The sequence below is a fragment of the Salvelinus alpinus genome, chromosome 30 (assembly GCF_045679555.1).
Source record: "Salvelinus alpinus chromosome 30, SLU_Salpinus.1, whole genome shotgun sequence".
In the NCBI taxonomy this organism is placed as follows: domain Eukaryota; kingdom Metazoa; phylum Chordata; class Actinopteri; order Salmoniformes; family Salmonidae; genus Salvelinus; species Salvelinus alpinus.
In genome coordinates, this window is record NC_092115.1 from 10,789,160 (window position 1) to 10,924,987 (window position 135,828).

General features: G+C 42.9%; 8 protein-coding genes across 16 annotated transcripts in view; 3 read left to right on the forward strand and 5 right to left on the reverse strand.

Annotated features, from left to right (window-relative positions):
- The window catches only part of gk5 (glycerol kinase 5), a 20,731-nt gene extending 6,195 nt beyond the window's left edge, over nt 1-14,536 (forward strand). The window contains exons 8-16 of the mRNA XM_071377291.1: nt 65-138; nt 941-1,001; nt 5,721-5,847; nt 7,157-7,261; nt 7,508-7,602; nt 8,906-9,009; nt 10,241-10,300; nt 13,225-13,358; nt 14,185-14,536. Of these exons, the coding sequence (XP_071233392.1) occupies nt 65-138; nt 941-1,001; nt 5,721-5,847; nt 7,157-7,261; nt 7,508-7,602; nt 8,906-9,009; nt 10,241-10,300; nt 13,225-13,358; nt 14,185-14,357 (933 nt within the window). The 3' untranslated portion in view covers nt 14,358-14,536. The remainder of the gene's footprint in view (nt 1-64; nt 139-940; nt 1,002-5,720; nt 5,848-7,156; nt 7,262-7,507; nt 7,603-8,905; nt 9,010-10,240; nt 10,301-13,224; nt 13,359-14,184) is intronic.
- An 8,923-nt stretch (nt 14,537-23,459) lies between these two features.
- Nucleotides 23,460-41,629, forward strand: LOC139559610 (sodium/potassium-transporting ATPase subunit beta-3-like). Its single transcript, XM_071375756.1, has 7 exons — nt 23,460-23,725; nt 35,602-35,730; nt 36,647-36,745; nt 37,206-37,399; nt 38,236-38,286; nt 39,716-39,802; nt 40,622-41,629. Exons 1-7 carry the CDS (start codon nt 23,608-23,610, stop codon nt 40,787-40,789), a joined length of 846 nt encoding a protein of 281 aa, XP_071231857.1. The 5' UTR covers nt 23,460-23,607; the 3' UTR covers nt 40,790-41,629.
- A 12,523-nt stretch (nt 41,630-54,152) lies between these two features.
- LOC139560167 (rhodopsin kinase grk7a-like) lies at nt 54,153-65,447 on the reverse strand. The gene is made up of 4 exons (XM_071376716.1): nt 63,002-65,447; nt 62,034-62,477; nt 57,275-57,555; nt 54,153-56,714 (listed from the first exon to the last, which is right to left on the reverse strand). Exons 1-4 carry the CDS (start codon nt 63,596-63,598, stop codon nt 56,375-56,377), a joined length of 1,662 nt encoding a protein of 553 aa, XP_071232817.1. The 5' UTR covers nt 63,599-65,447; the 3' UTR covers nt 54,153-56,374.
- A 20,457-nt stretch (nt 65,448-85,904) lies between these two features.
- Nucleotides 85,905-90,183, reverse strand: LOC139560427 (F-box only protein 36-like). Its single transcript, XM_071377189.1, has 4 exons — nt 88,890-90,183; nt 88,402-88,510; nt 87,188-87,360; nt 85,905-86,695 (listed from the first exon to the last, which is right to left on the reverse strand). The coding sequence occupies exons 1-4, from the start codon at nt 88,983-88,985 to the stop codon at nt 86,309-86,311; spliced, it is 765 nt and encodes a 254-aa protein (XP_071233290.1). The 5' UTR covers nt 88,986-90,183; the 3' UTR covers nt 85,905-86,308.
- Nucleotides 90,184-90,326: 143 nt separating this feature from the next.
- Nucleotides 90,327-98,706, reverse strand: LOC139560425 (arf-GAP domain and FG repeat-containing protein 1-like). 5 transcript variants are annotated; one of them, XM_071377179.1, is made up of 12 exons: nt 98,388-98,706; nt 97,534-97,627; nt 97,081-97,196; nt 96,771-96,912; nt 94,725-94,881; nt 93,813-93,920; nt 93,361-93,505; nt 93,127-93,221; nt 92,970-93,038; nt 92,594-92,755; nt 92,266-92,364; nt 90,327-91,979 (listed from the first exon to the last, which is right to left on the reverse strand). In XM_071377179.1, exons 1-12 carry the CDS (start codon nt 98,552-98,554, stop codon nt 91,921-91,923), a joined length of 1,413 nt encoding a protein of 470 aa, XP_071233280.1. In that variant the 5' UTR covers nt 98,555-98,706; the 3' UTR covers nt 90,327-91,920. The 5 variants fall into 5 exon arrangements, with proteins under 5 accessions (XP_071233280.1, XP_071233279.1, XP_071233283.1 ...); XM_071377178.1 differs by having other exon boundaries at nt 92,952-93,038; XM_071377182.1 differs by having other exon boundaries at nt 90,327-91,980; nt 92,253-92,364; nt 92,952-93,038.
- Nucleotides 98,707-98,762: 56 nt separating this feature from the next.
- Nucleotides 98,763-104,556, reverse strand: LOC139560428 (probable flap endonuclease 1 homolog). Of its 2 annotated transcripts, XM_071377190.1 has the most exons (5): nt 104,175-104,556; nt 102,308-104,002; nt 101,664-101,795; nt 101,285-101,365; nt 98,763-101,013 (listed from the first exon to the last, which is right to left on the reverse strand). In XM_071377190.1, exons 2-4 carry the CDS (start codon nt 102,413-102,415, stop codon nt 101,297-101,299), a joined length of 309 nt encoding a protein of 102 aa, XP_071233291.1. In that variant the 5' UTR covers nt 102,416-104,002; nt 104,175-104,556; the 3' UTR covers nt 98,763-101,013; nt 101,285-101,296. The 2 variants fall into 2 exon arrangements, with proteins under 2 accessions (XP_071233291.1, XP_071233292.1); XM_071377191.1 differs by lacking the exon at nt 98,763-101,013 and having other exon boundaries at nt 101,135-101,359; nt 104,175-104,555.
- Nucleotides 104,557-104,603: 47 nt separating this feature from the next.
- On the reverse strand, nt 104,604-121,203 carry LOC139560426 (mitochondrial fission factor homolog A-like). 4 transcript variants are annotated; one of them, XM_071377186.1, is made up of 9 exons: nt 120,836-121,203; nt 119,477-119,558; nt 118,610-118,791; nt 117,309-117,512; nt 109,427-109,605; nt 108,567-108,652; nt 107,412-107,585; nt 106,359-106,437; nt 104,604-105,836 (listed from the first exon to the last, which is right to left on the reverse strand). In XM_071377186.1, exons 4-9 carry the CDS (start codon nt 117,505-117,507, stop codon nt 105,705-105,707), a joined length of 849 nt encoding a protein of 282 aa, XP_071233287.1. In that variant the 5' UTR covers nt 117,508-117,512; nt 118,610-118,791; nt 119,477-119,558; nt 120,836-121,203; the 3' UTR covers nt 104,604-105,704. The 4 variants fall into 4 exon arrangements, with proteins under 4 accessions (XP_071233287.1, XP_071233286.1, XP_071233285.1 ...); XM_071377185.1 differs by lacking the exon at nt 118,610-118,791 and having other exon boundaries at nt 120,836-121,200; XM_071377184.1 differs by lacking the exons at nt 118,610-118,791; nt 119,477-119,558 and having other exon boundaries at nt 120,836-121,202.
- Nucleotides 121,204-132,762: 11,559 nt separating this feature from the next.
- LOC139560173 (uncharacterized) overlaps nt 132,763-135,828 on the forward strand; it is a 3,742-nt gene continuing 676 nt past the window's right edge. Inside the window, exons 1-10 of the mRNA XM_071376721.1 lie at nt 132,763-133,520; nt 133,608-133,784; nt 133,875-133,936; nt 134,019-134,105; nt 134,193-134,234; nt 134,303-134,476; nt 134,556-134,591; nt 134,690-135,244; nt 135,526-135,637; nt 135,732-135,828. The exon at nt 135,732-135,828 is cut by the window's right edge and continues 676 nt beyond it. Coding sequence (XP_071232822.1) covers nt 133,457-133,520; nt 133,608-133,784; nt 133,875-133,936; nt 134,019-134,105; nt 134,193-134,234; nt 134,303-134,476; nt 134,556-134,591 — 642 coding nt within the window. The 5' untranslated portion in view covers nt 132,763-133,456 and the 3' untranslated portion in view covers nt 134,690-135,244; nt 135,526-135,637; nt 135,732-135,828. The remainder of the gene's footprint in view (nt 133,521-133,607; nt 133,785-133,874; nt 133,937-134,018; nt 134,106-134,192; nt 134,235-134,302; nt 134,477-134,555; nt 134,592-134,689; nt 135,245-135,525; nt 135,638-135,731) is intronic.

Genomic DNA, 135,828 nt, shown 5'->3' on the forward strand with positions numbered 1-135,828 from the left:
CAATTCCAATTTTCTTTTTCATAGAGAAGCATTGTGTCTTTGTGTGTGCCTGCATTTCCTACAGTTGTGCTGGAGTGAATTCCTCTGCTCTCTCGTCTCGCTGCCTCTCTCCATCCTCCCCAAAGTACTGAACACTGGGTGAGTCACATGATTCTGGTCACATGACTCACATGTCTCCCCTTTTTAAATGAATAAGGTTGGTTCTCTGTCAAGATTGCAGTCAGAAATGAGAGATCTGAGAACAGGCCACTTAAATGGTTGTTAGAATCCAAAAAGAAGGCCCGTATAATGTAGAGATTAGAAGATAATTTACTAAACTGTAATGTGTTTTTAATCACTTGTATAATCCCCTCCTATACAATATATTCTGTATATTTTCTGATTTAGCTTAAATGGTCTTTAGTTTTTATAATGCAAAGCAAATTTATGTGAAAAACAGACACTAAAATGCTGATCAGCATAGCTACGTTACAGCAGGATACAGAGGCTGCTGAGTTCCGTCATGTTGTATCTTAGCCATCTTCTCTGCAAGCCATATCAGACGTTTCTATCACACCAGTGGTGGCTGCTGAAGGGGAGGATGGCTCATAATAATGGCTGCGTTAATAGTCAGTGGAATGGTATCAAACACATCAAATATGCGGTTGATACCATTCCGTTGACTCCTTTCCAGACATTATTATGAGCCAGCCTCCACTGGTGTGATATATATACGTCTGATATGGCTTGCGGAGCAGATGGTTAAGTTACAACATGACGGAACTCAGCATTTGTTCTCTTCTTCTTGATATCTTTTACATTTATTTAACTAGGCCAGTCAGTTTAACTAGGCGATATCTAGTTACAGCGATGAAGCCATATTAGATGTTGGTTTATTATTGTCATATTTAATACCTATTCATTCATACATGATCTCCTCTTTCCCCTTCTGCTTCACCAGTCACCGCTTTGGCTTGACAGATCCCTCCATCTTTGGGGTGTCGATCCCTATTATGTCTGTTGTGAGTATCTCTCATCTTTGCATCACTATCTCCACATCTTGGAATGAGTCTGTTATCTTTATGGGATTACGGTATCTTTGTTTTGTCTGCATCACCAGCCATGCTAGGTCACTGTGTCTTTGGGTTATTCTGCTCTCTTTGTGGGAGTATGACCTTTTCAAATTATCCACTTGCCTCATTAATTCTTAGCATCACCCGTTTATTACATGTTTCTAGAAACACACACACACAGGTAATACAGTGCCTTCAGAAAGTATTCAGACCCCTTCACTTTTTCCACATTTTGTTACGTTACAGCCTTGTTCTAAAATGTATTCAATTACATTTTTTCCTCATCAATCTCCACACAATACCTCATAATGACAAAGCAAAAACACGTTTTTAGAATTTTTTTGCAAATATATTTAAAGCTAAAAACAGAAATACCTTATTTACAGAAATATCATGTTTACATAAGTATTCTGAATCTTTGCTATGAGACTTGAAATTGAGCTCAGGTGCATCCTTTTTCCTTTGATCATTCTTGAGATGTTTCTACAACTTGATTGGAGTCCACCTGTGGTAAATTCAATTGATTGGACATGATTTAGAAAGGCACACACTTTTCTATGTAAGGTCTCACAGTTGGCTGTGCATGTCAGAGCAAAAACCAAGCCACGAAGTCGAAGGAATTGTCTGTAGAGCTCAGAGACAGGATTGTGTCGAGGCACAGATCTGGTGAAGGGTACCAAAAATGTCTGCAGCATTGAAGGTCCCCAAGAACACAGTGGCCTCGATCATTCTTTAATGGAAGAAGTTTAGAACCACCTAGACTCTTCCTAGAGCTGGCCGCCCGGCCAAACTGAGCAATCGGGGGAGAAGGGCCTTGACATGGAGGTGATCAAGAACCTGATGGTCACTCTGACATAGCTCAAGAGTTCCTCTGTGGAGATGGGAGAACCTTCCAGAAGGACAACCATCTCTGCAGCACTCCACCAATCAGGCCTTTATGGTAGAGTGGCCAGACAGAAGCCACTTCTCTGTAAAAGATACATGACAGCCCGCTTGGAGGACTCTCCGACCATGAGAAACAAGATTCTCTGGTCTGATGAAACCAAGATTGAACTCTTTGGCCTGAATGCAAAGCAATACGTCTGGAGGAAACCTGGCACCATCCCTATGGTGAAGCATGGGGGTGGCAGCATCATGCTGTGAGATGTTTTTCAGCAGCAGGGACTAGGAGAATAGTCAGGATTGAGGGAAAGATGACCGGAGCAAAGTACAGAGAGATCCTTGATGAAAACCTGCTCCAGAGTGCTCAGAACTTCAGACTGGGGCCACGGTTCACCTACCAACAGGACAATGCCCCTAGGCACACATCCAAGACAATGCAGGAGTGGCTTCTGGACAAGTCTCTGAATGTCCTTGAGTGACCCAGCCAGAGCCCGGATTTGAACCCGATCGAACATCTCTGGAGAGACTTAAAAGTAGCTGTGTAGCGACGCTCCACATCCAACCTGACAGAGCTTGAAAGGATCTGCAGCGAAGAATGAGAGAAACTCTCCAAATACAGGTGTGCCAAGTTTGTAGCGTCATACCCAAGAAGACTCGAGGCTGTAATCGCTTGCAAAGGTGCTTCAACAAAGTATTGAGTAAAGGGTCTGAATACTTATGTAAATGTGATATTTCAGTCTTATTTTTTTAAAATAAATTAGCAAATATTTCACACACAGGTTAAATATATATTAGGGCTCCAGGGTGGCGCAGCGGTCTAAGGCACTGCATCTCAGTGCTAGAGGCATCACTACAGACACCCTGGTTCGAATCCAGGCTGTATCACAACCGGCCGTGATTGGAAATCCCATAGGGCGGCGCACAATTGGCCCAGTGTTGTCCGGGTTTGGCCGGTGTATGCCGTCATTGTAAATAAGAATTTGTTCTTAACTGACTTGCCTAGTTAAATAAAAAATACATGCGATAACGACTGCTACTGAGAATGAATGTAGATCGATGGGGATATTTTGAAAGCAGCATACTAGCACTTGTCTGTTTGTTTCAATGTGACTGGCCATTTGGACCTTGGTTTATGGACTCAAGGTAAACGTTTCACTGTTAAATACACACTGCAAATATCTTCTCTGTTTTAGTTGACCAAAGTAGGTTTTTCAATGAACACTTACATTTTCTGTAGAGATCACTGTTCGACAGATCACTGTTCGACAGATCACCCAAAAATCTTAGTAGTTTATTGGATGATGTAAATCCCGAGTTATAACATGTCTAGATAAAGACCAACAGTACCAGTCAAAAGTTTGGACACACCTACTCATTCCAGGGTTTTTCTTTATTTTACTATTTTCTATATTGCAGAATAATAGTGAAGACATAAACTATGGAATCATGTAGTAACCCAAAAAAGTGTTAAACAAATCAAAATATATTTAATATTTGAGATTCTTCAAATTAGCCATGCTTTGCCTTGACAGCTTTGCAACCTCTTGGCATTCTCTCAACCAGCTTCATGAGGTAGTCACCTGGAATGCATTTAAATGAACAGGTGTGCCTTGTTAAAAGTTAATATGTGGAATTTATTTCCTTAATGCGTTTGAGGAAATTTGTTTTTCTGTGACAAGGTAGCGGTGGTATACAGAAGATAGCCCTATTTGGTAAAAGACCAAGTCCATATTATGGCAAGAACAGCTCAAATAAACTAAGAGAAATGACAGTCCATCATTACTTTAAGACATGAAGGACAGTCAATTTTGAACATTTCAAGAACTTTTGAAAGTTTGTTCAAGTGCAGTCGCAAAAACCATTAAGCGCTATGATGAAACTGGCTCTCATGAGGACCGCCACAGGAAAGGAAGACCCAGAGTTACCTCTGCTGCAGAGGATACTGCTGGATTTAGTTAAAATGTAACATGTTTCAAGTTACACTAGTTTGTTTGTATCCTGTCTAGTGAATGATTACTGTGAGTATTAATGGAGTTTAGGCCATGAAACTGTGGATGCTAATTTAGAAAGGTTGACCTAATCAGATAAGAGGAAATTGCCTAGGATCAGAGAGCAGGGTCAGGCCCAGAAGATAGATAGCTAAACAAAGAGAGGACCATGGACATTCCACAGGGGAAAGGAGGGAAACTCATTGGGGTCATAAAATGTATAGCTGGAGAGGTGCCACCTACAAGACGGTGGCGACTAAAAGGAGGGAAGAGTATAAGATGTGTTGTGTAACTTTCTAAAATGGATGCACTTAGCTGACTGTATCCTTGGTAATAAACTCTTGAAACTTCTCTTGAGCTTTTGGTCTCAATTCCTTATTGCAAAGAGGTTGCAATAGAATTTTTTCTATTTAAGTGAGGATACGTTCATAAGAGTTATCAGCCTCAGAAATTGCTGTCCAAATAGATGCTTCTGAGAGTTCAAGTAACAGCTACATCTCAAAGTCAACTGTTCAGAGGAGACTGCTTAAATCAGGCCTTCATGGTCGAATTTCTGCAAAGAAACCACTACTAAAGGACACCAATAAGCAGAAGAGACTTGCTTGGGCCAAGAAACACGAGCAATGGACATTAGACCGGTGGAAATCTGTCCTTTGGTCCAAATCTGTCCTTGAGTCCAAATTTGAGATTTTTGGTTCCAACCGCCATGTCTTTGTAAGACGCAGAGTAGGTGAACGGATGATCTCCGCATGTGTGGTTCCCACCGTGGAGGAGGTGGTGTGATGGTGCTTTGCTGGTGACACTGTCTGATTTATTTATAATTCAATGCACACTTAACCAGCATGGCTACCACAGCATTCTGCAGCGATACTCCATCTCATCTGGTTTGCACTTAGTGGGACTATAATTTGTTTTTTAACAGGACAATGACCCAAAACACTTCCAGGCTGTGTAAGGGCTATTTGACCAAGTAGGAGAGTGATGGAGTGCTGCATCACAGGACCTGGCCACATTTTTTAAATGTTTTTATTTAATCTTTACTTAACACAATCACCCAACCTCAACCCAATTGAGATGGTTTGGGATGAGTTGGACCGCGGAGTGAAGGAAATGCAGCTAAGAAGTGCTTAGCATATGTGGGAACTCCTTCAAGACTGTTGGAAAAGCATTCCACATGAAGCTGGTTGAGAGAATCCCAAGAGTGTGCAAAGCTGTCATATATATATATTTTTTACCTTTATTTAACTAGGCAAGTCAGTTAAGAACAAATTCTTATTTTACAATGACTGCCTACCCCGGCCAAACCCTCCCCTAACCCGGACGGCGCTGGGCCAATTTTGCACCGCCCTATGGGACTCCCGATCACGGCTGGTTGTGATACAGCCCGGGATCAAAACAGGGTCTGTAGTGACGCCTCTAGCACTGAGATGCAGTGCCTTAGACCGCTGCACCACTCAGGAGCGAATCAAGGCAAAGGGTGGTTACTTTGAAGAATCTGAAATATAAAATATATTTTGAATTGTTTAACAATGTTTGGGTTACTACATGATTACATATGTGTTATTTCATAGTTTTGATGTCTTCACTATTATTCTACATAGTAGAAAATAGTAAAAATAAAGAAAAACCCTTGAATGAGTAGGTGGGTCCAAACTTTTGACTGGTACTGTACATATTGATTTGAGTTATAACATGTCTAGATAAAGACCTACATATTTATTGGTTGGAGTAGGATGTCTCCCCCTAATGGTTAAGGTTAGGATTTGGGGTCATAAATCTGTTACCTCTCACCCTGTAGATGGCAGACCAGCAGGCGGCCATGTTTGGTGAGTGCTGCTTCGACATCGGTGATGTGAAGATCACCATGGGAACGGGCACCTTCATGAACATCAACACTGGGAGCAAGCCACACACGTCTGTGGCCGGTACGTAGCTAACTATAGGCTTCATCACAGATCACAGAACTATGAGACAGATATTTCACCATATGTAGAAATGTGGCTGACATTCTGCACATTTTTTAATCAATGAAACATTTGATCTCAATACAGTTTTCTGTTTCCAAAACTAGAATCTGTTACAGAGTGGACTAAGTTTTGTAGACTTTACCCTTTGCCAAAGTTTCCAAAAATGGTCTTGTTTAGGAGTTCAAGGGCGGATTGAGTTATTGTACACGTGCGCTTCACAGAGTAGGTGTTCCCTAATGGAATTATGGAAATACATGCTGGAACGCGCCAATAGGTTCTCGCTAGCTCATGCTTGGCTCTGCCCACCCCCTTGCTTGTTCTGCCTACTAGGATTAATTTGCTGCCATTGGAAACGGCAGGCTGTGGTCTATCTTGGGTTAGTTATTCAAATCTTTGTCTTCATCATGACTCAGATATGGACATAGTCCCACATAGCTAGCTAGAGGCTACATCCTGCCTCAGAGATGAACATGGTCTCACGTATCATCACCCTCAGTATGAGAAGTATGCTCAACGGGGAAATCTCCACTGAAATAGCTTTTTAGCCGAGGGCTAAGCTTAATCTGTGACTAGGAAAGTGGCCCTCAAAGTCAACATGCAATCAGGCCTACACACTCACTCATTCATGGACACAAGGTCTAAGTCGGGGCTAGTAGAAATCCTCCTTAAGAGCTACTGGCTGGGCAGGCATTTGTTCCATCCCTGCTCTAACACACCAGATTCTAAACTGTAAGCAGGTTTATTCCACAGACATAAACTCAGTCCAGAGCCCTATGAAAGGGTTAAAGTTCTCCATCACATTGGATTCTGGAGAGATCAGTGTAGATCTGCAATGAAAAATAATCTGAGGGGGGGGGGGGGCATCCAACCTGACAGAGCTTGAGAGGATCTGCAGGGAAGAATGGGAGAAACTCCCCAAATAAAGGTGTGCCAAGCTTGTAGCGTCGTACCCACGAAGCCTGCTAGAGTTGGCGACAGGCGGACGAGCATTATCCACCATCGTAGTACAGATGAAGCCTGAGAAGGAATCTGAAGCTAGTTAGCTTTAGAAACCCAGAGAAGATCTAACTTGCTTTTGTAGTACATACCACTCAGATTCCCAGTCTTTTCATTTTGTTTTTCTTTTCACACAAAAAAATTTTTGTTGGGGGGGTATTCCCTCTAGCTCAGTAAACAGCAATATCAATGAATAAGACACTTTTATACAGAAAAAGTATGCAGTTCAGACATTGTCCCAGATTGTCATGGAAATCTGTTGTTTGTACAGGTCTCTACCCTGTTGTGGGGTGGAAGATCGGCCCAGAGGTGGTGTATCTAGCAGAGGGCAATGCAGCAGACACTGGCACAGCCATTAAGTGGGCACAGGAGCTGGGTGAGTCTGACCACTGGCATGATGCCTATTTGGAAACAATCCAGGAGCTCTGTAATTAGGATATTCTCACAAGTAAGGGGAAAGACACCAACCATGCGTCATTCATATATTGATATTGATTCATATTGATTCATATATTGATATTTGATAGAAAAAGGAGCATGAAAACACAACGTGCATATAAGTTGATATTTATGCCATAGTTTGGTGATGTCAGAGGAAGTGACATCAGTTGTGTCGTTCCAGAGCTGTTCTCCGATGTACGGGAGACAGATGCCATGGCCAGCAGTGTGGACAACTCGGACGGCGTGTGCTTCGTTCCCTCCTTTAGTGGCCTGCAGGTGAGTGTGTGTGTATGCGCACAGGAATGATTGAACTGTGTGTGTGTTCGCTTGCACAGACGCACACACAGACACACACACACACACACATTTACTGTGTATTGGTTTCACAGTGAGAGTGTTAATGACAGTTGGGTGTGCCGTCAGACTATGAGTTTGTGGTTTTGTGGGCGTGTCTGGGTGACCTTGGTAGTAGTGTCATCATTAATGTGTCACAACAGTGTTGTCATAACGTTGTCTTTTCCTTCTCTGCCTACCTTTGTGCAACCAGCTTTTGTAAGTTTGTCTCTCGTTTCATTTCATGTGAGTCTACGCTCCCAAAACTTGCTGGAATAATGTTGTGTTTGTGTATATGCCTTTGTTTATTTGTGTGAAATGGTGTTTATATATGTTCTTTGGTTTTGTTATTTATTTATTTATATATATGTGTGTATGTATATATGTGTATATGTAGGGCCTTATAAAATCAGTACAATGTTTTGCCTGATTCCGTTTAGTGTTTTCCCAAATTCCGTTTTCTCAGTTTTGTATTTACAGGTTTCCGTTTCTTCCTATTTTCTGGTTTTGCCTTACAAAATCACACTTTTTTTAATAGAAAAACAACCAAATTGGATGTTCTGTGTCCACAACAATGCTTAAACCATATCAGGAGACCACTTTTTGAGGTCTATGCAAAAATACAATACATTTAGATTTTTCGGTGTGGTTGCCCTTTAATGGAAGTGTGTAGCAGCCAGAAACCGTTGTTTGGCTAGCTGTGTTTCTGTAGCGCTCATGTGATTGCAGAGTTTGCAAAACAAATGGCCACTGAGTTGATGCAAATAATCCTTATCTCATTCTGCCAGGTAGGCATATAGGCTACGTTGTAGTTCACGTTTAACTGAGGAGGTTTTTAGGAAAGTCTTTCTATCTCTGCTAGCAGAAGGTTATCATTAGCATCATCGCTATCGGCTACACAACGTTTAGACATACGCGTGTACCCCCCTCCCACGCGTGCGTGTACCCCCCTCCCACGCGTGTACCCCCCTCCCACGCGTGTACCCCCCTCACACACACACATTGCTGTGCCGTTGCAGGACAATACAAATCACTGTTGCATTTTGTTGATGTCTCATGATTAACTTGGGCAAGTTAATTAATTTTGTAATAAATTCGATATATTTAGTTGAATATTGTTGAAATCCATTTGAATGTCTAGATTCTGTCCGCGTTCTCCACATCGTAGATTTTATAGGGCCCTAGATATGGTGTGTTAGTGTTGTGTCCTCACTATGTATGTTTAACGTGTTTGTGTGTTCACCAGGCTCCTTTAAACGATCCCAAAGCATGCGCCTCTTTCATGGGCCTAAAACCATCCACAACCAAGAGTCACCTGGTCCGAGCCATTCTGGAGTCTGTTGCATTTAGGTCAGTGTGTTTGCTTGAGAGTTTGTGCGTGCGTAGATGTGTGTTGGCGATATTGGTCAAGTTATTAATATAAATTCTGAATTTATCGATAAAGATGAATTAATTGTGAAATGAATACGGGCACAAGGGACAAAATGGTGTTTTGAAGACCAAAATAGTAATAAGTAATCTATCTGAAGGTTCAATGCCTTCGGAAAGTATTCAGACCCCTTCACTTTTTCCACATTTTGTTAAGTTAGCCTTGTTCTAAAAATGTATTAAGTCCAATATTTTCCTCAGCAATCTACACAATACCTCAAAACAGACAAAGCAAAAAAACGCTTTGGGGAAATTTTGGCAAATGTATTACAAATAAAAAACATAAATACCTCATTTAAATAATTATTCAGACCCTGGTAAATTCAATTGATTGGACATGATTTGGAAAGGCACACACCTGTCTATATAAAGTCCCACAGTTGACAGTGCATGTCAGAGCAAAAAACCAAGCCATGAGGTCAAAGGAATTGTCCGTAGAGCTCCAGATCTGGGTCGAGGCACAGATCTGGGGAAGGGTACCAAAAAATGTCTGCAGCATTGAAGATCCCCAAGAACACAGTGGCCTCCATCATTCTTAAATGAAAGAGGTTTGGAACCACCAAGACTCTTCCTAGAGCTGGCCGCCCGGCCAAACTGAGCAATTGGGGGAGAAGGGCCTTGGTCAGGGAGGTGGCCAAGAACCTAATGGTCACTCTGACAGAGCTCTAGAGTTCCTCTGTGGAGATGGGAGAAACTTCCAGAAGGACAACCATCTCTGCAACACTCCACCAATTAGACCTTTATGGTAGAGTGGCCAGGTGGAAGCCACTCCTCAATAAAAGACACATGACAGCCCACTTGGAGTTTGCCAAAAGGCGACAGTTCACCTTCCAACAAGACAATGACCCAACCACACAGCCAAGACCAACGTAGGAGTGGCTTCGGGACAAGTCTCAATGTCTGGCAACGACGATCATACCACTCTCAAAGTAGGTCACTGGTTTTACCCATTCTAGCGTTCAATCAAACAGTAACTGAATGACTCGATGCCTGTCTGCCTGCTTTATATAGCAACCCACGGCCACGTGACTCACGTTTTGTAGGATTGATCCATTTTCGTGAACTGGGTGATGTACCTAATAATAAACTGTCCATCGTGTATATTTGAAGATAGGATATACTCTGATGTGTGTGTGTTTGTGCCATTTCGTAGGAACAAGCAGCTCTATGAGACGATGCTTAGAGAAACATGCATTCCCATCAGGAAGATCAGGTAGGCCTACAGTGGAGTACTCCCTATACGTTTCAGATCAAACCATCCTTTAGATGGTGTGGATGTATTGTGGTGTGGATGTATTGTGGTGTTGATGTATTGATGTATTGTGGTGTGGATGTATTGTGGTGTGGATGTATTGTGGTGTGGATGTATTGTGGTATTGATGTATTGTGGTGTGGATGTATTGTGGTGTGGATGTATTGTGGCGTGGATGTATTGTGGCGTGCGTGGATGTATTGTGGCGTGCGTGGATGTATTGTGGCGTGCGTGGATGTATTGTGGCGTGCGTGGATGTATTGTGGCGTGCGTGGATGTATTGTGGCGTGCGTGGATGTATTGTGGCGTGCGTGGATGTATTGTGGCGTGCGTGGATGTATTGTGGCGTGCGTGGATGTATTGTGGCGTGCGTGGATGTATTGTGGCGTGGATGTATTGCGGCGTGGATGTATTGCGGTGTGGATGTATTGCGGTGTGGATGTATTGCGGTGTGGATGTATTGATGTGTGGTGGTGTGGATGTATTGTGGCGTGGATGTATTGTGGTGTGGATGTATTGATGTATTGTGGTGTGGATGTATTGATGTATTGTGGTGTGGATGTATTGATGTGGTGTGGATGTATTGGTGTGGATGTATTGTGGCGTGGATGTATTGTGGTATTGATGTATTGTGGTGTGGATGTATTGATGTATTGTGGTGTGGATGTATTGTGGATGTATTGTGGTGTTGATGTATTGATGTATTGTGGATGTATTGATGTATTGTGGATGTATTGTGGTGTGGATGTATTGTGGTGTGGATGTATTGATGTATTGTGGTGTGGATGTATTGATGTATTGTGGTGTGGATGTATTGATGTGGTGTGGATGTATTGGTGTGGATGTATTGTGGCGTGGATGTATTGTGGTATTGATGTATTGTGGTGTGGATGTATTGATGTATTGTGGTGTGGATGTATTGTGGATGTATTGTGGTGTGGATGTATTGATGTATTGCGGTGTGGATGTATTGTGGTGTGGATGTATTGATGTATTGTGGTGTGGATGTATTGCGGTGTGGATGTATTGATGTATTGTGGTGTGGATGTATTGCGGTGTGGATGTATTGTGGTGTGGATGTATTGTGGTGTTGATGTGGTGTGGATGTATTGTGGTGTGGATGTATTGATGTATTGTGGTGTGGATGTATTGATGTATTGCGGTGTGGATGTATTGCGGTGTGGATGTATTGATGTATTGTGGTGTGGATGTATTGTGGTGTGGATGTATTGTGGTGTGGATGTATTGTGGTGTTGATGTGGTGTGGATGTATTGTGGTGTGGATGTATTGATGTATTGTGGTGTGGATGTATTGATGTATTGTGGTGTGGATGTATTGATGTGGTGTGGATGTATTGGTGTGGATGTATTGTGGCGTGGATGTATTGTGGTATTGATGTATTGTGGTATTGATGTATTGTGGTGTGGATGTATTGTGGTGTGGATGTATTGATGTATTGCGGTGTGGATGTATTGCGGTGTGGATGTATTGATGTATTGTGGTGTGGATGTATTGCGGTGTGGATGTATTGATGTATTGTGGTGTGGATGTATTGTGGTGTGGATGTATTGTGGTGTGGATGTATTGTGGTGTTGATGTATTGTGGTGTTGAGGTATTGTGGAATTGATTTATTGATTGTTACTGATTTTACTGATCTCTCTACGGTGCCGTGAAAAAGTATTTGCCCCCTTTCACTCAATAACTGGTTGTGCCACCTTTTATCTGTAATGACTCCAACCAAATGCTTCCTGTAGTTGTTGATCAGTCTCTCACGTTGCTGTGGAGGAATTTAGGCCCACTCTTCCATGCAGAACTGCTTTAGCCCAGAAACATTTGTAGGTTTTCAAGCATGAACTGCTCGTTTCAAGTCCTGCCACAACATCTCAATTGAGATTAGGTCTGGACTTTGACTAGGCCGTTCCAAAACTTCAAATGTGTTGCTTTTTAGACATTTTCATGTAGACTTTATTGTGTGCTTTGGATCATGTGTCTTGCTGCATGACCCAGCAAGACATGGTGCTTCCAGGTGCTTTTTTAGCAAACTAGAGTCCACGTTTTGAACGAGATGGGTCCCCTTATGTCTGGCTAAAACCAAACACAAACCTCAGGAAAGGGCCTTCCCAAAACTGTTGCCACAAAGTTGGAAGCACAGAAACGTTTAGAATGTCATTGAATGCTGTAGTGTTAAGATTTCCCTTCACTGGAACTAAGGGGCCCGAACCATGAAAAACAGTCCAAGACCAATATTCCTCCTCTACCAAACTTTACAGTTGGCACTATGCATTGGGGCAGATAGCATTGGTATTGCGCATGGTGATCTTAGGCTTGTGTTTGGCTGCTCGGCCATGGATACCCATTTCATGAAGCTCCCGACGAACAGTTATTGTGCTGACGTTGTTTCCAGAGGCAGTTTGGAACTCGATAGTGAGTGTTGCAACCGCGCTCTGCGGTCCCGTTCTGTGAGCTTGTGTGGCCTACCACTTCGCGGCTGAACCGTTGTTGCTCCTAGACGTATTCACTTCACAATAACAGTTGACCGGGGGGAGCTCTAGCAGGGCAGAAATTTGATGAAGTGACTTGTTGGAAAGGTGGCATCCTATGACGGTGCCATGTTGAACGTCACTGAGCTTTTCAGTAAGGCCATTCTACTGCCAACGTTTGTCTATGGAGATTGCATGGCTATGTGCTCGACTTTATACACCTGTCAGCAACGGGTGTGGCTGAAATACTAATTTGAAGGGGTGTCCACATACCTTTTTGTATATATAGTGTCTATCAATCATGAATCCTCAATGTTTTGTGTGTGTGAGACAGGAGTGTGCAAAGGTATTTATATATTCTGAGGTGTGTGTGTGTCTGATTATTATTTGTGTGTGTATGCAGGGCGGACGGTGGCATTTGTACCAATGACTTTGTCATGCAGCTGACGGCGGACCTGTTTGGCAGGAAGGTCGCTCGGCCGATCCAACACGAAATGTCCTGCCTGGGGGCAGCCTTCGTTGCTGGACTGGGAGTTGGTACGACCCACAGCCACATGCATACACACGCTCACACACACACATTTGACATGAACACACACTCACATACACATTCGACATGAACACACACACACAAGGATACACGGACATTGGACATGATACACACATACACGCCACATATACAAACGACCATACACATCCTTATCTTAACCATTAGAGGTATGAAGGAATATCTGATACCTGTATCAGAGAATAGTGATATCTTCTATGTACTCTATTCTATAGAACCTGCAGTGCAGGTAGATCTTCCAGAATGGTATTAAGTCCTGCTGCTTATACAGGTAGGACTAGGTAGACTGAGGCTTGCAGAATAAGGGATATGTTTGCTTGGGCAGTCGTTTTTACAGACAGACAGTGTAAATGTTGCTCGCTCTCGAGTAGATCAAATACATTGAACGGCTGGAGTCTAGAGGAGAGGTTTGGAATCACTGCAATAGAAACTTAGTTTCCCCCTGTTGACTCTGTGTCTCTCTCTCGCTGCTTCTCTCGCTGCCTCTCTCTCTCGCTGCCTCTCTCTCTCTCTCGCTGCCTCTCTCTCTCTCTGCCTCTCTCTCTCTCTGCCTCTCTCTCTCTCTCTGTCTCTCTCTCTCTCTCTCTCTCTCTCGCTGCCTCTCTCTCTCTCTCTCTTGCTGCCTCTCTCTCTCTCTCTCTCTTGCTGCCTCTCGCTCTCTCTCTCTCTCTCGCTGCCTCTCTCTCTCTCTCTCTCTCGCTGCCTCTCGCTCTCTCTCTCTCTCGCTGCCTCTCGCTCTCTCTCTCTCTCGCTGCCTCTCGCTCTCTCGCTGCCTCTCTCTCGCTGCCTCTCTAGGCTTCTGGAAGAGTCAGGAGGAGCTGAAGAAACTACAGCGCACTGACCGAGTCTTCCTACCCCGGAATTTGTACGGAATGAGTGATGGGCGCACGGAGAGCGAGTACACACCCATTCTGCAGAGCTGGGAACAGGCGCTGAAACGCTCCATGAACTGGTACGGCAATCGCTAAGGCTCGTAGGACAGCGAGACGGACGTAGGCTTACAGTTGGGTGGGCGCACAGACGGGACCTCTGGTGCTGCTAACAAAAGCCTTATGACTGCCTCTATGATGTCAATAGTATCTCATTCATTCATTCTCTGTCATGGGGTTGGACAGATGGGCAAATAAAGTTTTTTTTCTAAATCGTATTATTCGAAAGTAAACACTTATCTGACATGACTAGATCTGTAAGATGTAGTATAATCCAATTGTGTTATATTAGTGACTATGTCAAGGAAGGAAGGTTGGAACGAAGGAGGATGCATTTGAAAAATATTGGAACTGGGTTTTAGGACCGAGTGGACCTCTAATGCTGCTGAAACTTATGACCTTTTGACTTGAGCCCCTGACCATGAGCTCAAGATAATTTTGACCCCATACAACCTTACCTCACTCATTACAGCACACAAGGAAAACGTTTTTTTGAACGTTTCACGACTCTGAACTAAACTGTCTTTCTCATAGTTGTCTCTCCCTGGTCCAGTGTTAACATTGTGTCTGATGAACACCACCCAGGTGTCTAGTCTCTCCCTGGTCCAGGGTTTTCATTGTGTCTGATGAACACCACCCAGGTGTCTAGTCTCTCCCTGGTCCAGTGTTAACATTGTGTCTGATGAACACCACCCAGGTGTCTAGTCTCTCCCTGGTCCAGGGTTTTCATTGTGTCTGATGAACACCACCCAGGTGTCTAGTCTCTCCCTGGTCCAGTGTTAACATTGTGTCTGATGAACACCACCCAGGTGTCTAGTCTCTCCCTGGTCCAGTGTTAACATTGTGTCTGATGAACACCACCCAGGTGTCTAGTCTCTCCCTGGTCCAGGGTTTTCATTGTGTCTGATGAACACCACCCAGGTGTCTAGTACTGGAATAGATCAAATATGTAGAATGGCTGGAGATGAGCTGCTAGAGGAAACTGAACCAAACCATGTGACCTCTGGTGGTTACTATCCAGCCATGCTAGAACCAATGGATTCCCATTGAGACCAATACTCTGTGTATTTCCAGTGAGACCATAAATACACGGTTTATGAGATAAAAGATTGGCTTACCTTGTGTAGGCCTTGGAATCACAAACTATAAGCAAATTATATTCATTCTTATGATCATAAATGGAATGAATGGTCCCTTCTCAGAAATGAGCAGTAGCTGCTCTCTACAGTGTACTATCTCCATTACCTGGTTGGTTACCCAGACTCCTTGCTCTGGCCAAACGCTTACGCCTCGCCGGCTGACGTTAGATTCTTCTCCGAGTCTGGATCCGAGTACCTCCCCGACAATTTCTAGAACGTAAACGCATTTGAACTGTTCTGACCCTGAATAAAAACTACGTGGACCTTAAAGTGGCAGGTAACCTAGTGGTTAGAGAGTTTGGCCAATAACCCAAAGGTTGCTAGATCAAATCTATGAGCTGACAAGGTAAAAATCTGTGGTTCTGCCCCTGAACAAGGCAGTTAACCCACTGTTCCTCGACCGTCTTTGTAAATAAGAATTTGTTCTTAACTGACTTTCCTAGTAAAATAAATAAAGCAATATGTGTTGCTTGTCTTTTCAGTTCGCTGCAGTTAGAGACTGGAACGAGCTGCAACAAACACTCAAACTGGACAGTTTTATCTCAATCTTTTCATTCAAAGACTCAATCATGGACACTCTTACTGACAGTTGTGGCTGATTTGTGTGATGTATTGTTGTCTCTACCTTCTTGCCCTTTGTGCTGTTGTCTGTGCCCAATAATGTTTGTACCGTGTTTTGTGTTGCTACCATGTTGTTGTCATGTTGTGTTGCTACCATGCTGTGTTGTCATGTGTTGCTGCCTTGCTATGTTGTTGTCTTAGGTCTCTCTTTCTGTAGTGTTGTCTCTCTTGTCGTGATATGTGTTTTGTCCTATATTTATTTTTTATTAAAAAATATATTTTTAATCCCAGCCCGTCCCCAGCCTTTTGCTTTTTGGTAGGCCGTCATTGTAAATAAGAATTTGTTCTTGACTGACTTGCCTAATTAAATAAATAAAATAAAGCAACATAGAGAGAAAGAACATATAGGAAGTCATCTTAAGGCATTATAAAGCCTCATACATACTTTTAACCAGATATAAAGCATTATACTGAAGGCATGAAGTAAATTATTACACAATCTTTTAATCAGTCAGTGTTGGTAGCCAGTGTCAGTTCCTCATTCCAGTGGCCCCCCTTGTCCAGTAAAGGGAGTTAGTCACTGCTTTTCAACAGGGTTCTGGAACACCATGGACAATTCTAGACATAGGGTGCATATACTGTACGCAGGGTTGGCTCTCAAAAGGCTTCCTCGTCTACTCTCCTCTGTCTCTGCACTAATATGAGGGTCGTGTATGGCGGTAGGGCACTGGGACACTTGTTTTCACTAATCCAGAAGTATTTCAGAGCAGCGTAATGAAGGACAGGTGACAAGGAGACTATAGGATTTGATAGAATTACATAAATGTTTAATGTTCTTACAGACACTGATTATTGTGATTGTGGTTTAAATGATTTGGAAGACTTTAACTGTTATTGGAAAGGAATACTGTACAGTGTTACTTTAGCCCCGTGTTCACTTATGAACTAAGAGAAAGTATCTGTTGTGCAACGTCCATGTTTCTGGCATTTCAATGGATTGAGTGCTTCGAACAGCCTACATGGAGATTGTGCTGCTTAATTCTGGCCCTTATGGGCAACCATACCCTAACATACTATTGAATATTTGTGACATTTTTACAAATGTATTTTGTATTTCTATCCATCTCTCTCCAATTCTGTTCCCTGACTCCCTTTTTCCCTCAGAGAACATTAAATGCAGGAGATTACATGTTAACAAATAGGATGCTGATGTTTTAACACTTGAACAAGACTATTTGAAACCCTATTCTTTATGTATAACTGTTGTTAAAATAGTTGCCAAGTACTTACTTGTAAGCACGATACATTTTGATTTGTCTATACATCGTTAACCATTTTGTCTGTGGATAAAATTGAGAGAGAGTGTTGTGTAATAATGGTTACACGGTTAACAATAACATTAAAAACTTACATGATCTAAATGATTGTACTTTGTGGTCAATTACTAGCCTGTGCTAAATCACTGTCTCTTTCTGCTTTAACTAACTTTTTTGTTGATGTCCTGCTAAACATTGGCATATTGGCATGGAACACATTGAAAATGCACTTCCCAGAGGAGACTGTCAGTCCCTAATTCCTATGCTTCCTGGCTGATGTTTTGGTCACTTTTGAATGCTGACGGTGCTCTCACTCTAGTGGTAGCATGAGACGGAGTCTACAACCCACACAAGTGGCTCAGGTAGTGCAGTTCATCCAGGATGGCACATCAATGCGAGCTGTGGCAAAAAGGTTTGCTGTGTCTGTCAGCGTAGTGTCCGGAGCATGGAGGCGCTACCAGGAGACAGGCCAGTACATCAGGAGACGTGGAGGAGGCCGTAGGAGGGCAACAACCCAGCAGCAGGACCGCTACCTCCGCCTTTGTGCAAGGAGGTGCACTGCCAGAGCCCTGCAAAATGACCTCCAGCAGGCCACAAATGTGCATGTGTCTGCTCAAACGGTCAGAAACAGACTCCATGAGGGTGGTATGAGGGCCCGACGTCCACAGGTGGGGGTTGTGCTTACAGCCCAGCACCGTGCAGGACGTTTGGCATTTGCCAGAGAACACCAAGATTGGCAAATTCGCCACTGGCGCCCTGTGCTCTTCACAGATGAAAGCAGGTTCACACTGAGCACATGAGCACATGTGACAGACGTGACAGAGTCTGGAGACGCCGTGGAGAACGTTCTGCTGCCTGCAACATCCTCCAGCATGACCGGTTTGACGGTGGGTCAGTCTGGTGTGGGGTGGCATTTCTTTGTGGGGCCGCACAGGCCTCCATGTGCTCGCCAGAGGTAGCCTGACTGCCATTAGGTACCGAGATGAGATCCTCAGACCCTTTGTGAGACCATATGCTGACACATGCACATTTGTGGCCTGCTGGAGGTCATTTTGCAGGGCTCTGGCAGTGCACCTCCTTGCACAAAGGCGGTTGTAGCGGTCCTGCTGCTGGGTTGTTGCCCTCCTACGGCCTCCTCCACGTCTCCTGATGTACTGGCCTGTCTCCTGGTAGCGCCTCCATGCTCTGGACACTACGCTGACAGACACAGCAAACCTTTTTCCCACAGCTCGCATTGATGTGCCATCCTGGATGAACTGCACTACCTGAGCCACTTGTGTGGGTTGTAGACTCCGTCTCATGCTACCACTAGAGTGAGAGTACCGTCAGCATTCAAAAGTGACCAAAACATCAGCCAGGAAGCATAGGAACTGAGAAGTTGTTTGTGGTCACCACCTGCAGAATCACTCCTTTTTTGGGGGTGTCTTGCTAATTGCCTATAATTTCCACCTTTTGTCTATTCCATTTGCACAACAGCATGTGAAATTTATTGTCAATCAGTGTTGCTTCCTAAGTGGACAGTTTGATTTCATAGAAGTGTGATTGACTTGGAGTTACATTGTGTTGTTTAAGTGTTCCCTTTATTTTTTTGAGCAGTGTATTTACTCTGTGTGCCAGAGAATCAATTTCAATTTAAGTGTGTGAGTGGTGCTTGAGTGAGGAGCGGCAGGTAACCTAGTGGTTAGAGTGTTGGGCCAGTAACCGAAAGGTTGCTGCATCGAATCCCCGAGCTGACAAGGTCAAAATCTGTCATTCTGCCGCTGAATAAGGCAGTTAACCCACTGTTCCCCTGGGCCGCCGTGGATGTCGATGAAGAGGGGATGGGTTAAATGCGGAAGACACAGTTCAAATGTGGAAGATTCAGTTGTACATTAGACTTATTATCTTTCCCTAATAATTTGGTGGTTGCTTATATTTGTGATGATTTCCAAATCAACCCTGTAGAAATTAGGATAAAGTGCCTTGCTCAAGGGCACATCAACACAGCCGCATGTGGGTTGGAGTGTAGTGAGGTTGGAGTGTGGCCTTGGTGGTAATTATTTTCGATAGCAGTACTTCACTCTCCCTTGGGTCCACAAATCCTACTGTGATAGGATTCTGTGCTATCTTTATCTCTTTCTCTCCCCCTCCCTCTCTCTCTTTCTCTCTCTTACTCAGCCTGCTGACATTGTATTTCAGTTATTCTGTATTTCCATGGCAACGGCAATTGTTAAAAGCACCAAATATTTAAGTAGGCCACAGATGCATAGTATGTAGGCTACAGTAGCATAGTATGTAGTCCACAGTAACATAGTATGTAGTCCACAGTAGCATGGGCCTACATCTGGCCCAAATGTCCTCGCCTTACATGGGCCACTGCAACTGTGTGTGCGTGTGCGTGCGTGCGTGCGAGAGAGAGAGGCAGCGAGAGAGAGAGAGACTGGCAACCATAAGGTGTTTGTTTGGTTCACTTGCCCCAGTATTGCAGTGAGAGACACACATTCCTTCTAGCATGATATGTTTTTTCAAATCAGTTTTTACGAGGCAAAAGTTTGTTTTTCTTTATTTTTACTATTTTCTACATTATAGAATAATAGGGAAGACATCAAAACAATAAAATAACATATATGGAATCATGTAGTAACCAAAAAGGTGTTAATCAAATCTAAATATATTTTATATTTGAGATTCTTCAAAGTAGCCACCCTTTGCCTTGACAACAGCTTTGCACACTCTTGGCATTCTCTCAACCAGCTTCATGAGGTAGTCACCTGGAATGCATTTAAATGAACAGGTGTGCCTTGTTAAAAGTTCGTTTGTGGAATTTCTTTCCTTCTTAATGCGTTTGAGCCAATCAGTTGTGTTATGACAAGGTAGGGGGAGTATACAGAAAATAGCCCTATTTGGTAAAAGACAAAGTCCATATTATGGCAAGAACAGCTCAAATAAGCAATGAGAAAAAACCATTAAGCGATATGATGAAACCTCTCATGAGGACAGTCACAGGAAAGGAAGTCCCAGAATTACCTCTGATGCAGAGAATACGTTTATTAGAGTTACCAGCCTCAGAAATTGCAGCCCAAATACAGTTGAAGTTTGACGTTTACATACACCTTAGCCAAATACATTTAAACTCAGTTTTTCACAATTCCTGACATTTAATCCTAGCAAAAAGTATCTGTCTTAGGTCAGTTAGGATCACCACTTTATTTTTAAGAATGTGAAATGACAGAATAATAGTAGAGAGAAAGATTTATTTCAGCTTTTATTTATTTCATCACGTTCCCAGTAGGTCAGAAGTTTACATACATTCAATTAGTATTTGGTAGCATTGCCTTTAAATTGTTTAACTTCGGTCAAACCCATCAGACCCATTTGCGACCAAGCTTTAACTTCCTGACTGAGGTCTTGAGATGTTGCTTCAATATATCCACATAATTTTCCTTCCTCATGATGTTATCTATTTTGTGAAGTGCACCAGTCCCTCCTGCAGCAAAGCACCCCACAACATGATGCTGCCACCCCCGTGCTTCACGGTTGGGATTGTGTTCTTCGGCTTGCAAGCATCCCCCTTTTTCCTCCAAACATAATGATGGTCATTATGGCAAACAGTTCTGTTTTTGTTTCATCAGACCAGAGGACATTTCTCCAAAAAGTACGATCTTTGTCCCCATGTGCAGCTGCAAACCGTAATCTGGCTTTTTTATGGCGATTTTAGAGCAGTGGCTTCTTCCTTGCTGAGTGGCCTTTCAGGTTATGTCGATATAGGACTCGTTTTACTGTGGATATAGATACTTTTGTACCTGTTTCCTCCAGCATCTTCACAAGCTCCTTTGCTGTTGTTCTGGGATTGATTTGCACTTTTCGCACCACAGTACGTGCATCTCTAGGAGACAAAACACGTCTCCTTCCTGAGCGGTATGACGACTGCGTGGTCCCATGGTGTTTATACTTGCATACTATTGTTTGTACAGATGAACGTGGCACCTTCAGGCGTTTGGAAATTGGTTTGGAGGTCTTGGCTGATATCTTTAGATTTTCCCATGATGTCAAGCAAAGAGGCACTGAGTTTGAAGGTAGTCCTTTAAATACATCCACAGGTACACCTCCAATTGACTCAAATTATGTCAATTAGCATTTCAGAAGCTTCTAAATCCATGACATAATTTTCTGGAATTTTTCAAGCTGTTTAAAGGCACAGTCAACTTAGTGAATGTAAACGTCGGACCCACTGGAATTGTGATACAGTGAATTATATGTCACGACTTCCGCCGAAGTCGGTCCCTCTCCTTGTTCGGGCGGCATTCGGCGGTCGACGTCACCGGCCTTCTAGCCATCGCCGATCCACTTTTCATTTTCCATTTGTTTTGTCTTTGTTTTACACACCTGGTTTCACTTCCCCAATTACTTGTTCATTATTTAACCCTCTGTTCCCCCATGTTTTTTTGTGAGTGATTGTTTGTAAGTTATGCGGTCCGTTATGTGGGCTTGCTTTATTGTATTGTATTTGCCTATTTTGAGTAAATTACGTTTATTTACTCATATCTGATGTCCTGCGCCTGACTCCTCTACACAAGCTGCACACAGACCTCTTAACATTATAAGTGAAAAATATCTGTCTGTAAACAATTGTTGGAAATGCACAAAGTAGATGTCCTATCCGACTTGCCAAAACTATAGTTTGTTAACAAGAAATTTGTGGAGTGGTTGAAAAATGAGTTTTAATGACTTCAACCAAAGTGTATGTAAACTTCCGACTTCAACTGTAAATGCTTCAGAGAGTTCAAGTAACAGACACATCTCAACATCAACTGTTCAGAGGAGACTGCATGAATCAGGCCTTTATGGTCGAATTCCTGCAAAGAAACCACTACTAAAGAACACCAATAATAAGAAGAGACTTGCTTGGGCCAAGAAACGCGAGCAATGGACAATAGACTGGTGGAAATCTGTCCTATGGTCTGATGAGTCCAAATGTGAGATTCTTGTCTTTGTGAGATGCAGAGTAGGTGAACGGATGATCTCCGCATGTGTGGTTCCCACCTTGAAGCATGGAGGAGGACGTGTGATGGTGTGGGGGTGATTTGTTGGTGACACTGTCAGTGATTTATTTAGACTTCAAGGCACACTTAACCAGCATGGCTACCACAGCATTCTGCAGCAATACGCCATCCCATCTGGTTTGCTCTTCGCTCATTCGCTCATTTGATTTTCAACAGGAAAATGACCCAACACACCTCCAGCCTGTGTAAGGGCTATTTGACCAAGAAGGAGAGTGATGGAGTGCTGCATCAGATGACCTGGCCTCCACAGTCACCCGAACCTCAACCCAATTGAGATGGTTTGGGATAAGTTGGACCGTGGAGTGAAGGAAAAGCAGCCAACAAGTGCTCAGCATATGTGGGAACTCCATCCCACATATGTTGGAAAAGCTGGTTAAGAAAATGCCAAGAGTGTGCAACGTTGTCATCAAGGCAAAGGGTGTCTACTTTGAAGAATCTAAAATATATTTTGATTTGTTTAACACTTTGTTGGTTACTACATGATTCCGAACGTGTTATTTCATAGTTTTGATGTCTTCACTATTATTCTACAATGTAGAAAATAGTAAAAATAAAGAAAAACCCTTGAATGTGTAGGTCTGTCCAAACTTTTGACTGGTACTGTGTGTCAACCATTGTGGTGTTAAGGGGTCCTCACATACACACATACACACACGATAGCAGATTGATCCCCTATGTGTTGCTCATCCTCAACACACCACACACATTTTGACCTGTAGCAAAATGAATACATGTTCAGGTGTGCTAAGCTATTTTAACCACAGGCAGAATCATATGAATAGCCTATTTAATGTATAGGAAGCATAGGTCTACTGTCTACATATCATTGGCATCATCATAATCTGTACAGTTTTCGTCTCATTTGTTAGGTACGCCATTCTCTCATTTTCTCAGGCAATTATAACTGGATAAATACCGCGTTATTCTAGCGTTTTTGTTAGTGTCTACAAATCTAGGCTACACTGTCCAAGCCGTTCTTCTATCGAGGCTCTTCTATTGTAACCGTACCCGTACCGCATTGAGTGGCGGAGCGAGGCTGACGCTAGTTGCAGAAAACGTCACAGATTTTTCGCTTTTTAATTTATTTTTTTAAACAGAGCAATCTTGCCTCACTCTGCCGCTGGACTCCATTCCAACCACTGATCCAATCACATCCCTGATTTCGCCTCATCCTATCGCCCGCTGTTCCTCATATTTTTAATAAGGAAAAATACATCCTCAAATTTCCACCATGGCAAGCAACGAAGTCAAATCGACGGCGAAAGAGGATGAGAATGCTGGAAACTGGAAAGATTCCATCTTTAACCCAAGGACCGGGGAGTTTTGCGGGCGCACAGCGAAGAGCTGGGGTAAGAAAACCTGAACCGGGTCTGAGTCATAGCCCACAGTCGAAAACCACATTTTTATGATGTATCATATTGCAGGCTATTCCGTTTTGATGTGCATGTTGTCACATATAGCCTAATAACGGATAGTAATATTATATAATATCCACCTATGCATTCATGGTCTCAATCATCACAATCTATTTATGTCTAGTTGGTTTTGTATGTATGTATGTATGTGTGTGTGTGTGTGTGTGTGTGTGTGTGTGTGACAGCTTGTCCATTTCAGCTCGGATTAGCTCAATACAAATAAATGAGACTAGCCCACCTGTATGAATAATAATTAGAGACCAATACTTAGTGTATTTCCAATAGAGACCACAAGTAGCCATATAGGCTACGACTGAAATATGAGATAGAAGATGGGTCTACGTAGTGTAGGCTTTGGTAAAAAAAAAAAGTAAATAATAATAATAATAATTAGTATGATAAACTATAAGCAAATGATATTCATTCTTAATGATCATAAATTAAATGATTGCTCCCTTCTCAGAACAATGTTATCAGAAATCAGAAATATCTGCTCTGTAGTGTACATCAATGTGTGTGTGTGTGTGTGTGTGTGTGTGTGTGTGTGTGTGTGTGTGTGTGTGTGTGTGTGTGTGTGTGTGTGTGTGTGTGTGTGTGTGTGTGTGTGTGTGTGTGTGTGTGTGTGCCTGTGAATTCCCTGGAACAGACCAGTTTATGACTATCTAACAGCCAGCTAGCATGATTATGCGAAGACCTTAACTTCGTGTTACAGATGAGATACACTACCGACACACAAAGAACATATGGAAATAAAATGTAGATTTCTCATTTCTGGAATTTATATATCCTCAATTTTAAAAGCAGTAGTCTATGGTGTCTTTGAAGATGGTGAGCCGAGCTTGCTCTATCTGTGGTAGCTAGCAGCTAGTATTGACCCTGTGCAGTGCTGTGGGATGCTCCTCTCTCACGCTGTCAGAACTCCTCCTCCCACTGCTACGGCAGCATGGCCGCCCACATTAGCATACTTGTCAAGGTCAAATGGCTTTCCCTGCTGGTGCATGATGGGAATGTATCGGAGGAGAGTGGAAGAGAGTAGGGAGAGGGTTTTTCAGTGGCTGGATGGGGGAGGGGGGGGGGGGGGACTGTGTAGACTGTAGACCTAGTGTGATGACCAACCTGACTGTGTAGAATGTAGACCTAGTGTGATGACCAACCTGACTGTAGAATGTAGACCTAGTGTGATGACCAACCTGACTGTGTAGACTGTAGACCTAGTGTGATGACCAACCTGACTGTGTAGACTGTAGACCTAGTTTGATGACCAACCTGACTGTGTAGAATGTAGACCTAGTGTGATGACCAACCTGACTGTGTAGACTGTAGACCTAGTGTGATGACCAACCTGACTGTGTAGAATGTAGACCTAGTGTGATGACCAACCTGACTGTGTAGAATGTAGACCTAGTGTGATGACCAACCTGACTGTGTAGACTGTAGACCTAGTGTGATGACCAACCTGACTGTGTAGACTGTAGACCTAGTGTGGTGAACAACCTGACTGTTTGCATGGTAGGTCTAGGTGAATGTTAAAGCCCACCTCGTTCAATGGAATGCTTACACCTGATATAATATTACATCGGCTCTGCAATAAACATTCATATACATGAATAGACATTACAAATATAACATTTCTGCAGGGTTTGAATGATCTATTCATTATTGTGGATGGGCTGGATCGATATGTATTTGTAATGCGGCATTCACCTCATGGGAGAGGGATCGGAAGAACGACTTGTCTACTTCGGAGGAACGACTTGGAGCGTTCGCGTGCTAGGAGCTCGGGAGGGAACGCAAGAACCATTCTGACCGTTGACAGCTGAAATCGCGGCCATGTTTGTTGCCATTTTTCAGTGGTGCCTGATGTCAAAGTTCATCATGTGGGATAGACCGGGGTCCAGAGATCATACCCCCGTTTCCTAGTCGTAACTACGAGTTGGAGGGGCGTTCATGTGTATTAGCCCCAGTAGGAAGGGCGTATTTCTGAGTTCCTGACATGACGTGAACACAGCATAAAGCTTATGCGGGTTCCCAGTTCCCAGCACCCTTGGGCAGCCCTGTCATTTGATAAGGGTTCAGACTTGGACCTGTCAATCAAATTGCTAGGCTGTTCTGTCATCTTTGATTATACTGACTATCATCGTAAGAAAACAAAATGCATACCTTTGCACAACATAATGTTCAGGCTTGAAATTGTTCCTCATCTCTCCTTGCTTACTTATCCAGTTCTTTACATGGAAAGCTGTGCTCATTGAAATTACTAATGTTTACTTGGATGAATGATGTAAAACACATTAATATGGATGGATGATGTAAAACACATTACTAAGGATGGATGATGTAAAACACATTAATAAGGATGGATGATGTAAAACACATTACTAAGGATGGATGATGTAAAACACATTACTAAGGATGGATGATGTAAAACACATTAATAAGGATGGATGATGTAAAACACATTAATAAGGATGGATGATGTAAAACACATTACTAAGGATGGATGATGTAAAACACATTACTAAGGATGGATGATGTAAAACACATTACTAAGGATGGATGATGTAAAACACATTAATAAGGATGGATGATGTAAAACACATTAATAAGGATGGATGATGTAAAACACATTACTAAGGATGGATGATGTAAAATACATTAATAAGGAAGGATGATGTAAAACACATTAATAAGGAAGGATGATGTAAAATACATTAATAAGGATGGATGATGTAAAACACATTAATAAGGATAAATGATGTAAAACACATTAATAAGGATGGATGTTGTAAAACACATTACTAAGGATGGATGATGTAAAATACATTAATAAGGAAGGATGATGTAAAACACATTAATAAGGATGGATGATGTAAAACACATTAATAAGGATAAATTATGTAAAACACATTACTAAGGATGGATGATGTAAAACACATTAATAAGGATGGATGATGTAAAACACATTAATAAGGATAAATGATGTAAAACACATTAATAAGGATAAATTATGTAAAACACATTAATAAGGATAAATGATGTAAAACACATTAATAAGGATAAATGATGTAAAACACATTAATAAGGATAAATGATGTAAAACACATTAATAAGGATAAATGATGTAAAACACATTAATAAGGATAAATGATGTAAAACACATTAATAAGGATAAATGATGTAAAACACATTAATAAGGATGGATGATGTAAAACACATTAATAAGGATAAATGATGTAAAACACATTAATAAGGATAAATGATGTAAAACACATTAATAAGGATGGATGATGTAAAACACATTACTAAGGATGGATGATGTAAAACACATTACTAAGGATGGATGATGTAAAACACATTAATAAGGATAAATTATGTAAAACACATTAATAAGGATGGATGATGTAAAACACATTAATAAGGATGGATGATGTAAAACACATTAATAAGGATAAATGATGTAAAACACATTAATAAGGATAAATGATGTAAAACACATTAATAAGGATAAATGATGTAAAACACATTAATAAGGATGGATGATGTAAAACACATTACGAAGGATGGATGATGTAAAACACATTACTAAGGATGGATGATGTAAAACACATTAATAAGGATAAATTATGTAAAACACATTAATAAGGATGGATGATGTAAAACACATTAATAAGGATGGATGATGTAAAACACATTACTAAGGATGGATGATGTAAAACACATTAATAAGGATGGATGATGTAAAACACATTAATAAGGATGGATGATGTAAAACACATTAATAAGGATGGATGATGTAAAACACATTAATAAGGATAAATTATGTAACACATTAATAAGGATGGATGATGTAAAACACATTAATAAGGATGGATGATGTAAAACACATTAATAAGGATGGATGATGTAAAACACATTAATAAGGATGGATGATGTAAAACACATTAATAATGATGGATGATGTAAAACACATTAATAAGGATAAATTATGTAAAACACATTAATAAGGATGGATGATGTAAAACACATTACTAAGGATGGATGATGTAAAACACATTAATAAGGATGGATGATGTAAAACACATTAATAAGGATAAATGATGTAAAACACATTAATAAGGATGGATGATGTAAAACACATTAATAAGGATAAATGATGTAAAACACATTAATAAGGATGGATGATGTAAAACACATTACTAAGGATGGATGATGTAAAACACATTAATAAGGATGGATGATGTAAAACACATTACTAAGGATGGATGATGTAAAACACATTAATAAGGATGGATGATGTAAAACACATTAATAAGGATGGATGATGTAAAACACATTACTAAGGATGGATGATGTAAAATACATTAATAAGGAAGGATGATGTAAAACACATTAATAAGGAAGGATGATGTAAAATACATTAATAAGGATGGATGATGTAAAACACATTAATAAGGATAAATGATGTAAAACACATTAATAAGGATGGATGTTGTAAAACACATTACTAAGGATGGATGATGTAAAATACATTAATAAGGAAGGATGATGTAAAACACATTAATAAGGATGGATGATGTAAAACACATTAATAAGGATAAATTATGTAAAACACATTACTAAGGATGGATGATGTAAAACACATTAATAAGGATGGATGATGTAAAACACATTAATAAGGATAAATGATGTAAAACACATTAATAAGGATGGATGATGTAAAACACATTAATAAGGATAAATGATGTAAAACACATTAATAAGGATAAATGATGTAAAACACATTAATAAGGATGGATGATGTAAAACACATTACTAAGGATGGATGATGTAAAACACATTACTAAGGATGGATGATGTAAAACACATTAATAAGGATAAATTATGTAAAACACATTAATAAGGATGGATGATGTAAAACACATTAATAAGGATGGATGATGTAAAACACATTAATAAGGATAAATGATGTAAAACACATTAATAAGGATAAATGATGTAAAACACATTAATAAGGATAAATGATGTAAAACACATTAATAAGGATGGATGATGTAAAACACATTACGAAGGATGGATGATGTAAAACACATTACTAAGGATGGATGATGTAAAACACATTAATAAGGATAAATTATGTAAAACACATTAATAAGGATGGATGATGTAAAACACATTAATAAGGATGGATGATGTAAAACACATTACTAAGGATGGATGATGTAAAACACATTAATAAGGATGGATGATGTAAAACACATTAATAAGGATGGATGATGTAAAACACATTAATAAGGATGGATGATGTAAAACACATTAATAAGGATAAATTATGTAAAACACATTAATAAGGATGGATGATGTAAAACACATTAATAAGGATGGATGATGTAAAACACATTAATAAGGATGGATGATGTAAAACACATTAATAAGGATGGATGATGTAAAACACATTAATAATGATGGATGATGTAAAACACATTAATAAGGATAAATTATGTAAAACATTAATAAGGATGGATGATGTAAAACACATTACTAAGGATGGATGATGTAAAACACATTAATAAGGATGGATGATGTAAAACACATTAATAAGGATAAATGATGTAAAACACATTAATAAGGATGGATGATGTAAAACACATTAATAAGGATAAATGATGTAAAACACATTAATAAGGATGGATGATGTAAAACACATTACTAAGGATGGATGATGTAAAACACATTAATAAGGATGGATGATGTAAAACACATTACTAAGGATGGATGATGTAAAACACATTAATAAGGATGGATGATGTAAAACACATTAATAAGGATGGATGATGTAAAACACATTACTAAGGATGGATGATGTAAAATACATTAATAAGGAAGGATGATGTAAAACACATTAATAAGGAAGGATGATGTAAAATACATTAATAAGGATGGATGATGTAAAACACATTAATAAGGATAAATGATGTAAAACACATTAATAAGGATGGATGTTGTAAAACACATTACTAAGGATGGATGATGTAAAATACATTAATAAGGAAGGATGATGTAAAACACATTAATAAGGATGGATGATGTAAAACACATTAATAAGGATAAATGATGTAAAACACATTACTAAGGATGGATGATGTAAAACACATTAATAAGGATGGATGATGTAAAACACATTAATAAGGATAAATGATGTAAAACACATTAATAAGGATGGATGATGTAAAACACATTAATAAGGATAAATGATGTAAAACACATTAATAAGGATAAATGATGTAAAACACATTAATAAGGATGGATGATGTAAAACACATTACTAAGGATGGATGATGTAAAACACATTACTAAGGATGGATGATGTAAAACACATTAATAAGGATAAATTATGTAAAACACATTAATAAGGATGGATGATGTAAAACACATTAATAAGGATGGATGATGTAAAACACATTAATAAGGATAAATGATGTAAAACACATTAATAAGGATAAATGATGTAAAACACATTAATAAGGATAAATGATGTAAAACACATTAATAAGGATGGATGATGTAAAACACATTACGAAGGATGGATGATGTAAAACACATTACTAAGGATGGATGATGTAAAACACATTAATAAGGATAAATTATGTAAAACACATTAATAAGGATGGATGATGTAAAACACATTAATAAGGATGGATGATGTAAAACACATTACTAAGGATGGATGATGTAAAACACATTAATAAGGATGGATGATGTAAAACACATTAATAAGGATGGATGATGTAAAACACATTAATAAGGATGGATGATGTAAAACACATTAATAAGGATAAATTATGTAAAACACATTAATAAGGATGGATGATGTAAAACACATTAATAAGGATGGATGATGTAAAACACATTAATAAGGATGGATGATGTAAAACACATTAATAAGGATGGATGATGTAAAACACATTAATAATGATGGATGATGTAAAACACATTAATAAGGATAAATTATGTAAAACACATTAATAAGGATGGATGATGTAAAACACATTACTAAGGATGGATGATGTAAAACACATTAATAAGGATGGATGATGTAAAACACATTAATAAGGATAAATGATGTAAAACACATTAATAAGGATGGATGATGTAAAACACATTAATAAGGATAAATGATGTAAAACACATTAATAAGGATGGATGATGTAAAACACATTACTAAGGATGGATGATGTAAAACACATTAATAAGGATGGATGATGTAAAACACATTACTAAGGATGGATGATGTAAAACACATTAATAAGGATGGATGATGTAAAACACATTAATAAGGATAAATGATGTAAAACACATTAATAAGGATGGATGATGTAAAACACATTAATAAGGATGGATGATGTAAAACACATTACTAAGGATGGATGATGTAAAACACATTAATAAGGATGGATGATGTAAAACACATTACTAAGGATGGATGATGTAAAACACATTAATAAGGATGGATGATGTAAAACACATTAATAAGGATGGATGATGTAAAACACATTACTAAGGATGGATGATGTAAAACACATTACTAAGGATGGATGATGTAAAACACATTACTAAGGATGGATGATGTAAAACACATTAATAAGGATGGATGATGTAAAACACATTAATAAGGATGGATGATGTAAAACACATTACTAAGGATGGATGATGTAAAATACATTAATAAGGAAGGATGATGTAAAACACATTAATAAGGAAGGATGATGTAAAATACATTAATAAGGATGGATGATGTAAAACACATTAATAAGGATAAATTATGTAAAACACATTAATAAGGATGGATGTTGTAAAACACATTACTAAGGATGGATGATGTAAAATACATTAATAAGGATGGATGATGTAAAACACATTAATAAGGATAAATTATGTAAAACACATTACTAAGGATGGATGATGTAAAACACATTAATAAGGATGGATGATGTAAAACACATTAATAAGGATAAATGATGTAAAACACATTAATAAGGATAAATGATGTAAAACACATTAATAAGGATAAATGATGTAAAACACATTAATAAGGATAAATGATGTAAAACACATTAATAAGGATAAATGATGTAAAACACATTAATAAGGATAAATGATGTAAAACACATTAATAAGGATAAATGATGTAAAACACATTAATAAGGATGGATGATGTAAAACACATTAATAAGGATAAATGATGTAAAACACATTAATAAGGATAAATGATGTAAAACACATTAATAAGGATGGATGATGTAAAACACATTACTAAGGATGGATGATGTAAAACACATTACTAAGGATGGATGATGTAAAACACATTAATAAGGATGGATGATGTAAAACACATTAATAAGGATAAATGATGTAAAACACATTAATAAGGATAAATGATGTAAAACACATTAATAAGGATAAATGATGTAAAACACATTAATAAGGATGGATGATGTAAAACACATTACGAAGGATGGATGATGTAAAACACATTACTAAGGATGGATGATGTAAAACACATTAATAAGGATAAATTATGTAAAACACATTAATAAGGATGGATGATGTAAAACACATTAATAAGGATGGATGATGTAAAACACATTACTAAGGATGGATGATGTAAAACACATTAATAAGGATGGATGATGTAAAACACATTAATAAGGATGGATGATGTAAAACACATTAATAAGGATGGATGATGTAAAACACATTAATAAGGATAAATTATGTAAAACACATTAATAAGGATGGATGATGTAAAACACATTAATAAGGATGGATGATGTAAAACACATTAATAAGGATGGATGATGTAAAACACATTAATAAGGATGGATGATGTAAAACACATTAATAATGATGGATGATGTAAAACACATTAATAAGGATAAATTATGTAAAACACATTAATAAGGATGGATGATGTAAAACACATTACTAAGGATGGATGATGTAAAACACATTAATAAGGATGGATGATGTAAAACACATTAATAAGGATAAATGATGTAAAACACATTAATAAGGATGGATGATGTAAAACACATTAATAAGGATAAATGATGTAAAACACATTAATAAGGATGGATGATGTAAAACACATTACTAAGGATGGATGATGTAAAACACATTAATAAGGATGGATGATGTAAAACACATTACTAAGGATGGATGATGTAAAACACATTAATAAGGATGGATGATGTAAAACACATTAATAAGGATAAATGATGTAAAACACATTAATAAGGATGGATGATGTAAAACACATTAATAAGGATGGATGATGTAAAACACATTACTAAGGATGGATGATGTAAAACACATTAATAAGGATGGATGATGTAAAACACATTAATAAGGATGGATGATGTAAAACACATTAATAAGGATGGATGATGTAAAACACATTAATAAGGATGGATGATGTAAAACACATTAATAAGGATGGATGATGTAAAACACATTAATAAGGATGGATGATGTAAAACACATTAATAAGGATGGATGATGTAAAACACATTACTAAGGATGGATGATGTAAAACACATTAATAAGGATGGATGATGTAAAACACATTAATAAGGATGGATGATGTAAAACACAATAATAAGGATGAATGATGTAAAACACATTAATAAGGATGGATGATGTAAAACACATTAATAAGGATGGATGATGTAAAACATATTACTAAGGATGGATGATGTAAAACGTATTACTAAGGATGGATGATGTAAAACACATTAATAAGGATGGATGATGTAAAACACATTAATAAGGATGGATGATGTAAAACACATTAATAAGGATGGATGATGTAAAACACATTAATAAGGATAAATTATGTAAAACACATTAATAAGGATGGATGATGTAAAACACATTACTAAGGATGGATGATGTAAAACACATTAATAAGGATGGATGATGTAAAACACATTAATAAGGATAAATGATGTAAAACACATTAATAAGGATGGATGATGTAAAACACATTAATAAGGATAAATGATGTAAAACATATTACTAAGGATGGATGATGTAAAACACATTACTAAGGATGGATGATGTAAAACACATTACTAAGGATGGATGATGTAAAACACATTAATAAGGATAAATTATGTAAAACACATTAATTAGGATGAATGATGTAAAACACATTAATTAGGATGGATGATGTAAAACACATTACTAAGGATGGATGATGTAAAACACATTACTAAGGATGGATGATGTAAAACACATTAATAAGGATGGATGATGTAAAACACATTACTAAGGATGGATGATGTAAAACACATTACTAAGGATGGATGATGTAAAACACATTACTAAGGATGGATGATGTAAAACACATTAATAAGGATGGATGATGTAAAACACATTACTAAGGATGGATGATGTAAAACACATTAATAAGGATGGATGATGTAAAACACATTAATAAGGATGGATGATGTAAAACACATTACTAAGGATGGATGATGTAAAACACATTACTAAGGATGGATGATGTAAAACACATTACTAAGGATGGATGATGTAAAACACATTAATAAGGATGGATGATGTAAAACACATTACTAAGGATGGATGATGTAAAACACATTAATAAGGATGGATGATGTAAAACACATTACTAAGGATGGATGATGTAAAACACATTAATAAGGATGGATGATGTAAAACACATTAATAAGGATGGATGATGTAAAACACATTAATAAGGATGGATGATGTAAAACACATTAATAAGGATGGATGATGTAAAACACATTAATAAGGATAAATTATGTAAAACACATTAATAAGGATGGATGATGTAAAACACATTACTAAGGATGGATGATGTAAAACACATTAATAAGGATGGATGATGTAAAACACATTAATAAGGATAAATGATGTAAAACACATTAATAAGGATGGATGATGTAAAACACATTAATAAGGATAAATGATGTAAAACATATTACTAAGGATGGATGATGTAAAACACATTACTAAGGATGGATGATGTAAAACACATTACTAAGGATGGATGATGTAAAACACATTAATAAGGATAAATTATGTAAAACACATTAATTAGGATGAATGATGTAAAACACATTAATTAGGATGGATGATGTAAAACACATTACTAAGGATGGATGATGTAAAACACATTACTAAGGATGGATGATGTAAAACACATTACTAAGGATGGATGATGTAAAACACATTACTAAGGATGGATGATGTAAAACACATTAATAAGGATGGATGATGTAAAACACATTACTAAGGATGGATGATGTAAAACACATTAATAAGGATGGATGATGTAAAACACATTACTAAGGATGGATGATGTAAAACACATTAATAAGGATGGATGATGTAAAACACATTAATAAGGATGGATGATGTAAAACACATAGGCCAATAGGCCAGAGGCCGTTCACCAAACGACCCTAGTATGATCAGATTTTTGTAGACCTAGATTTTAGCTCTGAGGGATAACACGGTCTGGAGTCGTGCTAATCTCTCTCTCTCTCTCTCTCTCTCTCTCTCTCTCTCTCTCTCTCTCTCTCTCTCTCTCTCTCTCTCTCTCTCTCTCTCTCTCTCTCTCTCTCTCTCCTTCTCTCTCTTTCCTTGTCTGTCTGTCTGTCTGTCTGTCTGTCTGTCTGTCTGTCTGTCTGTCTGTCTGTCTGTCTGTCTGTCTGTCTGTCTCTCTCTCTCTCTGTCTCTGTTTCTCTCTGCCTCTCTCTCCCCAGGCCTCATCCTCCTGTTCTACCTGGTGTTCTATGCATTCCTGGCTGGGATGTTCGTCCTCACCATTTGGGTCATGCTGCTGACGCTAGACGACTATGTGCCAAAGTACCGCGACCGGGTGCCACACCCAGGTAAGTAGCACCACAGGTAGATGATTTATTCAATCAACCAACCAATCAACCAACCAATAAATCAATCAACCAACCAACCAACCAATAAATCAACCAACCAACCAACGAACCAATAAATCTAATCACCAATCAATCAATCAGTCAGTCAGTCAATCAATAAATCATTAAATTGATCCGATTGGAAGATTATTGATTATTGGGAGATTATTAAAGCACAGGGTCATTCTGAGGGAAAACCAATATCCAAGAAGTGCTGTATTTAGTTGATTTTGAGCCCAAATTCTGTTGGTTCAGGACAGGTAGTCAACTTTGAGAAACCTGTGGACTACTATTGGTCAATATTACCCAGTAGGCACTATACTATACAGCTGCTGTTGAATAATGGGATTTCTGGTATGAACTGTCATGGTAATGGCCAAACTCTTTATACACTTTATTTAAAGGCTACCTATGCATATGTTATGAATGTGTTTGTATGGGTTATGAATGTGGTATGTATGGTTATGAATGTGGTATGTATGGTTATGAATGTGTTATGTATGGGTAATGAATGTGTTATATACGGGTTATGAATGCGTTATGTATGGGTTATGAATGTGGTATGTATGGTTTTGAATGTATTATGTATGGATTATGCTTGTGTTTGTATGGGTTATGAATGTGTTATGTATGGGTTATGAATGTGATATGTATGGATTATGAATGTGTAATGTATGGTTATGAATGCGGTATGTATGGATTATGAATGTGTTATGAAGCCCTTATGTAGGTATATTTCACATTAAGTGTTAATGGGTTCACCACACAACATTGGTGACCCTGATTTGTGTGTTAGTGGATTTAACTTTGTTTTCGCATGTCGTTTTGATGACCCTGAAGGAAGTGGTGATCTCATACTGTACCCTCTGTCCCTTAGGGTTGGTCATCCGGCCAAAGCAATTGGACATGCTGTTTAACAGATCACAACCTCTCCAGTTCAGCACGTATGTCCAGACTTTAGAGTCTTACCTGCAACGTGAGTCTTTTATCTTGTCTCCTTGCAAAATCTGTGCCCCTTCTCTCTCTCTCGCTCTCTCTCTAACTCACCTTCTTTCTCTCTCTCTTTCTCTCTATCTCTCTCTCTTTCTCTCTATCTCTCAATTGTAAATGTTCTTTTCAATAAGAGATACAGAGAAACAATGTTGCCATGTAGTTCAGTGACACACAATTCAATCAAAGCATAGGGGGATGGTTAAAACTAGCATGAAATGATACGTTAACAATTACACATACAAAATATCAGCCTGAGGCGAGTTTCTCTTGTAGCCAATGTCTTATTTATCTCAACAACCCAGCTGCAGTAGAGGAACAAACATCAACATGTTTGACTGTCAATCATCTGTGCATGAACGAACAAAATGTGTCAAATGAAGCACTTTGCCGCCTGGGTCGTCGACAGAAATGAAAACAAATCTGTCGTTATTGTCTTTTCTCAGAGTACAATGACACGGAGCAGGAGAGGAATGAGGCGTGCGCGGCAGGGGTCTACTTTGAGCAGGAGGGAGAGGTGGGCGAGCAGAGGAAGGCCTGTCAGTTCAAGAGGAGCTCTCTGAGCCGCTGCTCCGGCCTGTCCGACTCCACCTTCGGTTATGCTGAGGGGAGACCATGTGTCCTCCTCAAAATGAATAGGGTACCTCCTCCTTTTCCCTTCTTGTCTTTGGATACATGGTTGTGACCCTAATTATCTTGCCATTCCAAAGTGTGTACTAACACACTGTCATGGATTAAAGCAGTGGATTGGTGTAAATATTGGCTGGATGGAGTTTCTACCATTGTTCAATCCATGACGGGGAGTGTGCAAGTGCACATTTTGGGAAAATGGTAGAGAATTGGGACGAAGCCAAGACTCTTTCCTTGGTTGCATGTAATTGAAGTCAATACAGTTGGGTCCTAATGAGGTGCACATTGGATAAGTGCAGACCACAGGAGGTTGGTAGCACCTTAATTGGGGAGGACGGGCTCGTGGTAATGACTGGAGCGGAATCAGTGGAATGGTATCAAATACATCAAACACATGGTTTCCATGGTTTCCATGTGTTTGATGCCATTCCATTCGTTCTGTTTTCGGGCCATTATTATGGGCTGTCCTCCCCTCAGCAGCCTCCACTGGTGCAGACCCAATTAAATTCAGGGCAGTGCTGTGTAGTTCACCAGTCCCAATTCAAATACATTTTTCAGTGGACACATTCACAAGAGCCTCGAGCTAATCTACGTATCAGTAGAGGACATGTATCAGTAGTGACATTAGCCCATAGTGGATTTCTTTCCATCTCCTCAATCTAGTTATTTTTATTTGCTTCTCTTTGTTGTCATTCTCTATTAGTGTGTTTTACAGTCTTATCCTTGTCTGTGTTTCTATATCATTGGATTACTCAGAGTAGACCACATAATAATGGTTTTAATGTGCCAATCGTCTTATCGCAGCTCTCTGATTGGTTGATTCGTTGATTCGTTTTCAATTCACAGATCATTGGGCTGAAGCCGCGTGGAGATCCCTATGTCAACTGCACGGCAAAGGTAAACGTCATCAGGATTTCAGTATGTGTGTTTCTGAAGAACAATCTGGTTACATTTATAGCATTTGATGTTATTTATTGTTTATGTTGATATTTGTGTGTACTTTTTTTCCTGATTTGGTTGGATTTTTTGTTTTTCTGCATGCTTCCAGTTGAAGCTTTAGGGTAAGCTTAGCGATGTGTAAGTGTGTAAATCTGCTACGCTGTTACAACGTGGAAAGGACTTACAGGGTTGTTTTGTTATCCCAGTCTCTTTTCCATATTGTGGTCCTGTGTGATGCAGGATACCGGTTTTATTATAGGAACCTTATAGAACCTTTCAATGGCTACCCGGGCTATCTGCATTGTGTCCCGCCACCCGCCACCCTCCACCCGCCAACCCCTCTTTTTACGCTACCGCTACTCTCTGTTCATCATATATGCATAGTCACTTTAACCAAACCTACATGTACATACTACCTCAATCAGCCCAACTAACTGGTGCCTGTATATAGCCTCGCTACTGTCATAGCCTCGCTACTGTATATAGCCTCGCTGCTGTTATTTTTCACTGTCTTTTTTACTGTTGTTAATTTCTTTACTTACCTATTGTTCACCTAATACCTTTTTTGCACTGTTGGTTAGAGCCTTTAAGTAAGCAGTTGTTGTATTTGGCGCACGTGACAAATAAACTTTGATTTGTTATAATCGAACCGGATAGAATGTTCCAGTGTTAATATTAGAAGACCTGGCCATTGAGTGTGATCTCTCACAGACCACAGAAAGAGCAGCTGTTGCTTAATGTAACAGCTAATGGCGTTACAGTACAGTGTATGCAGCATAAGGAATATTTACAATTCTTAAATAATGTATTATTCTTACATACTCATATGGACTTGTGAAGATCTGAAAACATTGGATAGGTGTGAGCAATATGGCAAAAATTGCCATATAGTAGAGAGCAAAGTGTAGTTTGTAGCTATTACCATAATATCTACTATATATACCTATCAGAGGAGGCCGTCTTCCTAACTCCTCCCACCAGTGGAGCTATTACCATAATACCTACTATATATACCTATCAGAGGAGGCCGTCTTCCTAACTCCTCCCACCAGTGGAGCTATTACCATAATACCTACTATATATACCTATCAGAGGAGGCCGTCTTCCTAACTCCTCCCACCAGTGGAGCTATTACCATAATACCTACTATATACACCTATCAGAGGAGGCCGTCTTCCTAACTCCTCCCACCAGTGGAGCTATTACCATAATACCTACTATATATACCTATCAGAGGAGGCCGTCTTCCTAAAGCTCCTCCCACCAGCCTCCTCTGATAGCTCTCCAACCTTTTCAGATGGTCCTTAGCCTAACGGTCCGTTTGAATAGGATGGACATATTCTTGCTTTTGACTATTGTTCTTTCTCTTCCTCCTTTCCCCGTTCAGAGGGACAACCCCATACAGATGCAGTACTTCCCCAGTGAGGGACGCTTCGATAAAATGTATTTCCCTTACTACGGCAACAAACTTCATGTAAGTTTGGGTCAAAGGTCAATATTTTGTCCATTTCTGATGTCTTGTCATACTGGTTTGTTGGTGCTTGATGGGAAAGCATTATTGTACAATGATGCAAGAATTTGGAAGACTGTTGGATAGACGTGTGAGATATTCAACAGTCCATGTTGATGAGATATTCAACAGTCCATGTTGGTGAGATATTCAACAGTCCATGTTGATGAGATATTCAACAGTCCATGTTGGTAAGATATTCAACAGTCCATGTTGGTGAGATATTCAACAGTCCATGTTGGGGAGATATTCAACAGTCCATGTTGGTGAGATATTCAACAGTCCATGTTGGTGAGATATTCAACAGTCCATATTGGTGAGATATTCAACAGTCCATGTTGGGGAGATATTCAACAGTCCATGTTGGGGAGATATTCAACAGTCCATGTTGGTGAGATATTCAACAGTCCATGTTGGTAAGATATTCAACAGTCCATGTTGATGAGATATTCAACAGTCCATGTTGGTGAGATATTCAACAGTCCATGTTGGTGAGATATTCAACAGTCCATGTTGGTGAGATATTCAACAGTCCATGTTGATGAGATATTCAACAGTCCATGTTGGTGAGATATTCAACAGTCCATGTTGGTGAGATATTCAACAGTCCATGTTGGTCAGTGAACTTCTTTTTTTGCTTCCACTCATTTGTACTTATTTTCTTTCCTACCCTATTCCACTCCCCATTTTTCTCTCTCTCTCTCCCTTCTCCTTTCTCTCTGTCTCTTTCTACTCCCACCCCCCCCTCCCCCCTTCTTCTCACCCTTTACTCTCTGTCTACAGGAGAGGTATGTGCAGCCCGTGGTTGCTGTTAAGCTGTTGCTGAACAAGGAGGACTACAACACGGAGCTGACCATTGAATGCCGGATTGAGGGATCCGACCTGCGCAACAACGACGACCGAGACAAGTTCCTGGGCCGCGTCACCTTCCGAGTCACAGTCAAAGAGTAGTGAGGAGGAGGCTAGTGTGGAGAAATGTGGTTCTTACTCCTCCCGGAAGATTCCTGGTAGAATATGATGGGCCTAATTCCAAACCAATCCCTCCACCCTCAGTCCATATACTAGGCGAGGGACATTCAAATCTGGTATTTTTCACATCACCTTGGTAGTTCATTGATTGGCCAGATAATCTACTCACCTGTTGTTACAGGTCAGTCTCTAGTTAGGCGGGATGGGGAAGGATTAAAACCAGCAGTTCTCTGAACCCTGAATCCCGGATTTGAATACCCTTCTCTTAGGCTCTTGTTGACTCCATCTTGTATTTCTGATAGGGTTGGATATGTGTAAGCATAGCAAGAGTGGCTAGATGAAGCAATTATATCATAGCTGATGCATATCCATTCCTTTCAGATCTACAGTGCATCACACCCAAAAAGGGCCTAGGCTAGTGCCTACAAATGTAGGATCTTAATTTGATCAGTCTTTCGTTGCTGAGGATTTAGCAGGAAATGTAAACAAAGGCTTCTAAAGTTTGTCATTTCCACTTTGAAATTTCCGACTTGATTTGCCCTAACGAAAAATGTATCCAGCCGTACAAAAATGTCCATGAATTATAATCCACATAATAAATCACATTTCCTGTTGCTGCAGGATTATCTTCCTGCTATAGCAAACTGGCTCAAATTAAGATCCTACATCTGTGATGGTAGGGGGTGCGAGATCGGTGTGCGATTGGATCAAAGGATAGGGTAGTGATGTCATCAATTTTCAACTATCTCCTGGAAAAAAGTGTTAATCGTGCCAAATTTAATGGAACATCTAGTTCCCTTGTTTACTTCTATGTTTACTCTAGTACAGGCCTGGGCAACTCCAGTCCTCGGGGGCCTGATTGGTGGTCACACTTTTGCCCCTGACTCCAATAATCACCTAATCATGATGTTCAGTTAAAAATGAAATTAGTTTAAATCAGGTGTGTTTGCTAGGGATGGGGGGAAAAGTGTGACATCAATCAGGCCCGCGAGGACTGGAGTTGCCCAGGCCTGTACTAGAGTAAACAGTACGTATAACATAGTATGACATCATATTTGTCTTCTCTTTCATTATGTCATTCTAGCAGGAGTCTTTTCTTGACTCACCAACCTAACGGCCATCAGACCCTTCTATTAGTCCGCTTTTGTTGTCTGACCCGGTGCTCTAGTGTTGACCTAGGCTCAGATCTTATCTTCTATTCAGATGGTCTAGATTGGAGCTTAGATGTGGTAAACTGAACCTAGATCAGGGCTTAGTGCCAAGGGTTGGATCAACTGTCAGGAGTTAGCCTCAATCAGTATTTAACCATCAGTCATCTACTGTCAATACAACCATGTTTAAAGTTGACCTTCTCATCTAAAAACAGAACAAATAATTATTCCTCAACATCGAGTCAACCCCAGTGAAACACTGTCAAACCCAGATGCCCTCTACAATTACATGTAATTTAGAATCCTTTTCCTATTTGGACCACAATTTGAACCGCATCATATTGTAATAGGGAACTGTAGATAGGTGTGTGTGTGTGGTGTGGTCTTACCACAACCCAGTGGTGTGCCGTCTGTCCGGCTGCATGTCTGTTTACTCTACCCCTTACCTCACCACTGTAATAGCCAATGTGGATGAGGTGAGTTATCCTCCCTCCCATATATACACACACACACACACACACACACACACACACACACACACACACACACACACACACACACACACACACACACACACACACACACACACACACACACACACACACACACACACACACACACACACACACACACACACACACACACACACACACACACACACACACACACACACACACACACACACACACACACACACACACACACACACACTCTACATCACACATTCATTCATATGCACCTCACACACACAAAAGCGATTGGAGACCTGCGAGGAAGCGCTGTGTAAATGCAATACATTGTATCTATGTACTGTATATGCCTATCTTTGGGTGGAAAGCGTGTCTGTTTGTCTCTTACTCTCAAGTCTATCCCTCCCTCTGTCTTTCTCAATGTATATATTTAATGGAGTCACACAGTATTTTTTTTCTGTCACAGAACACAATGTCTAAGCACTGTAAAGAAGAAACTATATAAAACAAAGATTTACAGGACATGGATCATATTCAAAGCTATGTTACGGTCTAAAATGGAATCCTGAAGGAACAACTTGTTATCATCTGCATGATGCCGCAACAATTGTGGATTAAAAGGTGATTTTGGAGAAGAAAAAACAAATGGTGTCTTATCTCTTATGTGTCGTTATGTAATGATTGTCAAGGTTACACAGAACCCAAACCAGCTGCGCGCATGCGGTGTAGTCAGCCTGCCCGTCATAATGACCACAAGTAGCTTGTGGTATTCTACCTTTGCCACAAGAGGGCAGCAGCATTAAGGCAGACAGATCCGTTGAATGAAGGGTCATTCTTGCCTTGCTTTAATGACGTCTTCCAGCAATTAATTCACTTTTCCTGTTGAAAAGCGATATCCCAAGTATAAATACGGTAAAGTACATACGCACACTAAAAGGCAGCAGCTAATGGGGATCCATAATAAACACAAATACAAAAGGGTAAAAAACTTTACATTTTTAGCAAAAAGGTTGTTTTTTAGAAACTGCAAACTTCAAGGAATAGGACATTCAAGGAGTTGTCAGATGTGATGTCATCAGCCTCCTCATTGCTTGAGGAACAATAGAGAACAAAAGAGGAAAGGCCCCTCCTCCACCTGTGATGTCATGAGGATACCTGTGATACCTATTGAGATGTACCTTTTGTTAATAAGTACATCAGGTGTTCAATGAGGTAAAAAGGAGACTGGAGTATTTTATTTAAATATTTTTTTTATTTAACCTTTATTTATCTATTTATCAGTTAAGAACAAATTTGTATTTACAATGACGGCCTACCTTTGGGATGGTGCTATCCAGTAGTGATATATATATCATAGTAGTAGCCTAATGGTTTGCACTCAAGCAATAATTGTGTTTAAGCACCCATTTTCATGAGTAGTAGATAATATGCATCAGCTTAAATTAAAGGAGCTTGATTTGCAATTAACTAATTACTTTGATTACCGTAAATAAACGGTGATCTTTATTCTCTACCTTTTTGCCCCTTGTGCTGTCTGTGCCTAACAATGTTGTGCTGCTACTGTGTTGTTGTCATGTTGCTACCATGTTGTCTTAGGTCTCTCTTTATGTAGTGTTGTGGTGTCTCTCTTGTCGTGATGTGTGTTTTGTCCTACATTATTATAATATATTTTTTGCCCCTATCCTTATATAGTAGGCTTACAGTATGTTCAAAGGCTGATGCAAGGATGTGATCAGAACAACATAGAAATTTAGGAACAATATGGGGGACAGTGGAGGCTCCTCACAGGAGGAAGGGGAGGACCATCCTACTCAATGATTTTCAGAAATAAAAAAATAATAAAACATTAAAATACACTAAATATATTCACGTCACCAGTGGAGGCTGCTGAAGGGAGGACGGCTCATAATAATGGCCCCGAACGGAGCAAATGGAATGGCATTAAATACATGGAAACCATGTGTTTGATGTATTTTATGCCATTCCACTGATTCCGCTACAGCCAATACCAAGAGCCCGTCCTCCCCAATTAAGGTGCCACCAACCTCCTGTGATTAAAACACACTTTTTTTGCAATGAAGGACTACAGTTGTCTGTAGGGTAGCACCATGGTGTAGCCAGAGGACAACTATGTTCTGTCCTCCTTTGGCTACATTGACTTCAATAAAAAACCTAGGAGGCTTGTGATCCTCACTCCCTTCCATAGACCTACATGGTAATTATGACAACTTCTGGAGGATGTTCTCCAACCAATCAAAGCTTTTGTAATATGAACTAACATGTTGTCCATCCAATCAAAGTATCGGAGAATTAACCTAGTACTACACACGTGTGATTTAGAAGCTTGGTGAGTTGGTGACATTGTTGGAGAGATTGAGATGGTGAATAGTGATGATAGTTGAGCATTTTGTAGGATGTCATTCAATTCAAATGAGGTTATTCAAACTGTAGGAGATGAAGGAGGGAGATTATATATTGTTTTCTAGGTTTTAGAACTTTATTTTTGGCTGATGAACCATGATTGGCTGAGGGACAATGATTGGCTGAGGGACAATGATTGGCTGGGTAACAATGATTGGCTAGGGAACAATGATTGCCTGGGTAACAATGATTGGCTGGGGAACAATGCTTGTGCGCAATTGACAGGGGAATGACAGGGGAAACTTGTTTGAACCTGTCTGAAAGCTGTCATATTTTGGTTCACTTATGCCCTAAAATACATTTGTTAATATAGGCAAAATATTCTATAAAATAAATACATAACAATGTGCTGCATTCCTTGCCTTCTTTTTCGATAGAATAAATAAAACAAGGTTGGGTGAATAACTTGAAAAATTTAATACATAAGCATCATAATAAATACATAAATAAAAAAATGCGCACATATATAAAAAATAAAGTTTGGCTATTTCAACCTTGTAATAATTAATTTTCTTATTTTCTACATTGTAGCATAACAAGTGAAGACACAAAAACTATGAAATAACACATATGGAATCATGTAGTAACTAAAAAAGTGTTAAACAAATCAAAATCTATTTTATATTTGAGATTCTTCAAAGTAGCCACCATTGAATCAAGGTAATGAGTTCATGTTTTCATATTTTTCTGTGAGTTGGATTGGACACTGAGGTAGGCCACAGTACGCAAGCTAACGTTATATTCCTTTCTATTAATCACAACATTTAATGACAACAAATCAGATGCCTAGTGGGCTTATAAACAACATGATTTTGTGAATTTGAATGAAATAAATAGTTATAATGATGATGGTGAGAGCTCATTAACATAGCGCAGTTTTTCAGCATCCTCGCAAAATTGGAATTTGCTCCCCAGTCCCTAAATAAAATCATCGAATGTACCAGGCACTCAGCCACTACCGATCGCTGTCTATGGTTCTGAAATTGCGACGTCTTTGCGGCTACCAGAGATGACCAGTTTACAGAGAAGTTTAGAGTGCAGTGATGCGTCCTATAAGGAGCATTGTTGGCAAATCTGATGGCCAAATGGTAAAGAACATCTAGCCGCTCGAGAGCACCCTTACCTGACGAACTATAAATTACGTCTCCGTAATCCAAGTCTGGATTTAACTTTAGCCTGCAGCTTTGATATGTGCTGAGAGAAGGACAGTACTGAGAGAAGGACATAACCTGAGCGGAAACCAGATTGCATACCAGAGAGAATACTATACACATCAAGAAAGCCAGTCAGTTGATTATTGACAAGTTTTTCCAACACTTTTGATAAACAGGGCAAAATAGAAATAGGCCTATAACAGTTAGGATCAGATTGATCTCCCCCTTTAAATAAAGGACGAACCGTGGCTGCCTTCCAAGCAATGGAAACCTCCCCAGAAAGGAGAGACAAGTTAAAAAGGTTGGAGATAGGCTTGGCGATGATAGGGGCAGCAACCTAATAGAAGAAAGAGTCTAAACCATCTGACCCAAATGCTTTTTTGGGGTCAAGTTTTAGGAGCTCCTTTAGCACCTCGGACTCAGTGACCGCCTGCAGGAAGAAAGCGTTGGGGATAGTTGTGTTAGAAGGGGTGGGAGATGAGGAAATGTTGGATGGGCAGGGAGGCATGGCTGAGTCAAATAGGAATCCTGACTTAATGAAGTGGTGATTAAGAACATTTTGCCAAATGCAATTCTTGAGTTGGAGTAACTCTGCAAGATCACAGTCGAACCAGGGGCTGAACCTGTTTTTAATTCTCATTTTCTTTATGGGGTCGTGTTTGTTAACAATACCACTGATATATCAAAAAGAATGTCCAAGAATCTTCGACAGAGCTGATTCTATACCATTTTACAGAGGCCTGTTCATGTAGGAAGACTTGGTCATTAAAGTTTTTAGCAAGCGTCTATGACAAATCAGGACAGGTCGTTTCACTGAGCAGCCATTACGAACACAGGCTGTAAAACAGTGATCACTTAGGTCATTACAGCAAACACGAGACTGATACCTATCAGGATTAGTTGTGAGGATAACATCGAGGAGAGTAGCCTTTTCTGGGTGTTTGGAGTCATACTTTGTGGGATTGGTAATAATCTGAGAAAGATTTAGGGAGTCCCATTGCTTTAGGACTTGGTCAGGTGGTTTAAGCATGTCCCAGTTTAGGTCACCTAACAGGACAAATTCAGACTTAGTGTCAGGGGCCAGGATAGAGCTTAGGGCAGGTAGGGTACAGACTGGTGCTGATGGAGGACAGTAGCACCCAGCAACAGTCAACAAAGAGCTATTTCAAAGTTTAATGCTTAACACCAGCAAATCAAATTGTTTGGGGACAGACTTGGTGGAGACAACCGAGCACCGAAGGTGATCATTGGTAAAGATTGCCACTCCCCCACCTTTGGAAGATCTGTCTTGCCAAAAAAGGTTATAACCAGAGAGTTTAACATCAGTATTCAAAACATTCTTCCTTAACCACGTCTCAGTAATGACCAACACATCTGGATTGGAGCTGTGAACCCACACTTTCAATTGATCCATTTTAGGTAATAAGCTTCTAGTGTTAACATGCAGAAAACTCAGGCTTTTATGAGAGCAGAAAACAGTGAAGCAGATATCAGAGCACAAGTCAGAATTGGGGCTAGCAACAATAAATGGGCCAGGATGTACATGTACATTTCCAGATATCATCAACAGTAATACAATCAAGGCACGGCATAGGACAGGGAGAGCTCTGCAGTGCTGATTTATGACATCTGAATGTGCATCAGATAAGAGACAAGAGAGTCAGAGTCCCGAGTGTGGGAACAAACATAGTCTGTCCCACGGTTGGGTAAAGAAAGTTTGTAGTCAACAAAGCATACTGGAGTCATGAGGCAAATAGCAAAATGCACAAGATTAAAAAATATACATATAACAACTTGGGGCTAGCCACAGTGCGTATGTGCTGGAGGCGAGCGATACCTCGGGAGAGAGGGGGAGTGTGGTGGGGGTACCTGTACCAGACAGGGGGAGATAGTCCAGGGCAGACTCTGAACAGATCGCCAGGTGGAATCCAAGCAGCAGGCAACGGGAGTAGGTGTAACACCCACTTGGGAGAATACTTTCTTTCTGGAGTCAGATTTCTTGTAGAAAATGCCAGTTGATAGTCTTTGAACAGCAGGTGGGGGCTTCAAAGACTCCTGCCACTTGTTGGGCCCAAAGGCCTCGACACCTTTTACTTCACACCTCAGTGCTAATTGAAGTTGTATCTGGTCTGTCCTAGCAAGCCTGGCACCCTTAACTCAGCATTCAGTCCCCATAAAGTAAAATACATCATTGTAATGTACTTTATTTTTAATTTATTTTTAATTTTCTTCTTGGCTTTCAAAATAGCATCAGACCAAACACTAGTCACTCAGTTCCAGGTTGGATGGTGTCCTCAGGTCTCTGCTGTTTGTTTGCTAGAGCACCCTCCGTATAGCTTGGAAAAAGAACCTTGGTAGCAGTAATCTCTCCGGTTAATTTTGGCCAAAATTAGGTTGTAGGACGCTACCCTCCACAGCGAAGGCCATGCTGTGGAGGGTAGCATCCTGCATATATACCTGCCGAAAAATTCAAAGTTTATCTTACTCCAAATCTATCCTTTTGTAAAAAATATGTTGAAAAATTTGAGAGCTCACATGCAGCTGTCTCTCTCTCTCTTTCACCACTCTTATCAAAATAGATGCACAGTCTGTTTACTTTGTGAATTCTGAGTTTAACTTCATGGATAAACTTGTTGTCACTGCTGTAATGGAATGTATCTGTTATTTGTGTTTACATCTAAGTCCCCTCCTGTTCCCTGATTAATAGGTGTGACCACTCCCCTCCACTACCAGTGTCAACTCTCTCCTGACATGAACTAAAACCATGTCTCATGTGCTCTTTCATCCACTGGCGCATTGAATGTTTCCTCTCCAAGCACTGTGAGTAGCCGTGTCAATTTTCTCTCATTACTGTATGTAGAGTCAATCACATATACCAACACAATATAGAATTCCACAAAGAAGACAGAGGCTACTGGAGATCTTCTGAACACTGGAAGAGACCAATGCGCAGCGTTCTTTGAGTTCCACATACTTTAATAACGAAGTGAAACTTTGACAGGACAAAAACAATAAAGAATACAACGACCGAACAGCTTCAATGTGCAAACTACCTGCACACAAACAAAGAACAAGATCCCACACAGAAGGAGGGAAAAGGGCTGCCTAAGTATGATGCCCAATCAGAGACAACGATAGACAGCTGCCTCTGATTGGGAACCACACTCGGGCAGAAACAAAGAAATGCAAAACATAGAAATAAAGAACATAGAATGCCCACCCAAATCACACCCCGACCAAACCAAATAGAGACATAAAAAGGCTCTCTAAGGTCAGGGCGTGACAGCTGTAAATCGAAAGGAGTCGATGTGTTCTGAAAGATTAGACCTTGAGGATTATAATAAATACCCATTTGATGTCATACAAGCAAACCAGACACCCATGAGTCCAAATGTGCACTTCACATTTCCATGTCATAAAACTCATGTAATGTCATTTACAGTGTCAACGTTTATGATCGTTATGTTTGATCCACAGTTACAAGGATGAGATATGTTATACCCTGGGTTGTCCTGAACACAATGAGCCCATGTTTGTCATATTGTGAAGAAAATTTGCTGGGAAAATGTACTTGAAAGCACTCATGACTCCATTCTATGAGCATCACAATTACAATCTGTTTGTCTGAAGTATGTGTATGTGTGGGGTACAGAGATGAGTTAGTCATTCAAAAATCATGTTAAACACTATTATTGCACACAGAGTCCATGCCACATATTACGTGACTTGTTTTTACTCCTGAACTTATTTTGGCTTGCCATAACAAATGGCTTGAATACTTATTGACTTAAAACATTTCAGCTTTTTTTAATTTTTTTAAATTAATTTGTAAAAATTTCGACAAACATAATTCCACTTTGGCATTATAAGGTATTGTGTGTAGGTCAGTGACACAAAATCTCAATTAAAGCCATTTTAAATTCAGGCGGTAACACAAAATGTGGAAAAAGTCATAAGGGTGTGAATACTTTCTGAAACCACTGTGGGCTAATTTCCATGAGTGTAAGGGGTTAAAATAATTTGTCTTTGATGGTCTTTTAAACAAGGTTTGTCGTTTGCCTATCCCGTGGGTCTCCTATCCATCCTTCTCAATTTTTCAAGTCACCAGCTTTCACTGATGGAGGATAATGTCATGATCAGAAAAGCTTGAATTTCTGATCAATCAGGAAAATCCCTGCAACTGGCTATGCTATGTTTAACTGTAGGATCCAACAGGTTGTGGCAACGTTTTTAGGGTGTGCTGCCCTTCACCACCATTACCTGTCAATACCTGAGTCTCACTCTTTAACAGATAATCTCTCTGCTTTTAGCTCTAGTAACTTCGTCTAGCTTCGTCACTCCCTTAACAGCCCTTAAACCATGCCCTTGGAACATCGTCTCTGCATCAAGAGAGCCAAACGTCAGGGATGTCCCCTCCGCCCATTCTGTTTCACTCCAAAACTGATTTGTAAACTAAAAACACACTGTTTTCTCTTAATACATCTCTTGCTCTGCCTCCATCTCTCTTTCATCCTGTGTTTATTCCTCTCCAGTAGACTATTGAACTTTTCAGCTACACAAACATTCCTAATGATCTATCAAGTTTGAGCTCTATTTTCCCCACACATTTTTTTCAGTAGCTAAACACCATTTTGTAAGGAACAGTAGTGTAGATATCGTCCTGAGGCTTCCCTTTAGGTCCTTGGAGATTAGAGGTTGATTTCAGTACTTTGGCGGTAAGGCCGATTATCTTCTTATCAGCTAAGAGTAGCACACTGAAATCTGCCCTGGGCCGCACAGTCTGCTTGTGATCTCTACCTAATGGGATTACTGCGGTCAATTTTTGTAGGTTTCACTCAAGACTGCCGCAGTGCTTTCCACGGGAGTTAACATGTACCCTGGAGTACGGACTACAATGAGGTGAGCCGAACTCGTCATACTCGTATTCGTAATTGTATCCGTTTTATCACACTTGATTCTCATAATCGGATTTACTTGTTATCGGAAAAACTGGAAGTGCGCTTTAAAAGCCTTTAAGCCCATACCCAGGGCTCTTCGACCAATTCGCACTTGCAACAATTTTTTGGCGCTGTGCGACTTTACATTTTATTTTGGGAGCCCCGTGCAACAAAAACATGATTAAAAAAAACTAAATATTACTCTTCTCTTCACTGCTCAAACAACACAGGCTCAAACAAGACAGGCTGATAGATTGTTTACAATTCATAACCAATCGTAATGCTACAAATGTGTAAATGTAGCTAATTAAACCAATCACACACCAGGCACAGGCCAGGCACATAATCAATACCTTTTTCGCACAAACTTTCCCTCAGAACTGTGCTGCCGCTTTCTGTCAGCTAAGTATTGGCATTGGCTAGCAAGCTAGCTAGCAAGAACAACAACAGTAAAACGGGGCTGAATTTAAGCTTTCTTTAACAAACAAAAAAAAGAATGATGAAAATGATCAACCACAACCAGAAGAAGATGATGTTGAGGACACTGTCGGAGATGCTGCTTCTACCGATCCACATAAAGCCAAAAGCACATCAAGTGCATCGGGGCAGGTGCGGGAGGGACATCACTAGGTCTACCACCAGGCAGCCGTATTTGACAGGCAACAGGTGGCAGCCCAAGCCGGTCCACAGCATAGCTGTAGGGGTGCTGAGGGTGCTGCAGCACCCCCTGACAAATGGAAATAAAATAAAAAGTATATAATAAAGGCCTTTATTACTCCTGTATGAGCGGAGAAGAACACTCGTCAACAGAGCGGAGAAAAATACTCCTCAGCACCCCCCTCCGCCCCCTCAACAAAAATGATCTGCAGCACCTATCCTAAACCTTAGCCCTAAACGCAAGTAGAATTATTAGCAACAATTTACATCAAAGAAATGTATTAGTTATTGTGAAAGGAGACTAAACATTTATTTCATTATCCAAGTATCAGTTCACAGTCAGCATGTTGCCTGGTTACAACAACAATATTATTACATAGTTTAGTATTATTATTATTACTACTATTTCCTGTTAGCTCATTGCAGTAATGGATAACAGTTTATAGTTTGCAGTTGCACAACAAAGCTCATGTTTTAATTACCGTTTGCAGTCACACTTTTGAATACAATTATTAAACATTGTTTTTATTCAAATGTATTGTCCACTGATGTGTTCTACATCATCAAGGTAACAACTGGTGATTAAGGATGATAGGATAGTCATTTGCAGTAAAAAAAATAATAACAATTCTGGTGCTCCTACATTTTGTCTGGTGCTCCTACATTTTGTCTGGTGCTCCTTACTTTCTGAAATTAGGAGCACCAGTGCTACGAATAAAAACAGGTAATTTAGAACCCTGCCTATACCTCAGATGCGCAATCCAATCGTTGCAGTGGGCTTAAACCTGCCCGTTTCTTTTCAGACAGCTGAACTAGTTTAGTTATTTAGAACACGCTTCACACTGTCTGACATGAGAGTGATGCGTGCTGGCATCTGAAAAGGCCTTTTTTTCTGATCACGGTAATTATCATAATCATATTCGGATAATTCTCCATATCCGTTACGATACTCGTTTTGTCCAAATACACAGTACACCCCTAGTTCTGAGGTCGATAGGCACTGTGGGAACAAGGGGATCTTTTCATGTTCATGAGGCGTATTGCTTAACATGCTGACCACATCGCTCGTGTTACGTGGGCTCACGTCGCACATTTTTTTTCTTCACATACATGTTATTCCATCATTTCATCCAAACTGTTCGCGCGTCAACGAGCGTCTGCGTAGCCAGGCGCTAAAATAGAACTTGGTTCTATTTTTGACGCTTGACGCACACTGCAAGTCCCGCCTCTCCCATCTCCTGATTGGTTTTTAGGAGCATTTACCCACGTGGATGATTGAAAGATGAATGGCGGTCCACACCAGTCCAGTTGGTGGTGGTAATGCACCTTAAAGTTGGTTGCCAACCGCCATATAAGGTCTACAGAAGAAGAAGACTGAAGGAGGAGAGATTACTAGAAACTAACTAGTTTTCCCTTTTTATCTGTGAATTAATTGTCGGAGAAGAGAACACACGATTTTGTGTGACTCAAAATGGATCAGAATTCTACAAAGATCCAGAAAAAAAGGACCATATGCATTTCAGGTCCTTTCAGGTAAGTTCGTTTTGATATTTCAGCCTGGGTGTCCTGACTGCGTCTGGTGTGGATGGACAAAATAAACATGCGCGTGATGGTGGACGCACACGCGTACCTGGTCTAGACAGCATGTACATCTTAAGTTCAGCTGTTTGATTCCTAATGCAGCAACTTGAGCGAAATGAATGAAAAGTGCTTTTCACAAGAACAAACACACACACACAGGAACACACATGCACAAGTACAATAGTGAATTACCATTGGAGGTAGTAATAAAAAACAAAAGCTTTAAAAGACATATTTTTATTCAAATAATTCAAGATTGATGCAAGTCCCTGATAAATGACTGACATTCCTACAGTAGCATATGTAATGTTTTCCTCTCAAATTATATTTACAAGTATGTTTATGATATTTATATTCATAGTATAATATAATAAAGTTAGTCAATTTAAAGTTATATAATAATCATATATTATTATTATATGAAATAACTCTTAGCCCTGAGACAACAAACAAGGGAACTGTGATTTTCTTTGTTAAAAGTTTTGAAAGCTAGCTAGCTAACTAGATTCTGACTTTAGATTTGTACACGTATCTCGAACTTCAGACAAATCACATGAATGGAAGCATGGGGGGAGGGACAAATAGATATTCCTGGTACAGGAACACATTTTTGGCCTAGCCCGACTCCTCTCAATGTTCAATCTTCGAATATAGAATCCGACTGGATTTTCTCTACATTCCTCTCTCCTGAGAAACCAGGGCATAGAACCTTCACAGCCCAACGAGAGTTGAGCATTCATCCAGTCTTGACTAGCACCTAATCTGTGGATTTCTCCCCTGTCAATGCATAGGTATACATATTTATATTAAAAAAACAACACCGTTTTAAAATAAAACTAGATGCTAGATTGGAAAGTCCATCTGCTTGGAAATTTAGTGATCGACTAAAGGTAAGTCATTATAGGTACAGTGGGGAGAACAAGTATTTGATACACTGCCGATTTTGCAGGATTTCCTACTTACAAAGCATGTAGAGGTCTGTAATTTTTTATCATAGGTACACTTCAACTGTGAGAGACGGAATCTAAAACAAAAATCCAGAAAATCACATTGTATGATTTGTAAGTAATTAATTTGCATTTTATTACATGACATAAGTATTTGATCACCTACCAACCAGTAAGAATTCCGGCTCTCACAGACCTGTAGGCAAGCAGCTTGGTGAGAAGGCAACAACTGTTGGCGCATTTATTCGAAAATGGAAGAAGTTCAAGATGACGGTCAATCACTTCGGTCACGGGGCTCCATGCAAGATCTCACCTCGTGGGGCATCAATGATCATGAGGAAGGTGAGGGATCAGCCCAGAACTACACGGCAGGACCTGGTCAATGACCTGAAGAGAGCTGGGACCACAGTCTCAAAGAAAACCATTAGTAACACACTACGCCGTCATGGATTAAAATCCTGCAGCGCACGCAAGGTCCCCCTGCTCAAGCCAGCGCATGTCCAGGCCCGTCTGAAGTTTGCCAATGACCATCTGGATGATCCAGAGGAGGAATGGGAGAAGGTCATGTGGTCTGATGAGACAAAAATTTAGTTTTTTGGTCTAAACTCCACTCGCCGTGTTTGGAGGAAGAAGAAGGATGAGTACAACCCCAAGAACACCATCCCAACCATGAAGCATGGAGGTGGAAACATCATTATTTGGGGATGCTTTTCTGCAAAGGGGACAGGACGACTGCACCGTATTGAGGGGAGGATGGATGGGGCCATGTATCGCGAGATCTTGGCCAACAACCTCCTTCCCTCAGTAAGAGCATTGAAGATGGGTCGTGGCTGGGTCTTCCAGCATGACAACGACCCGAAACACACAGCCAGGGCAACTAAGGAGTGGCTCCGTAAGAAGCATCTCAAGGTCCTGGAATGGCCTAGCCAGTCTCCAGACCTGAACCCAATAGAAAATCTTTGGAGGGAGCTGAAAGTCCGTATTGCCCAGCGACAGCCCGAAACCTGAAGGATCTGGAGAAGGTCTGTATGGAGGAGTGGGCCAAAATCCCTGCTACAGTGTGTGCAAACCTAGTCAAGAACTACAGGAAACGTATGATCTCTGTAATTGCTAACAAAGGTTTCTGTACCAAATATTAAGTTCTGCTTTTCTGATGTATCAAATACTAATGTCAAGCAATAAAATGCAAATGAATTACTTAAAAATCATACAATGTGATTTTCTGGATTTTTGTTTTAGATTCCGTCTCTCACAGTTGAAGTGTACCTATGATAAAAATTACAGACCTCTACATGCTTTGTAAGTAGGAAAACCTGCAAAATCGGCAGTGTATCACATACTTGTTCTCCCCACTGTAAGTAAATCTCTGCCACATTTTGTTTTGAAATAACTTCTGATGGTAGAAATATTATTGATTAGCTTTTGATCGCTTCCAGGTGGAATTTCTATAAAGGTGATGTGTCCATACAGACATTGATCTCTTGAAATATTTGACCAAAAAAAGGTATCACCTCTGCCTTTCGAGAGACAAAATGAATCTTGGTGTGGGGGACGGGGACGGGACGGGGACGGGGAAGGGGACGGGGACGGTGACGGGACAGGGACGGGGACGGGACGGGGACGGGGACGAGACCGGGACGGGGACGGGGGGTGTTGAAAAAACGTGGCCTCTATCAAATTCAATTAATGGAACACAATCAAGAATGAGATCCCAACCATATTCCCAAACTAGTAAATTCAGCATACCGTGCTCCATTGTGGCCAATGCCTAGGTTTCAGGCCTAGGGCTAGCACTGCAGTCTACATACATACATCTTTCGGATGCGAGCTGTATGTAAACAGAGGCCTGTGTTTATCCATTAATCATAAAAAAATTTTTTTATCCACAATATGAATTTGTTATATTTTAATCTTACGACCCCGGTTGGCCAGAAGAGCACTAAACATCACGAGAAACATCTGGGAGTAGCTGCAATCTGAAGAGACTACCAATACCAATCTTGGTAAAGCCACCTTTACTCTCCTATGTGTTCGGAAGCTCAGGGAACTTTCAACACATATTACTAAAATCAATGTCAATCGACCCAGTCCAGTGAAGAATACCTCATCTCTGTCTCCTGCTGTTCTCCGGTGCATTGTGTTCAATTATTTCTGTGTGTAATGTTTTACAAGAATTTTACAGAACATGAGCGAATCAGTTGATGTATTGGTGCCATGTTTTGGTGTATATGTGTGCCAGGTTTGACTGCTCACAGCAATGTGCACGTGCCAGACTTCCCCTCCCCGTCATCCCCCCCAGCACACTCTTTCCTGTTGGGGTCGTTCAGCTCGTCAAACAGGTTCGTATCGATCATCTCCTGTTGCCACGGAATGGCCACGGCTCCCGTGCCAATCTCCTTGAAGAACTTCTCATCGTTGGCGTCGAACACAATGCCCTTGATCTCGGAGAACTCAGCAATGTCGCCAGTGTCCTTGGCATAGACCACGTTGGGCTTGGGCACCCAAGGGGGGTCGATCAAACCAGCCTCCAGACGAGGAAAGTTGATGGACTTGAACCACTCGTGCTTACGGGGGTCCTCACCTCCTCCCCTGTGGAGGAAAGTTTGTTGACACATCCGTATGAGCATCATACTGACAGGTGAAGGCTAACTAGCTAACTAGGCTAATGTCACAGATAACTCAGCAAGAAATACAGTTGAACAAACAAACTTAAATACTGTGTACCAAAAAATGAATTCAACCAGTTGTTTGCAGAGTACATCGGATACTTTTGATACTGCTCTTGATCAATTGTAATCTAGGTAGTTGACTGACAACTGAGTTGAACATCTATGTTGCATCAGCATGCTCACATGTTAGCCAACAACAGGTTTGGGGTCAATTTCATTATAATTCCTGTCTATTCAGAAAGTACGCTAACATTCACATTCCAATTCTCTGCCATGCTTTTCAATGAGGAAAATGTAGAATTGTAATTTGGTTTATTTTCTGAATTGACCGTAATTGAAAAATGAATGCTATTATGCCAGCTATGGTGAGCTACCTGACTTGATAGGGCTGTTTCTTCATAAATGACAACATCAGTAGAGAAGAGATAATTGTTATGATTGCGTATATTAAATGGTAGCCTGGACAGCTGATTTTCTTACTTGCAGCCCAGGCGTTCATCAGTCTTCTTCTTGAGGAACTCCTGGATGATGGCCTTGGTGGGCGCGTCAAAGTTCTTGTGTTCCCATGGGGGTTCCTCTTTGCAGATGCGCCGTTGCACCTCCTCCTTCTCCACCTTCTGCTTCCCGGATTCAGGACCTTTGAATGGGGTGTAGGCAGCCACCATCTCGTAAATACTGCATCCCAGCGCCCACCAGTCGACCGATGTCCTGTAGGGAACTTCGTTCAGGATCTCAGGGGCCATGTACGCTCCGGTTCCAGCCTGGGACGGTGTAGAGGAGAGATTCAGGAAGAATGGAAGCAAGATGGAGACAATTAGAGGACAACTCATCATCGTACAGTATGTTTGAAATATCAGCTCATTTGTTCCTGTCATGATATCAGATCCATCACATGGCATGGGTCACATGGTTTTAGAAGTGATTTTAACCCTCCTTACAGTTCCTTCTCTACTGTATCTGTTTCCTGTTTCTCAAAAGTCAACATTTCTCTTGACAGATAATGAGAGCATGCCGATGCCAGTTACATTTACATTACATTTAAGTCATTTAGCAGACGCTCTTATCCAGAGCGACTTACAAATTGGTGCATTCACCTTATGATATCCAGTGGAACAACCACTTTACAATAGTGCATCTAACTCTTTTAAGGGGGGGGGGGGGTTAGAAGGATTACTTTATCCTATCCTAGGTATTCCTTAAAGAGGTGGGGTTTCAGGTGTCTCCGGAAGGTGGTGATTGACTTGTCGATCGGAAAGCTGATCCACATGATGAGGATGGAACAGCCTGGGTGATATTCTACTTGCCAAGGGTCTGTACCATGAGATATGATTAGACAAAAATTATGTTTTAGTGTTAGTTTGGAACATTTTCTACTAGCCTGGTCTAAGAAGTACTAGCCTCGGGCTAGCGAAGATGACACCAATGAGACCTAGTGAGGATGAGACCAGGTGAGACCTAGTGAGGCTGAGACCAGGAACATAAGGTTAGGCTGGATCTTAGGAATGACTATAAAGGGACAGAGAGAGAGGGAAAGGGAGAAGAGGGCTTATATAAAACAGGACATGGCTTTGAACACAACCATGTGGGACAGGAAGAAGAGGGCTTATATAAAACAGGACATGGCTTTGAACACAGCCATGTGGGACAGGAAGAAGAGGGCTTATATAAAACAGGACATGGCTTTGAACACAGCCATGTGGGACAGGAAGAAGAGGGCTTATATAAAACAGGACATGGCTTTGAACACAGCCATGTGTGACAGGAAGAAGAGGGCTTATATAAAACAGGACATGGCTTTGAACACAGCCATGTGGGACAGGAAGAAGAGGGCTTATATAAAACAGGACATGGGTATGAACACAGCCATGTGTGACAGGAAGAAGAGGGCTTATATAAAACAGGACATGGTTATGAACACAGCCATGTGGGACAGGAAGAAGAGGGCTTATATAAAACAGGACATAGCTATGAACACAGCCATGTGATGTTTTATATAAGCCCTCTATTTCCTGTCCCTCTCTAGTCCCTCCTATGCTCCTTCCTGACTTCAGCCATAGCATGGGACAAGTAGCTTAATGCTAATGCTAATCTCTCTCAAGAGTCATGTGCACATCCAGGTCTCCTTCTGCTTCCATAAAGGATGCCCATCCATGGACTCTAGTGAGCGACCACATGCACCATATACTGCAACACACACACACACACACACACACACACACACACACACACACACACACACACACACACACACACACACACACACACACACACACACACACACACACACACACACACACACACACACACACACACACACACACGCACAGACACAGACACACGCACAGACACACACCACTTGTACATCTATATGTATAACCATGCACAAGTATAGCATTACAAATGTGCTTAGCAATACGTCCTGTAGAGCCCTGTGGCCCTGTATTCTAGAGGACGACACTACCACAGCACTGCACATTGGACCTATAGCATGAATTCAAGAGCTTTTCACCTTGGTTGACTGGTATCAGGCTTCTATTTAAGCAATAAGGCCCGAGGGGGTGTGGTATATGACCAATATACCACGGCTAAGGGCTATTGTTCTTACGCACGACTCAACACGGAGTCTCTGGTACCAGGTGTCTATTTAAGCAATAAGGCCCGAGGCGGTGTGGTATATGACCAATATACCACGGCTAAGGGCTGTTGTTCTTACGCACGACTCAACGCGGAGTCCCTGGTACCAGTTGTCTATTAGCTTTTATTCTGCATGAGCTAAAGCAGGACTGCTTGCCAGATTTCCATCTTTCGGTTGACTTTTGACCCGCGCTTAATTGCTAACCACATTGAAAACACCTTTCCAAAAGAGGACAGCGATGGACTACTTACTCCCTGTGACTGGTCAAATCAAAGCTCTCCAAACACCTGATTGGTCCAGCCATTGGCCAAACAGCTGAGGCAAACTTTGGCCTCTAATTCCTCAAACTTTTTTGTAGGTCTAAGGCCTCACTAAATACACTGCATAGTCAAGAAATTGTAAGTAGACCATCAAAATGGTCTAGTTCATTAATACACACAAACTGTGCCTAAGGTTAACCTGGTTTTGCTAGTCTGATCAGGGGACTGATTTGTGTAATGCTTGCTAAGTAAGAGGCTTACCAGGCCAAAGCCAGCCAAGCCTATGGGGGGTTAGTCAAGGCTCCCCGGTCTGCCGAGGAGGACCAGAGAAGAGCTCTGGATAATGAGCTTACTGGGCTTCTACAGAGCCTGCATCTTACTCTTCGTTGACCTGTAGAGATGCCCCAATCTGTAAAACTCTGTGACAAATCATTTGACTGAAAAGCTAATGGTTGACTGGTTCACAGGATTGATAAACATACACACAGCATCTTAAGAACTAGTACAGGCAGAAGTCTTCCGAAGATGCATTTTTCATCAAGTATCAGTCAAAACACCCAGGTAACAACACAATTTGCACAATTAACACAATTAGCCTTGTCATCCCTGATTGAAATGGTTGACTTAACCAAGGGAGATGCTTCTAAACTATCCGTTTCTCTGGTTCGTTGACTTGCAAACTCCTGTCCTGTGTCTTTGATTGGTCAGATTGGTTTTGATGACCTCATTTTTTTTGTATCCTGGTTGTGCAAACAGACACCCCACAAAGAGACCTTATAATAGACCATTCTATAGTCTCAAGAGGCTACATAAATCTTGCCTATCTTTATATTGCACAAAGGTGCTGTACCCATGAGTTTACGCAGTATCCAAGGAGTTTAGGGGCCGAACATAATAATACCCTTTTCACTGTAGAGGACACCCCTGACACACCAAACCCAACCCCCAACTCTACTTACAATGCCCCCAAAATGGTCGTCCTATAGTCGTCTGGGATACAATAACCACTCACTAAGGATAAAATCGGTTATATCAAGGATGGGCAACTGACAATTTCCAAATAAATATTTTTTTTAAATGGAGGGGGGGGGGGATTCAGTCGGTAGTTAGAATTGTAGAATACACTAAATGAAATTTTGACATGTGGTTTGTGCATCAGCAGGTTTTTTTATTGTTATGTCAGTCACTGATAGTCACTCAGTTAGAGTATGTCAGCAAAACATTTTTAGATTGGTAAATTAGTCTGGCCAGCTATCTTGTAGTAATCATGGTCGAATTACCATCTGAGGGGCACCTATTGATTTTGTTTGTCACTCTCTCTCAAAGTTATTAGTAGAATTGCAGGAAATTAGCTGTAAAACGGCAAATGTTTCTCTCTGGCCCATGGCAAAATGAGTAGATTTGCATGAAATGTGTTATAAAATGGGTAAAGCTTCTCTATGCCTCATGGCAAAATGTGTAGCATTACAGGATTTGTTTTATTCTCTCCTCTGTCAAGAGGTGGGGCTAAAATGTTTTGCTCACAAGGTGAGTAGGGCCCCCTAACAAAATGTAACTTAAGGCCCCCCAAAAGGCTAGGGCTGCATGTGTAGGTACTGATGTGAGTACGCAGACCCGCAAGCCCCTCATGATGAGTTCCGATTTTTCGTGGTCCCCACACCAATCAAAGTTGCCCATCCCTGGTGTAGATCAATGATTTATATGTACACTAGATGACTGAAGGGGCACTGTTTTGAAGCCACCGTGCCTCCATCTTGCGCATCCCTGGGTTATATAATGGAGGCAGAGACTCCTCTTGGACAGATCCTGAACGATCCAGTAATCCCTCCAGATTTACAGCAAAAGCTTCAGAGACAGAGAGAGGGTCCAGAGAATATATATATGAGACTCTGAGGTCAAAAGTCATCAACCCTAACCCTAGCCCCATCATCTAATAGGCAGGGAAAGGACAATACCATGTCATAAACTCACCCACTCCCTCCCATATTAAGTTACTCCTCATTTTTTTTGTGAGACATAGCACGTCGCTTCTGTGCCCATATAAAACCCTTCAGCCTGGCTTTTGACCTAAAGCTGTTGCTGACACATCATTGCCAATTCACCAGAAAATGCATTAGAAGCCACAGGCACTTTTAACCATCCAAATTGTCACACTATGATGAAAAGGTCAATTCTGGAAGCTTGCTATCAGATCGCAACCATAAAGGAACCTTATTGCCTTCATTGTCATGACATCATCATCATCTCTTCATACTCATTCTCCACCATCCCTACTGCTCCCGACTTTCGATAGTTTCCCAAAGCCACAGTCAACTACAAGTTTTTGAAAATCCAACTTCCTTACCTTCTGGGAGATGGTCTTTCCAGCAGGTAGCTCCACGGCCAGACCCAGATCAGAGAGTCGGCACTGGCCAAAGCTGTCCAGCAGCACGTTCTCGGGCTTCATGTCACGATATATGATATCCATTTCATGCAGATGAAGAATGCCTGTGCAGATCTGCGCTGTGTAGTAGATGATGCGTGCCATCTCAATACCCTTGGTCTTCTCACTGACGTAATAGATGTGGTACCTGAGGTCACCGCCGTTCATCAGGGTCATGACAAGGCACAGGTGGGTCTTGGTGTCATAGGCGTAGGCCAGGTTGACAAGAAACAGGCTGTTGACCTTTTCCAGGATCTGCTTCTCCAGCAGGGCCATCTTCTCACCATGTTTCTTCTTCAGGCGCTTCTTGCACAGCTTCTTGGAGGCATACATCTGGCCTGTGTTCTTCACCTGTACGGCACATACCTGGACAGAGGGAGACCGTGGGTTAGAAGGACTCTTGAATACGTCAGCAGAGTTCCCTAAGGGCTGGATAAAGGGCACCTTGTGACACTCAGATTTGATACTGACACATGACGCTTGAACAGGGAGACATTTGGGGTCTCTCATCTTGTAGAACAACTTGATAATGATACAAGCTTGAAAGTATGCATAGAGTAGTAGCGTGTGACGAAACTGATTCTGTACTTTAGGAATTAAGAACCGTGGGTTATCTCTTGTGGGGGATTAATGAGAGATTAGCTCTTTGCAAGTTAACTGAGGTGTACTTTGTACTGATAGTCGCTACATCAGTGAAACTATGGGAACGACTACATGGGATTAATCATTGATTCTGTGCATAATTCTTTATTTTGTGAATTGTCCTGTTGCCACACATTTGTTTTACATTCATTAAAGAGATAATATTGCAGAGACATATTACTGACATGTAGTCATTTTGCCAGTGTTGCAAAGACAAGATGCTGCTGTATTGGTTTCTGCATGCTTACCTCTCCGAAACCTCCCTTACCCAGAGTTCTGAACTCATAAAAGGTTTTATCACTGATGGGCTGCTTCTCGTACTCCTTCCACTGCAGGAATTTGTCAAAGAAGGGGCTAGTTTGGTAGTCCGTGAAGGGCTTGTCTTTCAGAAACTCCCGTGTGGCTTCCTTCACCTTGACATTCATCACTTCGTCAAAGTCATTGTCCGTCACTGCCTTACACTTGTCGGCTACCTCCCCGGTGAGGTAGGTCAGAAAGTTATTGGAGTCGGCCTTGCAAAACTTTTTCATCATGTTCGCCCTCTGCTTGTCCTTGTCAGCGCCTTCTGCCAGATCCCAGTCATTCAGCTCGTCCAGGTACTCAGTGGCATTGATGTACTCTGGGGTAGCAGCCAGGAACTGCCGGAAGAACTTCTTGCCGATTGGCTGTCTCTCACAGAGCGACTCAAAGTTCTTATCAATGGTAGTCCGGATGGTGGCACACTGCTCGGCTGGGGGCAGTGACAAACTCCGACGACGCTTTTTCATCTCCTTGTCGTCGCCACCCTGAGCTTTCAGGTAGGCCGTGTTGGCCACCAGGTTATCCAATCCCCCCATGTCACACATCTTGGTGGCTTTGTCTGGTCTGTCCCCCCTACGTGACTGGGTTCTTCAGCAGTTCCTTAGGATCCCTTACTCTGTGCAGTGTGTTTCTGAGTGTGCGTGTCTGTGTGAGTGTGCAACTCGCTCCAAAGACTGGACGCGAATGAGCGGCAACAACACACGTACCTGCAGACCTAAGACACACCCAGTAATTACTCCTTTAGAATTAAATACCTGGGAGGGATTTTGGCTTAAGGATCTTTGTGTTGTCTATTCGCAGATGCTGTTCACGGAAAGGGAACTGTAAGAAGGTTCTCTCCTAAGAGGCTTTATGGCTCGCTATATTTGGCCCGGTGTCGACCTGTGACTATTGGAGGCTCATTGGGTTCTGTTGACTAAACACTTAGGTTGAGATGATGAGAAGAGAGAAGAGGATCTGTCCGCACATACTCATACAACACATATACTCATACAACACATATACTCATACAACACATATACTCACTCAAACATACCCTCATACCTTTTGTTTTCATTATTACAAACCCCAAATTATTGAAAACAATTACATCTACAATTCCCATCTACTATGAAGTCCTAGAGATCTCTGAAGCACTCAGATTAGCCGGTATAGATTTTATTGGATTATGGGGCAGAGCCGTAAATTGGCAGATAACTTGTTGATATATATCAAATCAAATCAAATGTATTTATAAAGCCCTTCTTACATCAGCTGATATCTCAAAGTGCTGTACAGAAACCCAGCCTAAAACCCCAATGCAGGTGTAGAAGCACGGTGGCTAGGAAAAACTCCCATGAAAGGCCAGAACCTAGGAAGAAACCTAGAGAGGAACCAGGCTATGAGGGGTGGCCAGTCCTCTTCTGGCTGTGCCGGGTCAAGCTTTATCCCATGTCTGAATGGTTTCTGAACATTTGATGAACAAGTTGTTTTTTTGCATAATTCAGATATAACTGATTCATGCATTATGCTGCATGCGCCTGAATGTTTGTAAACGTAAGACAACGCTTAGAGGTTGGAGGTTATTGGAGGTTATTGGAGGTTATTGGAGGTTATTGGAGGCTGGACAAGTGGTAAATTTGCCTTACGTTGGCTCCCGAGTGGCGCAGCGGTCTAAGGCACTGCATCTCAGTGCAAGAGGTGTCACTGCAGTCCCTGGTTTGAATTCAGGCTGCGTCACACTACGACACTTATATACCAAGTCCTAGACTGTTTTCTAATGATAATCATGAACGTTGAGTTGATGAACGAGATCTTTCCCAGTGGGAGCGGCTCACAATCGGCCCAGCGTTGTCCGGGTTTGGCCGGGGTAGGCCGTCATTGTAAATAAAAATGTGTTCTTAACTGACTTGCCTTGTTTAAATAAAAGTTCAATAAAAAAAATGAAAGAGTTGTAAGCAGTCGAGTAAACAATGATCTTACAGTGAGCCAGGGCCCAGTTTCCCAAAAGCATATTAAGGCTAAGTTCATCGTTAGAACCATAACAACTCTCTCTCTCAATTAAATTTCAATTTAATGGGCTTTATTGGCATGGGAATCATATGTTTACATTGCCAAAGCAAGTTAAATAGATATTTAAAAAGTGGGAGAAAAAAAAAAAAATACAATTAACATTACACTCTCAAATGTTCAGGACTGATTGCTGAGTTAAGGCTGCCAGGCTTGATAGGACAGACCAGATACAACACACCTACTCCCGTTGCATGCTGCTTGGATTCCACTTGGTGATCTGTTCACTGTCTGCCCTATCTGGTGCTGTCTGCCCTGTCTGGTACAGGTACCCCCACTACACTCCCCCCTCTCTCCCAAGCTTTCACTTGGTGATCTGTTCACTGTCTGCCCTATCTGGTGCTGTCTGCCCTGTCTGGTACAGGTACCCCCACTACACTCCCCCCTCTCTCCCAAGCTTTCACTTGGTGATCTGTTCACTGTCTGCCCTGTCTGGTACAGGTACCCCCACTACACTCCCCCCCAAGCTTTCACTTGCCTCCAGCACACACACACACATATTTTTATTTTACCTTTATTTAACTTGGAAAGTCAGTTAAGAACAAATTCTTATTTACAATGACAGCCTAGGAACAGTAGGTTTAACTGCCTTGTTCAGGGGCAGAATGAAAGATTTTTACCTTGTCAGTTCAGGGATTCGATCTAGCAATCTTTTGGTTACTGGTCCAACGCTCTAACCACTAGTCTACCTGCCTCCCCACACTAGTCTACCTGCCGCCCCCCACCTGCTGCCCCGGCAAGTGACTCTGAACTTACAATGGCTAGCCCCAAGTAGTTATATATAAAAAAAATTATTGTGCATTTTGCTATTTGCCTCATGACTCCTGCTTGCTTTGTTGACTATGAACTTTCTTGTTTACCCAACCGTGGGACAGACTATGTTTGTTCCCAGAATCCGGACTCTGACTCTCTATTGGTTACAGACTTTTGGCCTCCCATCCTATTCTTACCACCTCATGCCGGCTTTGTAGTTCATGTGGTTTGGTAAGAAGAATGCCCCTCTCCCCACAAGTGGGATTACTGCCTCTGAGGTAGTCTGAGGTAGTCACCTCATACAAGTACTTGGGAGTATGGCTAGACGGTACACTATCCTTCTCTCAGCACATATCAAAGCTGCAGGCTAAAGTTAAATCTAGACTTGGTTTCTTCTATCGTAATCGCTCCTCTTTCACCCAAGCTGCCAAAATAACCCTGATTCTGATGACCATCCTACCCATGCTAAATTACGAAGACATAATTTATAGATCGGAAAGGTAAGGGTGCTCTCGAGTGGCTAGATGTTCTTTACCATTCGGCCATCAGATTTGTCAACAATGCTCCTTATAGGACACATCACTGCACTCTATACTCCTCTGTAAACTGGTCATCTCTGTATACCCATCGCAAGACCCACTGGATGATGCTTATTTATAAAACCCTCTTAGGCCTCACTCCCCCCTATCTGAGATATCTACTGCAGCCCTCATCCTCCACATACAACACCCGTTCTGCCAGTCACATTCTTTTAAAAGTCCCCAAAGCACACACATCCATGGGTTGCTCGTCTTTTCAGTTCGCTGCAGCTAGCGACTAGAACGAGCTGCAACAAACACTCAAACTGGACAGTTTTATCTCAATCTGTTCATTCCAAGACTCAATCATGGACACTCACCGACAGTTGTGGCTGCTTTGCGTGATGTATTGTTGTCTCTACGTTCTTGCCCTTTGTGCTGTTGTCTGTGCCAATCGCATTTGTACCACATTTGAGATGGCCGCCTCGCTTCGCGTTCCGCAAAACTATGCAGTATTTAATTTTTTTATGTGTTATTTCTTACATTGGTACCCCAGGTAATCTTAGGTTTCATTACATAGTCGGGAGGAACTACTGAATATAAGAGCAACGTCAACTCACCATCATCACAACCAGGAATATGACTCTCCCGAAGCGGATCCTGTGTTTTGCCTTCCACCCAGTACAATGGATCTGATCCCAGCCGGCGACCCTAAACAACGACGCCGTAAAAGGGGCAAACGAAGCGGCCTTCTGGTCAGGCTTCGGAGACGGGCACATCGCGCTCCACTCCCTAGCATACTACTCGCCAATGTCCAGTCTCTTGACAACAAGGTTGATGAAATCCGAGCAAGGGTAACATTCCAGAGAGACATCAGAGACTGTAACGTTCTTTGCTTCACGGAAACATGGCTCACTCGAGAGACGCTAACGGAGTCGGTGCAGCTAGCTGGTTTCTTCACGCATCGCGCCAACAGAAACAAACATCTTTCTGGTAAGAAGAGGGGCGGGGGTGTATGCCTTATGATTAACGAGACGTGGTGTGATCATAACAACATACAGGAACTCAAGTCATTCTGTTCACCTGATTTAGAATTCCTCACAATCAAATGTCGACCGCATTATCTACCAAGGGAATTCTCTTCGATTATAATCACAGCCGTATATATTCCCCCCCAAGCAGACACATCGATGGCCCTGAACGAACTTTATCTGACTTTATGTAAACTGGAAACCACACACCCTGAGGCTGCATTCATCGTAGCTGGGGATTTTAACAAGGCTAATCTGAAAACAAAACTCCCTAAATTCTATCAGCATATCGATTGTGCTACCAGGGCTGGTAAAACCTTGGATCATTGTTATACTAACTTCCACGACGCATATAAGGCCCTCCCCCGCCCTCCTTTCGGAAAAGCTGACCACGACTCAATTTTGTTGCTTCCAGCCTACAAACAGAAACTAAAACGGCAAGCTCCCGCGCTCAGGTCTGTTCAACGCTGGTCCGACCAATCTGATTCCACGCTTCAAGACTGCTTCGATCACGTGGATTGGGATATGTTCCGCATTGCGTCCAACAACAATATTGACGAATACGCTGATTCGGTGAGCGAGTTCATTAGAAAGTGCATTGACGATGTCGTACCCACAGCAACGATTAAAACATTCCCAAACCAGAAACCGTGGATTGATGGCAGCATTCGCGTGAAACTGAAAGCGCGAACCACTGCTTTTAACCAGGGCAAGGTGACCGGAAACATGACCGAATACAAACAGCGTAGCTATTCCCTCCGCAAGGCAATCAAACAAGCTAAGTGCCAGTATAGAGACAAAGTAGAGTCGCAATTCAGCGGCTCAGACACAAGAGGTATGTGGCAGGGTCTACAGTCAATCACGGATTACAAAAAGAAAACCAGCTCCATCGCGGACCAGGATGTCTTGCTCCCAGACAGACTAAATAACTGTTTTGCTCGCTTTGAGGACAATACAGTGCCACTGACACGGCCAGCTACCAAAACCTGCGGGCTCTCCTTCACTGCAGCCGAGGTGAGTAAAACATTTAAACGTGTTAACCCTCGCAAGGCTGCTGGCCCAGACGGCATTCCCAGCCGCGTCCTCAGAGCATGCGCAGACCAGCTGGCTGGTGTGTTTAAGGACATATTCAATCAATCCTTATCCCAGTCTGCTGTTCCCACATGCTTCAAGAGGGCCACCATTGTTCCTGTTCCCAAGAAAGCTAAGGTAACTGAGCTAAACGACTACCGCCCCGTAGCACTCACTTCCGTCAACATGAAGTGCTTTGAGAGACTAGTCAAGGACCATATCACCTCCATCCTACCTGACACCCTAGACCCACTCCAATTTGCTTACCGACCCAATAGGTCCACAGACGACGCAATCGCAACCACACTGCACACTGCCCTAACCCATCTGGACAAGAGGAATACCTATGTGAGAATGCTGTTCATCGACTACAGCTCAGCATTTAACACCATAGTACCCTCCAAACTCATCATCAAGCTCGAGACCCTGGGTCTCGACCCCGCCCTGTGCAACTGGGTCCTGGACTTCCTGACGGGCCGCCCCCATGTGGTGAGGGTAGGTAACAACATCTCCACCCCGCTGATCCTCAACACTGGGGCCCCACAAGGGTGCGTTCTGAGCCCTCTCCTGTACTCCCTGTTCACCCACGACTGCGTGGCCATGCACGCCTCCAACTCAATCATCAAGTTTGCAGACGACACTACAGTGGTAGGCTTGATTACCAACAACGACGAGATGGCCTACAGGGAGGAGGTGAGGGCTCTCGGAGTGTGGTGTCAGGAAAATAACCTCACACTCAACGTCAACAAAACAAAGGAGATGATTGTGGACTTCAGGAAACAGCAGAGGGAGCACCCCCCTATCCACATCGACGGGACAGTAGTGGAGATGGCGGAAAGTTTTAAGTTCCTCGGTGTACACATCACGGACAAACTGAATTGGTCCACCCACACAGACAGCGTTGTGAAGAAGGCGCAGCAGCGCCTCTTCAACCTTAGGAGACTGAAGAAATTCGGCTTGTCACCAAAAGCACTCACAAACTTCTACAGATGCACAATCGAGAGCATCCTGTCGGGCTGTATCACCGCCTGGTACGGCAACTGCTTTGCCCACAACCGTAAGGCTCTCCAGAGGGTAGTGAGGTCTGCACAACGCATCACCGGAGGCAAACTACCTGCCCTCCAGGACACCTACACCACCCGATGTCACAGGAAGGCCATAAAGATCATCAAGGACAACAACCACCCGAGCCACTGCCTGTTCACCCCGCTATCATCCAGAAGGCGAGGTCAGTACAGGTGCATCAAAGCAGGGACCGAGAGACTGAAAAACAGCTTCTATCTCAAGGCCATCAGACTGTTAAACAGCCACCACTAACATTTAGTGGCCGCTGCCAACATACTGACTCAACTCTAGCCACTTTAATAATGGGAATTGATGGAAATTATGTAAAAATGTATCACTAGCCACTTTAAACAATGCCACTTAATATAATGTTTACATACCCTACATTACTCATCTCATATGTATATGTATATACAGTACTCTATATCATCTACTGCATCGTGCCATCTTTATGTAATACATGTATCACTAGCCACTTTAAACTATGCCACTTTATGTTTATATACCCTACATTACTCATCTCATATGTATAGACTGTACTCTATACCATCTACTGCATCTTGCCTATGCCGTTCTGTACCATCACTCATTCATATATCTTTATGTACATATTCTTTATCCCTTTACACTTGTGTGTATAAGGTAGTAGTTGTGGAATTGTTAGGTTAGATTACTTGTTGGTTATTACTGCATTGTCGGAACTAGAAGCACAAGCATTTCGCTACACTCGCATTAACATCTGCTAACCATGTGTATGTGACAAATAAAATTTGATTTGATGATTTGATTTGATTTGTGCTACTACCATGTTGTGTTGCTAATATGTTGTTGTCATGTTGTGTTGCTACCATGCTGTGTTGTCATGTGTTGCTGCCATGCTATGTTGTTGTCTTAGGTCTCTCTTTATGTAGTGTTGTGTTGTCTCTCTTGTCGTGATGTGTGTTTTGTCCTATATATTTTTATTTTTAATCCCAGCCCCCGTCCCTGCAGGAGGCCTTTTGCCTTTTGGTAGGCCGTCATTGTAATTAAGAATTTGTTCTTAAAACTGACTTTCCTAGTTAAATATGGGTTCAATAAATAAAGAGTTTCCGCTCTCAAAATCCATACCATTACCAACTCCTTCATTTCATTGGTCATAAATCTTATCATTAACGCTGAATGAAATGGTCACTTCTGAGCTTGTTTTTAATTAAACTAAATGAAAAATGTTGCCACCCCTCCCACGTCAGCGCAAGCGAGCTGATGTTAGACAGGTAAATTTGCAGAATCTGGCGCATGGGGTTGAAAAATGCCAACTAACGTGCGTTTGACACTTGCGCCGCCTTAGTGCCTGCCGAAAATAGGGTCAGATAGAAATGGCCGCCACTGGCCTTTGCTGGTCTGTATATAAAAAGCCTTCTCTAACTCTCAGGGCATCCCTGACCTCAGACATGTGACGGGATTGAGGCTAAATGGGGGACATCAGATCACCAACAGATCAGAAAGATTTACATTGTTTGGGAATGATTGGATATTTTTACTGTGGAGCCAGAACAGATTGATCTCAGAATGATCCCAATTAAAACACCAGGGCCCAGGGCCGGTTCCAGGCATAAGCGTTTACTAGGGCCCCCGGCCGCTAAATGGGGGGCGGATGACTCGGTCTGGTCTCAAAATTTGGTTGCGCATCGGCAGTTTCTCTCTTGTTATGTCAGTCACTCAATTAGCCATGTCAGCTAACAATGTTTTGATTGGTAGTTAGTCTATCCAGCTATCTAAACTTAATCATGGCCGAATACCGACCGGGCATGCAGGGCACGTGCCCAGGAGCCCTGACCTCCAGGGGGCTCCCATTGATGATGTTAGTCATTCTCACTCAGATATCATATTAACGGGGAGTAATTCATGACAAAATGTGTAGAATTGAAGGAAATTAGCTGTAAAACTGCACATTTTTTCTCTCTGCCCAATGGCAAAATGAGTAGAAATGAATCAAATTTTTTATAACATTTTAGTTTTTATCTCCGCCCCATGACAAAATGTGTAGAATTGCAGAAAATAAACTTCAAAAGTCTCCACCGTGAAGAGGGTGTTTGTGTGAAAATTCACTAGCTTTCTTTGTCATTCTCAGCATCTCAGTTCTCTCACTCTATCTGTACTCTTACAGGTGCAGCTCCATCTGTAAGTGGCCACTCAAAAGCTGACATAGCAGCATCGTAGTTACAACGGGCCCATGTTGCAATGCTTTGATTCAATGTTCTGATTCAAACTCAATCCGTTAATTAGTCATTAAGACGTCGCAGCACATTATCCACCTACAGGGGGGATATCATTTTCTTACCCCTGTGACCAGACGCAGGTGACGGTGCAAATTACATCATCCCGGGTCATTACTGGTCTCGTTGGTTGGCAGAAACCTCAACCTAAAGCTATGTAGCTATATAGGCTAATTCAGTCCGATAAACCTAAGTTAATATGAGCTTATCCAAGCCTAAAGTATCCCCGGCTCCCAGAGCAATTCGTAAGAGCAGGGGGTAAACGACTTGTCCATGGCTCGTATGCTCTAGCTAAGAGCTACGGCCCCAGTTCTCTCCAGTGTCACTTTGTACTCAAGCCAATCACTCGCCCACACTGCACTTAAGTTGGGGTAGCAGGAGGGTGTAAGGTTACACTGTTGTATCGGACATTAAAGCTGCAGTGGATGCATTCCAATTTGACGTTTGCGTAGACTTGAGCAGAAGTCCTTCTATGCTGATTTAGCATTCAACGTTTAATACGTGGACGCAAATCCCTGCAGAAAATTGGATATTCTCTTAGTGGAGTTCCACATCTTTATTTTTAGTGAAACTTAAAACAAACCAAGAAACAAACAACGACCGTGCAGTACTGAGGTGCAACATGCACTCACTCAAAAACAATATCCCACAAAGCAGGTGAGAACAGGGAACCCTTAAGTATGATCCCCAATTAGAGACAATGATAATCAGCTGCCTCTAATCGGGAACCATACTCAATCCCAAAACATAGAAACAAAATGACTAGAACACCTCCCTAGTCACGCTCTGACCTAAACATCATGGAGAACCAAAGGCTCTCCATGGTCAGGGCGTGACAGTACCCCCCCCCCCCCCCAAAGGTGCAAAGGAGGGCTCCGGCCATGGAGCTGGGTTGGCCGCCGTGCCTGGACTGGGCACCGGGAGGCTCCGGCCTTGGAGTGGGACTGGACGCCGTGCCTGGACTGGGCGCCGGCGCAGAGGAAGGCTCCCACCATGGAGCGGGACTGGACGCCGTGCCTGGACTGGGCACCGGCGCAGAGGAAGGCTCCTGCGCTGGAGTTGGACTGGACGCTGTGCCTGGACTGGGCACCGGCGCAGAAGAAGGCTCCGGCCATGGAGCAGGATTGGACACCGTGCCTGGACTGGGCACCGGCGCAGAGGAAGGCTCCCGCCCTGGAGCTGGAGTTTTCGGACTGTTGACCGTCGTTGGAGGTTCCGGACTGGGAACCGTCGCCGGAAGCTCTGGACTGTGAACCGTCGCCGGAAGCTCTGGACTGGGAACCGTCGCCGGAAGCTCTGGACTGGGAACCGTCGCCGGAAGATCTGGACTGTGAACCGTCGCCGGAAGCTCTGGACTGGGAACCGTCGCCGGAAGCTCTGGACTGTGAACCGTCGCCGGAAGCTCTGGACTGTGAACCGTCACCGGAAGCTCTGGACTGGGAACCGTCGCCGGAAGCTCTGGACTGGGAACCGTCGCCGGAAGCTCTGGACTGTGAATGCGCACTGGAGGCCTAGTGCGTGGAGCCGGTACAGGTGGCACCGGACTGGTGACACGCACTTCGGGGCGAGTGCGAGGAGCAGGCACAGAACGTACCGGACTGGGGAGGCGCACTGGAGGCCTGATGCGTGGGGCCGGCACAGGTGACACCGGACTGGTGACGCATATACTTCAGGGAGAGTGCGGGAAGCTGGCACAGGACGTACCGGACTGAGGAGGCGCACTGGAGGCCTGATGCGTGGGGCCGGCACAGGTTGCACCGGACTGGTGACACGCTCTTCGGGGCGAGTGCGGGGAGCAGGCTCAGGACGTACCGGACTGGGGACACGCACTTCAGGGCGAGTGCGAGGAAGAGACACAGGACGTACCGGACTGGGGAGGCGCACTGGAGGCCTGATGCGTAGAGCCGGTACAGGTGGCACCGGACTGGTGACACGCACTTCAGGGCTAGTGTGGAGAGCTGGCACAGGGCGGACTGGACTGGGGAGGCGCACTGGAGGCCAGACGCGTGAAACCGGTGCAGATGGCACCGGACTGGTGTCCCGCTCTTCAGCACGCCTGTGCTGCAGCATTCTCATTGCTACCACCTCTCTCCGGAATCTTTCATCAAATTCCTCCTCTGACTCCCAAACAGGCTCTGGCACTCACCGCTGCTCGACCGCCTGCTCCATGTACCCCCCACCAACAAATCTTGGGGTTTCTGTGGCCGTGGTCCCCGGCGTCGTCGCTGTCCTTCCCTGCTCCTTTGCGACTCCCGCCAAGGAAAGGTCTCGTGTCCTCTCATGTACTCCCAAGTCCAAAAGTTCCTTACCTCATTTTCACGCTGCTTGGTCCTTTGTTGGTGGGATATTCTGTCACATTCTTCAAAATTAGCGGACCAAGGCGCAGCGTGATTGGAGTTCCACATCTTTATTTTTAGTGAAACTTAAAACAAACCAAACACCTCCCTAGTCACGCTCTGACCTAAACATCATGGAGAACCAAAGGCTCTCCATGGTCAGGGCGTGACAAATATTCAGGGCGTGACAAAGTGGTATGTTATTTATGATATGAAACTTATGCTGTCATAAATATAACTACATGCGCTAAAAAAAAATCTGGTATATTCTTTTCAATGCAAATGGATTGTTATAAGAAACCAGACAACAGCCTTCTGTAGGGAGGGGTGTCAGTCTTCTGTAGGGAGGGGTGTCAGTCTTCTGTAGGGAGGGGTGTCAACCTTCTGTAGGGAGGGGTGTCAACCTTCTGTAGGGAGGGGTGTCAGTCTTCTGTAGGGAGTGGTGTCAGTCTTCTGTAGGGAGTGGTGTCAGTCTTCTGTAGGGAGGGGTGTCAGTCTTCTGTAGGGAGTGGTGTCAGTCTTCTGTAGGGAGGGGTGTCAGTCTTCTGTAGGGAGGGGTGTCAGTCTTCTGTAGGGAGGGGCGTCAGTCTTCTGTAGGGAGGGGTGTCAACCTTCTGTAGGGAGGGGTGTCAGTCTTCTGTAGGGAGGGGTGTCAGTCTTCTGTAGGGAGGGGCGTCAGTCTTCTGTAGGGAGGGGCGTCAGTCTTCTGTAGGGAGGGGTGTCAGTCTTCTGTAGGGAGGGGCGTCAGTCTTCTGTAGGGAGGGGTGTCAGTCTTCTGTAGGGAGGGGTGTCAGTCTTCTGTAGGGAGGGGTGTCAGTCTTCTGTAGGGAGGGGCGTCAGTCTTCTGTAGGGAGGGGTGTCAACCTTCTGTAGGGAGGGGTGTCAGTCTTCTGTAGGGAGTGGTGTCAGTCTTCTGTAGGGAGGGGTGTCAGTCTTCTGTAGGGAGGGGTGTCAACCTTCTGTAGGGAGGGGTGTCAACCTTCTGTAGGGAGGGGTGTCAGTCTTCTGTAGGGAGGGGTGTCAGTCTTCTGTAGGGAGGGGTGTCAACCTTCTGTAGGGAGGGGTGTCAACCTTCTGTAGGGAGGGGTGTCAGTCTTCTGTAGGGAGGGGCGTCAACCTTCTGTAGGGAGGGGCGTCAGTCTTCTGTAGGGAGGGGTGTCAGTCTTCTGTAGGGAGGGGTGTCAGTCTTCTGTAGGGAGGGGCGTCAGTCTTCTGTAGGGAGGGGCGTCAGTCTTCTGTAGGGAGGGGTGTCAGTCTTCTGTAGGGAGGGGTGTCAACCTTCTGTAGGGAGGGGTGTCACTCTTCTGTAGGGAGGGGTGTTAACCTTCTGTAGGGAGGAGTGTCAGTCTTCTGTAGGGAGGGGTGTCACTCTTCTGTTGGGAGGGGTGTCAGTCTTCTGTATGGAGGGGTGTCACTCTTCTGTAGGGAGGGGTGTCACTCTTCTGTAGGGAGGGGTGTCACTCTTCTGTAGGGAGGGGTGTCAGTCTTCTGTAGGGAGGGGTGTCACTCTTCTGTAGGGAGGGGTGTTAGTCTTCTGTAGGGAGGGGTGTTAGTCTTCTGTAGGGAGGGGTGTTAGTCTTCTGTAGGGAGGGGTGTGGTAAGGTGGCGTGAATTAAGGTGGCGTGAGGTAAGCAGCCACTGAAAGCCACTGCAGCAGGTCACCACATGAGAATCTCATTCAGACTCCCGTGGGATCCCTGTGGCGTACCACTACACTCCCTGACATGGACACCTGACCTGACATGGACACCTGGATCAACCTGTGTCCCCTGTGGCTTAGTTCGTAGAGCACGGTGCTTCCAACACCGAGGTTGTGAGTTTGATACCCATTTGGGCCACACGTGTGATAAATGCATGATTGTACGCCTTTTAGGATAAAAGCGTCAGCTAAAATGGCATATATTATTATATACCCACAGACACCTACACAACAAACAAATTCACGTACAGGGACTGAAATGTACTCACAGTAACACACACGTACAAAAACACACATAACTTTTCATACATTTGTGAAGTGCATGGAGACTTTTTAAATACTGTATAATAAATAAGTAATATATACTTAATAGATAACAATGTATATATAATTTAAATCCACCATGACAAATAAACTATAAACAGCACATATATCAGATCTCCCGCATACCAACCACTAACACATTGTGAGGATCATGCTCAGGTAAATGCTTTGGTTGCCCTCTCTCACACTCTTCTTAGTGCTGACCTGTCATCTTAGCTGACCTGCCATAACCTTACTTGCTGATTGGTGGCGGGATTAGTTTGGGGGTGGAGTTAAGAATCAGACCACCAATCCCCCATCTGCTTCATGTCCTGGAGTGGCCTCCAGCAACTCCTCCCAACCGTAAAGTTTTGAAGAAGCACACCACTGTTTTATCTCTTTCACTCTGCACACATCACGGGAACAGGCCTCCCTATTAACATCAATGGGGCTGTAGTGGAGCCGGTCGAGAGCTTCAAGTTCCTTGGTGTCCACATCACCCATGATCTATCATGGTCCAAACACACCAAGACAGTCATGAAGAGGGCACGACAAAACCTTTTCCCCCCTCAGGAGACTGAAAAGATTTGGCATGGGTCCCCAGATCCTCAAAAAGTTCTACAGCTGCACCATCGAGAGCATACTGACCGGTTGCCTCACCGCCTGGTATGGCAACTGCTCGGCATCTGACCGTAAGGCGCTACAGAGGGTAGTGCATACGGCCCAATACATCACTAGGGCCAGGCTTCCTGCAATCCAGGACCTATATAATAGACGGTGTCAGAAGAAAGCCCATAAAATTGTCAGACTCCAGTCACCCAAGTCATACACTGTTTTCTCTGCTACCGCATGGCAAGCAGTACCGGAGCGCCAAGTCTAGGACCAAGAGGCTCCTTAACAGCTTCTATCCCCAAGCCATAAGACTGCTGAACAATTAATCAAATGGCCACCGGACTATTACATTGACCCCCCCCTCCATTTGTTTTGTACACTGCTGCTACTCGCTGTTTATTATCTATGCATAGTCACCCCTACCTACATGTACAAATTACCTCTAACCTGTACCCCCCCACAGTGACTCGGTACCGGTACCCTCTGTATATAGCCTTGTTATTGTTATGTTATTGTGTTACTTTTAATTATTTTTTACTTTAGTTTATGAGGTAAATATTTTCTTAACTCTTCTTGAACTGCACTGTTGGTTAAGGGCTTGTAAGTAAGCATTTCACGGTAAAGTCTACCCTTGTTGTATGTGACAAAAACAGTTTGATTTTTTGATTTGATTTTAAAACACACACACCTGCACAGTCACTTTATAAGCCATGAGTGGTACCTCATCATCACAACGCTACTTTATCTGATATGTGCGTGGTGACATCACACAGCTCTCATAATGCTCTAACAACTAATCCGACTGCTGTACGACATTGCCCGTCAGAGCCGGTTACTACACTTATACTGTATTGTGCCTCCCATTCGTGGCTCTAATACATTCTGACTCTGTTGTACAAACACCACGGCTATGGATCCCATAGATGCTAATAGTCTCTGCCTGAAAGGGTTTGCCCTCTACTGGCCGGTTTGCAGTCCAGGGACTCTGATCATCTGAGGGAGCAGTAATAATCCTATGTCTCAAGTGAGATAGATTAGCTAACACTAAGAGGAAAGGGAATACAGGGGTATTTATCACTAGGCTTGTAAACAGATCCAGGACATCAAAATAGAAAGGAGACGATCTGATGGACACGTTTTATGGCTGGCCTAGCTGACAGAGGTTAGTGGTACTATTAGATCACGTCAAGAGAATGATACAAGCCAGAAATGAAGCTCATTCATTCTCTCACAGACACAGTGTACATATTAGTGCCACTGTATCAGGTTTACTTAACACTTTTAAAAGTGTTGACAAATGAACACTGAAGGCAGTGCTATTTTATTCTAGTTAACTGGATTAGTGGGACTCATATGTAACACTTTCTGAGGTAAATGTACACTGGTGAATTTGTTGTGCACGTTAGTGATCTATTTCCTGTGGCCTTCTTTACACTTTTCCAAGTTGAAATGTAACGTCCCAGCTAACACTTCTAGGGAGACAGACCGTTCTTGTTATGTTACCTGTAATGTTCCCCTGATGTTTGAGTGTTCCGTTTTCTGTTAGTTAGGGGGACATTCTATATATGTTAGCAAAAAACCTCCTGAGAACCGACAGTATTTAGCATATTTTGGAGTTAGAGTTAAGAGAACATTCCCTTAACGTCAAACAGAACTTACCCAGACACGTTTCATGGTACGTTGCAAGAAGATTCATGTGTCCAGTTTTCTGAAGGTTAGGAGAATATTCCATCAACGTCACACAAACGTCACATGGTTGGTGAACCACTAACCCATTCATCACACTTTGTCTGACAGTAAGGTTAGGGATACCCACACAGTGCTTTCAACTTCCATATTTGACATACATGATTATATTGCACATGTTTATTCATACAGTAACAATTTTTCAACATGTCTTCACCTGGGATTTGACTTCACAACCTCTTGGTTCATGGCAAGTGGTAGGGTGTAAAGAAACATGTTATTAAAAAAAAAATGGAGAACGTTTCTTTGGAACCCTCATGCGACGTCCTAAAAATGTAAAACTTGGAACTAAACAAAAACCTTCACGGGACCATGACAGAACGTCCTATGTTTTAAACGTCATTGGACACAATACTTTTCTTGCAACAATCCCATGAAATGTCTCTAGATCTAATATCTAGAGAACATGGCAACCGTTTACCTCCCTTATCTCACCTCATTTGCACACACTGTATATAGATTTTTCCCCCCTACTGTATTATTGACTGTATGTTTGTTTATTCCATGTGTAACTCTGTGTTGTTGTTTGTGTCGAACTGCTTTGCTTTATCTTGGAAAGGTCGCCGTTGTAATTGAGAACTTGTTCTCAACTAGCATACCTGGTTAAATAAATAACTTGTTCTCAACTAGCCTACCTGGTTAAATAAATAACTTGTTCTCAACTAGCCTACCTGGTTAAATAAAGGTGAAATAAAAAAAATAAAAAAATGTTCTGTGTATGTTTGGTGTGACGTTATTGGAATTTTCTCCTTACCCTGAGAAACTGGACACACGTGTCTAGAAGATTAATACACACACCCACTCACAACCTTTCTTACGTCAAATATTGTGTTACTCCCTTATGGAGATTGGAAGAGTGAGCCACCTGGTAAGTCCAGCCAGGACACCTGGCCACACACAGTGATGCATATATAATGATGTCCAGGGATGAGAGGGTTACTAGAGTGAATAAGGATAACAGTTGCTTTGAAAACTCAGGCCCAAGAATCTGGGACAAGCTAGTTCAATAAGTTGAAACTGGATCCAGAGCTTTTGGCATAACCTCAAAAAGTTAATATTGGGTAATCTTTTAAACTCAAGGCTTGAGATTTATGGTTAGATAGGCTGTTCAATCGAAATTCAAGCGTATCGAGTGTTATCTGCAGCTGTTGAGAGTTTGGGACTATAAAGTTCTGTGTGCATTTTTGTTAAAATGTAGTTATTGACATGGCTTTGTTCTGTTCAATATTCTCTACCTAAATAGTACTCTAAATACCCCCAATTCATGTTGTTAAATTCAAAAGAATACAATATAAAAATTGCTGTCACCATTCAAACCAATAAGGGTTCTGAACTTTAAAGCCAATTATCTTGGAATCCTTGTTTTGCAGATAGAACCTTCTAGTTCCAAGCTGTCGTGTTGGTGACAACTCACGATGAATGATGTTGTGATGTTGTGTCAGCACTATTTCACGATAGTTGCTGGTTGAAAATACAATCAATACAGGACTTTAAAAAAAAAAATGCATGGGTGTTGTTTTTGCTTCACACATGACATTACATGAGGGAATAATTTTATAGACCAATACCAAAAGCCTAGCTTCAACCCTGACTGTGTAATATCTGCGTTATAGCGTGATTGAAATTTACAGGCAATGTTCCCACGTTTGCGGAGACTACATTCGCGGTATTCCGTCTCAATCGGAAATTACTTTTACATTTCAAACGCGCTATAATGCGGATCTTCTGCAGTCCGGATTGAATCTAGCCTAAAGAGATTTTAAAACCTCCGATAACCTTTCAATTGACTAATCCCACCCATTGCACCACCCCCAACCCATCCATAATCCTAACTGAAATCCTTCCGATTACACCCACCCCTCCCTTAATCTTAACTGTGGTCCCCTCTCCGCTCCACTCAGACCACTCCCAGACAAAAAAACAACTGTTTTTGTTTATTTTTTACCATTTTAAATTAAAACTATTGTAGTTAGTAACTTTATTGTTACCCAGAAATGATTTAATATGAAGCTCAAGATGGTTCTACTGGACCTTTAAATCACTGCAAAAAGTTATTCTACAAAGTTTTGACTCAGGGGTGTGAATACTTATGTAAATGAGATACAGTATGTGTGTATTTAATTTACAATAAATTTTCTATCATTCTAAATAACATGTGTTTCACTTTGTCATTATGGGGTATATTTAATGCATTTTGAATTCAGGCTGTAACACAACAAAATGTGGACTAAGTCGAGGGGTAGGAATACTTTCTGAAGGCACTGTACATAATTATATAGGCATTTATATGTACATTCATGAAAACAGTAATAATGTAATTCAGCAAGTAATATTTCATGATCAACCTTGTCAAACGCTTTGGATAACTCTAGAAAATTGCCAAGAGCGTTGTTGTCGAGGGCTGTAAAGATTTTATCCTCAGGTTGTAAAAGAGCCATATCTGTGGAGTAGTTTCTACGAAGAAACCATGTTGGTGATATCATATAAAATACAATGTTGGTTTAAATGTTTCAACATTCTTTTTTTACACCAGTTTCTCTGGGATTTATGAAAAACAATGGTATTACAGATATAGATATAGCCCGAGGCGTCACTACAGTCCCTGGTTTGAATCCAGGCTGTATCACATCCGGCCGTGATTGGCCCAGTGTCGCCGGGGTAGGCCATCATTGTAAATAAGAAGTTGTTCTTAACTGACTTAACTAATTATAATAAATTAGTTAAGGATCTTGGATCCACAGGTTTAAAGAGGGGGATAACTTTAAAATCTTTAGGATCAATACCAGTTGGTATAGATTTGGTGAATATTTACCTTAGAGGGTATATAAATCGAGGAAGACACTGATTTCACCAAAGAGGCACCAATCTCATCATGACCTGATTGTCACGATCGTCGTATGGTGGAAGAGAGGAGGACCAAGGCGCAGCGTGAAATGAATACATATTTAATTAACGAAGACGAAGAACACTTGACAAACTGTACAAAACGAACGTGAAGCTGTATAACAAATAGTGCTGACACTAAACACTACACATAGACAATCATCCACGAACTACCTAATGAATATGGCTGCCTAAATATGGTTCCCAATCAGAGACAACGATAGACATCTGTCTCTAATTGAGAACCAATCTAGGCAACCATAGACATACATACACCTAGACTAGACACTGCCCCATAAACATACAAAACCCCTAGACAATACAAAACACATACATCCCCCATGTCACACCCTGACCTAACTAAGATAATAAAGAAAACAAAGATAACTAAGGCCAGGGCGTGACACTGATGCTGATATCTTTAAGTTACCAATTACCTCCATCACCTCCGTTACATCACCACCTCCATTACATCAGGAGGATCAAACTGATGCAGAGAAGTGAAATGTCCCTTAATGTAAATCCAAAGGACATCCGTCAGTTTTTGCCGGACCCTGGTCTTTTCGTCTTTAAATAATGGATACCGCTTTTATGTCTCTGCATCCAGTATGAAATAAGTTAGAGTTCGTTTTGCGAGCCAATGCTAACTAGCGTTAGCGGAATGACTGGAAGTCTATGGTATCTACTAGCATGATAGCAGTTACCATAGACTTCCAGTCATTGTGCTAACGCAAGTTAGCAATTGTGCTAACGCAAGTTAGCAATTGCGCTAACGCTGTTAGCAACTTCCTTCAAACTGCATGCAGAGACATAAAACATAGTAATCACTGCACAGGAGGTTGGTGGCACTTTAATTGGGGAGGACGGGCTCGTGGTAATGGCTGGAGCAGAACTGGTGGAACGGTATCAAATACATCAAACACATGGTTTGATGCCATTCCATTGGCTCCGTTCCAGTCATTATTATGAACCGTCCTCCCCTCAACAGCCTCCACTGATCCACTGGGTTCATCTGACTCAGGGGAAGTAGATAAAGGGCTTCATTGCTAAAATTCTGAAGTATCCCTTTAACAGCGAGGAACACACAATCACAAAAAAATGTATTAAACACAACTAAAATAGCTTAAGGATCACTATAGGATCAATGTAGGATCACTATAGGATCACTGTAGGATTATAGGATCACTACAGGATCACTGTAGAATAACTGTAGGATTACTATAGGATCACTATAGGATCACTGTAGGATCACTGTAGAATCACTGTAGGATCACTATAGGATTATAGGATCACTACAGGATCACTATAGGATCACTGTAGGATCACTGTAGGATCACTATAGGATTATAGGATCACTACAGGATCACTATAGGATCACTGTAGGATCACTATAGGATTATAGGATCACTACAGGATCACTATAGGATCACTATAGGATTATAGGATCACTACAGGATCACTATAGGATTATAGGGGCGGCAGGTAGCCTAGTGGTTAAAGCATTGGGCCCGTAACCAAAAGGTTGCTACATCAACTCTGTCATTCTGCCCCTGAACAAGGCAGTTAACCCACTTTTCCAAGGCCGTCATTGTAAATAAGAATTTGTTCTTAACTGACTCGCCGAGTTAAATAAAGGTTAAATAAAAATATATATAGGATCACTACAGGTCTTCCAACATTAAATTGAGGCGTGAAAGCCATAGAAGCCTTTTTCCTGTTCAACAGTTGATTGCTGATTTTCCAAGTTTACTTTATATTGTTTGAAGATTCTTGGAATTTTCTAGTAAATCTTTTGTGATATCCGAAGTAGATGGCTAAATCTGTTCTCATACTTTTTGTAATTGGCACAATTCCGGGTGGGATTAGTGAGAAACTTTTGTTTTGTTTTCAGTGAGGATTTTTGGAGAGGTCTGACTAAGGGAAAGTAGTGGTGAAATATTATGAAATATCATCAATCAACATCTTAAAGTGCTCAGTATTGTTACATATTCTACATGTAACGCTAATATCCATTTCCACCGGTTCATTTGACAAAGAGAAGTGAAATATTGGTCATAAAACGAGTATTTAAATAACAAATACTTGAATACGGATATAGTTGAACCCAGGTCTAAATCAGACAACACGCAATACCAAATACAATGTGAAAACCAAACAATAACCAAGAAGTGTTTTACATTTTATCTGTTCTTTTCCCGACGATTCTACATGTTCAATCGCCACCACTGTCTACAGCGGGTTCAGTAATCATCATACAATGTCCTCATACGATTGCACTTCACTTGTCTCTATACTAGTTTCAGTCAGTCCACTGGCTTCAGTCTCTATACTAGTTTCAGTCAGTCCACTGGCTTCAGTCTCTATACTAGTTTCAGTCAGTTTCAGTTACGTCACTGGCTTCAGTCTCTATACTATTTTCAGTCAGTCCACTGGTTTCAGTTACGTCACTGGCTTCAGTCTCTATACTATTTTCAGTCAGTCCACTGGTTTCAGTTACGTCACTGGCTTCATTCTCTATATTGGTCCATGTGCACACTGTGGTTTCTGTATTTGCTGTGTTCTCTAGGTTTATTCCAGGTCCTTCACTTGAAGCAGACTCCATACTGGCTTTAGTCTTTATTGTAGCACAGGTTCCAATGCTGAGTGTGGTCTTTGCGCTGGTTACAGTCCCTGTACTAGTCGCGGTTCTGGAGATCATTGCAGTTCCAGTGCTGAGTGGGGGTCTTGGTACTAGAGCGGTCTGTGGTGCCGCTGCAGGTCTGGAAAACTTTTGTCCAGCAGGGGAGGAAGCGGGGAAGCTGCTCCCGGAGTTCCCGGCAACGCAGGCCGTACACCACGGGGCTGATTGCCTGCCCCACTTGGAACACCACGAAGTTGGTCACTGTGGCGGCCATATTGTGCTTCCACCTGGTGATGATGGGCACCAGAGGGAGCAGGTACAGGATCATCTGTAGCATGTGGATCAGGATGGTGCGGCGCCCGCTGCTGTTGGAGCGGGAGAAATGCCCCGCCCGGCAGCCCTCCATGTAGATGAGCACGTAGCTGGTCATGATGAGCAGTACCAATAACACCACCAGCGCCAGCCTGCTGAACCGAGACGCAGGACTCTCCAGCGTGGTGGAGCACACGGGGTCCAGCTCCACCACATAGGCCCAAGAGGACTGGGCGCAGGCCAGGACAGTGAACAGAACCGGGTTGAGCAGGGCCACGAACCAAGCCAGCACCATGACGGAAGATGAATGCGACGCACCAGCGTTGAGTAGTGGAGCGGCCGCAGGATGGACAGACAGGTGTTGAGGGCCATGAGGGTGAGAGTGATGCCCATGCCACAGCCTAGAGCCACCTGGAAGTCAAAAAGGACCCAGCAGGTCAGGCGGTTGATGGGCACGCGGAGGGCGCGGCGGCCGTGCAGGACGGTGCCCACGGCGTTGAAGCTGGTCACACAGGCACAGTGCTGGCACAGCAGAACGAAGCGGACATTGCGGCGCAGCTCGGCTGTGTGGAACACTGTCACCACAATGAGGTAGGTAAAGAAGAAGGTGGTCAGGAAGATGCCCCCGTGGACACACACTTTCACTGTGTCCAGCAGCCCTACGTCATCCCCAGATATAGTAGCATTTAAAAGGCCTGAGTAGAGGAAAGACACAGAAACCCTGAGAAATATCATGTGAAGTTAAACCACATAAAGGCATGAGTGAGATTATTTTGATACTTTGATAAACCACATAGGACGTCAATGACAATACAATGACTGTAAACCCAAGATAGAGCAAACTCATAGGTTGAGATGAAAGAAAAATTACAGGGAGGAAAAACAGCAGAAAAAAATGGCCAAATCTTACCTGTATTCTGTTCCACTGCCACATCATAGTTGGAGTCATTGGACATCGCTTCTGCTGATTCTGGCAGGTCACAGGGGTGAAAACTAAATTTGGAATTTGCAAAACCAAGTTAATGGTGCCAACATCTACCATATGGGTGTCTCTACTGTGGCTGCTAGCCCTTTGCTTCAGGTAACTGTGACCTATATCTTTGCCTCTATTTTCTGTCACGTGTCACCACCGGCATGCATTTAGTTACAGATTCTTTATCGACTGCCTCCTAATCTGTGGGTTTAGTGGAATAGACTGTTCTGAGAGTCAACACCTGCCTCTCAGCATAGCAAAATTCAATATTTAACAGTAGGTGGAGCAATTTATTGTGCTCCTAGGTGTGTGTGCTATGCTGAGTGTGTGTGTGTGGACATCTGACCTGCACCAGGAGGGTTTGTCGCTAGTGACTGTGAAGGTCCATGAGTGGAGATCAGACTGAACACTTTCCCTATTATTAACTAGAAGGATGTTAAAATGATTGAACCCTTTGGTCCTCAAGTTATTTAGCTGAGATAAGGATTTAATATAGAATATACTGTAGGTTTAAGTCATGAGCATGTTTAAAATATTGTTATATTTTAAACATTGTAAAAATACATAATATATATTTACAAAACAATATCAAATAGGAAGAAAATTGTTATGAGAACACAGCTGGCAGGTTTTAATCCTTTTATTTTTACCAAACGTGGCCTCCCTGAATCATTCCACTGAATGGTATTGTCCTGCTCGTGCAAAAATGTAAAAGGAAAAAGATTATGGCACATGTACAACACAACGCAACAGCAATTAAAAATGCATATTAACATCTCCAGCCATTGCCCCAACATCCTTTGCTGCCAGGCAACAGTCTATGAGACAAACTGTCTTCCAACACAACACAGCCACTGTACTGATTGAAAGACAAGAAGCATAACTAACATGAATTCAACAAACATTCAACAGTCATCATATTTGTATCAAAAACGACTTGTACTGTCTCCACCCGAGATCAAGCCGTCCTCTATTTCTCTGCATGGAAACCTCAAGGATCCTATTTAGAGTGTAAAGATAAAACAAACGTCATTTAAGTGAGCTCCCTGAATCAGAGCTCCAGTCCCCCTGTGCCACACCACGACCCTGGCCCGCAATCACCCCACAGAGCTGCATGTCTGTACAGAGCTGCTCCGGCCCAGGGTCTGACTCAGAACCTGGCTCTATATCTGCAGCGCGGCTCTCTGGGTCCTCACTGCGCTCCACCATTGTGTCCACATCATAGCGCTCCGGGTCTGTACAGAGTAGCTTCTGGCTCCTCTTCCTCCTGCGGCTGATCTGTTTCTGCAGCTGCAGCTTGCTGGTGAAGAAGACGCTCTTCCAGCCCAGCTCCAGGGCCAGGACCTCCACCTCGGCCGACACGGAGCCGCAGTGGCCGCGCACCGCTTGCTCCCAGAACTCCTCCGAACGACACAGCTGACAGACACACAGGGAACAGTGGTTAGGGACATAGACCAGAGTTTGTGGTCAATCATTCAGTCAGTTAACTCACCAGAGGTTTAAACCACAAACAAAAACAACAGATTCACTACAGAAAATAAACCAACAGAATATGGAAATATGAATATGGAAAACACATAACTACAGTCAGATATGTCCATGTAGTTACATAAGGATTCACATACAGTCTACATCAAAGGCAGTAAACAGTCTACATCACAGGGTTTGACTCCGGGTTGTATCATAACCGACCGTGATCGGGGGTCGCATAGGGGCGCACAATTGGCCCAGCGTCGTCAGGATTAGAGGAGGGTTTGCCCGGGGTAGGCCGTCATTGTAAATAAGAATTTGTTCTTAACTGACTTACCTAGTTAAATGAAGGTAAAAAAATAAAAATAAATAGGCAGTAATACTGTCTACAGTACATGCATGCACCGAGTCTCACACAGACAGAGTGGGTCTATTCACCTTCCTGAACCTGTGTGAGGTGTGTCCAAGCCGTGCCACGTCCTCCAGTTCCAGATGGGTCAGGATGTGGAGAAGCAGGGGGTCGGGCAGACGCTCCAGGTAGTCATAGTGGCCCTGACATAGTGCCTGGCTGTACTGAAGGATCCGTGGGCCAAACACCACACTCACCTGACCTAGGAAACCATCACACCAGAGGAGGCTGCTGAGGGGAGGACGGCTCATAATAATGGCTGGAATGGAGTCAACGGAATGGTATCAACCAGATGGAAACCACGTCGTTGATGTGTTTGATACCATTCCACTGACTCCATTCCAGCCATTATTATGAGCCGTCCTCCCCTCAGCAACCTCTACTTGATCACACAGACAGCACCTGTCAACAGAGTCACTTAGCCCCATGCTCACCAATGGGGACGTTGCTTAACTTTTTTGTGTGCTGTGCCCAACCTAGCCAAAGTCCGTTACAAGGGCAGTAGACCATGGGAGAATCTCAATTGCATTTCCTTGACTCCTCACGTCCCCTCTCCTTCTCAAACCCCATTGGATGAGAAAGTCAGAGCTCCCTCCCCTCTGACCATCTCCAATGGGTTTTGAGATTCTCCCAATCTCTCTGACCTAGCAACTAGGCGATTTCAAGTCTTTCTAGTAAAAGATGCTTAAAAAAACGCAACACCCGTGAATGGACACAATCTCTACACCAAGGGTCTCCAATCCTGTTCCTGGAGAGTTACCTTCCTGTACATTTTCAGGAGTGTAAACCTACAGGACAGTAGCTCTCCAGGAACAGGGTTGGAGTTAAAACCTACAGAAGGGTAGCTCTCCAGGAACAGGGTTGGAGTTAACCTACAGGACAGTAGCTCTCCAGTGTCTGGGTTGGAGTGAGAACCTACAGAAGGGTAGCTCTCCAGGAACAGGGTTGGAGAGCCCTGGTCTAGGCCATTGCCTCTACAACCTCTGCCCTCCTGGGAACTACCCTTCTGACACACCTGTGAACCTAAATCATGTGGGAACTGCCGACTAGCCGCCTGGAATAGTATCATTTAATTAGGGGTTGATTGGGTTACAATCAAAGCAGTCATTTTTAGCAAGGTAATTCGCTTCATTCGAGGGCATAGGGTTATTTTGGGCATTTACGCTATTATCTATATTGCTATTAGTGAGCTGTTGGGCTGTAAGTTGAGCAGGTGGGCTGAGGGCTACACTGGGCACCTTACTCTGAAGCAGGCTGTTATCCAAGTAGTCACTGTGAGACTCCCTCAGTTCTCCTGGCTTTGTGTTCCTACCATCTCTTCTCAAAGAAATCTTCCACCATCTCCAAATAACCTGAAAATATGAGTATTGCAGAGCAAGTGGTATTACAGTATTTACTTAGAACAATTTAGCTAGATAAATTGCTTTGCTGACTATTTGTTACGAGTGCTATTTACTTTTAACTATTAGTTGCAAGCTTTCTGGCATAGCCTTATTTGTTAGTTAGCCGAGCAAGCTACTACTAGATTATATTGCTATGTGTCTAACGTTAACGTTACTGACATGTACGTTATTATAGCTAGCTAACGCGTTAGCTAAACTAAGATTGAAAGATTACTGTAGCGTTAGAGAATGAAAGGGCAAGGCAGTAAATGGCTAGCTAAGAAATGTCTAAGAAAAAATGTTCTAAATACTTTACATTTTAGAGAGGACATAACACGAAAAGATTTACCTCTGTCTTGGTAACAGAAAATTGGAAGAAGTCTTTATTGGGTGCAGGTCCTTGACCACTGACTTCAAATAAACTTTTCCCCAGCAAAGTCGACATTTTGGACGCTTGGTTTGGGTTGCCATGGCAACGAAATGGTTCGTTAAATTCATTTCCACCGTGCTAGAATGTAACGAAACCCCTCCTGCTGCAATATTCCTTCCTGCCGCAACATGCTACAATGTAACAAATGCAAAAATTTACAACATCTTCTTGGTTTTGAAGTCACTTTTGCAGCTGTGTATAAATGAAAAGCTAAGTTTTCCTGGTACTTGAGTCAATGAAAACATTTCATCATAAAGAGCTATAGTGAATACAATTTTACTGAGTTACAGATCATATAATGAAATCAGTCAATTGAAATAAATTCATTAGGCCCCAATCTTTGGATTTCATATGACTGAAAATACAGAGAAAAAAAGGTAGGGGCATGGATCAGAAAACCAGTCAGTATTTGTTGTGACCATCATAGAGTTGATCAGGCTGTTGATTGTGGCCTGTGTAATGTTGTCCCACTCCTCGTCAATGGCTGTGCAAAGTTGTTGAATATTGGCAGGAACCTGAACACTGTCGTACACGTCGATCTAGACTCTAGAGCATCCCAAACATGCTCAATGGGTGACATGTCTGGTGAGTATGCAGGCCACGGAAGAACAGGGACATTTTCAGCTTCCAGGAATTGTGTACAGATCCTTGCGACATGGGACCGTGCATTATCATCCCGAAACATGAGGTGATGGCAGCGGATGAAAGGCATGACAATGGGCCTCAGGATCTCATGCAAATGCATTGTGCTCGTTGTCCATAGTTTATGCCTGCCCATACCATAACCCCACCATGGGGCACTCTGTTCACAATGTTGACATCAGCAAACCGCTCGCCAACACGACACCATACACGTGGTCTGTGGTTATGAGGCCGGTTCTACATACTGCCAAATTCTCTAAAATGACATTTGAGGCAGCTTATGGTAGAGAAAGGAACATTCAATTATCTGGCAACAGCTCTGGTGGACATTCCTGCAGTCTGCATGCCAACTGCACTCCCTTAAAACTAGAGACATCTGTGGCGTTGTGTGACAAAAAGTTATATTATAGTGTCCTTTTGACCCCAGCACAAGTTGCACTTGTGTAATGATCATGCTGTTTAATCAGCTTCTTGATATGCCACACCTGTCAGGTGGATGGATTATCTTGGCAAAGGAGAAATGCTCACTAACAGGGATGTGAACAAATTTGTGTACAACATTTTAGAGAAATAAGCTTTTTGTGCATATGGAACACTACTGGGATCTTTTATTTCAGCTCATGAAACATTGGACCAACACTTTACATGTTGCGATTATATTTTTGTTCACTGTAGATTTTAACCTCAAATTCTAAATGAGAATCAAGCGCAAACTGCAGTTAAAAATCTTTAATATATTTATACATGTACACATTGACTTACGTATTACTGTAACGCGAGTAACACAATTCCATTAATTAAAAGTGATTGGGGGGGCACAAGTTAACCATCTCTCCAAATAAATACAAACTTGTCATGTGTTTTTACACACCTGCGCAGGGCCGTAGCTACATATGAAGACACCGAGGTCCGGACACTGAGGTATAATGGTCCGGACCTCGGTCATTCTTTACAATTAAAAAAATAAAACATTTATTTAAAAAAAAAAAATGTACGAACCGACTCGGGGTCTCCACTTACTGTTGCTAGGTAGAATAGTAAAATACACAAGGTGCAATTTAAAAACTTGGTTGTGCATCAGCAGTTGTCCTCATGTCACTCACACATTTTTGGGGGGATTGGTAAATGGGTCTCATTAGTCTAGCCAGCTATCTAAACTTGTAGTAATCATGGTTGAATTACCAACTGGGCACGTGTCCTATTAACATGGCATGAGTCATGGCAAAATGTGTACAATAGCAGGAAATTAGCTTTAAAACTGCAACAAGAAAATGTATGTAAAGCAACATTTTTCTTGTTTATCTTTTGTTACTAAAAACCCTTTTTCTGTTAACAGATCCCTCTGTACGTATTAATTTCTAGTTTGTAATCCCGGTGCTGAGTTAATGTGAGTTAATGTGTAGCGGCTAATCGTATAGCTAATAGGCTGTGTTTGTAGGCCGACTGAGGTGAATGAAGCTACAGCAACCACTGTGATAATGGCAGGGGTCATTTAAGCTTGTTTTTGCTGTTCTTCAAATAGCATTTTAGAGTTTATAAATTGTATAAATGCAGTAAATGAGCTTTAACTTTCTTAATTTCTTTGTTTGGGTAAAATCTAGGATTCTTTTTTTTTTGGGGGGGGGGGGTCCTGCTCCACAATCTTGTACTCTGCTGAACGCACCCCAGGTTGCACCCCAAGTAATAGTGGTATTAATCATGCACCAAATAAAAATCCCTTTCCCGAACACCATAACTGCAGGCAGAGGCGTCATGCCAATTGAAACCACTACACAATAGATTGTTTCTTTAACACAGAATTCTTTAAATGATAGTGAATATGACCATCGGTGCTACCTCATTCACCAGCCTGATTCTTCACCAACATCTAATCGTCATCGTTTCCCGATGAGAAAATCTTTGTCACCTCAGTTCCCTCCTAGACTTGTTGTATACAACCATGTTAGTTATCATATAAACCCACTGGTAGAAACATTGTAGTGGCGTCAGCACAATGTCGTCCGGTCACGTCAAGTCCTAATTATACATAACATGTATTTTAAACGTGATTACAAATGCCGACATGCACAATAACTGTCAAACATAATAAACTACAAAATATATGTATAAAGAACGTATAAGTCCCAGGGCATAGTTCCAGGGCAGTCCCCGATCCCATAGTTCTTCATAGTGTCGTAAACATAGTTAAGAAAATCTTGAATTCAGAGTTTCAGAAATGTACTGTCACATCACAAGCTGTGACTGAGCCGGTACATTGAATAGGTGCTGCATGCTGCCCTCTGGTGGTGACGACGGGGAGGGAGGCGCGCTACAGGAAGGGGTTGGTGTTGGAGCTTCCAGAGGGGTAGGATCCTGCCGGGGCTCCCGCCTGGTTGGAGACAAAGGGTTAATCAATATTGTAAAATACATGACCATCAGCATGACTTCCAAACATTCATCCATGAAGTTAGCAGAGAGAGAGAGAGGGCGCATAGATGCGTTTTTAAATTGGACCCATGCAGAAGTTGAATGTGTGTAAGTAAATTGTATGTGTTCGGACTTGCATTTTGTTGGTCAAAGTCAGGCACAAAGTGTTTCACACTTGTATTACAAATCAAAGACCACAAAACATTCTTCGACATGATCTGGAAACATACACACTATTAAATACTCCCCATAAATGGGTTATTGGTCATCCCAGGACCAGCCATGGGCTGCCCAAAGGGGGTCATGGAGGGCTTGGTCTGTCCATAGACTGTATATCCACCAGGACCTGTCAATGCAGAGAAAAAAACTGATTAAGGCTTAATGGTTTCTTTACCAATTAGGTTCCCAAATAGTGGAATGATGGCTATTTAGTTGCAGAGTGGATACTAGCCAGAAACATGATATTTGTTTATAGTGTAGGGTCACAAGAAAAGTCACAGCACAAAAATTGTTTTGGAAATGACAGCTTTAATGTTATGGCCAAACTATATTGTGATTGAAACTACACTACTTACCATTGGGTTGTTGGGGTTGGTAGGCCCCCGGCTGGGGGTAAGGGCAGGGGACCTGGCCAGGGAAGGGCTGCTGGAAGGTCCCACTAAAACTGGTTGGGAGGCAGTAAGAGGAGGCATTCCCAAAGCCAGCAGGCATACTCATAGAGCCTGTGCCAAACGAGGCTAGGATACACAGAGAGATGGGAAGGGGCAGAGTGAGTAACATGAACACAGTGGCAAACACAAACTAACCTTTCAATGTACAGGATCTACTGATTTCAAAACACTATTTCAGACAAAGAGAGACAACTGGCTGAGTCCCAAACACACGCTTGATATGTATGTATGTATGCACTTTCATGTGCTCACACAAACACACCTGCGGCCGGTGCTATACCATTGGTCTGGAAGGGGTTGGTGGCCATATCCGGGGCAGCAGCAACAAATGGGTTATTGGACGAGACGGCTGAAACAACAGGAAATTACATTATGCTTTCATTATGTTTGAGAGTCAACCATTTTAGAAAATACTGTAGGTGTAACAATCCACTCACCTCCAAAGCCTTGCTGCACATGCATGTTGGGCAAGACTGGCTGAGTCTGGGCAGGCGAGGTTCCCAACACAGCGCCAAACATATTCCTAGATTCACTTAAATACAGAACATGAATACATTTCTTAGCTCATTGAACCACAATTTAATTTTTATTTTTTAATTTAAGGAGATCTAAAGGCAAAGGCTAAAAATGTGTTTTTAGTGCCACATTTTGGAGTGGTGTCTGTCTCTCACCCCTGGACACTACTCCCTGTGGGGGCAGAGGAGCTCAACTCGTTGTCCAGCTCAGCCAGAGCAGCGTAGCGGTCCTCTGCCGACGTGCCCAGCTGGGATTGGGCCGGTACAGCACCAGCCACTGACGGCACTGGGACACCTCGCCCTACAGTGAGCGAGAGAGACATACACAGGGGTCAATATACACACATTCACACACAGGAGAAAGGACATGGACACAAACACTAAAGAAAGAGGCACACATGGTATGATAAAAACAAGCTAACCTGTTCCCCTGTTGGGCTTGGAACAGAGATAATGAATGAAATGACATTTCATTTTCGTGTCAAACCACCAATAGGCAACCCATCCCTTATGGGATTAATTGACACAAACAAACATTACAATAATTCACTGCGGCAATTAAATAATGTAAATGAGAGGGTATGTATGAGAATGGGACCCGGCGGTACCTGACGCAAACGACTGAGAGGGGGATGAGGTCCTGAAATGTGAAGGTACTCCAGAGTTGCCAAACCCCTCAAAGTTGGCAAAGTCGGCGTTTGAGTTAACCTGAGTCACTGCAAACCACAGAGGAGGAAACACAAAACCCTGCCAATGTGAGGAATGAGGAATGGCGTGACGGTAAAACCCTGACAATGGGAGGAGCAGCAAATGACAATGATTTAACACACAAACAACATTATAATGACTTGTGTACCTGCTTAGGCACATTCACAGTTTTACTCTTCTTAACTCCTCATTTGCATTGAACTCGAGATTTATTTCATTTTGACTCCTTGAAGACAAATCATTCAAATCTACTCAATGTTGGGCGACGTCTAAATCCAACTTAAAAAGGGTCAATCTGCAGTTGCTACATACATTTTTGGACTAATGAATGAATTAAAATGTACCCATTGATTCTTGAAAAATATAACTTATAAATGCCTCATGAGCTTAGTTCAACTGTCGTACTTCATCAGAACCCAAAATATAAGCTTGTTTTACTCCAATGTTTGTAAACAAAGTAAATGTAAACAAACACTAAAAAGCCTCTAAACATGGTTAAAACTACATTTTTGATATCATGGATGGTCAGTCCATCCATAGTGGTCTATGAATTTGAGAGTGGTTACATTTCTCCAGCCCTATCCATCACCTTTATAACAAAACAATAGTCTGTTATTGTTTCCACTGCTGATTGCTGCTTTAAATACAAATTTCACTTAGTCTCCCATTAACATCCACGCATGACTAAGTGAAAATTCAACCTAAATGGAAGTTAGGATTTGCCCCTGGGAGTTTGAGTGAAGGCCAATCGCACTCATTACTAGATTGTCTTGGGAACCTGGTTGGCTAGGGAAACCTGATTGGCTCATTACCTGATTGGCTGGGGAAATTCGCAAAGTTGGCAAAATTGGCGTTGCTGGTAGCCTGAGAGGGCAGAGCGGCAAAGATGTCTCCACCCAGGTCCGTAAGGAGGTCAATCTTCTTCTCCTGAACTATGGGATGGGCCAGGGAGCGAACCACCATCGGGGACTGGCGGAGGGAGAGAGAGACCATGAGGAATAATTAATAACAATTTATCAACGTATATAGTGCTTTTCAAAGAATCTTAAAGTGCCTGCAGTTCAAAGCACAAAAAAAAGATAGGTCATTTAGAAAAACAAGTAACTGGGGACATTTTGGGTTGCACCCATTGACTTATATGACTAGACCAAGTTATGAAATGGCTAAAAGGGCATCAGCATAAAATGTATTTCATCATTTGTTTGGAAATGACTCAAAAGCACATCAGCCTGAAATTTATTATGCCATATTTCAGAGCTGGTCATGGGTGCACCTCAGCCACGCTCAAGGTCCTAAATGATATCTTAACCACCATCGATAAAAAACAATACTGTGCAGCCTTATTCATTGACCTGGCTAAGGCTTTCGACTCTGTCAATCACCACATCCTCATCGGCAGACTCGATAGCGTTGGTTTCTCAATGATTGCCTCGCCTGGTTCACCAACTACTTCTCTGATAGAGTTCAGTGTGTCAAATCGGAGGGCCTGTTGTCCGGGCCTCTGGCAGTCTCTATGGGGGTGCCACAGGGTTCAATTCTTGGGCCGACTCGCTTCTCTGTATACATCAATGATGTCGCTCTTGCTGCTGGTGAGTCTCTGATCCACCTCTACGCAGACGACACCATTCTATATACTTCTGGCTCTTCTTTGGACACTGTTAACAATCCTCCAGACGAGCTTCAATGCCATACAACTCTCCTTCCGTGGCCTCCAACTGCTCTTAAATACAAGTAAAACTAAATGCATGCTCTTCAACCGATCGCTGCCTGCACCTGCCCGAACGTCCAGCATCACTAATCTGGACGGTCCTGACTTAGAATATGTGGACAACTACAAATACCTAGGTGTCTGGTTAGACTGTAAACTCTCCTTCCAGACTCACATCAAAGATCTCCAATCCAAAGTTAAATCTAGAATTGGCTTCCTATTTCGCAACAAAGCATCCTTCACTCATGCTGCCAAACATACCCTCGTAAAACTGACCATCCTACCGATCCTCGACGATGTCATTTACAAAATAGACTCCAATACCCTACTCAATAAATTGGATGCAGTCTATCACAGTGCCATCCGTTTTTGTCACCAAAGCCCCATATACTACCCACCATTGCGACCTGTATGCTCTCGTTGGTTGGCCCTTGCTTCATACTCGTCGCCAAACCCACTGTCTACAGTTTATCTACAAGTCTATGCTAGGTAAAGCCCCACCTTATCTCAGCTCACTGGTCACCATAGCAGCACCCACCTGTAGCACGCGCTCTAGCAGGTATATCTTTCTGGTCACCCCCAAAGCCAATTCCTCCTTTGCCCGCCTTTCCTTCCAGTTCTCTGCTACCAATGACTGGAACGAACTACAAAAATCTCTGAAACTGGAAACACTTATCTCCCTCACTAGCTTTAAGCACCAGCTGTCAGTGCAGCTCACAGATTACCGCACCTGTACATAGCCCATCTATAATTTAGCCCAAACAACTACCTCTTCCCCTACTGTATTTATTTATTTTTGCTCTTTTGCACCCCATTATTTCTATTTCTACTTTGCACATTCTTCCACTGCAAAAATACCATTCCAGTGTTTTACTTGCTATATTGTATTTACTTCGCCACCATGGCCTTTTTTTTTGCCTTTACCTCACCTCATTTGCTCACATTGTATATAGACTAATTTTTCTACTGTATTATGTAGTATGTTTGTTTTACTCCATGTGTAACTCTGTGTTGTTGTATGTGTCGAACTGCTTTGCTTTATCTTGGCCAGGTCGCAATAGGAAAATTGAGAACAAGTTCTCATTTACAACCTGGTTAAATAAAAAATAAAAATAAAATAATATGTTAAGAAAGCAGGTAGAAGCAATACCTGACGTGTTGGGGGGGTCTTGTTGAGCTGCAGGGTTTTCAGGGGCTGGACCTCCGGGGTGCTGGTTGTGCTGCTGGCTGAGGAGCCCGACTTGGAGGCCTGGGCCATGGCTACTGTCCTCGCCTGGTCTGGAGGGACGTACCTGTGTGCACACAAGCATAAAGAAAAATACATCCAGGGAATTGCTGGAACTGAGAGTGATTTTTCCTCCAATTTCACCCCTGAATATATCACAATAGAAACTGGAGGATCTCTACTTTTTGAGATATCCCGTTAACTCGATAGAAAGCAAAAGAGTGAAGCTCCTCACCATCTTTTCTTCTCATATTTTTCCTGGAGGAATTCTTTTACTTTCTGTGGTTCGCGGAAGTCTGGAACAACTAATGTCTTGTCATCGTACAGCCCCAACCAGATGTATTTACAAACCTAGATAGAAAGTGTGTGGGGAAGGGGGAGAGAAAGGAAAAAGAGAAATGCCAATAAACTCCCTTGAGATAGAAAAACTCAGACGGCAGACATGAGGAGGCAGACATGCACAAAGACAATAATCCACTGTTCTTCAATACTGGTCCTGGGGACTCACAGGGTCAGCAGGATTTCATTCTCAATACTAACACATCTGACTAAGCTAATCATCAATGCCTTTGAATGAATACGATGTGTTAGTGCTAGGCTGGAATAAAAGCCTGCATTCACCCCGGATCCCCAGGACTAGGTTTGAAGAACACATTTCATAGTACATTACATTAATTAATGTCAGTACCTCGTTGGTGTGTTTCTGTAAGAATTCAATTTCCTGTAGTGTGAAGGTGGTCATAGAGATGGACTTCACTCTGTGGGGGGGATTCAGGCCTCTTCTAGAGTGTGTGTGTGGGGGGGGGGGGGGGGGGGGTAACGATAGCAGAGGGGAACAATTGGTGAGTATGCATTCTGTGTCAATAATTTTACAATGACCAGGCACAACATGACTATACACTCACAGCTAAAATGTTTTAATGTGCTTAGCCTTCACATATGGAGTGAGATGATCCGTTTTCGCATCAGTTGTGCTTTTGTCAGTAGTCCCTTCCTATTGTGGTCTCTAAACCATATGCATTTGAATTACTTGACCCACTTCAGGTATTCTATAAGTGTTTGGCAAGCAACAAAATGCGACCATTTCTGCCTAGGGCAATACTATATACAACTACTATAGGAGTGAGCAACGGATGTCCCAAACTACCCTTACGGTATAGATAAACTTGGATTGGGAAAGAGCCGAGGTTGGGCAAGAGTTTCGCCGGCGTACAGTGACGTGCTGTTTTGACACACTGGGCAAATACGCCTTTTATCAGCAACCATCACACACACACTAACCTTGAGACAACTATTTTCGGCACAAACAATACTTTAGTTGAACTTTTAAAGATTGTGAATTGAAACCTCTCGTTACATCAAAGTACGGGCTTTGCGACCCTGCCGAACCAATAATAGTCTTTAGCTAACGTTGGATAGCATTACATGCGGTGTTGGGGAGCTTGATAAGTAATATTAGCTAAACCACCATAAAGAACGACTTTAGCTTGCTTTAAAATCAACCCCACATAAAAGCATAACAATGGTCAACACAGTACTTACAGGATGCCAGAACAGGTGGTACAGACGAAGGACCCCACTGTCATGTTGGCATAAGTCGGGCCGCGCTGGTCGCAATCAAAGCACTTCCTATTCGGGGGCTGGCTAGTCATTTCCCGAAGCATCTTAAGATGCGTCTCCTCTTGTTTTCGCTTCGCACTCGTCGCCATGGTTGAGAAAAGGGGCTGCTAAAGATGGGAGAAGTTTATCCAGTGCTAGGCAGGGATGTCTTGCCTCGACAGCGGTGGTTCAGACACCTTGCAGAGGTCTAGTGGGACGGACACATTTCTTCTTCGTTGGTTTACAAGTGTACTAGACAGCTAACCGGAGCGTGACTGACACCTACTGGTGGGCAGCAATGACCATTCGACAACATTACATTGATGAATAACAGTTTAATAGTAAATACAATGTTAACCATCATACTATGTTTTGTAAAAACAACGACTTAAGAGAATCTCCTCTTCCAAAAGGCATCATTTGGAGTTTTGGTCTCAACTTTGACATGATCCTGTCAGTTTATCACGATAAGAAGGTAATTTGCCTAGAATGTGGCACTGTTGAGGGTAGCAGGTGTCCACCCATTTGCCTTCCCTCAGTATAAATCAATCGTCTTCTGTTTTGGCTGAAGGAACAAGCAAGGCCCCACAGACAGTGGTTGCACAGTTCTCGCCAATGAGTCCCCGCCTCTGCTCATCCTGTTTACTCGTTCACTGGGAGTTGGCCAGGGCCGTGTTCATTAGGGCACACAAGGTTTTAAAACGGAAAACAAATAATATGAGAATTACCTACTGGACATGCCCAGTTAATCTGTCCCCGTTTCAGTGCATTTTCTTCTGCTTGGTGCCTAATGAACATGACCCTGAGGTAGTCGCTGTCCCGAATCACTAATCGGTTTATGCTCAATTGTTCGGAAGTTAAATAAGTGTATAGATCAGTTGATCTGCACAGCTCCATGCTCAGGTAGACCTTCATGGTCCTTTTTCAGGTAGGAATGTGAGACAAAATATCCAGTGAAGTGTTATCAACCAGACCGTCAGTATGCTGGTCTGTAACGTTATATCGTTTGCATTTTCAATACTGGTGCAATTCACACGTGACAAAATACTTACACAATATGTCCGAGCCTAACCGAATGGCAAACACTTCCAGCTGATTGCGAGGAAACGTTATTCGGTCGACCACACTCGGTTACTGTTTACTTATTTTGCATCACGTTGAAAATACAATCGACAGAACCAACCGGCACCACAAAAAGTCAGGTAAAAAACACTTTCCTGTGGATTTTCCGTCAAAAAGACCAACAGCATGTACAACCGGTAAAGTGTAAATATTATTTTATTCAACGACTGGAGTAACCATGGTAACAGTCTAGAGCATCCTCTTCACTGTCGGACAGCTGGGGTGGAATCATTAGTCCAAACGGTTGCGAAACGAGAGTTTCTATTGGACAAATTAAGTTATGTCCTTCCCCATTTAATTCCTTTTGTTTATGAAATGTTTTGTAACAGAATCGGCGAACTCGCCCCTGGTTAGTCAGGATGCATTTGCAGTACCGTCAGGCACCATCTGAGGACAGTGTCACTTGGACTCACTCTCTTTCCTATGGCGGCGATGGAAGATTCAGCCGGCTTACAAGGGGAGAGATAAGACTGGTATTTCAGACAACACAATGACTAAATACATACTAGAAATACACTGGCCGATTTAGGTGCCACGTCACTTTCAGTTTAGCCTGGAATCAAGTGTGTTAGGTGCCACGTCACTTTCAGTTTAGCCTGGAATCCAGTCTGTTAGGTGCCACAGCACTTTCAGTTTAGCCTGGAATCAAGTGTGTTAGGTGCCACAGCACTTTCAGTTTAGTCTGGATTCCAGTCTGTTTCTGCTTTAGCCAACCCGGTTATCTTGGAATATTATCTTGCCAAACAAGGCAATGTGACGTTGTTGAATGCAGGAAGAGTTAGGCAACCAGGCTACTCCCAGTTCAGCAGTACAGGGTCGTGTTCAGTAGGGCACACGGTAGTGAATCATTATGCATGCAACAGAGAAGGAAAACCTGTGCTCTTATTGGACAAGTTCATGTAGTACCTTCACTCTATTTCAAAGCGTTTTCTCCTGTTTCGAGCCTACTGAACACGACCCAAAAGAAAAGATGGTTTTCAACAGTATCAAGAAGAGAGACAGTCAATATAAACAAATACATGAAAGGTGATCAATCAATAAGAATGCATACCTACCCTGATGAGGTTATAAACTGTGAAAATCTCTGTACAATTCATACTGTTCACATTAGCTGTTCTGGATACAATGGACCAATGTAAAGGGTTGATACAGTCTGGGGATCTCCAAAGCAATAAGTATATGAAGCATTTGGCATCGATTAAATGCCTAATGAAGTTCTATATATAGCCATCTTTATACAGAGCTCTGGGCCTTATGATGAGATATAGAGTTTAGCAGGTACTCCCACCGTAAAAAGGTGAGGTGTCATTAAAATAGTGACCTGCTGGCTTTTCTGCGTAACGCGGAAGAATTCTTCCATGCGGGTTTGTCTGCTCCGTCCTGCTGCCTTGTCGCCCACCCTCTCCGCTCACGGAATTTCGCCATTCGACCGCGTACCCTGTACTCCCTACATATCACATACATATGGAATAATACCGTTTTAGATTACTACCATGGACATAAAACATGCACTGCAAGATCCAGATGATTTAGAGTTGTGCACACCAAGGGGTCGCATATAAAAAAAAAACGTCTCAGTTTTAGCTTTTAGAACACAATGAAGAAGATTACATGGACAGGGAGGACCTGATCCTAGATCAGTACTCTGACTGAGACGCTTGATACATTATGACCCCTGGTCTAATTCCAAAGGGCGTTATACAGGACCAGAACAGTACTTGACGTGTTTATCATGGCACAGAAACCGGAACCAGGGCCTCCTCATCCGGCTCAGTCCAGGTCAGGGTGGTGTCCTGGTACTGCCAGAACAGTGGGACAGGGTGGTTATGGAGGAGGAAGGGTTGGATAGTGTTATTCTAGGTACAGTCCATGGACAGGGACATAGCATAGGAGTTGAGGTCTGAGGTGAAAAATTAAATAACTATTAGTTAATATATGTTCATCATATGTGAAGTGGGAACAAATTACATTGATTATTGGTTTAATAGTATGTTTAATCCGGATTTATAAAAAAGACTTCTGCAAACGCATTGGCACCAAAATCTCCAAGTCAATTGTATTGTAGTAATATGAGCAGTGGTCAGGGAGGAAACATACCTTTCTGTTGATGTTCAGTACTACGTTCTCTATAGTCCGGTGCTGCTGGATCAGAGTCAGCGCTCTCTTGGGGCCAAGGCCTGCAATCTTATCGCAGTAGTCACAGCCTAACAAGATACACAAGTCCACAAACTGACAGACATTAGGAGGATAAAGAGAAGGGGTGTTAATGAGTATGGGAGCATTTTCAGAGTACAATAGTTGCGAGATCATACTTGAGAGACAAGTAAATAATGATGTTGTATGTCTTACAATACAAAGGACATAGTGTGCTTATATATACATGAAGCTTATGACCATGTAATGAAGGCCTATGACCATGTAATGAAGGCCCATGACCATGTAATGAAGGCCCATGACCATGTAATGAAGGCCTATGACCATGTAATGAAGGCCTATGACCATGTAATGAAGGCCTAGGACCATGTAATGAAGGCCTATGACCATGTAATGAAGGCCCATGACCATGTAATGAAGGCCTATGACCATGTAATGAAGGCCCATGACCATGTAATGAAGGCCTATGACCATGTAATGAAGGCCTAGGACCATGTAATGAAGGCCTAGGACCATGTAATGAAGGTCTAGGACCATGTAATGAAGGCCTATGACTCATTCATTACAAAAGCTGTGGGTGGTCTTACCTCTTCATGTGTAATCTTCAGAATGTCTAGCAGCTTGGGTAGAGAGTATCCAATTACTTCACTGTGAGGAGAGGAATAATTCGACAGAGAAAAGTGGTCATCAGTCATTTCAATAACTCAACCAATAAATCAATTAAATGTAAATTGTATAGCCTTCTTTTACAAATACTTTGCCACAAAGTGCTTGGAAAGCCACTCAGTCCTAAAGCTTTTTTTCTATTGGAGAAGCCCACAGCAGTATAGACATGGTTATTGACTCAAAGGATGAGCTGGCGGATCAGGACATTGCCACCAAAGGGCAGTGCCCATGTCTTCTGATGCCACCACGTCTACTGTGCCCCGTTTCACCAGGTGGGCTCCTTCGCCATCCCCAAGGCCCTTGAGAGAGTGAGAGAGAGAGTGAGATAGAGGGGGCTGGGAGACATGTCATTGTGCGGTGGTTAGTGTGTGTTCAAGTCAACTGGGTGTGTTCAGGGTTAGCATGCTACATAGAGGATTGGCACACTGACCTGGATGATGGACACACCCATAAGCTTCAGGAGCTCACATGTCTGAGGACACACTACAGAGACACAGAGAGACGGGTCAAAAGTCCAATACCGGGAGACGGAAAACTTGGGTATATTCATTTAAACCAAGAATGAAGCACATAGTTGCAAAACATTCTTGGCTGTGATATATTTTATTGTTATCTGTATGTTTTTGGTTTTTTATATTATGTGTTGTGCGAGGTTGGGGATTTGGTGGGGCCGCCAGGGGTTTGATGGGGATGGGAGGGGTTGTTAAGTCGGGTATTGTTATTTATCGATTGTATTGCCTTGATGTGATCCAATAAAATCAACTGTTCACAAAAAACTTTTCAACTGCAACCGTTCACTCTAAACGGAAAACATTTTGCAATGAAAACGAGTTTCTATTGGACAAATTCAGATAGGTCGAGCCCCATTCCATTATGTTTGCTTCTGTTGGCTTCAGTTTGGTTCCTAGTAAATAGACCCCTGATATGCGCAGTGATTGAATTCCAAATGTTCTCTTACCTGTTCCTGAACGACTGGGGGTGCGCTCTTCTCCAGCTGGAACGAAACAGGGATTTTATGGGATGTGTCGGGAAATTATACCATAAGTACTGTATTGCACTACTTGTGAGGGTGCCATTTTGTGAGGTAGGTAGCTATGGTTTCGGCTGTAATTCTAAGAGTGCCACTCAACCAACACAGCCCTTTTCTCCTCTGGAGGCTTCCCATCGAACACAAACACTGGCTTGATGTCATGCCCCAAGATGGTTAGCGTGTGAAAGAACATGCCTGTCACGTGACTAGGGCGAGAAGATGGGAACATGGGTTGGAAACAGGGCCCCCAACTCAAGAGTTAGTTGACACAGAATAGAAACACATCCCAATAGCCTAAAGTGACTCCCTCTTCATCTGGGCTACGGTCTTCATCTGCACTCGCTTGAATTAACTGGACAGGTGAAAGTAAATAGCTGGTAGACAGCTGCCTTTCACCTATCCTGTGATCTCAGATCAGTGCAGAGGAGAGAAGAGAAAGCCACAGTGTTTTAACGTTATCAACTATGCCAATGGTTTCGGTAAACTGCTCAAGAAGTAAGAGATTACAGCTCACCTAGGGTACTGAAGATGAAGATTGGGTACTGCAGTGAGGAACTGGTTCAGGTGTCCAACGCAATGACCTTTCCTAAAATTTAAACAAACAAATGACTGTATTAGTCAAATCTGTCAACTCAATGAGCAGCAAACCTGCAGATCATACATCCAACTAGGCCCATGTGTGCCCCATGTCAATAGATATGGGACATCTATTGACTAACACTTGGTCAACAAGCTAGTTTACTACTTCTGAATAATACCTTGTCTGGTCGCTTCAGTGTTGGGGAGAAGACTAGTCAGCTCTTGGGCGGGGCGCAAGGATGCTCCGTAACATTACACATGTTAGGATGAGATGAATCACATATGGAAGAGGTCAAAGTTGATACTATTAGTACAGATGAAAGGGGGAAATTCTAGTAGGAGCGAACTGCATGCTAGTTAGCTAAACTCTCGGCTAACCCACAGCTAACCGTTATAAACATGCACACTTACCCGTGTAATCGCAGATCTCTCTGTACGAAATGGCACCAGGTGCGTTGCTGCGCAACAAATCAGTCCGTTTTGTAAAACCCATTGTGCTCGTCTGACTCTTAGTTATAAAGCCAACAACTTGATACACAGTTGTGGGTGAAGTTTTGTTTTTACACCAATCTACCAATAGGGGGCAGAGGGAAGAGAACAACAGATCATCCTTTTCAACCACACATCATTTATTACAAGTAAAATATTTCCAAACAATCCATTGATATTACAAGAAAATAGATAAATAAATGCACAAATACATGTTCAACTAAAGAAAATAAATACATACATAAAAATACACAAATAAATGTTAAACTAAAGAAAACAAAATAAAAAAAACTGTTTTTCAACTAAAGATGCCAGATTCGTGCAGCGAAAACAGCGCCTGATAAATACAGAACATAATCACATTTGTCGCAATGTTTCTTAGCTCATATATTCCACAAGTTACATACATATTTATTCCTGAAAAATACGAGTTCAAACTATTTTTTCCACACACGGCAATTACGTCATACAGTGCTAAAGACTTCATTGGATGATAATGAATAGACATTTAGACTCATGCGCCGCTTCTTACCAACATCGAGGTAGGAGAGAAATAAATAGTCAATCCACACCATAAAATGGAGTAATGGTATGAATCCCTTCACACAGGACGTGCAACTAAATGCTTATATTTGGGGAAATCTCAACACTGGTTTCCTTTGCCTGTATCCTTGTAATTTCATCAGCCTCACTGGTTCAAGCAATCTGGATCGATGGGGACATCCAAGCCATATTTTTAACCAACAGATTAGGCAGTCGGGAGCTGTCATAGATACCACCACCCCCTCCACAATTTAGTTTTGCTCCAAACAAGTGGGTCCACCCCAAAGTGATGACAGACACCTGTCTCGATCAATGTGAGAAGACTTGAAATATACAAGATGGCGGTGTACACATTGTTGGATTACTTCACGGATCATAAAAAGTATTTATTTTAATAACAGAGCATTTAAAAAATAAAAATGTCATGGACCCCCTTGCACCCTTTTATGAGACTCCTGTTTCTACAAATAGAGGATGAGGACAGTATCGCCAAACTAAGGTCGGTCTGAAATGTTCTGTGCTACACCAAACAGTACCTAACCGGTAACTCCCAGTATATTAGATAAAAACATTGTTTTGATTAAATCACATTATCTGGTGTTACAATCTGTAGAAGGAATTGAGATATTTCTGGTTAAATGACAGTGTAGGACCTGGTCATTGGGTTCCGTGCGGTTCTAACGTCGGAACCAGATCCAGGTATTGATGAGCCAGAACGCCACGGTGGCGGAGTAGAGAATCACCTCTCGCTTGGAGCGCTCCTTGTTCTCCTCCTCCAGTAGCTGCAGACGTCGGTTCAGCTTCACAATCTGAATAAGCAGGTGAACGTAGTGAATCAGTTTGTTAAGAATGATGATTCATCAGAACAGTTGATTCAGTCCATTCGGTGAATTAAATGAAATTCAGTTTAGTGGATTGAAAACTCCTTATAGAGACCATTTTATTATTTCTTCATTGGGAGAGTGTCAATTCCACATCAATTCAGGACATCCCCAAAATGTCATTTCCTGAACTGAAATGGAATTGACTCAATTTCTGTGAGTCAGACAATTTATCAACTTATACATTTACATACCTATCAGTGGTGGCTGGTGGCACTTTAAAAAGGGGAGGACGGGCTCATAATAATGTCTGGAACTAAATGAATGCAATGTGTTTGATATCTTTCCATTCACTATTATGAGCCATCCTCCCCTCACCAGCCTCCTCTGATACCCATTATGTGTTAGCTAAAGTCATTCATTTGATCAATATATAAATTGGAAGGTAATCAATCATTTAATAAATATATTTGGATAGGAGGGCAACACAGGGTACAATGCTTTGACTACCTGTCGCCGTAATGACGAGGCGTCCACTAAGCCTGAATCGTCAGGGGTCATGTCCATGTCGAGGGCCAAGTGACCAGCCCTACAGGAAACAAAAAGCAGAACATATTTATAATACGACAGAACATAAATGGATTTAACATATATGGAAAAAGTTACATTTGAATAGTTACTGGCTGCAACACTGCAAAAGCCAACATCTATATTCCGAAGTAAAATACGTTTCCCCAAACTGATGGACTGCATTTCCGGCTTGGTTAGTAACATTGTAAATACTTGACTCAGAGCATTTGAATGGACTTTCAACTTTAAAAAACACAGTTCTAGTGGCGCTAAACATGCCATCACCACTCCGAGCTCAGCTTCATTATTGAGAGGGTAAGTACAGGCTAGGTGCCAATACAGCAGTATTTGAGCTAACAGAGGCGATCATGAGCCAACTCTATGCAGTCTAATGCTATTCCATTAGAACACACACACACACACACACACACACACACACACACACACACACACACACACACACACACACACACACACACACACACACACACACACACACACACACACACACACACACACACACACACACACACACACACGCGCGTCAAGAGTCACCTTGATTCAGCGGGAAAAAAGGACAAAGTCATCATGAGAAAATATATATAAAAAAAGGGGCTATTGTAAAAACAGACTGACTGTCTGATGTTCTCCTAGAGAATGACTGATGTCACAAGATAAAATAGACCCAAGGAAATCTGTTGACAGTAGCTACGCACTACAGCTTACTTAGAGATAATATATCTTAATCTCATCCTAGCTTAGAGAAAGCATGAGGCACACACTGACTACTCCTGAAGTATGCACTAGCACACTTTCTCACATAGATGTTATTAACAAGGGTGGAAACTCCTTCCGGTCGATGTTTACACCAGTCTTATGCTTTTAAATCCATGACCGGGAGCGTGCAAGTGCACACACTTAGGAAAAAGGGAGATTTTTTCATTTTCTTTCAGAATGCAACATGTGTGTGGCTGAGGAGATCAAGGGGGTCACCTGCGGTGGATGTCGACCTCCAGGACCTCCAGGACCTGCTGGTAGGCCCGGCGCGTGGTGCATTGGATATAGGACAACAATCCTCCAGCACTGTACTGTAGGTTCACCACGTCCTCAGGGGTACACAGTGGAGGACAGGCACGGAGAGGGGGGGCGACGGGGGACAGGGTTACACTGAGAGAGAGAAGGGGAAAAAAATATAAGAGTGAGATGGAGAGAAGGGAGGGATGGAAAATTGAAAGAAGGTAGAGAGATGGACAAACAGAGGAAGAGAGGCAAAGACATGTCAAGGAATTGAGAGAGATGAAGAGAGAAAGGCATTTCATAGTCTCTCGTGACCAATCACGGCAACGCAGAACCAAATCTAGGCTCCGGCCAACTGCTCGATTTGGTTCTTGGGGGGGGGGGGGGGGGGTGCATCCCCGCAAAATTAGGATTAGTCCAAAACCAGCGCACTGGAAGAATTGTTGCACATTATCCATCAAATCCCAGTCTCCGAGGAAAGACGCAACATTTGAATGTTTCGTCCTCATGAGATTCTTCCTGTGACAGATTACATTTAAATGTTAAAGGGGATACATTTGGCGATAAAGACCCAGAGTCAGATGAACTCATGGACACCATTTTTATTTACATTTTAGTCATTTAGCAGACGCTCTTATCCAGAGCGACTTACAAGACCAATTAGGGTTAAGTGCCTTGCTCAAGGGCACATCAGCAGATTTTTCACTTAGTCGACGAGGGGATTCGAACCAGCGATCCTTTCCAGCGGTTATTTTTACGAATCATGATCTCGCCGAAGTGGTGCTAAGAGTGGGAACAGGGGTTCTAACCGGAAAATTCTCTAATAAACACTGGTTATCTGCAAAATAGTCGCTTTGAAAACATTGTCATATACCTCCATGTTATTAGCATGCAGCATATACAAATATTGTAAAAACGGGGACTTTCCAGAAAGGATGGGGCTAGGAAGGGTCTTTGACAGTGAGTTTGCGTGGACTTGTCTAGTTCAGATTTGAAAGCTTTTTTGCCCCAAGAACCAAATCAAGTAGCTGGCCACGCCAGATCTGGGTGCTGAAATTAGGCATTTCATAACTACGAGAAAGAAAGCGATGACTCGTCCAATGCTTCCCTCACACCTGGGCTGGTGCTTACCTTACGTGGGTTCTGTTGGCCAGGCCGCTCTGGCGGATGCTGGTGGTATCGCTCACAGTGCGCTCCCTCAGCGACCGAGAGTGGACCTGTGTATGAAAAATCAGGGATGTATGATGGGATCGCTATATTTTAATTTTAGCCTTAGATTTGAAAGTGATAGGACTATTTCTGCCTAATTAGAAATGTAGTAACGGATAACTAGGAAGTAACTGGCGGTCCTTAGAGTAAGATACAATTTTTTCTTTGGTCCAATTGGTAGTTAGTCTTGTCTCATCGCTGCAACTCCTGTACAGACTCGGAGCTGTGCGTCCTCCGAAACACAACCCAACCAAGCCGCACTGCTTCTTGACACAATGCCCACTTAACTCGGAAGCCAGCCGCACCAATGTGTCAGAGGAAACACCGTGCACCTGGCGACTGTGTCAGTGTGCACTGCGCCCGGCCTGCCACAAGAGTCGCTAGTGCGCGATGGGACAAGGACATCCTTGCCGGCCAAACCCTCCCCTAACCCGGACGACGCTGCGGCAATTGTGCGCCGCCCCATGGGTCTCCCGGGTCGCGGCCGGCTGCAACAGAGCCTGGACTCGAACTCAGAATCTCTAGTGGCACAGCAAGCAACTGCGATGCAGTGCCTTAGACCACTGCACCACTTGGGAGGCCTGGGTTGGCCTACTTACCCGCTGATTAGTGTTAGCATCGTAGCATGAATAACAATGAAAAACCAGGCCCAGGTTAGCATGCTCCAAATAGAAGGCTCCAAATAGAAAAGCATTTTTTTTTTGTAGAACATTTCTAATTTCTGAGAACCATTTATGGCTCTGTGTAGTTCTAAAGACGTCACACCGTTGACACAAACTCACCCCCTGGTTGGCGTGGGCCTGTGTTGTGGGAGCCTGGTCAGTCTCCAGGGAGTCCAGGGAATGTTCATTGAGGGTGAGTATTCGTGGCGGCGCCTTCATGTCCAGTAAATCCACAGGAGGAGTGGACTGGATCAGGTCTAGGTCTCTGGGCCGGGAGTAACGGGAGTCCCCATCGTCCCCTGGAGATGGCGGAAGGAGGACAGTGTCATGTTCATTAGTCAACAAACGGAAGAAAACAGACTGAAACAGGGGAGGACTAGCTGGACTTGTCAGCACAATGGCTCAACAGGCATTTGGACTGACCTACTGACAACCAGATGGCTCTGTCCAGGTTTCCCCACAGACAACCAGATGGCTCTCTCCAGGTTTCCCCACAGACAACCAGATGGCTCTGTCCAGGTGTCCCCACAGACAACCAGATGGCTCTCTCCAGGTTTCCCCACAGACAACCAGATGGCTCTGTCCAGGTTTCCCCACAGACAACCAGATGGCTCTCTCCAGGTTTCCCCACAGACAACCAGATGGCTCTCTGCAGGTTTCCCCACAGACAACCAGATGGCTCTGTCCAGGTTTCCCCACAGACAACCAGATGGCTCTCTCCAGGTTTCCCCACAGACAACCAGATGGCTCTCTTCAGGTTTCCCTACAAAACCACCCTGACAACCAGATGGCTCTGTCCAGAGAGCAGACACCGCTCACCTGCTATCACAATCCTCTCTGGTACATGTATCATGTAGACCAGGGGCTCCAAAACCTTTTCCCTCCGGCCCCACTTCCAGGATTGGGGAACATCCCGCATCACGTCTATTCCCATACGCACAAGCATTGTTCATGACACAAACTGCTCACACCACTCATTGGCGTAAAGAATTAGACAGATTTAAACCTACTTTTCTACAATTCTACACATGTTTCCATGTCTAATGTGCATTAATGTGATAGGAGTGACTCAAACATGACAACAAAATCTATGGGATAAAATAACTAGCAAAAAAAACATTAGCTGACATGAGCAAGTTGATCTGGACTTTTCTGACAAGTTATAAATAGCTCTCTAAGTTCTGCAATGACTGACATGACAAGAGGAAATGATGATGCACTACCCAATTTAGAAAATGCACCTTGTGCATTCTACTATTACAACTTTCAAGAGTAAGTTGAAAGCCGGACGGAGTTCCTTTTCTACGGGTGTCTAATCAATTGTGCTATGTGTTTTTTTTTTGCGTTATTTGTAACTTATTTTGTAAATAATGTTTCTGCCACGCTCAAAAAAGAGCTTCTGGATATCAGGACAGAGATCACTCACCTCGGATTCGACAAAGATTTTTTCTTCAACAAGCAGGACGCACAGGATGTACTTCAGACACCCGACAAGGCTGAAATCGCCGTCATTGGCAGGAGAAAGAGACGCAGGTACAGAAGACACAGAGCGGGGTGCCTCGTAAGGATCCGCAGAAGGCAAGTGGGAAAGCTGCCGTTACCGTCAATATTACTTGCCAAAGTGCAATCATTGGACAATAAATTAGACAAGATACGATCACGAATATCCCACCAACGGGACATCAGAAACTGTAACATCTTGTGTTTCACGGAATCGTGGCTGAATGACGACATGGATATTCAGCTAGTGGGATATACGTTGCACCGGCAAGATAGAACAGCACACTCCGGTTAGATGAGAGGAGGCGGTCTGTGCATATTTGTAAACAACAGCTGGTTCACAATCTTAGGAAGTCTCTAGATTTTGCTCGCCTGAAGTAGAGTATCTTATAATAAAATGTAGACCAAACTCTTGGCAAATAGTGTTCATCCATACTTTTTGTGGCTGTTTATTTACCACTACAGACAGATGCTGGCACTAAGACTGCACTCAGTCAGCTGTATAAGGAAATAAGCAAACAGGAAACCGCTCACCCAGACGCGGCGCTCCTAGTGGCCGGGGATTTTAATGCAGGGAAACTTAAATCAGTTCTACAGTTTTGCTATCACAGATTGGGATATGTTCCGGGATTCTTCCGATGGCACATCAGTCACTGGCTTTATCATTAAGTGCATCGAAGACGTCGTCCCCACAGTGACTGTACGTACATACCCCAACCAGAAGCCATGGATTACAGGCAACATTCGCACTGAGCTAAAGGGTAGAGCTGCCGCTTTCAAGGTACGGGACTCTAACCCGGAAGCTTATAAGAAATCCTGCTATGCCCTCCGACAAACCATCAAACAGGCAAAGCGCTGATACAGGGCTAAGATTGAATCGTACTACACCGGCTCCGACGCTCATCTTATGTGGCAGGGCTTGCAAACTATTACAGACTACAAAGGGAAGCACAGCCGCGAGCTGCCCAGTGATACGAGCGTACCAGATGAGCTAAATTACATTTACATTTTTACATTTAAGTCATTTAGCAGACGCTCTTATCCAGAGCGACTTACAAATTGGTACATTCACCTTATGATATCCAGTGGAACAACCACTTTACAATAGTGCATCTAACTCTTTTAAGGGGGGGGGGTTAGAAGGATTACTTTATCCTATCCTAGGTATTCCTTAAAGAGGTGGGGTTTCAGGTGTCTCCGGAAGGTGGTGATTGACTCCGCTGACCTGGCGTCGTGAGGGAGTTTGTTCCACCATTGGGGTGCCAGAGCAGCGAACAGTTTTGACTGGGCTGAGCGGGAACTGTACTTCCTCAGAGGTAGGGAGGCGAGCAGGCCAGAGGTGGATGAACGCAGTGCCCTTGTTTGGGTGTAGGGCCTGATCAGAGCCTGAAGGTACGGAGGTGCCGTTCCCCTCACAGCTCCGTAGGCAAGCACCATGGTCTTGTAGCGGATGCGAGCTTCAACTGGAAGCCAGTGGAGAGAGCGGAGGAGCGGGGTGACGTGAGAGAACTTGGGAAAGTTGAACACCAGACGGGCTGCGGCGTTCTGGATGAGTTGTAGGGGTTTAATGGCACAGGCAGGGAGCCCAGCCAACAGCGAGTTGCAGTAATCCAGACGGGAGATGACAAGTGCCTGGATTAGGACCTGCGCCGCTTCCTGCGTGAGGCAGGGTCGTACTCTGCGAATGTTGTAGAGCATGAACCTACAGGAACGGGTCACCGCCTTGATGTTAGTTGAGAACGACAGGGTGTTGTCCAGGATCACGCCAAGGTTCTTAGCACTCTGGGAGGAGGACACAATGGAGTTGTCAACCGTGATGGCGAGATCATGGAACGGGCAGTCCTTCCCCGGGAGGAAGAGCAGCTCCGTCTTGCCGAGGTTCAGCTTGAGGTGGTGATCCGTCATCCACACTGATATGTCTGCCAGACATGCAGAGATGCGATTCACCACCTGGTTATCAGAGGGGGGAAAGGAGAAGATTAATTGTGTGTCGTCTGCATAGCAATGATAGGAGAGACCATGTGAGGATATGACAGAGCCAAGTGACTTGGTGTATAGCGAGAATAGGAGAGGGCCTAGAACAGAGCCCTGGGGGACACCAGTGGTGAGAGCACGTGGTGCGGAGACAGATTCTCGCCACGCCACCTGGTAGGAGCGACCTGTCAGGTAGGACGCAATCCAAGCGTGGGCCGCGCCGGAGATGCCCAGCTCGGAGAGGGTGGAGAGGAGGATCTGATGGTTCACAGTATCAAAGGCAGCCGATAGGTCTAGAAGGATGAGAGCAGAGGAGAGAGAGTTAGCTTTAGCAGTGCGGAGCGCCTCCGTGACACAGAGAAGAGCAGTCTCAGTTGAATGACTAGTCTTGAAACCTGACTGATTTGGATCAAGAAGGTCATTCTGAGAGAGATAGCAGGAGAGCTGGCCAAGGACGGCACGTTCAAGAGTTTTGGAGAGAAAAGAAAGAAGGGATACTGGTCTGTAGTTGTTGACATCGGAGGGATCGAGTGTAGGTTTTTTCAGAAGGGGTGCAACTCTCGCTCTCTTGAAGACGGAAGGGACGTAGCCAGCGGTCAAGGATGAGTTGATGAGCGAGGTGAGGTAAGGGAGAAGGTCTCCGGAAATGGTCTGGAGAGGAGAGGAGGGGATAGGGTCAAGCGGGCAGGTTGTTGGGCGGCCGGCCGTCACAAGACGCGAGATTTCATCTGGAGAGAGAGGGGAGAAAGAGGTCAAAGCACAGGGTAGGGCAGTGTGAGCAGAACCAGCGGTGTCGTTTGACTTAGCAAACGAGGATCGGATGTCGTCGACCTTCTTTTCAAAATGGTTGACGAAGTCATCAGCAGAGAGGGAGGAGGGGGGAGGAGGGGGAGGAGGATTCAGGAGGGAGGAGAAGGTGGCAAAGAGCTTCCTAGGGTTAGAGGCAGATGCTTGGAATTTAGAGTGGTAGAAATTAGCTTTAGCAGCAGAGACAGAAGAGGAGAATGTAGAGAGGAGGGAGTGAAAGGATGCCAGGTCCGCAGGGAGGCGAGTTTTCCTCCATTTCCGCTCGGCTGCCCGGAGCCCTGTTCTAAATCACTTCTATGCTCACTTCAAGGCAAGCAACAGTGAGGCATGCATGAGAGCATCAGCTGTTCCGGATGACTGTGTGATCACGCTCTCCTTAGCCGACGTGAGTAAGACCTTTAAACAGGTCAACATTCACAAGGCCGCAGGGCCAGACGGATTACCAGGACATGTGCTCCAGGCATGTGCTGACCAACTGGCAGGTGTCTTCACTGACATTTTCAACATGTCGCTGATTTGAATCTGTAATACCAACATGTTTCAAACAGACCACCATAGTCCCTGGGCCCAAGAACAGTAAGGCAACCTGCCTAAATGACTACAGACCCGTAGCACTCACATCCGTAGCCATGAAGTGCTTTGAAAGGCTGGTAATGGCTCACATTAACAACATTATCCCAGAGACCCACACCAATTTGCATACAGCCCAAACAGATCCACAGATGATGCAATCTCTATTGCACTCCACACTGCCCTTTCCTACCTGGACAAAAGGAACACCTATGTGAGAATGCTATTCAACGACTACAGCTCAGCGTTCAACACCATAGTACCCTCAAAGCTCATCACTAAGCTAAGGATCCTGGGACTAAACACCTCCCTCTGCAACTGGATCCTGGACTTCCTGACGGGCCTCAGGGGTTGTGCTCAGTCCCCTCCTGTACTCCCTGTTCACTCATGACTGCACGGACAGGCACGACTCCAACACCATCATTAAGTTTGCCAGTGACACAACAGTGGTAGGCCTGATCACCAACAACGACGAGACAGCCTACAGGGAAGAGGTCAGAGACCTGGCCGTGTGGTGCAAGGACAACAATCTCTCCCTCAACGTGGTCAAGACAAAGGAGATGATTGTGGACTACAGGAAAAAGAGGACCGAGCACGCCCCCATTCTCATCAAGGGGGCTGCAGTGGAGCAGGTTGAGCGCTTCAAGTTCCTTGGTGTCCAAATCACCAACAAACTAACATGGTCGAAACACACCAAGACAGTCGTGAAGAGGGCACAACAAAACCTATTCCCCCTCAGGAGACTAAAAAGATTTGGCATGGGTCCTCAGATCCTCAAAAGGTTCTACAGCTGCACCATCGGAGCATGCTGACGGGTTGCATCCCTGCCTGGTATGGCAACTGCTCGGCCTCCGACCGCAAGGCACTACTGAGGGTAGTGCGTACGGCCCAGTACATCACTGGGGCTAAGCTGCCTGCCATTCAGGACCTCTACACCAGGTGATGTCAGAGGAAGGCCCTAAAAATTCTAAGACCACAGCCACCCAAGTCATAGAATGTTCTCTCTACTACCGCATGGTACCAGAGCGCCAAGTCTAGGACCAAAGGGCTTCTCAACAGTTTTTATCCCCAAGCCATAAGACTCCTGAACAAGTAATCAAATGGCTATCCGGATGCATTCTCCCCCCCCACCCCTCTTTTACGCTGCTGCTACTCTCTGTTTATCATATATGCAGTCATTTTAACCATACCTACATGTACATACTACATCAATTAGCCCTACTAACCGGTGCCTGTTTTTAGCCTCAATACTGTATTTCACCTTTATTTAACCATATAGCCTCGCAACTGTTATTTTTCACTGTTGTTTTTATTTCTTTACTTTTCACATAATACCAATTTTTTTACATTTTTTTAATTGCACTGTTGGTTAGGGCCTGTAAGTAAGCATTTCACTGTAAGGTCCACAGCTGTTGTATTCAGTGGGGCGGCAGGTAGCCTAGTGGTTAGAGCATTGGACTAGTAGCCGGAAGGTTGCAAGATCGAATTTCCGAGCTGACAAGGTAAAAATCTGTCGTTCTGCCCCTGAACAAGGCAGTTAACCCACTGTTCCTAGGCCGTCATTGAAAATAAGAATTTGTTCTTTACTGACTTGCCAACTGTAGATAAATAAAGGTAAAATAATAACATTTGGCGCACGTGACAAATAAACTTTGATTTGATTCCCAAACCATCACAACTGGGTTGAGGTCGGGTGATTGCGGAGGCCAGGTCATCTGATGCAGCACTCCATCACTCTCCTTCTTGGTAAAATAGCACTTACACAGCCTGGAGGTGTGTTGGGTCATTGTCCTGTTGAAAAACAAATGATAATCCCGCTAAGCGCAAACCAGATGGGATGGCGTATCACTGCAGAATGCTGTGGTAGCCATGCTAGTTAAGTGAGCCTTGAATTCTAAATAAATCAGACAGTGTCACCAGCAAAGCACCATCACACCTCCTCCTCCATGCTTCACAGTGGGAAATACACATGCTGAGATCGTCTCACAAAGACATGGCGGTTGGAACCAAAAATCTCCAATTTGGACTCCAGACTAAAGGACACATTTCCACCGGTCTAATATCCATTGCTCGTGTTTCTTGGCCCAAGCAAGTCTCTTCTTATTATTGGTGTCCTTTAGTAGTGGTTCTTTGCAGCAATTCCATCATGGAGGCCTGATTCACACAGTCTCCTCTGAACAGTTGATGTTGAGATGTCTGTTACTTCTACTCTGAAGCATTTATTTGGGCTGCAATTTCTGAGGCTGGTAACTCTAAGGAACTTATCCTCTGCAGCAGAGGTAACTCTGGGTCTTCCATTCCTGTGGCGGTCCTCATGAGAGACAGTTTTAAATCAAATCAAATTTTATTGGTCACACACATGGTTAGCAGATGTTAATGCGACTGTAGCGAAATGCTTGTGCTTCTAGTTCCGACCATGCAGTAATATCCAACAAGTAATCTAACAATTTCACAACAACTACCTTTTGCACACAAGTGTAAAGGAATGAATAAGAATATGTACATATAAATACATGTATGAGCGATGGCCGTGCAACATAGGCAAGATGCAGTAGATGGTAGAGTACAGTATATCCATATGAGATGAGTAATGTAGGGTATGTAAACATTATATAAAGTGGCATTGTTTAAAGTGACAGGTGATACAGTTATTACATGCAATTTTTAATGATTAAATTGGCTAGATGCACAATCGAGAGATGCACAATCGAGAGCATCCTGTCGGGCTGTATCACCGCCTGGTACGGCAACTGCTCCGCCCACAACTTTCAAGAAGGCACATCTGTTAATTGAAATGCATTCCATGTGACTACCTCATGAATCTGGTTGAGAGAATGCCAAGAGTGTGCAAAGCTGTCATCAAGGCAAAGGGTGGCTATTTGAAGAATCTCAAATATAAAATATATTTAGATTTGTTTAACACTTTTTGGTTACTACATGATTCCATATGTGTTATTTCATAGTTTTAATGTCTTCACTATTATTCTACAATGTAGAAAATAGTAAAAATAAAGAAGACCCCTTGAAATCAGTAGGTGTTCTAAAACCTTTGACCGGTAGTGTATATAAATCAAAATATAACTTTTTTTTTGTTGGGGGGCGCCCCTCCCCACAATTTGGGAACGACTGATGTAAACCACACACTGCTCACCTGCTATCACAATCCTCTCTGGTACATGCATCATGTGGGGGGCCAGGGGCTGAGACAGCAGCCCATGTTGGTTTTCGGGGGCCACTTTGAGTGTGTCGGGGATGCGCATGCGCTGGCTGATGCCCTCGGTGTACTCCAGCTCATAGTGGATACGATTCATCTCTGCCTCTTCCGAAGAGGGGAAGGTTGCCCCACTCATCCAGCCTTGTAATAACAACATCAAAAGCCTCAATTATCAAACATTTATAAAAATTGCTCATATGTTAACATTTAGGTCAATGGATTTTAAGGGCTTGCCCTAAAAAAGGAATGCAATTTGCCATTTATATGCAATTTAACCAACTGTGTTGATAACAGGGCATTTGATATAGCATAATGATTTCATGGATTTATTGCATTCTACACATTATTGACATTCTTGTGCATTCCTGATATGTTTAATACCAAATCATAATCAAATAATGATGACTGCATTTCCTAGTTAAATGATCATGTAGGCTACCATTTATGTGGGCTAACTAACATAGTGATGTTTCTTGTAATTCTGGTTATTAATAGCCTGATACCTCTGCTTAATCCAAAACAAGCTGATCATGGTTTTATTTATACTGAACAAAAATATAAATGTAAAGGGTTGGTCCCATGTTTCATGAGCTAAAACAAAAAGTCCCAGACATTTTTCCATATGCACAAAATGCGTATTTTGTGCACACGTGTTTATATCCCTGTTAGTGAACATTTCTCCTTTGCCAAGATAATCCATCCACCTGACAGGTGTGGCATATCAAGAAGATGATTAAACAGCAAGATCATTACACAGGTACAACTTGTGCTGGGGACAATAAAAGGCCACTCTAAAATGTGCAGTTTTGTCACACAACACAATTCCACAGATGTCTCTGTTTTTGAGTGCGCTAACAATTGGCATGCTGACTGCAGGAATGTCCACCAGAGCTGCTGCCAGAGAAATTGTTAATTTCTCTACCATAAGCCGCCTACAATGTTGTTTTAGAGAATTTGGCAGTACGTCCACCGGCTTCACAACCGCAGACCACGTGTAACCACGCCAGCCCAGGACCTCCACATCTGGCTTCCTCACCTGCGGGATGGTCTGAGACCAGCCACCCAGACAGCTGATTAAACTTTCTGAATAATTTCTGCACAAACTGTCTCAGGGAAGCTCATATTTTTTATAAATGTTTTATTTAACCTTTATTTATCTGTGTGCTTGCCGTCCTCAGCAAGGTCTTGACCTGACTGCAGTTTGGCGTCATAACCGACTTCAGTGGGCAAATGCTCACCTTCGATGGCCACTAGCACACTGGCGAAGTCTGCTCTTCACGGATTAATCCCAGTTTCAACTGTACCAGGCAGCTGGCAGACAGCGTGTATGGTGTCGTGTGGGTGAGCGGTTTACTGACGTCAACGTTGTGAACAGAGAGCCTGGTGGTGGTGGTGGGGTTATGGTATGGGAAGGCATAAGCTACGGACAACAAGAACAATTGCATTTTATTGATGGCAATTTGAATGCACAGACATAACGTGACGAAATCCTGAGGCCCATTGTTATGTCATTTATCCGCCGCCATCACCATGTTTCAGCATGATAATGCACGGCCTCATGTTGCAAGGATCTGTACACAATTTATGGAAGCTGAAAATGTCCCAGTTCTTCCATGGCCTGCATACTCACCAGACATGTAACCCATTGAGCACGTTTGGGATGCTCTGGATCGATGTGTACGACACAGTGTTCCAGTTCCCGCCAATATCCAGCAACTTCGCACAGCCATTGAAGAGGAGTGGGACAACATTCCACAGGCCACAATCGACAGCCTGATCAACTCTATACGTTGCATGAGGCAAATGGTGGTCATACCAGAAAATTACTGGTTTTCTGATCCACACCCCAACTTTTTTTTAAAGGTATCTGTGACCAACAGATGCATATCTGTATTCCCAGTCATGTGAAATCCATAGATTAGGGCCTAATGTATTTATTTCCATTGACTTATATGAACTGTAACTCAGTAAAATCGTTGAAATTGTTGCATGTTGCGTTTATTTTTTTTTGGTGTAGCTACGGAATTGTAAAGCAATATGTGATGGCTCCATATCTGGTGTTATGGCTTAGTTAATGGAAAACTATGCCACATTTTTCTACTAACCTGGTCTTGGCGATACTTTCTTTGTTCTCGATTTGGAAGAAAAGTGTATCTCATAAATGTCCTTGTCCAGTTGCAAGTGGTTCTACAAAAAAACAGAAAATTCAGAAAGATATTAAATCCATGTTTTGTACCGCATGAGGGGGTTCCTTGTCATTTTAGCTGCCTGCACATCTAGCATTCCCCAGCATCTTTGCAGGAACTAGTTGCTTCTGTGACACCCCCGCAGCCACATGTAGAAGTAGATGACAGCCATCACACAGTGCGACCAAAACAAAGATATGCACACATGCCAGTTCTCACTCACTACACTGTAGCTAGGTTTTATTGCATTCTATAAATTGACATTCTTGTTACCAACTCCTAATCAAGTCATAATGACTTCATGCAAAATGAACACGTAGGCTACCATTTTAATTATGTATTTTTTTTAACCTTTTTTAACTAGGCAAGTCAATTAAGAACAAATTGGTATTTATAATGACGGCCTACCCCAGCCTTTCCCTAACCGGGACGACGCTGGGCCAATTTTGCACAGCCCTATGGGACTCCTGATCACAGCTGGTTGTGATACAGCCCGGGATCGAACCAGTGTCTGCAGTGACGCCTCTAGCACTGAAATGCAGTGCCTTAGACCACTGCACCACTCGGGTTAACTGTTGTTTGTTTTCCTACTTATGGTTAATAATAGCCAGATACCTCATGCTTAATCCTAAACAAACATGGACTGAAATTAGCTCAAACGAATTGTCTTAACGTGCTATTCAGAATCCTTGGGACGTCTCCCCCAAACGAAGTTGATATTGCAAATGGTTATGGTTAGGTAAGGGTTAATGTTAGGGTTTAGGATATGGACGTCCCAAGGATCCCAAGTAGCAATGGCATTGGCTCAACTGCGTGGGTCATACAGTGGATTACTTGACCATTACAGGCAGTAAACAATAACGCTGGAAACACCGTGTGGCTGTGATATTTGAGACTCGTATCAAACAATGACAACTAGTGTGAAGATATTACAAATACTAACTAGTTAACATTTTCAGTTTTCCCCCGTCAGGCTAGCTAGCTATTTGAAAGTCTAACCAGGTAACGTTAGCTATATTGTTTCGACGCTTTGCAACCGAAAGCCAACAGGGCATTCAGTCGTCGGCTGACTGGAGAATGTAGATTGATTGTAGAATTGTAGTAAGAAAAGCCAGACGAAATATTTTTTTTTTGCTAACGGTAAACGCTAACAAAGGCGTGCATGCCAAATAATTATTGTTGCAAGTAACTATAGCTAGCTAACTGGCTTGACGTGGAAGCTTGAAGTTAGCTACATACATTCTCACGACGGTGAAGGCTAAATATTCAGACACTTACCTGTTGTATTGCTTCGTCCAACTGCAGATTTCATAAGCTAAATGATTACATTTAATTCGTGTGTTTATGTTCTCCGTGTGCTGCTCATCATCATCAACCAACCGCATGAACCTGTAGTAGTCGACAAGACCGGGTAGGGGAGTACCAGCTAGTTACGAAATGTTAGCACATCGCTGTAGCGTCATTCATTCACTGTAGTAGTAATGGCAAACCAATCATTGTGTCAACGGTGTCGTATCTTACTATCTTCAAAAGGGCATTTCGAACTTAGCACATTGCTAACGCTAGACATTACTTGACATGTTTCACTAACTGGTGTGAGTTTGCATGAGTTAACTTAGTAGCCTAGTTACTAACAACACATCTTTCAACTCGAGGACAAAATCACATATACACTGAGTGTATAAAACATTAAGGAGACCTTCTCTTTCCATGACAGACTGACCAGGTGAAAGCTAGCTATGATCACTTATTGATGTCACTTGCTAAATCCATGTCAGTCAGTGTTGATGAAGTGTAGGATACAGTTTAAATAATTATTTTTAAGCCTTGAGACAATTGAGACATGGATTGTGTATGTGTGTTATTCAGAGGGTGAATGGGAAAGACTCAGGGTACTCTTCCTGGGGTCCTGCAAAATTAAGGCAGTTTTACAATTTTAAAAACATTACAATACATTCACAGATTTCACAACACACTGTGCCCTCAGAGCCCTACTCCACCACTGCCGCATATCTACAATACAAAATCCATAGGTATGTGTGTGTGTAGTGCATATGTTATCGTGTGTATGCATGTGCCTGGGCTCCCGAGTGGTGCAGCGGTCTAAGGCACTGCATCTCAGTGCTAGAGCCGTCACTACAGTCCCTGGTTCAATTCCAGGCTGTATCACATCCGGCTGTGAAGAACTGCAAAACTGCTGGGTTTTTCATGCTCAACTGTTTCCTGTGTGTATCAAGAACCCAAAGGACACCCAGCCAACTTGGCATAACTGTGGGAAGCATTGGGGCGGCAGGTAGCCTAGTGGTTAGACTGTTGTGCCAGTAACCGAAAGGTTGCTCGATCAAATCCGTAAACTGACAAGGTAAAAATCTGTCGTTCTGCCCCTGAACAAGGCAGTTAACCCACCTAAGCTGTCATTTTAAATAAGAATGTTTTTCTTAACAGACTTGCCTAGTTAAATAAAGGTTAAATAAAATTACCTAATAATAAATAAAATTACCCAATATGATCTCCACCTCTGTCTCTCTTCCATCTTTTCTTCTTTCTCAGTATTTCAAAAGAAAAATCATTTTAACGACAGGAGGTAACAAATCTGAAGAATGAGTATGGAACTGTGTGGACATTTGAACATAATACCTTGTAGTCACCCCCCCCAAAAGAATATTCTAAATATTATTGACACAATACGCTATGAAAGTGACACGTTATTTTCCAGGATGTAGCTTTGTAGTTTTTGAACTTTTTATTAGGCAATGGTCTAAAGCGCAAAAACGTAATAAATGCCAATCTGGCAGAAGTAAATTAATCAACAATCTAGTTTGACTTACCATATTTCTTCGTCTCTCCATTTCCCCCTCACCTTCCTCTTCTTTTTACATTTATATCATGTTGTTGTCCAATAACCAATCACCTTCGAGCTGAAATTCTAATTCTGTTTGTAAATGTTTACAATTACTTAGAATATCAACAAAAACAACAACACAACAGAAACGTCTACCTTACTTAGTCTCTAGCTCCCTCTAGTGCTCTCTGTATGGTGTTACAGCCTGATTTCAACCACTGTTTATCACATTCCTCCATTATTCTGTGCTGCTCTTCAATCACCAACTCCCTCCATTGGGGACTCAAATTCCATCTCTTTTCTTCTGTTGTTCCCATGCTCTCATCCTCAGTTACTTGTTCCTCTGTTGTTCTTTCCATCTTTCTCTCCATCCTCCTCCCTTTCTCTTTTGTATCACGTTGGTGAATCAATCGATCTCTCTCCATAGCCTCCTGGATAGTTGGCTTTTCCTCCCCGATCGATCTCATTTGATCTTTCATTCTTTCTATGTGTCCTTTCTCTTCCCACCACCACCTCCAACCTGTGTCCTTTCTCTTCCCACCTCCACCACCAACCTGTGTGTCCTTTCCCTTCCCACCTCCAACCTGTGTCCTTTCTCTTCCCACCTCCACCACCAACCTGTGTGTCCTTTCTCTTCCCACCTCCACCTCCAACCTGTGTCCTTTCTCTTCCCACCTCCACCACCAACCTGTGTGTCCTTTCTCTTCCCACCTCCACCACCAACCTGTGTGTCCTTTCCCTTCCCACCTCCAACCTGTGTCCTTTCTCTTCCCACCTCCACCACCAACCTGTGTGTCCTTTCTCTTCCCACCTCCACCTCCAACCTGTGTCCTTTCTCTTCCCACCTCCACCACCAACCTGTGTGTCCTTTCTCTTCCCACCTCCACCTCCAACCTGTGTCCTTTCTCTTCCCACCTCCACCACCAACCTGTGTGTCCTTTCTCTTCCCACCTCCACCACCAACCAGTGTCCTTTCTCTTCCCACCTCCACCTCCAACCTGTGTCCTTTCCCTTCCCACCTCCAACCTCCAACCTGTGTGTCCTTTCCCTTCCCACCTCCAACCTGTGTCCTTTCTCTTCCCACCACCACCACCAACCTGTGTGTCCTTTCTCTTCCCACCTCCCACCTCCAACCTGTGTCCTTTCTCTTCCCACCATCACCTCCAACCTGTGTGTCCTTTCTCTTTCCACCTCCAACCTGTGTCCTTTCTCTTCCCACCTCCCACCTCCAACCTGTGTGTCCTTTCCCTTCCCACCTCCAACCTGTGTCCTTTCTCTTCCCACCTCCACCTCCAACCTGTGTCCTTTCTCTTCCCACCTCCACCTCCAACCTGTGTCCTTTCTCTTCCCACCTCCACCACCAACCTGTGTGTCCTTTCTCTTCCCACCACCACCTCCAACCTGTGTCCTTTCTCTTCCCACCTCCACCTCCAACCTGTGTCCTTTCTCTTCCCACCTCCACCTCCAACCTGTGTCCTTTCTCTTCCCACCTCCACCTCCAACCTGTGTCCTTTCTCTTCCCACCACCACGTCCAACCTGTGTGTCCCTTCCCACCTCCACCTCCAACCTGTGTGTCCTTTCTCTTCCCACCTCCATCACCAACCTGTGTGTCCTTTCTCTTCCCACCACCACCTCCAACCTGTGTCCTTTCTCTTCCCACCTCCACCACCAACCTGTGTGTCCTTTCCCTTCCCACCTCCAACCTGTGTCCTTTCTCTTCCCACCACCACCTCCAACCTGTGTCCTTTCTCTTCCCACCACCACCTCCAACCTGTGTGTCCTTTCTCTTCCCACCTCCACCTCCAACCTGTGTGTCCTTTCCCTCCCCACCACCACCTCCAACCTGTGTGTCCTTTCTCTTCCCACCTCCACCACCAACCTGTGTGTCCTTTCTCTTCCCACCTCCACCTCCAACCTGTGTCCTTTCTCTTCCCACCACCACCTCCAACCTGTGTGTCCTTTCTCTTCCCACCTCCACCTCCAACCTGTGTGTCCTTTCCCTCCCCACCACCACCTCCAACCTGTGTGTCCTTTCTCTTCCCACCTCCACCACCAACCTGTGTGTCCTTTCCCTTCCCACCTCCAACCTGTGTCCTTTCTCTTCCCACCACCACCTCCAACCTGTGTCCTTTCTCTTCCCAGCTCCACCTCCAACCTGTGTCCTTTCTCTTCCCACCTCCACCTCCAACCTGTGTGCTTGTGGAGCAGACAGTCATACTCCTCAACACTCCCAACAGACCACTGCTTCTCCCCTCTGTCTCTTCACCTGATCACCTGTTATACAAGCACTCTTGTTCAACCGCTTTTTCTCCCCAACTCCCTATTAACTTGTGCCTTTGTCGCTCAACTTTCTTCTTCCCGTTTCTCCTTGCTGTCTCAACACTGTCACTCTCAAATTCCTCTGATTTTAGAATATCTGTGAGAAAACAACCACATCCAACACTTTCAGGAATAATATTACCAGTGTCTTTTAATTTTCAAAACACTGATTCTATTAAACTAGTATAACACTGGAAACCAGGTCAAATTAGCTATGGATAACATGGCTACCATGGGGACAGAGGACATGGCTTCTTTTGTAGAACCTTTGGCTTATGACCTCATGGTTTGTTACCATGACGTCATGGTTTGTTACCATGACCTAATTTCACATGAATCACTGTGCGAAATTCAAAAAGGATTCAATTTGTTTTGTTGTATTGATTTTATAGCCAGATATAACATACACTCACCACAAGCAGACCGAGTGGAGAAACAGGCGATTCTTTTAAATATTAAATTGTTCTGAATGAAGCTGAACCATCTGAATGTGGGCAGATAAGGCTGCTTCATTGTTCAACCAAAACTAGAAACAAAGTATTGAAATGTAAAGACCTGCTCAAAGCTTTCAATAACTTTGTACAACTACTGATTGCGTTCTGTCCTGTTTGTTACATTCTCTGTGAAGTCGTTTTTAAAATTTTATGTCAAGCATCAGTGTTACTTCACCGAACGTCACAATTTGTAACCGTGACGTCAATTTCTTTAATTATATCCATTCGGTCACTATGGAAACCACTTTATGATGTCAGACCTGATTACCTGGCTATATCACAGGCTGAGGCCAGTTGTAACCTAGGGGTTTCTTCAACCATGTAACTTCCCCTAAGGACAAACTGGATTCGCTGGTAATAAGCAGGATGTCAAATCCATTTCAAATGAATTAAAACATGAACATACTGTAATATATCAGTCTTATACGTTTTTAAATTTTTTATTCTGCAGTTCAAACAATAAAGCGGTCACTTCGCTACTGTTTTGGTAAAGAGCTGAGGGATGGGGGCTGGAGAAATGTCCATTCATGACCATCCCTAATATTAAAATTGAGTTTTAATCATGTTTTGAGGCTATGACACTATTTGTTTACAATCACAGTAAAACAATCTTATATTTTCTGGGATCTGATGGGAAGATGGCTGAAGTAAGCTGATTAAATTAATCTATAATCCATGGCTATACTGTATATCATTACTTAAAAGTAAAAAAATAAATACATGGATATACTTTAGCAACTACAGATTGTTCAGACAGAAGCTACCATTAGTCAAAAGGTCAAAGTCTACAGTTTTCAACTCAAGATAACTTGCAAAGAGGCAAGTTTTAGCACCATCTGCCACGTAGAGCTGAAAACAGACCAGTCTATATTAATGAAGCTTTGTGTTCTGTTTTGGTTTGATATCTACCCTTAATTGGCCCTGGGAACATAAAATAGCCATATCACTCTCTCACAACCGCCCTAGAATTCATGTAAACCAGCCATTCACTGATTGCAACCTTGTACTTATCATACATATTTGTCTCAGTAATTTAAGTGTTTACTCTGTCAGAAAAACGCTAAACAAACGTCCACTAAAATGAAGATTGCGAGCTTGCCGACAAAGTCTCATATTGTGATCTGGCTTCTGTTCCCAAATCTTTCTCTCCTTGCCAACCCCTTTGTGATGTCATGCCTGTTACGCCTGTAACTGTGACAACACAGTTAGACAAAAACTTACTACAGCAGGTGCAATTAATTATTGCCCTTGCACTCCGTACACTCTCGTAATCTTTTTTTTTCACATACAAACTTACCATATAACGTTGCAACACTGAATTGTTGAATTGCATTTTGCTGAAAAATATCTCCTCATGAGAATTCTCCTCAGAATTAAGAAAGTATGTAGCAGTTCAGTTTGGAGTCTGTGTTTGCTGATTTAGGCCAACAGATGGCGCTTGATATCTGCGCTTTCAATTTAACTTGTTTTGAGTGTGAAACTACGTAGGTGGCCATAACTATTGATATCATGAATGCAGTGTATGGAAGGAGGGTTATCTGTTTAAAAGCTGATGAATCGGAATGTGTGTAGGCTATGACAAGAAAGCACTGAGCTCCAATTCACCAACCATCTGGGGCTTATGCAGTAAGTTGCCTGAGCGGCGCAGATACTGCATCTCACTACAGACCCTGGTTCAATTCCCCGGCTGTATCACAGAGGTCTAAGATACTGCATCTCACTACAGACCCTGGTTCCATTCCGGACTATCACAGCGGTCTAAGATACTGCATCTCACTACAGACCCTGGTTCCATTCCAGGCTGTATCACAGCGGTCTAAGGCACTGCATCTCACTACAGACCCTGGTTCGATCCCGGGCTGTATCACAACCAGCCGTGACCAGGAGTCCCATAGGGCTGCGCACAATTGGCCCAGCGTCGTCCGGGTTAGGGTTTGGCCGGGGGTAGGCCATCATTGTAAAATAAGAATTTGTTCATAACTGACTTGCCTAGTTAAATAAAGGTTAAATAATCAAAACAGAAATGGTAAATCGGTAGTGTTTTCTTCACACAACATCACAATACCACTGTAAGGTCAATTATAGTTTGCATGACAACTGGGGTCAGATCACAATTTGTATTGCATATCGTGGTGGCTTTACAGTAAACGTCTTATAAGGTCACTTAGTACAATCACCTCTGTAAACCTCACAGCATTAACAATAACCTCCAATGAATCCTATGCAATAGCAGCCTACATTAGGAGTCCCTGTTAATTTGTACATATTTAAACAAGCCATTTTTTTTTTTTTTATCAACATTTTAATTTTTGTTAGCTATCGGCATGGCATGACTGGCAAGTCAGTTGATTTTGCCTAACTAATGCTTCACTGTGTCATCAAGAAGCTTAGCTAGCTATATTTTGATTGGAAGTAAGCGGGTGGTGTTTGAAGATGTTGAAGTTTTCCGAAGTTCTCTCCAGTAGTTAGCTTCAAGGCGGACTATTCTGGACGGATGTGCAGTGTTCTTTTCTGGCGCCTTCGCGTCTGTCGTGGCTTCACCCAGGTGGGTGCTACACATCAGTAGTGGAGTGAGTTCTAGCCATGGAGTCTGACTTCAGAGACTACTACTGGAAAACCCTGCTTCAGAGACTACTACTGTGGAAACACTGCTTCAGAGACTACTACTGGGAAACACTGCTTCAGAGACTACTACTGGGAAACACAGCTTCAGAGACTACTACTGGGAAACACAGCTTCAGAGACTACTACTGGGAAACACTGCTTCAGAGACTACTACTGGGAAACACTGCTTCAGAGACTACTACTGGGGAAACACTGCTTCAGAGACTACTACTGGGAAACACTGCTTCAGAGACTACTACTGGGAAACACTGCTTCAGAGACTACTACTGAGAAACACTGCTTCAGAGACTACTACTGGGAAACACCGCTTCAGAGACTACTACTGGGAAACACTGCTTCAGAGACTACTACTGAGAAACACCGCTTCAGAGACTTATACTGAGAAACACTGCTTCAGAGACTACTACTGGGAAACACTGCTTCAGAGACTACTACTGGGAAACACTGCTTCAGAGACTACTACTGGGGAAACACTGCTTCAGAGACTACTACTGGGAAACACTGCTTCAGAGACTACTACTGGGAAACACTGCTTCAGAGACTACTACTGAGAAACACTGCTTCAGAGACTACTACTGGGAAACACCGCTTCAGAGACTACTACTGGGAAACACTGCTTCAGAGACTACTACTGAGAAACACCGCTTCAGAGACTTATACTGAGAAACACTGCTTCAGAGACTACTACTGGGAAACACTGCTTCAGAGACTACTACTGGGAAACACTGCTTCAGAGACTACTACTGGGAAACACTGCTTCAGAGATTACTACTGGGAAACACTGCTTCAGAGACTACTACTGGTAAACACTGCTTCAGAGACTACTACTGGGAAACACTGCTTCAGAGACTACTACTGGGAAACACCGCTTCAGAGACTACTACTGGGAAACACCGCTTCAGAGACTACTACTGGGAAACACTGCTTCAGAGACTACTACTGGGAAACACCGCTTCAGAGACTACTACTGGGAAACACTGCTTCAGAGACTACTACTGGGAAACACTGCTTCAGAGACTACTACTGGGAAACACCGCTTCAGAGACTACTACTGGGAAACACCGCTTCAGAGACTACTACTGGGAAACACCGCTTCAGAGACTACTACTGGGAAACACCGCTTCAGAGAGTACTACTGGGAAACACTGCTTCAGAGACTACTACTGGGAAACACTGCTTCAGAGGCTACTACTTGGAAACACCGCTTCAGAGACTACTACTGGGAAACACTGCTTCAGAGACTACTACTGGGAAACACTGCTTCAGAGACTACTACTGGGAAACACTGCTTCAGAGACTACTACTGGGAGACACTGCTTCAGAGACTACTACTGGGAAACACTGCTTCAGAGACTACTACTGGGAAACACTGCTTCAGAGACTACTACTGGGAAACACTGCTTCAGAGACTACTACTGGGAAACACTGCTTCAGAGACTACTACTGGGAAACACCGCTTCAGAGACTACTACTGGGAAACACTGCTTCAGAGACTACTACTGGGAAACACCGCTTCAGAGACTACTACTGGGAAACACTGCTTCAGAGACTACTACTGGGAAACACAGCTTCAGACACTACTACTGGGAAACACTGCTTCAGAGACTACTACTGGGAAACACCGCTTCAGAGACTACTACTGGGAAACACTGCTTCAGAGGCTACTACTTGGAAACACCGCTTCAGACACTACTACTGGGAAACACCGCTTCAGAGATGGCGAGGACCAGGGTGCCCTGATGAACATCTCTGGACCAGTATGAAACCAAACTGCCTCCAAACTGCCTCTATTCTGGCCTTTCTTCCTGACGCTGACTAATCAAGCCACGAATAAACTACCCTACCTGCCGTGATCTTCCATTAACTATTTGTTTCCGTTTTAAAGCGTTTTGAGATTTCAATGAAAAGTGTGCTAAAAGTATAATTATAATAACCTATCCTGTCATCACCGTAACCACAGTGCATTTCAAAGCGGTCACAATGCATCTCCTGGTCAACTCCGTAGCGACAGTGTATCTGGTCAACAACGTAACCGCAGTCCATTTCAAAGCGGTCACAGTGCATCTCCTGGTCAACTCCGTAGCGACAGTGCATCTGGTCAACAACGTAACCACAGTCCATTTAAAAGTGGTCAACACCGTAACCACAGTGCACATCTCACTCATGGCTGTCATCACTGTATCCTCAGTGCATCTCCTGGTCAACTTCGTAACCACTGTGCATCTCCTGGTCAACTCCGTAACCACTGTGCATCTGGTCAACTCCGTAACCACTGTGCATCTCCTGGTCAACTCCGTAACCACTGTGCATCTCCTGGTCAACTCCGTAACCACTGTGCATCTCCTGGTCAACTCCGTAACCACTGTGCATCTCCTGGTCAACTCCGTAACCACTGTGCATCTGGTCAACTCCTTAACCATTGTGCATCTCCTGGTCAACTCCGTAATCACTGTGCATCTCCTGGTCAACACGGTAACCACTGTGCATCTCCTGGTCAACTCCGTAATCACTGTGCATCTCCTGGTCAACTCCGTAACCACTGTGCATCTCCTGGTCAACTCCGTAACCACTGTGCATCTCCTGGTCAACACGGTAATCACAGTGCATCTCCTGGTCAACACGGTAACCACAGCGCATCTCCTGATCAACACGGTAATCACAGTGCATCTCCTGATCAACACGGTAATCACTGTGCATCTCCTGGTCAACACGGTAACCATAGTTCCCCTCCGACATGTCTATCCGTTGACCACTGTGGGATGAGGAGGGTCTTCTGTCTGGGTCCAGCCCGTCTGCAGCTATGTATGGTGCTTTAGCCCATCAGTTGTGGCCCTCTGAACTGGGGATTTAGGGGCTTATGGGGATTCAAGCCCCCAGACGCCTGATTGAGGGATTACGATCCTTGACCCCCATTTTCACCTCTCCATCTTGACTAACGAAGGAGTGGGGGTCGTCTTTCTGGTTGTGTCTCTACTTGACATCCCTGGGGAGGAGAGGAGGGAGAGGAGAGGTCGCTAAATGATTGCGCTAGTTGTTAGTTGTGGGGGGGGAGGGAGGGAGAGGAGAGGTCAATAAATGAGTGGTCTAGTTGTTAGTTGTTGGAGGGGTGGGGGAGGAGGGGGGGAGAGGTTGATAAATGAGTGGTCTAGTTGTTGGAGGGGTGGGGGAGGAGGGAGGGAGAGGAGAGTTGATAAATGAGTGGTCTAGTTGTTAGTTGTTGGAGGGGTGGGGGAGAAGGGAGGGAGAGGAGAGGTTGATAAATGAGTGGTCTAGTTGTTGGAGGGGTGGGGGAGGAGGGAGGGAGAGGAGAGGTTGATAAATGAGTGGTCTAGTTGTTAGTTGATGGAGGGGTGGGGGAGGAGGGGGGGAGAGGAGAAGTTGATAAATGAGTGGGCTAGTTGTTAGGGTGGTGTAGTGGGGGAGAGGTTGATAAATGAGTGGGCTAGTTGTTAGGGTGGTATAGTGGGGGAGAGGTTGATAAATGAGTGGGCTGGTTGTTAGGGTGGTATAGAGGTTGATAAATGAGTGGGCTGGTTGTTAGGGTGGTATAGAGGTTGATAAATGAGTGGGCTGGTTGTTAGGGTGGTGTAGTGGGGGAGAGGTTGATAAATGAGTGGGCTGGTTGTTAGGGTGGTATAGAGGTTGATAAATGAGTGGGCTGGTTGTTAGGGTGGTGTAGTGGGGGAGAGGTTGATAAATGAGTGGGCTGGTTGTTAGGGTGGTATAGTGGAACATATGGAAAATACTGTATTACAATGTGAAGACGAATGCTGAGGGTCTTTAGAGTGTTGTTGTTGTGACAGATGGAAGCCCCTGGAATGCTGATGGTCTTTAGAGTGTTGTTGTTGTGACAGATGGAAGCCCCTGGAATGCTGAGGGTCTTTAGAGTGTTGTTTTTGTGACAGATGGAAGCCCCTGGAATGCTGATGGTCTTTAGAGTGTTGTTGTTGTGACAGATGGAAGCCCCTGGAATGCTGAGGGTCTTTAGAGTGTTGTTTTTGTGACAGATGGAAGCCCCTGGAATACTGAGAGTCTTTAGAGTGTTGTTGGTGTGACAGATGGAAGCCCCTGGAATGCTGAGAGTCTTTAGAGTGTTGTTGGTGTGACAGATGGAAGCCCCTGGAATGCTGAGAGTCTTTAGAGTGTTGTTGGTGTGACAGATGGAAGCCCCTGGAATGCTGAGAGTCTTTATAGTGTTGTTGGTGTGACATATGGAAGCCCCTGGAATGCTGAAGGTCTTTAGAGTGTTGTTGTTGTGACAGATGGAAGCCCCTGGAATGCTGAGAGTCTTTAGAGTGTTGTTGGTGTGACAGATGGAAGCCCCTGGAATGCTGAAGGTCTTTAGAGTGTTGTTGTTGTGACAGATGGAAGCCCCTGGAATGCTGAGAGTCTTTAGAGTGTTGTTGGTGTGACAGATGGAAGCCCCTGGAATGCTGAGGGTCTTTAGAGTGTTGTTTTTGTGACAGATGGAAGCCCCTGGAATGCTGAGGGTCTTTAGAGTGTTGTTTTTGTGACAGATGGAAGCCCCTGGAATACTGAGAGTCTTTAGAGTGTTGTTGGTGTGACAGATGGAAGCCCCTGGAATGCTGAGAGTCTTTAGAGTGTTGTTGGTGTGACAGATGGAAGCCCCTGGAATGCTGAGAGTCTTTAGAGTGTTGTTGGTGTGACAGATGGAAGCCCCTGGAATGCTGAGAGTCTTTAGAGTGTTGTTGGTGTGACATATGGAAGCCCCTGGAATGCTGAAGGTCTTTAGAGTGTTGTTGTTGTGACAGATGGAAGTCCCTGGAATGCTGAGAGTCTTTAGAGTGTTGTTGGTGTGACAGATGGAAGCCCCTGGAATGCTGAAGGTCTTTAGAGTGTTGTTGTTGTGACAGATGGAAGCCCCTGGAATGCTGAGAGTCTTTAGAGTGTTGTTGTTGTGACAGATGGAAGCCCCTGGGGCCTGTTGCACAAAAGTAGAATTAAGACATCCGGGATAAATGACTCAGCTGAGCTCAATGAAGCCAAAACATGTGCGTCCAGGCTTAATTGGTTGCACAAAGACCAAGCCAGGATGAGCAGACACGGATTCATTAAGCCAGGTGAAACCAATCCTGGATAGGTGCGCGCTCACGGCTCACTCAAATAGACCCCGCCACAGATCACAGATTAACTGATTTACCATGGCAACTAGAGCCGCGTACTTTTCCCCGTCGGAAGCACAAATCCTCATGGAGGCATACGAGGAGGTAAAATATATAATTAAGAAGAAAGGCAACACCGCCACAGTGATAAAGCAAAGAGAAAAAGCGTGGCAAAGTATTGCAGACCGCCTGAATGCGTAAGTAGTGCACAATTACACACTCACCGCTCCGCTGAAACATCACAATTACAATTCAAATATTTAATTCACATCTCCAAAACTGCAGTTGTACTGTAATTATGAAACGGTTAAATTTTTAATTGAAATGCACTGCAGATATGAGTGAAATTGTGTAAAGTAACTCCATCACACTGTATAAAGCTATGATAAATTTTTTGATATTTTTACTGAAAACAAGACAAAAATACCAAGTAATTTTTTGCAGTGTGACTCCATTAAATGTGTGTGTGTGTGTGTGTGTGTGTGTAGATTAAACATGAACGGGCCAAAACGGACATGGCAGCAGGTCAAAATCAAATACAAGAACATTCTGCAGAATGGTATGGTCCCTGACTAATATTTAACAAAGCACAAGCATATATTGTACCCAGAAGGTGCCTGCTCACACATTGTCTGTACTGTTTTAGCAGTGAAAAAGAATACCCACAGACAAGGCACGGGTGGTGGGTCACCAAAGGCTGACCTTACCCCAGCAGAGGACATGGCCTTGGAGCTAAATAAAGGCAGGCCCGTCTTAGAGGGGATCCCTGGGGGGAAAGAGACGAGCATAGGTTCCTCCCAAGATGCCACCCGCTTCATTCAAGGTATGTCCTTCCATCTCTACATGGGATACAACCACATTCATATTGAATCAATTTGGACTGTCTGACTTTGGTTTACCTATTGCCTTGCAGTGTCTGGCAGCACTGTGTTCCTGTTAGAGCCACCAGCACAAGCACCAGACGATGCTGATCCAGTGAGTACTCCATCAAAGGCATACTGTAGGCCTGGCATGTCTTGTCTACTAGCTTCAATATGAATCCGATTAAATGTGATAGGGTGAAGGCCCCAGTGCAGCAGCAACAGCACATGATGGAGACGATGATGAGGAGGAGACCATCTCTCTGGATTCCAGAAGGCATGAGGTATCATGTTAAGACTGTGAAAGTACTATTTACTCTACAATGGTGAGGAGTCCTCATCAAAATCAAAAAATCTAATTTCTTTTACAGGACCCAGATGCTATACAGTGGGAAAACCAGCCTGGCAACATAGTGCGTATTAATAAAAGGACACCACATCCTGCCAAATTCCAGCTGCGCTAATTGTATTGTGTTCACAGAGCTCACAAGCTATCAGAAAGTTGTATGGCAACCACCTCCGGCGCCAAATAGAACTGGCAGACATAGACATTCAGTACAAGAAGAAAAAGATGGAAAATCTTGCACTGGAGTCCGAAATAAAAAAGAGGACAATTAGGAAACTGGACCTTGAAATAAAAAAACTTGAGAGGGAGGTGAGATATGCCTTCAACGTACACTGTATGCTAACTGTAACACAAATGTATTAATCATTATTTTTCTTTCCTCCCCCAGCTCCAAGAAGATGACACAGCTCAAAATAAAAATTAGGTATATTCTCGTAAAGTCAAGTGAGCCATGACATATGAGCTCTTATTGTGAGCACACAGGACGGTGGCATCTTTCTAAGGTTTTTTTTATTTTCCCAGCAATCAGTACAACCAAGTCATCGTTATAAGGCATCGCCCTCTTTTGCCCACCCCCCCAGCACCAGGTGTGGCCACTAGCCTATATGAAGGCCCAAAATTGTGTGTTCCTTTCTGCTCTGACAATGGCATGCCCATTCGTGCGAGATGTGGTGGATGAAGAAGCACTTGTGCTGAGGAGAGCCTTCAGGCGAGAAAGGGTCTTTAGGGACCGGTTGGACCCACTGGCCTTCCCTGATGACCATCTATATGAAAGATACAGGTTTTCTGCAGATGGCATCAGGTATCTATGCAGACTACTGGGTCCCAGGATTAAGCACCGCACTGCACGGAGCCATGCACTGAGTGTGGAGCAAATGGTTTGTGTGGCCTTGCGCTTTTTTGCTAGTGGAGCCTTCCTGTACTCAGTGGGGGATGCAGAACAGCTGAACAAGGCCACAATTTGCCGCACAATAAGGAGTGTGTGTCTGGCTATCAAAGCATTAGCAGATGTCTTCATCTCCTTCCCTGGCCACAGAAGACTCTGTGACATCAAAGAGGAGTTCTATAGGATTGCAGGTAAGAGGATCTACAAATTACAGGACAACTGTTAACACATAGTAGGATACTCATTACTTTGTGTGACAGGTTTCCCCAATGTCATTGGTGCAGTGGACTGCACACACATAAGGATAAAAGCCCCCTCAGGTGCCCATGAGGCCGATTTTGTGAATAGGAAATCCTTTCACAGCATTAATGTTCAGGTGAACATAACTTTTTGATATTGTCCATTGACGAACACTCTGCATTGCCAGTGATGTGCATTGATTGGTGTAATATTCCTCATCTTATGATTTCAGATGGTCTGCAATGCTGACTGTGTGATCAGCAATGTTGTGGCAAAATGGCCTGGCTCAGTCCATGACTCCAGAATCTTTCGGGCCTCTGAAATCTATCAGTGCCTATCACAAGGTAAGCCACACAACCCCTATTTATAACCATCATGGCTGTGTCAAGAATATCACTGTGTTTATGAGGTAGTAATGATGAGATTTTGTGTTGACAGGTGAATTCTCTGGTGTGTTGCTGGGAGACAGGGGGTATGGCTGCCAGCCTTTTCTCCTGACACCTTTCACAGACCCCCAGGAAGCACAGCAGGCCTA

What these genes read in the sequence shown, in the direction of transcription:
- LOC139559610 (XM_071375756.1), top strand. Translation starts at nt 23,608, where the DNA reads ATGGCAAGCAACGAAGTCAAATCGACGGCGAAAGAGGATGAGAATGCT. An exon ending in TTTAGAGTCTTACCTGCAAC is followed by an intron (nt 36,746 to 37,205) that starts GTGAGTCTTTTA and finishes GTCTTTTCTCAG; the next exon opens with AGTACAATGACACGGAGCAG. An exon ending in ATGTCAACTGCACGGCAAAG is followed by an intron (nt 38,287 to 39,715) that starts GTAAACGTCATC and finishes TTCCCCGTTCAG; the next exon opens with AGGGACAACCCCATACAGAT.
- LOC139560167 (XM_071376716.1), bottom strand. Translation starts at nt 63,598, where the DNA reads ATGTGTGACATGGGGGGATTGGATAACCTGGTGGCCAACACGGCCTAC. An exon ending in GAAAGACCATCTCCCAGAAG is followed by an intron (nt 57,556 to 62,033) that starts GTAAGGAAGTTG and finishes ACACCGTCCCAG; the next exon opens with GCTGGAACCGGAGCGTACAT. An exon ending in GATGAACGCCTGGGCTGCAA is followed by an intron (nt 56,715 to 57,274) that starts GTAAGAAAATCA and finishes TTTCCTCCACAG; the next exon opens with GGGAGGAGGTGAGGACCCCC.
- LOC139560427 (XM_071377189.1), bottom strand. Translation starts at nt 88,985, where the DNA reads ATGTCGACTTTGCTGGGGAAAAGTTTATTTGAAGTCAGTGGTCAAGGA. An exon ending in GGATAACAGCCTGCTTCAGA is followed by an intron (nt 87,361 to 88,401) that starts GTAAGGTGCCCA and finishes ATGGTTTCCTAG; the next exon opens with GTCAGGTGAGTGTGGTGTTT. An exon ending in CCTCACACAGGTTCAGGAAG is followed by an intron (nt 86,696 to 87,187) that starts GTGAATAGACCC and finishes TGTGTCTGTCAG; the next exon opens with CTGTGTCGTTCGGAGGAGTT.
- LOC139560425 (XM_071377178.1), bottom strand. Translation starts at nt 98,554, where the DNA reads ATGGCGACGAGTGCGAAGCGAAAACAAGAGGAGACGCATCTTAAGATG. An exon ending in GAATTTCCCCAGCCAATCAG is followed by an intron (nt 93,921 to 94,724) that starts GTAATGAGCCAA and finishes TGTGGTTTGCAG; the next exon opens with TGACTCAGGTTAACTCAAAC. An exon ending in CCAACCCCAACAACCCAATG is followed by an intron (nt 92,365 to 92,593) that starts GTAAGTAGTGTA and finishes CTGCATTGACAG; the next exon opens with GTCCTGGTGGATATACAGTC.
- LOC139560428 (XM_071377190.1), bottom strand. Translation starts at nt 102,415, where the DNA reads ATGACTGATGACCACTTTTCTCTGTCGAATTATTCCTCTCCTCACAGT. An exon ending in TGAAGATTACACATGAAGAG is followed by an intron (nt 101,796 to 102,307) that starts GTAAGACCACCC and finishes AATGTCTGTCAG; the next exon opens with TTTGTGGACTTGTGTATCTT. An exon ending in TACTGAACATCAACAGAAAG is followed by an intron (nt 101,366 to 101,663) that starts GTATGTTTCCTC and finishes CTGTTCTGGCAG; the next exon opens with TACCAGGACACCACCCTGAC.
- LOC139560426 (XM_071377184.1), bottom strand. Translation starts at nt 120,869, where the DNA reads ATGAAATCTGCAGTTGGACGAAGCAATACAACAG. An exon ending in AGAGAGGATTGTGATAGCAG is followed by an intron (nt 109,606 to 117,308) that starts GTGAGCAGTGTG and finishes CGCCATCTCCAG; the next exon opens with GGGACGATGGGGACTCCCGT. An exon ending in AGGCCCACGCCAACCAGGGG is followed by an intron (nt 108,653 to 109,426) that starts GTGAGTTTGTGT and finishes TTTCATACACAG; the next exon opens with GTCCACTCTCGGTCGCTGAG.